Consider the following 144,179-nt stretch of genomic DNA (forward strand, 5'->3'; position numbering starts at 1 on the left):
CCTCCCAGGTGAGCATCAGCAGGAAGCTGGAACTGGAAGTGCATCCAGGACCCCAAGTCAGGCACTCTGATGTGAGACGTGGGGGCCTCACTGCTGAGCCAGATTGCACCCCAGAGAGAAAATCTTAAATGCTACATTCTCACATCTCTGTTGAAGAGTTTCATGATGCTCATTTTGCGCATAAAGAAGAGGTTTGGAGAAGCATTTAGCCCAGAAGTCCATGTCATTTCTTTTAAACCAGGATGCCCATTGGACACAAAATGCTACCCAAGGAAGACCAGTCCAGTTGAGCTGTCCAGGTGAACTGCCATGAGGAAGAGGAAGGAAGTCAAGGTCAGGTCCACAGGCAGAGAGGGGGTCTGTTCCACAGCATCACACATCACAGAGCTCCATCCATTCCCCTGCCACAGGACCTGGAGGCCACAACACATTTGTCTTACTCTGTAGGAATCTGCATTAATTGCTCAGCTTCCCATAAAAGAATTACATTCCGTGGAAGGCATCATGCCCCAAAGCAAAGAGATTTAAATTCAAAAGGAAAACAAATTAGAAGCTAATACACTTAGTACCATATTGTTGTATCCAGTAAGTCATTATGCTAAATCCCCAAAACCACTATGAAATTTCTACCTACCTCATATATTTTTATTTTACAGTAAAATAATGGATGTAACACAGTTCTACCAAGATGACATCAATTTATTCAGCTTATCTCAGAAATGTATTCAGTTAAATTCCATAAGAATGGAAGACTCACTAGCGAAGGCATGTAACTAGGTTAATTTGGAAGAAGCTATGTCTTGATCATTCTGAATTTATAGTGAGTTTTAAAATTGGGTGGGAAAGTCCTACAATTTTGTTTGCTTGAAAAATTCTCTTTTATTGTTCCTTCACATTTCTCTATGAAATTCAGGCTCATCTTGTCATTTTCTAGAAAACACATGCTGATATAATTTTGAAATAATGCAATTAATCTATGGATCAATTTGACATTTCTCAAATACTAAGTCTTTCACTATATAAACATGGTATATCTCTCTATTTCTTGAATCACTTTAGTTTTCAGTGTAATATGTCACACTTCTTTCATTCCATTTATTTCTTAGAAATTTGTTCTAAGACCTGTTTTCTTAATTTTCAGGCTGGTTTTGGTAGTATAAATAAATGAATTTTTAAATATTAATCTTATATCTTGTGAACTAGCCAAACTATTCCTTTGAGAAGTATCAGATAATCATTTCTTGGAAATGCCTACATTGAAGACCATGTCATCTGCAAATAAAGACACTTGTACAGCTTGCTTTCCAATTTCTCTTCTTTTCCACAGTCTAGAAACTCAGTACAATTTCTCAGCACAATTTCTGATAAGTGTGGACACACTTTCTCTGCTCCCAATCTCAGTAGAAATTAGCCTTTTACCATCAGGAATAACAGTAGCTGTAACTTTTTGGCAGATCTTTTTATAAGTTGAGGAAGCCCACCCCCTCCTTACTACTATCTTGGCTGAGAATTTTCAAATTGTCAAATGCTTTTGCTGAGCTTTGGTTGTTGCATTATGAGACCACATTTCACCCTTTTTTGATGCTATTTTGATCTGGCCCCTGTTACTTTCACTACATACCTGAGGTAGAGTGCTTTATAAAGAAAGTAAGATTACTTCATTCATCGTTCTGGGGGCCCAAGGGCATGGTGCCAGCATCTACTTGGCTCTGGTGAAGGGTCTCCTGGTATTTAACATCATGGTGGGAAAGCTTACAACAGGAAGACATCAATTGGTGAGACCACAAGTGAGAGCAGCTGGGACCCCAGGAGAACCATACCAATCCCTCCTGAGGACAGCTTGCAACCAAGTTTCCAGCACATGAACCCTGGGGACACCCTGCATTCACACCCTATCCACTGACTTCCTCTGAGATCACCACAGCAGAGGAAGGACAGACAACAGCACATTAGTACTGGGTGGTATAAAATCCCAGTTTCCCCCAAGTCTCTGCAGACTGCATCCTATGCTGCTCCTAGAGGAGGATGGGTTCAGGTAGTCCTGGTCTGATGCCCCGATGGCCAGCAGTGGTCAGAGGCATTGCAGATGCTCCTCTGTAGCCTCCATTGACACCAAACTGGGAGGGAGTGGACCAGGTAGTTTTTTACTGCCCAGTGTGGGTAAAATCCTGGCCCTCCACATGGACTATAACAACCACATAGGATAAGGGCCCCGGCTCCCACTCAGACTTGCCTGTCACTGCCTTGGTTTGGCAAGTGCCTCAGAGTGTCTAGCTGGCCACTCAGCATTTGCTGGTGTGGGTCAGGTGGGGCCAGTGTCTGTAGGTGATGCTTGAATTGCACAAAATTTTCTTCTCTCATCCTTTTACTTTAGAAAGCTGGATGCTGATTTTTTTTTTTTACTTTATTTATTTAGATGGCATTGACATCTAAAGGTTTCCAGCTTCTGCAACCCCAAACTCATTATGTATAAGGCAAAAGGAAGAGCCAAGGAACTCACAAGTCTAGCATTGCTTGAAACCTGATATCCACAGTAGGATTGTCCTCTGTAATTTTCTTATTTTTCATACATCATGTCCAGAGATGTTAGCTTTACTTAGTGAGAGGAGTAAGGAAAAGCAAAAATGAAGGTACATCTACTTCTTAATTAACCTCAAAATAATTATTTTGTTCCAGGAATATTTCTCATCTTAAACGTGTATATTTTGATATTAATTTAGTTCTTCCAGTTCTCACATTTACTATTTGCATAGTATATTTTCTGGCACTCTTTTATGTTCAACTTACTTTTAACCTTTGAATTTGAGAGTCACTTATCAATATAATTAGCATGGAGTTGATTCTCATTTAAAAGATTTAATTTATTTACATTGACTGTAATTACCAATAGTATTGGATTTATGTCTGTTATTTTGTTATTTGCTTTCCACATGTCTTGTGTCTTTGTTCATTTGTTTGTTTTCTGTTCTATCAGGACTGGCTTAGTGAATATTGACCACTGCTACCAAGAAAAACAGAGTTATGTTCCTTGGAATCTCTAGTCCCAACATTTTCATCAAACAGTCAGTAGATAGCATTGTTTCATGTGTGTTTCTGTTTAAATCTCCTTAATTAGTATGCATGGCTGATTCATTAACAAAAGGATCACAGCCATAACATCATAATTCATGAATAAATGAATACTGTTTAACACATATATTTTCTTTGTAAGCCATAGCACAGCTTTTGTATACTTAAAAACATTAGATACTATTTCATCATTATTATTTGGGGCCATTTTAAGCAACAAAATCACCAACAAAAACCACAAAATATGCCATTATGTGGCACTACATTGACCAGAAAATGACATCCATGTAGATATGTGAGCTGATACAAGTCAGATTATTGCTTTGGCCTTGTTTGGCCCCAGATAACCATCAGTGCATCAGGTGACTCAAATATTTCATTGATCTGTATATGTCCATGAGTGGCATATACAGCATCTTACCTGCTTGGCCAAATGCCTGCCAGCGCTGACTGTGCTGTTTGCTCCCTGTATGAACAGTTGCCTTTCTCTTGCTATTTTAATACTTTCTCTTTTGCCTTCAAAAGTTAGGGTATGATATACCAAAGTATGTATATCTTTATTTTTTATCTTACTGGGGATTTGTAGAGTTTCTTAGATGTGAGTTTCTTAATTCAAATTAGTTTGAGTTTCTTAACTCAAATTGGGAAGTTTTCAGACATTTTTCCTTCAAATATTTTCCTGCTTATTTTCTCCATCATCTCATTCTGAAGCTCCTACTACATGTATGTTGGATATGAAATGGTACCATGATAGTCTCTGAGTCTCTGGTCACTTGTGTTTAATCTTTTTTCTCTGTTCTTCAGATTGGACTGTTGCCATTGTCCTATCTTCCATTGAAATGACTATCTTTGTTTCCCACCTCAAGTTTGCTATTGGGTTCATCTTGTAATTTAAAAAAAAATTAATTGTAGCATTTTTTGGCTCTAGATTTTAATATGCTTCTTTCTCTCTCTTTTCCTAAAATAGTTATTTATCTAATTTGAAACTCAGAGTTACAGTGAGATAGAGAGACATCTGCTGATTCACTCCCTAAATGGCCACAAATGTCAGGTCTGGGCCAGACCAAAGCCAGGAGTCAGGAACTTCATCCGGGGCTCCCATATGGATGCAGAGGCCCAAGCATTTGGGCCATCCTCCGCTGCTTTCCCAGGCCATTATGGAGCATATTGAAAGTGGAGCAGCCAGGATCAAAAGGAATGATGTCAGTATTGCAGGCAACAGCTTAACTCATTGTGCCATAATGCTGGCCCGATTTCTTTCTTTTAATTCATTTATCATAGCTTCTTTTTTAAAAATGACCATATTTCAGCTAGTGAACACATCCTAGAGTTTCAGTAAGTCTCAAGATTTTTGGCTAACAGCTGGACATTGTACTTGATAAACTCTCAAAACCTAATATTCAGCTCTATTTTTCTGAGGCTTGCTTTCTTTCCTTTCCTCTGTTAGTCATGTGCCTTGACTCACTCTATGGAATCCATCTCCCTTGAGTATATGGTTACCAAGGATTCTGCTCATGTTTTTCAAATCTTATGTTTTAGCTTAACTGCCTAGTGATTGCTTCTATTTATCATAACTCATAGCTCAAACATCTCACACTATAAGGCTTTCACCCTGTGCTTCTGGATTTGTGTGGGGGTAGTGGAGTGTACCCATCAGTTCTCAAGTCTGCCTTGGCTTGACCTTCTGTATGGTTCTCTCAAGTCTCGCCAGTGCGAGCACATCAGTGTGAGTTGTAGGAAGAGCCAGCTAGCCCTTTTGTATGTCTCTCATTCCCAGAGTCTCCTCCATTATGTTTCTGACAAGGATACCAGTTGATCTAATGGCGATCATAACTTGAAGCAAGCAAAGCTATGGGTCTTCCCTGCTTTTGTGTTTCCCATTTGAGTTGACAATGCCACAGAGTAGGCTTTTGCTCCAAGCTGAGACAACTCTCTTTGGCAATAAACCCTATGCTAGTAAAACTACTGTTCTTAACAGACAAGGACTTGGGGGAAGATGCTAGTAAAACTACTGTTCTTAACAGACAAGGACTTGGGGGAAGAAAAGAACAAACTCTGGAAGAAGACCGAAAACTCTTGCTACTCTAACTCAAAACTCTAGATTTTTTTTTCTCAAGAATAAATGATTACCAATTTGTTGTGTGACTTAAATCATTCACAGAGCCCTAAAATTATTCTGTTTGCCTACTTTATACAGTTTTACTGTTATTTTGTGGAGAGAATTAACTTTCATGATGCCTTGACAATCAGAAGTCCCTTTCTCCATTATTGTATTTTATAGCATGCGGTTTTACAAACACAGAAATCTCAGAGAATTTAGTAGTATACTTGGCATTGATCAGAATTTCGTGTCTTCCTTTTTCCTTTGCTGCACTCTTGCCACCAAAGCATTCTACAGTCCCCATCCCAACACATATTTTATATTGTTTTTCATCCTAACGTACTGAAAAGGATGATTTATTCTGTATTCTCCATTAACAACAAATTTATTTTGTAAGATATATGTCATAATATATCATACCAGAGTCTTAAAAGCAGAATTAAATACTTTAGAGTAAGTGGGTGATTTAAAGAAAATATATAGAAAAAATCCATAAAGCACTGGATAGCCTAATACAATATTATGGTTTTGATTGGCTATATTGCAAAGGGAATATTCATTTTTCAATGTCATTTTTTTCTAGTTCCTCAGCTACAGACTTCAAATACTGCATTAGATGCTGACTATGTAGTAATAATCTGCTCGATAGCATCTGTGGTTCTTACTGGAATTGTATTGTACCTGGAATAAGACATCATTCTTTTACCTGATTTAAGCAAAAATAAGCCTTGCTTGGATCCATGCATTGTGTATTCGTATAAATAAATAATATCCCTTCTCCACAAACCCCTTCTTATTTATCAGGTGGTAAGCTAAATAGAAAAGATGTCATGGCTCCTGCTGATACATCAGTCATCTTATTTATACATGGAGAGGAAATAAGGCTTTCAACAGTCAATGTCAAAATTCCATCAGTTCTGCCTCCAGCTGAACACTTTGCATCAGGAAAGTCATCCAACTGAATGTTTGTATTAGAAGAGGAGAGTCCCTGAACAAATAAATAAGTGCTAGAACTGGCAAAAATGTGTTTAGATTGCATCTGGAAGGGAGAAATACAGGGCTCATTTTTATTTCAAAGAAATTTTATCTTTTGGATTATTTTGAGATTAAAACCATTATGACATTGTTTTCCATATTCATTGCAGATTAAAAATGCCAACAAACTCTTTGCATTGCCTCCTTGGAAAAGTGTCATCTTTCCCCCATCCCTTGTGCAGACTAACTCTGTGACAAGCAAAATGTGGCAGAAGTGAGGTTGTTTGTCTTTTAAGCCTTGGTCACAAAAGAGCTGCCAGTTTGTGTCCTCATCCCCTTTCAAGGCTGCCAGTCATTTGTGAACAGTCCTGGCCATTGTCCAAGAGGGTGACACACCACAAGGAGTTAACAGTCTCTTGAGGAAGTTGTCTATACAGTCCAACCATTCTAGACACCAGTATTAGGCCCCAGGTGGCAGTGAGACCCTCCCAGGTCAGCTACTCCTCACCCCCACCCTCACTGACTGCAGGTCCTGGAAGTCTGCTCAGAGCCACATCAAACAAACTCAGAACCATGGGCAACCTAAGGGTGGTCGTAAGTAAGGTTTTGGAGTGGTTTGACTGCCAGAAACAGATTGCTGATATGGTACCTGTCACATGTCATTGCAAGCATGCTTGTCAAAATGCTTCTAACATCCAGATACCTACAGATAAGCAGACACAAAAACCCAGCTGCTCTTAACTCCACAAATAAAAACAAAGCAACTCAGATTTTAACAATGATTCATGTTTATGATGGACAGTCAGTGATCCTTATTCCAGATTCAAAAGTAGGAACTCAGATTTCAGAAATCAACAGCAACAACTAACAAGCTTATAAAAATGACTGGGAAGTATGACAATTATCTTTAAATTAAATTAAATGCTTCCCAAGTAGGTCTATAAAAGGGATAAATTTATATATTAAAAGGATCTCAGGCACTGAAATAAAATAAACTAATAAACTTGTTTAAATTCTAGTAGTTCCACAAACTGGTAAGGAGAGATTGCATCTACAGATTTGTTACTTAATATCTCTGTTCCCTCATTTGTAAAAATGAAGTGAATGGACCCACTTCAGAGAGTTAGTGTAAGAATAAATAGGCGATTTACAAAATGTGTATAACTCTGCATAATACACTAAAAATTATTAGCTTCTGACCCTGCCCCTGGCATTTAGTCTTAGTGCTGAGAAAACACTGGAAATGCTCTCTCCATAATACACTATAATTATATCACTCAAAGATCTAAGAAAAGGTGATTATATAGATGAAAATGAAATTATATAGATTAAAAAATGACACAAGAATGTGTGGACGATAAGCCACTAACATACAAACACTCAAAATGCATGTAGATAAAAATTGAGTACACAATGATAAATCATTACTTTTAGAAATTCTTGGATTTTATGAATATGTTAGAAGACTGAGAGTGCTTACTGGGAACAACAGCTCAGGAGCAGAAACTGTGATTTGGATCCTAATCTCTGACAAGTCACAGTAGGAATCAGGTGAGCTGATGAGGTTTCCCAGACACAAAGGGAATGGGACAATAAGATGCTCTGACAATGCGTGGACAAGTTCGGTACCAGCTGCTGTATCTATCCGTGCTTCTACTTTATGCCCTTTCTATTATCGTTTGCCAAATTTCAGATTTCCCTCAGGTATCAATTTAAGGAAAAACAGTAGCTCAGGTGAAGGGAGTGAGCGCCTTAAGCGGTGAGATTGCTTTGAACCTCGGAAGCCCATACAGTATCATGTCTGAACAATACCATGCCTGCTGCACACCAGGCTCTGTATTCCATGAGGTTGTGTCCACCAACAGCTCTCAAACATTTCCCATAATTCTAAACTCTTGACATGTCTTACCTCGTTTACAGAAGGAAATCTAGACATGTCCTACCTTGTTTACAGAACTGAGGAAACAAGAAGGCCTAGGTGTTTTATATAATTTTAGACTTACATAAGGGGCCCAAATATAGAGTAGTATTTAGTACATTATTTACAGAGGAATCAAAATTGTAGATTTTCCAACTGTATTTTATAATTAGTTCCTCAAGATTGTTGATGAACACCATTAGAAATATGTAAATAATTTCAGCCAATGGTTCATTGAAAAAACATTATTTAAATAATGAAATCTCATTACAAAAAATGACATTTAAAATTATTTATTTATTAAAGAGCATTAGAGAGAGAAAGAGCATATCTCCCATCTGCTGGTTCACACCCCAAATGCCCACAACTGTTGGAACCAATGCTAGGAGCCCGCAGCACTAACCAGGTCCTCCATGTGGGTGGAAGGAACCCAATTATCGGATCTACCACTGCCTTCCAGGGTCTTCATTAGCAGGAAGCAGGAGTCAGGAGCAGAGCCAGGTCTTGAACACAGGCACTCAAGTGAGACGCAGGCTGCTAGTCCTTACTTGAATATTGTTCATTGCAAATTATTTTTAGCTTTTAGAATATTTTCACATATAGCCCAGACATACAGCCAGATATTTATGTTAATTTATGCATATTGTGGAAACGAAAAATACTAATTAGCATGAAAATTGCCACAAATGGTGATGGGGATATATTTTATAGCAGGAATTTAGATGTACCACCAGGTGATAAATGTGTTACCTATTTAAGCATCCAATTTGAGTACAGAAAGGCTTGCATATATATTACCTGATTTACATCATTAAAGCAATTTTTTCAAAATATTGCTTTGTATTTCATAAATATCATTTATAAAATAAGTGTATATTTTTCTCTTCTGTGTTATCTTAATGCACAAAGTAAATGCTTTATAAACAGTCAAATAGCACTTTATTTCATCTGAACCATTGATAGTCTCTTTCACTACTTTTTACTGCCTTTGAAACTACAGATGAAATTAAGTACAACTTTCTGCATTACTCTTACGGGAATATTATATTTTAGCATCTGCTCGGTCGTTAGGAAACAAAAAGAATCCATAGCTATTTATGTAGGTCTAATAAAACATCTGTCTTGTTCTTTTAAAAATAATATTTCCCTCCCTAGTATAAGGTTCCTACAATGTTAGAGACTCATTTAAATTAAAAATAAATACCAATGCAGCATCACTGATTTAAGATCCCTGATAAGCATGTTTTAATTTAAATTAATTTCACTGCATGACAGTTGATGGCTCCCAGGTACCTAAAGCAATGATACTGAATTTCTAATGGTTGAAAAGTAGAAAGAAAACCTCTAGCCTTTCTTTGCCTGACTCAGTATTGGTTTCAGCTACTGTCTCCTCTCCTGTCTTAGATATTACCATTAAACTCGAATTTTCTTTCTATGCCTCTGACATTTGCTTTCCTCTGTTCCAAAGTCAGAACTGGCATGATCCATCCAGTCCCCTTCAATCCAAGGTGTGGCGGCATCCACAGTGAGGAGCTTATTTATACGATGCAGAGAGCCCAAGGTGACCCAGCGATGCACAGGGAGGCACACGTCAGATTTCACTACTGTGTGAAACAAGGCTGCCACTGGTGCATCCACTGGTTCATGTACTAGCCAGGCTCACGCCACGCACAGTGCTGAGAATCCCAGAGGAAGGATGTCAGTGTCAGTGTCAGTATCACCCACCAATCGTCTCAGTCACCACATTAGACAGTGGTGCATGTGCTTAAGAGGGTGCAGATGGTGTGACCCAACTTGATCCCTGCAAAATAAGTATTAGTTGTAGAAGACTCCTGCAAAGCAATCATGGAACAGAGGACTGAAGTGTAGCCCTGGGCAGGGCTGACAGTCCACCAGGCAGCAGAGGTGCAGCTGGCATGCCAAAATCTATTCTCACTCATCTAGCATCCAGTGGAGATGTCACAACATAAGTTTGCTTAATCCACGGCATTTATCTTTTTCCCAAAAAATTTTATTTAAGGATTACAAACATTATGGTTTTAATAAATACAACTTTATGAATATAGTGATTCTTCCCACCGTGTGCCCCTCCCACCCCTCTTTTCCTCCCTCTCCTATTCTCATTGTTATTTTTTACTAAGATCTATTTTTTTTGACAGAGTGGAGAGTGAGAGAGAGAGACAGAGAGAAAGGTCTTCCTTTTCCATTGGTTCACCCCCCAATGGCCACTGCAGCCAGCGCACTGCGGCTGGTGCACCACGCTGATCCGAAGCCAGGAGCCAGGGGCTTCTCCTGGTCTCTCATGCATGTGTAGGGCCCAAGGACTTGGGCCATCCTCCACTCCACTTTCAGGCCACAATAGAGAGCTGGACTGGAAGAGGAGCAACTGGGACAGAATCCAGTGCCCCGACCGGGAAGATCTGTTTTCAATTAACTTTATATACATACAATTAGCTCTATACTAAGTAAAGAAGTCAACAAATTGCATGGGAAAAAAAAAAAACTGTTCCTCAACAGTTGACACAAGGCTATTCAAAATCATTGCATCTCAAAGTGTTAATTTCACTTCTATAGATTACCTTCTGGATGCTCTATTAATTATCACAGATCAGGGAGAACATATGGTAATAATCCTTTTGGGACACTAAATGTGATGTATTAAAGTTTGATCCATTCTGCTGCAAATGACCGGATTTCATTTTTTTTTTTACCACTGAGCATTATTCCATGATGTACATATCCCACGTCTTTATCCAGTCTTCAGTTGACGGATGTTTGGGTTGATTCCATATTTTAGCTGTTGTGAATTGAAAGGCAATAAAAGTGGGTGTACAGAAAATACTTTCATATGATGATTTCATTTATTTTAGGTGAATTCCTAGGGCTGAGGTGACTGGGTCATATGTTGGGTCTATATTCAGATTTCTGAGATATCTCCATACTATCTTCCACAGTGGCTGTACCAGTTCACTTTCCTACAAACAGTGGATTAGGGTACCTTTTCCTTTACATGCACGCCAGCATTTTTTGTTTATTGATTTCTGTATGAAAGCCATTCTAACAGGGGTAAGATTAAACCTCATTTTAGTTTTGATTTGCATTTTCCTGATAGCTAGTGATCCTGAGCATTTTTTTGTGTGTCTGCTGAATATATGAATTTCCTCTTTTGAAAAATGTCTGTTAAAGTCCTTTGCCCATTTCTTAACTGGTTGTTTATTTGCTATTGTTGGGAATCTTGACCTCTTTCACATTCTGGCTATTAATCCTTTATCAGTTGCATAGTTTGCAAATAATTTCTTGCATTCTGTTGATTACCTCTTCAATTTACCGAGTGTTTTTTTGCAGTGCAGAAGCTTCTCAATTTGATGTAATTCCATTTGTCAATTTTGGCTTTGGCTGCCTTTACCTCTGGGGATTGTTTCAAGAACTCTTTGCCTGTGACAATGTCTTGCAGGTTTTCCCCAATGATCTCTAATAATTTGATGGTATCAGGTTGTAGATTTAGGTTTATAATCCATTTTGAGTGGATTTTTGAGTAAGGTATAAGGTAGGGGTCTTGCTTCATATTTTTGCATGTGGAAATCCAGTTTTCCCAGCACTGTTTGTTGAAGAGACGGTCCTTGCTCCAGGGATTGATTTTAGCTTCTCTGTCAAAGATGAGTTGGTTGTAGATGAATCCATTGATTTCTGGATTTTCTATTCTGTTCCATTGATGCATCCATCTGTTATTGTACCACTCCCAGGCTGATTTGATTGTAACTGCCTTGTAGCATGTCTTGAAATCTAGTATTGTGATGCCTCCAGGTCTGTTTTTGTTGTATAAGATTGCTTTAGCTATTCAGAATAACCTGTGTTTCCATATGAATTTCATCATTATTTTTTCCTATACCTGAGAAGAATGGCCTTTGTATTTTGAGTGGCATCACATTGAATCTGTAAATTGCTTTTGGTACTATGGACATTTTGATGATATTGATTTTTCCAATCTATGAAAATGGAAGATATTTCCATTATTTTTTTCTGTCTTCTTCTATTTCTTTCTTCAATGTTTTGTAATTCTCATCAAAGAGATCTTTGACATCCTTGGTTAAATTTATTCCAAAGTATTTGATTTTTTGTAGCTATCATGAATGAAATTGATCTTAGAACTCCTTTCTCCGCCATGGCATTGTCTGTATATATAAAGGCTATTGATTTTTGTGTTGATTTTATATCCTGCCATTTTACCAAACTCTTCTATAAGTTATAATAGTTTCTTAGTGAAGTCTTTTGGATCCCCTGTATATAAAATCATGTCATCTGCAAATAGGGATAGTTTTATTTCTTCCTTTCTAATTTGTATCCCTTTGATTTCTTTTTCTTGCCTAAAGGCTCTGGCTAAAACTTCCAGGGCTATATTTAATTGCAATAGTTTTTGTTTTGTTTTTTAATCCATTCACCCATTCTGTATCTTTTAACAGGAGAGTTGAGGCCATTTACGTTAAAGGTGACTATTGATAAGTAACGACCTGGCCCTACCATTTTTCCATAAATATTCCTATTTTTTAATTTGTATTTCTTTTGTACTTTGGGATATTTTCTGCCTTCAACTTCTTTCATAGTGTTCACCATGTTTCTGTGTGTAGCACATCCTTAAGCATATTTTGTAAGGCTGGACAGGTCTTCCAGTTTCTGTATGTTATGTGAGGTCTTTACTTCACATTCATTAATAAATGAGAGCTTTGCAAGGTATAGTATTCTGGGTTGACAGTTTTTTTCTCAAGACTTAGAATATATCTCACCATTCCCTTCTGGCCTGTAGGGTTTCCAATGAGAAGTCAGCTATGACCCTAATTGGGGTTTCTCTGGAAGTAATCTGTTGTTTCTCTTCTACACATTTTAGAATCTTTTCTTTATGTTTTACTATGGAGAGTTTGATTGCAATGTGTTATGGTGAAGATCTTTTTTGGCCATGTCTGTTAGGAGTTCTATGTACTTCATATACTTGGACAGCCCCTTCTTTCTCCAAATTATGGAGGTTTTCTGTAATTATTTCACTATGAAGCCCTCCTGTTTCATTCTCTTTTCCCATGCCTTATTGAACTCCTAAGACTTATACTTTGGGTCTTTTGATAATATCCCATTAATCTCAAATACTGGGTTTTTTGTAGTTTTCTTATTTCTTCTTATTCTTCTTCTTCTTTTTTTTGGCCTGACTGTAAAATTTCCAGAGATTTGTCTTCTAATTTAGAAATTCTTTCTTCTGCCTCATTGAATCTGTTCTTAAGGATTTCCACCATATTTTTTATTTCTTCTGTTGAATTCTTCATTTCCAATATTTGTTTTGATTTCCCTTTAAAAATCTCAATTTTGTGGGATAAATTTCATGCATGTCATGTATGGATTTCTTTAGTTCATGATTTTGCTTCTGATTACTTCTAAGTAATTTGATGATCAATTATTTGAATTCCATTTCTGTAATTTTGTCAATCTCTTCATCTTCACATTCTAGTATTGAAATGTTGTGTTTTTTAGGGGCATCATGTTGTATTTTTTATTCTTGTTTCTTGAATTTCTGTGTTTATACTTAGGCATTTGTGATGATATTTGTTGGGTTTTTGTTGTTGGGTTTTTATAGGTTTTTTCCCCTGTGATGGCTTTTATCTTTGAACTATTCCTCTGTGGCTTAGTGGAGTGTCCACTCTCAATGAATACCCAGAGTCGTGTGCTGGCTGTGGTCACGGAACTCTGTTCAGTGCTCCAGGGTGAGGGGAGTGTCTATGGTGACACCCAAGTTGGGTGTGGTAAATCTCCTCTTATTTTTTTTTATCAAAGGGAAGGATTGTTCAGCTCTATTGATGTAGTCTCATGCATACATCCTCTCCTCAAATGAGACAAATGCCTGGGCACTAGCCCCAGTGGGTACAGTTTTCATCCATGCTGCCACAAGAATCACACAAAGGATCTATGCAGTCCTTGGTGTAGACACAGATCCTGCAGCAATGTCTCTCACCAGGGAATCAGGCAGTCCCAAGCACATGGAGCCACCCACAGTAACTGACCAAAGTCCCAGCCATACCCTGCAGCCACAGGGTTTTCAGAGTCCCGACACACAAGCCTCCCACAGTCATGAGCTCCCAGCCCCTTTTCAATTCTCCCAGCCAGACTCAGGCATCTCCTCTCAGCTGGTTGCTGGGCATGTGGACACAAGTTGGTGCAGCTGGTGCAGCTAGTGCAGCTGGGGCATATGGCACACACTCTGAGCTACTTACAAAACGCTATAGCCAGATGGTTAGGGAGAGAGAAATGTACCCCCTTTTTTCCCTCTAATTTAGCAGGTACACTGTCCCCCACAGGCCTCCAAGTCAGACTCCCACCAAGCTCTTCCTGAAGCTTTATCACCAATGGCTTTAGCTGCTGCAGTCTCATCTCACCTCACTCTGAAGTTGGTGTAGTTGGCTCTCGGAGGCTGGGTTCCTGAGTTGTGTGCATCCACACCCTCCATGTAGTTCCAGAGTGTCCTTCTAATTTGCATGGAGTTTCCTCTGCCATTTTTTCCCCAACTTTTATCTGAAACTGCACTCTCTCCACATTTTTTAACTATATTCCTCTAGACTAGAGCAGTAAGCTCCCTACATATTCCATCATCTTTGATCTATAGCATTTAAAAGGAAACTTTGTCAGCTCTGCAGTAGGTTAAATTAAATGACAACCTTACCAACCAAAAACTATTATCAATGGTAGAAACCAGGGTTATACTCAAGATTATTATCAGTGATAGGGTCGAGAGTATATATTACACTATGAACTGTAATTTATCAATTTATGATTGTTAACTGTCACAATGATCACATACCACACATATCATGAAGACAAATTTTTAAAGAATTTTTACAGAATTCTATGAGCCTTAATGTTAAACAACTGCAAGTGTCTTTTGTAGTTTCTTACCAAGTTATTATGACCCTAGATGCACATCACTTGTAAATATTTATAAGTACACAATCAAAATGAGCATATGATAAAAGTATTTAGAGACACTACTCTGGACCAATGACTAAAAAAAATTCATGAAAGCAAGGTGGCCTTGTTAAAAGTAAAGATTCTCGGCCTTCTCATAGAGAATTTTGTAACAAATCAGCAGAAGGTCCCATTCTAAGATATTTTTTCCTTGAAAAAACTCTTAACTAGTATGTTTCCCTCTACCCTATTTATAGCATCACTGTGTTTTGGAACCTAAGGGATGTTGCAATGACCACTGTCATTTTCCTGTTGAAGGCCATGCAAGTATGAATGGATGATTTTGAGGAGAGAGAAAGGTGGAGAAGGGACCCAAACAATCATAAGCAGAGAAGCAAACAGAAAGAATCCCCCAACCTCTGCTCTGTGAAGGACCCCTCACCCCCAATACATTAAAAGGTGTTTCTTTCTGGAGACCCCAAACCCACTGTAGGCTTGGCTGAGGATATCCCTTGAAAAAAATGAAAGAACATTTCAGACGATGCAGAACCCACACACACGTGAGCCCATTAAGTAATCCAGAGTCATGAGCACTTTGCTTTCCATTGGAAGAGGCTTCCAAAATGATTGCTTCCTTTCCATGTCTGATAGAAAGGACTTTAAGGGAATGTATAGCTTTTAAAAGCATTTATTATTTTAAAAAAGTTGTTTCTGGGGCAAGCATTTGATATAGTAGTTAAGATGCTGTTTGGGGTGCTGCCATCCTACATCAAGAGTTCGTGGGTTTGAGCCCTGGCTCTGTTCCCAAGTCCAGCATACTGCTGACCCACACACTGGGAGATAAAAGTGATGGTTTAAGTACTTGGGTCCATGCCACCCATGTGGAAGATTCAGACTGAGGTCCTAGTTCCTCACTTTGGTCTGGCTCAGCACTGAGCACCAGTTATTGTAGGCGTCTAGAGAGTGAACCACTGGATGGACTGACTCAGTCTCTCTCTCTCTCTCTCTTTCATTTTCAAATAAAAATAAATAAACTTTAAAAGTAGAATTGATAGCTATCACTGTGATATCTAAGAGTCCTATCCACATAGTGCCCTTTGCATCTGCCAAAATGACAATAATTTTGGACAGCTAATGTGAAGTCATAGAATTTCACCTTGAATTTGGAAAATGACAGATTTGAGCAATATATTTATGGCATTCAGTTCAACTAGAGTAACTAAATTTAGGGCTAATTACACAGCTGATTGAAGCAATGCAGAATCACAAAATATAAACTGCTGTTATACACAAAGGTCAGTATTTGCAACACTCAGCTTTATTGCATAATTATCTTTCTGAATCTGACTTCCCCTTAAACGTTGTGTGACGTTGGCAAATTACAGGGTCTTGGTTTGCTTATTCTTATGTTTCTACAAAGAAAAATAGAAATAGTGATTTGAAAATATTCTAAAATAAGTATTTTTAGAACCTTATGGAGGTATTATCTTGCATATACATAAAATTAGAAGATGGAGCCATGCTATTTGTAATAACTTAAGTATACTTTGGTTGCTATACATCTAACACAGAAACTTGACTCAAGCCCAAAGCTTGAATGTTATTACCCAGCATACCTTTTGTTAACTATGGGGCTCCATATAGTTAACATCCTTCTGGCTATATTTTTCCTAAGTTAAAAATATATTATAGTAAGCCTTAACTATCTTCAGATTTTTTGAAGTCATCCAGTGCTTCTATTTTTTTTAGATTATGGGCATTCTTCATTTATTATTATATTGCTTTCCTTTTTTGCTAAGAAGTCTTATCCTAAAAACTTGATTCATGGATTACATATGCTCTTTGATCAAGAATACTATCTTTTTTTGACAGGCAGAGTTAGACAGTGAGAGAGACAGAGAGAAAGGTCTTCCTTTTTGCCATTGGTTCACCCCCCAAGTGGCCACAAGGGCCAGAGCTGTGCTGATCCAAAGCCAGGAGCCAGGTGCTTCCTGCTGGTCTCCCATGCAGGTGAAAGGGCCCAAACACTTGGGCCATCCTCCACTGCACTCCCGGGCCACAGCAGAGAGCTGGACTGGAAGAGGAGCAACCAGGACAGAATCAGGTGCCCCAGCCAGGACTAGAACCTGGGGTATCAGCGCCACAGGTGGAGGATTAGCTTAGTGAGCCACAGTGCAGGCCAAGAATACTATCTTAACATGTGACAACTATTTGCTTAGCAAAGGGGGTAGCTAAGCCCACTATACCCAGTGATAAAAATGAGGCTTTTTTTTTTTTTTTGACAGGCAGAGTGGACAATGAGAGAGAGAGACATAGAGAAAGGTCTTCCTTTTTGCCGTTGGTTCACCCTCCAATGGCCGCTGCAGCCAGCGCACCGCGCTGATCCGAAGCCAGGAGCCAGGTGCTTCTCCTGGTCTCCCATGGGGTGCAGGGCCCAAGCACTTGGGCCATCCTCCACTGCCTTCCCGGATCATAGCAGAGAGCTGGCCTGGAAGAGGGGCAACCGGGACAGAATCCAGCACCCCGACCGGGACTAGAACCCGGTGTGCCGGCGCCGCAGGTGGAGGATTAGCCTATTGAGCTGTGGCGCCGGCCAAAATGAGGCTTTAAGAGTACTATGTCATGGCAAAAATTGCAATTTTTTGACTGAGCAAATTTTGGACCTGCCAATATCCCACCATCATTTTGATTTATAAATCACATGTAAATCTGCATCACTGTAACTCATGTGTCCATGCCCTGGAGTTCTGCATCTGAATTCCACAAGATTACACCCTGGTTACCCTGACGTAGATGATGAAAAGGTCAGCAGTGACATCCTTACCATGACAGTAACACATGACATGTGCACACAGCCTCACAGGGAGAATAACCATGGGGTCTTTGTTGGTGCTATTGTCAAGGTGCCTTTGTTACTATGTACCGATACAGGAAAGAAGATCTCACATGTTGTTTATCTCAAGTCTGAAAATGAGGCCACTACAAAGAACTATTATAATCTAAAATGAAATTTCTGCTTTATACATAGCTTTCTCTCCCATTTGAAAAGATTATTTCAGCACTGGCACTGTGGCACAGTTTGTTAATCCACTGTCTGCAGTGCCAGCATCCTATATGGGCAACGATTTGAGCTTCATCTGCTCTACTTATGATCCTACTCACTGCTAATACACCCGGGAAAACAGTGGAGGATGGCTAAAATCCTTGGGCCCCTGCACCTCTGCACACCAGATGAATCTCCAGGCTCCTGGCTCCTGGCTTAAACCTGGCCCGGCCCTGGCCATTGCAGCCATTTGGGTAGTGAACCTGTGAATGAAAGATATTCTCTCTCTCCCTTTCCTTCCCCCTCTCCCTCTCCCTCTCCTTCTCACTCTCTGTAACTCTACAGTGCAAATAAATATACAAACTCTTTTTAAAAATATTTTTCTTGTAATGAGAAACCTCCCGTGTACACTTTAAGATGGTCAGTTTATTTGGTATTATATTTAGTTGATGCATAGATCCCAGAGATTCATGTCTTATTTTATGTATTGGAATTTGGTAAAATATTTGGTTCTTGTTTAGTATATTTTATTCACTATTAAGAAAAAGCTTTCTGATGGATTATGGTAGCATCAAATTCATATACTGCATTAACATTAAGTCCAAAAGAGAATTATTTCAGAGGCCAATATGCTGTGATAGTAAAATTAAATTTGTAGCATTTGTGGTAAGAAAAAAGGGTTTTAAAAATACTTATATCATAAATAATTCATATTACAATGAGCCCACCTACACATTAGGTGATAGAGATAAAAGTCAGAATCTTGGCACCTAAAATGGGTCTAAATTTTTTAATATAGATATATAAAGATTTAGGAATATATTGACAGTCTTCCCACCCTCCCTCCTGCCCACTATCCAACTCTTCCTCCTCCTCCCTCTCTCATTCCCATTCTCAATTTTTACAAAGATCTATTTTCAGTTTACTTAATGATCATATAGTTAACCATACAGTAAATAAAAGAATACAATAAATAATATGAAGAGAAAAAAATAAACACTTCCTTAATGGAAGAGACAAGGGCTGTAAAGAATCATTGAATCTCAAAATGTATATTTCATTCCAAAATATTACATTTCAGGTACTCTATTAGTTACCTCAGATCAGGGAAAACATATGATATCTGTCTTTATGGGACTGGCTTATTTTACTAAGTATAATGGCTTCTAGTTGCATCCATCTTGTTGCAAAGGATAGGATTTCATTTTTTACAGCTGAGTAGTACTCCATAGTGTAATATATACCATAATGTCTTTATCCAGTCAATGGTTGATGGGCATCTGGGTTGATATCTTATCTATTGTGAATTGTGCCGCAATGAACATGGGTTTCCAGACGACTCTTCCATAAACTAATTTCTTTTGGTTTGTGTAAATTCCCAGGAGTGAGATGGCTGGGTCATATGGTAGTCTATATCCAGATTTATTTTCGTATTTTTCCCACATCCCCATCAGCATTTGTAATTTCTTGATTTCTGTGGATGAGCCATCCTAATGAGGGAGCTGAAACCTCAGCATGGTTGTTATTTGCATTTGCCTGAGAGCTAGTGATCCTGAGCATTTTCTCAAGTGTCTGTTGGTCATTTTAATTATTAAAAATACCTGATTTCAAGACATACTAGAGAGCAATTATAGTCAAAACAGCCTGGTATAGCACAAAAACAGATGGATAGACCAATGGGACAAAATAGAAATGCCAGAAATCAACCAACACATCTACAACCAACATATCTTTGACAAAGGAGCTAAAATCAATCTCTGGAGCAAGGACAGTCCCTTCAACAAATGGTGCTGGGAAAACTGGCCTCTACATAAAGAAGGATGAAGCAAGACTCCTACCTTATACCTTGCACAAAAATCCACTCAAAATGGATTAAAGACCTAAGCCTACAACATGATATCATCAAATTATTAGAGAACACTTGTGAAATCCTGAAAGATATTGTCATAGGCAAAGAGTTCTTGAAATAGACCCCAGAGACACACGCAATCAAAACCAAAAGTGACAAATGTGGTTATTTCAAGTTGAGCTGCTTCTGCACTGCAAAAGCAAACACTCAGCAAAGTGAAGAGGGAAACAGAATGGGAGAAATGACTTGTAAACTATGCAACTGATAAAGGATTAACAGCCAGAATATGAAAGAGATCAAGAAACTCAACAACAGCAAAACAAACAACCAGTTAAGAAATGGGCAAAGGACTTAAACAGGCATTTTTTTTTCTTTTTGTTTTTGTTGTTTTTTTTTTTAAAGTAATAAGGTTTTATTGGGGACAGGGCATCCATCAGAATGGAAGGGATGAAAGAGAGAGTGCCCAGTCACTCAGGGAAAATGGATTGAATGGAAAAAAATACACCTGGACAGGACAGGCAGTTGGCTTAGCAGAGAGCAGAGAGCTGAGCCTGAAGTCTTTGTTTAGAATCCCGGTTTTTAAGGGAGTCTCTTTACCCTCTCCCCTTTTCCCCAGAACAAAGGTTGGGGAACCCTGGAAAAAGGGTTTGTTGGGTAAAAATTGACAGATTCCTCCCCAGATTTGCTGGTGCTGGGCAAAGAAGAGGGGCTTTCCTTAGGGCATCTGTGAAGGTTTTATTGTCCCATGTTCTCAGGTCAGGTAACCCATTTGGTCCTGAGGAGAAAGAACTCCCCTGAGAGCTTTCCTTGGGGGAAGGGCTAGAACCATCTGGAAGGTTATCAGGGTATGAGCAAGACTTTGAAATGCAAAATGTTGGGTTTCTGGGGCTTCCAACTCAGATACAGATTTATTCATGCCCTTCTCACATAAGCAGGCTAAGCCCTGTCTCAGAAGCCCCTGGAGCTGGATGGCTTGTCTTCTGTTAGAGACAGAACAAACAAGGGCATCAAAGCACAATAGTCTGCAGAGAGCAGAAAGAATGTGGACACTCTCACACCAAGGAGAGGCAATGACCAGGATTTCTATGACCAGATGTGATATTAGGCCAGATGCTTTAGCCTGGTCTGACCTGGTCCTGGAGTTGTCTGGCCTTATCCAAGAGAGCATGAACATGATTGCGTACACATCTAGTTTGACCCTAGTTTGGGGCATTTTCTTGGGCAGCAGCTAGCAGATCTAGGGTCTGCCTGTTTTGAAGGACTGATTTAACAATTGAACAGGCATTTTTCAAGAGGGGTAATTTTTTTTTAATTAAAGTAGCTTCTTCATGAACCAATAACTAGAGAAGGGAAAAAAATCACAAAAGCTTTGAGTCGGACCTAAACAGCTATTTCATAAGCAGCGTCAGTGCTCTCCACACAGGTCATGAACCTTGTCTCTGTGACATCCATGCACAGCTGGATGGTGCTAACAGCGTAAGGTAGAAGGGTCTTGGTTTCCATAATCTATTGTTGACTTCATTAGTTAATTTAAAATACATTGAAAATGCCAGATAGTCAAACTGCCACACTAAAGCAAAGCATTTTTCTGGTCTGAGAGTTAATATTTATTTTCCTTGCCATAATAACTGTGAATTTATTTGTTCTAAACATGGAACAAAAAAAAAAAAAAAAAGCCCTGCTCTGTGAATTTATTTCAGATGCTGGGAAATCATTGGCCAAGCCCTTCCTATGTCATGAATGCTGAAATGTGATGCATACTGATTGCTCCTGCTGCTTCCAGTTGCTCTAAGGCAGATGTTGAGATTGACCCTTGGGACGCTGGAGTGCCTCTGTGCTTTTCTCTAAGCTTCTGCAGACTATGCTTTCTTGGTACTTGAGTCCCAATGATCAGCAGCTGAAAACCAAAAAAAAAAAAAAAAAATACCAACCAAAGGCCTCTCCGTGTCATATTGGTAGCAAAAGTGTGAAAAGTGTGACAGTCACCTCTCTAAGCCCTGGTGTTAAAACCTCCATTTACTGCATTCCCCACACCCCACTGTGATACACACAGGGATGATTTACTTTGCTCACCCAGAGATTTTCAAACCAGCTGTGCCATCTGAACCATAACACACTTTAAAGCTCATGGGTATTCACCACTTTTGTCCTCTGTTCCCTTCGTGATTTCAGCTTCCTTCTTCTTGACCAAATCAATCAGGCATTTGGCTGACACTGCTACAACTTCCGTCACCTTTGCCTGCCTGGGATGTGAATCACAGCACAAAGTCCCTAGGCATCATGTCAGTGCTTGAATTATTAATATCACCCAAGGACACCAATAAAATCTTTATCTCGTCTCCTTAGCACATTTTCGGAAGCAGGTGAAAATTCCTGACTCCCTTCGTGAATGACTTGAGAGACGCACTGAGCTGTTTTGATGGTGGTGCTTTGCTGTTGTCTGTTTGTTTTTAACTTCAGGCGTTTATATATATGGGGTGAATAAAGCACATGTGTTCAGATGCTATATTGTGCATATTTTATCCACAGAGCAAGATATGCCTCTATCCAGAAACCCAGAAGCAGTTTCAAGGCAATGATCAAAACCAAGGCTCCTTAACACCCAGGGTTCTGAGAGCCTTACAGGGTGGGCTCCACTTGTAACTCCCAAGGGCACACACATTATTTCACAAATACCACACCAGTGGACCAAATCATGGTTGTTATTCCTGTCCTGAAACTTCCTTGTTTGGGGACTTTATCCAGGTAATTTCAGTAACTCAGTAAACTCTTCAGTAAGACAAGCAGGTCAGCACAGATGGTCTCAAAAGTTGTCTCTACAAACAGCCTTGTGATGTTTTTTGGACATTGGTAACCAAAACCCCAGCCCAGTTGAGGGCTTTAGAAGCACATATGACCAGGGATATACATGTTATGTCTGCCCACAAAACTGAGTGGAACACATTGCTTCAAATGGAAGTAGACCTCTCCACCCCTGCTTCCCACCCTCTGCCATTTGGCCCTAGTGAGCTGCATAGTCAAAGGAATTCGGCAGAAGTGCAGACCAGGCTGGGCCGTGAGAATTCTTGTGCTCATCCTCTCAGCCCTCAACACACTTTCCTAGGAGCTGTGGGGTGCTGTAGACGTGGCCCAGTTACCCTCTGGTGGCTGTGCTGGAGAGCTGCTGTTTAGACAGCTGTTGGATCCAAGTAAGTCCGTCTTACACATCATAATACCAAGGTGCCAGACACGTGAGAAAAACAACCCTGGGACTCCCAGACCAGCCCGTATGCAAGCTGCACAACAGGAAATGCCATGTGCCAATGCCATGTGAAAGACGACTAATTCAGTCACATTTCCCGATGAGATTCTATATCCACAGAATCCTTAGGTATTTTAAGTAGCTGAAGTGTTAAGCCATGGGATTTTGAAGTAGATGATTGTGCAGAAACAGATAATGGAAACAAATATTGGCATGACAAGGCGTTATTTTTCTCCTCTCATTACTTTTAACTGGATTCCAATTACTCTCGCTTTCCCGTCTCTTAATGACAAGTACGGCTGATCCCGGAGCTCACTTGTCAATTTTACTTATTAAATATTTGGTACAGGCTAGGTGAGGACATGGTTTGACCTCTTGCTATGCCCTTGCCTTCCAGGATCCAGGCCCTCAGTATGTCAGAGAGAAGAGGAAAGGCAAGAGAGGTGGTGAGACTTGTCCAGAAGACAGGGCTGCATGTGGCTGGTGGAAAACGACTCCCTGCAGATCTCTGTAGATCCCCTCCAACCCTGACTTTCTATTGGATACCTGGGGAGCTTTTAGAGAACTCTGATGCTACGGATCTCGTCTTAGATAAATTTTAAAGAGATTCACAGGTAAATTATGTGGAGCCAGGGTTGGGAACCACATTACACACTTCAAAAGTGGTGTCCTGGAGGTAGGTTTGGCTCGTCTTCATCTCTCTCTCTCTCTTTTTTTTTTTTTTTTTTTTGACAGGCAGAGTTTGACAGTGAGAGAGAGACAGACAGGCAGAAAGATCTTCCTTCCATTGGTTTACCCCCCAAATGGCCTCTGGTCTCCCATGAGGGTGCAGGGCCCAAGCACTTGGGCCATCCTCCACTGCCCTCCCGGGCCACAGCAGAGAGCTGGACTGGAAGAGGAGCAACCTGGACAGAATCCGGCGCCCCAACTGGGACTAGAACCCGGGGTGCCGGCGCCACAGGTGGAGGATTAGCCTAGTGAGCCGCGGCACCAGCCTCATCTGCATCGCTCCTGCTGCTGTAACGCGGCTCAGCAAAGATCAGGTACGCGTCCCTTCCCTCAGCTCCCACCCAGGACCAGGTCTCACGTGGAGACTGCAAGGGCCCTCCCCTGCCCTTTGGCACATCCTGCGATCTTCCACAAGCTCTGGAACTTGGAGGGTAATGTCCCATGGCGGGAATGCAGACGATTCACTGCCTTAGCAATTTTTAAAACTACGAAACATTTTTCTTAACTATCAACAAATAAAATAAATTAAAAAATAAAATAAAAATGGATCTCTTGAACTTCTTCCTCTTTGCTAACTAAAACCGTGTCCACTGACACCCCCACACCCCACTCCCAGGCCCAAACCTCTGCTAAACACCATTCTACTCTCTTTACTTCTATGAATACAACTGTTTTACACTTTTAAGTCTCACCCAGCTTCTTCTGCTGATCCCATCTCCATATAAAGGGTGGGAGTGAGGTTGGGCTAGCAGGTACGGGAACACCAAGTGCCTCCTGATTCTAAAATTGTGGTTCTCAAAGCCATGGGCAAAGGAATACCACCTCTACCTCCCATGAACGTTAAGATGTCACCCATAGATGCCTCCCACCAGAACCTTCAACCACAGTTGAAGGAGTTACTGTAAAACACTAGCTAGGATCTCTTTTTTATTTTACTTTTTTGTAATATGGAAAACAAACAGAATTACATGATACTTAGCTAATAGCCTCATTTTAGAGGTGCTCAATTTAGACTAAAAAAGGCATAGCTTGCAAAAATTATTTTATGGCAGAAAAGGGGCTAAGACAGGAGTATAAATCTCTCCACCCCAGTTCAGTTCTCCTCTCTTTACATACAATCAAATGGCCTCCTGCTCACAAATATTAGGACCACTTGCTTACAAGTTGGGGGGAGATAAAGCTTGATTGGATTTAAATAATTTATGAAGACCTGGTGGGTGTGTCTTCCAGAGTCTCTTAGAAAACTTTTATTTCTATAAAACATCTTAATGTTTTAATGCTAGCAACAACCACAAACACTGAATTACATATAATAGTCTTTATAATGTCTGCTTTGATGTACGAAAAAGAAGACAAAATTCCCCCTTTGAGTACATTTCTGTCTATACAGTATGCACACATGATTAGTATATGTTCAAATATGTGTTTGGCATGTTATTTATATATATTTATAAAAACAAATATAATAACTTCTCTTAATCAAGTAACATGTAACTGCATAATTTGCATAATCAATGTTTTAAAAATTTTATTTTAAGCAAGAAAAAACTCTTTGCATAAGATACGTATCAATCTGTTTTCAGCACAGGTCTTCCAAATTAGTACATCAGCAAAAATTAAATCAAATAGTATGACTTCTCTACAGATAGGCACACACTGGCTGATTGTGCGTGCTCAGCACTCAACACAACAGTGGCAGGTATGAGCCCGGGGGATTTAATGGCTGGGTTGCTTTCTCATCACGAAAGTCTTCCCTTTAAGCAATCCTCAGGATGGAAGCAGGTAGTCTTGCCTGTGGATCTAGGTGGTCTTGCCTGTCTACAGAATTCTGTTCATCTTCCAAATAGTAGCAAGCAGGTGACAACACTGAATGTAGTTTAAGTCATTAAATTTAAAGTGAATGGCATTGGAAATATAATGTGCAAGACATATGTGACAGGAGCTCTGGAAACACAGATACTGATAGGCACCCATGCATGGAGAAGTATGCAAATGCAAAAAGAACTCCAAAAACCCTCAGTTCATTTTAAGTGGCCATTGCAACATGTGGTTTGTAAACTATCCCAATGGATTGAAAACAGAATTCTCACTACTTGGTCACACATGATTTCATAATAATTCGTTAAAGACAAAGTCTTAGATTTCAATTGCATTAGTAAGTCATCTGTTACTCTGAGGCCAGCACAGGTCCTTTGATGTTTGCAATTCACTGGCTTAATTTGGAAGGAAGGTTATGTACGTGCTTACTTTAAGAAGTGTTGAGGTTTAGTCTGGAAAACATATTCCTTTATGTACACCAAAGGAAGTGGAATTACACTGGAAAACTCTATTAAGTCAATATTTTCAGTTAAGGATGGTATTTTTAATTATCATATTCTATTATATATTTATTTATACCCAGAAATAACTATTGAGCAACCTCTCTATTACAGGCACTGTTTAGGTGGTATTATGCAAAGATAAATCAGATGTGGCCACTGGCCCCAAGGAGCACAGAATTGAGTGTTAAGACAGAGTGAGCAGCACCACGGCTATGGTGCAGTCCATGTGACCAAGAACTCAGAGAATAGAACTATTTAATTCTATGTACATATGTGTATGCGTGTAAGATATCCCTAATAATTCCATGAGTTAGGGGAAGGAGAGCTATAGCTGGCATTCCGAGAAGCAAGTAGATCCAGGTGGAGGTGCTGGGGTGCAGTAGCCTGTCATTGTGACCGTTCTGAGATGCCTTTCCCTCCACTGCCGCCTCTGTCTGTATGCTGTGATTCTCAGCTTCAGTTTTGCTCATCATATGTCTTGTCCAACATAAATTATATGAATTAGATGCCTCCTTTATGCTATCTCTTAACTGTCTCTCTTCTGTGTGGTGATATGTCCGTCTCCTTCACCAGACTGTCAGGAATCCACGTATCTTCCTCCACACTGAATTGCCAGTCCTAGCACACAGGCCCCGGCACATAATGTAGGTGCCTTAGGAATGTTGAGAAAAGAAAGGAGGAAGAGAGCACAGGAGAGAAAAAGAGATGAGAATAAACAATCAGTGAACATTTGGGGTTCAGACACTAAGTTTGGATCCAAAACCGAGTGACGTAAAAAGCAAAGTCAACCAGTGCATATTCAAGCATGAGACCTAGGAAGCCTCCCTGAACCAAAGCGGGAGGCAGGTTAACACAAGTACAAGGAAAGAGGAGAAGATGTCCAAAGCAAGAATGAACTTCTCATGCAGACAGGAGACCCTTCCTGATTCATGAGACTTGACTGTTTTCTGGGGAGATGTCACTAAGTCACCCCAGTTGGCATGTTGTGATCATTGAGACAGAACCTGCATGTGCACATCTGGTGAAGTGTGCACCCAGCAGATTCATTGGATTAGAACATCTCAGGTGCTGTGAGCTGTCACAGTCAATGACAAGTCTGATCCCAGATGGACAGCTCCATCCTGCAACCCACGCTAAACCCAGACAGCACCACCTCTTGGGATCATGGGTAACTTTATCAACCTGCAGATCATTAGGTCATTAGACATGGAATTCCAAAGATATTCAGAGGTCTGAAGGCAGGAGGAAGAAAGAAAGAAACAAGTGACAGGCCAGCACCATGGTGTAGCAGGCCACCAGCTGAGACACCAGCATCCCATATGGGCCCCAGTTCATATCCCGGCTGCTCCACTTCCAATCCAGCTATCTGCTAATGGCCTAGGAAAAGCAGCAGAAGATTACCCAAGAGTCTGGGTCATACATAGGAGCCACACACATGGCTTTCACTTGGCCCAACCATGGTCATTGCAGCCATCTAGGAAGTGAACCAACAGTAGGAAGACCTCTCTTTCTCCCTATGTCTCTCCCTCCCTCTCTGTAGCTCTGACTTTCAAATAAAATAAAATAAATCTAAAAAAAAAATAAAAGAAACAAGTGAGCATGAGTAAGCCAGTGAAGGCTCAAGATATGTTAAAATATTAAAAATACGTGTGTTTCACAGTGGAAAATCAAGATTTGACATTGTGACTAGAGAGAATGGACAATACTTAGCATAGTGTTTATGTCTCTCAAGAGGGCTTTCTCCCTTTCTCCTTCTGTTCTTGCTGTGTCTTCCCGCTGTGTCCTCCGACACGATTACATCCCTCCTTGACTCACCTATGCGGAGCTGTCATTCAGAGTGACAGCCATAAGCTATGTGTCACACCCCAATTCTAACGCTGCATTAGCATTTACCTAGTATTAATAGAGTCATATCTATTTTCCCTTCCCATTTAAACCAAGTCTGAGAATCAGGCAAAGACTGACATTTCAGGCAGATGTGTTACCCAAAATAAAACCTCATTCTCTCAAAACCAAATTATTGGGTTGGGTTGGTTAGGCCATTTCTGTTACCATGTGTGAGGAAGTACCAAAGTGGGATTTGGCAGTGTTTCATGCAATTTCTTCCCACACTTGAAAGTCTTGGAGCAGGAAGTTCTTTGTCATTTTAAGTAGGAAATAACATCAGGTCAAAAAAAAAAAATCTTAAAAAGTGGAGAAAATGATAACTTTGACTTTTGGAATTAAACTTATCCCCACATTGTTAATAAGGCTCTAAATTCTCTGGCACACCCAGTGTACACCCACTGACATGTCACTGCCCACCTCTCACTGCATTTTTACCTTCAAGAACATAGTCAAGAAACCAAAGCTTATGAAACCAGCAAGCAGAACACTCATTCCATGCTGGCTCTAATCAAGGCAATATTTAATTTTTAAAGCCAATAAATAATGTTAAATAAAACTAATATAAGAACATAAACCTAAAATTAAATACAGAGCTATGAGATAATTTAGGTGTAGTGTTGCTGAGTGTGTTTATGAGAGAGAGAGAGAGAGAGAGAGAGAGAGAGAGAGAGAGATTTGCTGGACTTTCACAAGTGAAACTATTTCCAAAATAGTACAGAGATTCATTCATTTTGTCCAATATTTGAGGTGCTACAGACACTTTGCTGAGTTCTGGGAATGAAAAGATAAAGAAGCAGTTCTGAATCCTTGGTGCCCCTGGAGAAATGAGGGGAGCTGCAGAGGTGTCAGCCAGGGGCAGATGGGGCTGCCCACCAAGCAGCATCTCACGACACCTGTGGAGTTCAGAAGGGATTCACAGGAGGACCTCGAGTTGATCGCGAACAGTGGATAGAAGTTTCTCAGGCAAGCAGGGAGAGAAGCCTGCAGCAACCCTGATGTCTGGAAAGGCACTGAGTAGAGAAAAGCTTGGTTCTCTCAGAGCCTTGATCTCGGCCTAGGACATAGTGTGAAGAATGGGGGACAGGAAAAGGCCTTTATCCCCCACGAAGGAACTAGAGCTTGTCCTGTGAGGCCATCAGGGAATGGTTGGATCAAATTTCTTGCTAAGAAAATAAATTTAAGACTCACTGGAATTGCAATGGGGAAAAGATGAACAGAGAGAAAGTAGAAATAAAGGAGATGGACCTGAGATTCAAAGTGGAAATGTGCATCCTCCCCATACTGGTGAAATGGAGAGAGAGAGATGGAAACTCAAATACACAGCAACACCAAGGATCTGGTGATGATTCTGACCGGAATATCAGCCGAGTACTTAAACTCTCAGGATAAAAAGTGTGAAGCTGGGGTTCAATGCCTGCTGTGGATCCTGTTCTCCTCTGCTCACACATCCCCCATATGCTGGTGGAGCTGCGTGGCTACCCGTGGGCAGGGTAATTACTTTGCCATTCTTTCTTGTAGCTGATGTACCTGTAGATGTAAGCAAATACAAGCTTCAAGGCATTCCTGGGAAAATTCTTATGTTCCTGATTGAAGAAAGTTGAGCCCTTCGTCCCACCCGGAATGTCAACCCAGTGATGAACATGCAGCAGCTGCCTTGCAGCCATGGGGAAGTCAAAACAATCACAGAGACACTCGATCCAGCATCATTGAGCTACTATCTACCCACTGCCAGGAGACACAAACGCTGGACAAAAACAAGCTCATATTTGAATGAAATCATTTAAGACGGATTTTTCCTTTTAATTGAAGACAAATCATCCCTAAATGATAAAGTGAATGGGAAAAAGAGTGAATATTCAAAAAAAAAAAAGGTACAAAACAAGAACTCCATAAATGGAGAGGATTTTCATAATGAGCTAATTGCAATTACCATGAGAAACAAGAAATTTCATGCCCACGGTTTATCTAACGGGAAAAACATCACTCTCAGGTGTAGAATATAATTAAGCTTTGTGTAGAAAAGGAAAAAGTTGCTGATTCATCATAGGAAGTGAGAGAAGAAACTCAGCCTGATGGACGGCTTCATAACCTCACGAGAGGACAGGTGGGAAGAAAGGAGAAGGAGTTTGGAGCAGTAGAAAATATCAGACACATCATCAAGAATAAGCACTTTCCTGTTAGGTATGGTAAATGAATGAGCAATATTGCAGTTCTCTGACAAAATGAAAGTCCCTCTGATAAATGCACAGACATGCCCACACCCACAACAGAAGCAAATTCCCGGCCTGCACTGCTCAGATGGAGTCTCTCTTCTCCCTAGAGAGCACAAATTTCATTCTGTTTGGAGCAGCATCATGCCTACTCAAAAGGCTAGACTTCCAGACTTCCTGGGTTCCTAGAGTAGTGAGATTTCTAGGGAAACTGAGATTTTTAAGGACTCACAGCCCTCTTCTTCCTTAAAGATCTTCATTCTTAATACTTCCCAAAATATGTGTGACCTTGAAATCATCCACGGTGTGACCATGGAAGGAGCAAGTGCAGGCAATCAAATGACTGCGGATCCCAAAGAGGGAACACAGGGGCGCCCACACGCAGCCCTGGGCCACATGCCCCTGGATTCAGGTCAGATACATGAACCCGTATTTAGTTAAGAGATTTGTCTTCCTCAGGGTCTAATCAGGAAAGAGAATTCATTCTTTCCCTTCCAACAAAGAGGATGTCGTAGAAGAAAGGACTCAGACACTGGAAGATGATGAGACAGCACAGGAATCTGCAGCTGCGGCCACCCTGGAGGCGTCAGACAGCAAGGAGGAGCAGGTGCTGCTGGCACCCAGGCCAAAGTGAGCCAGGAGGGGCCTCTCCGTTGGAAGGCGGGGCTCCAGAGGATGCCAGCCAGGCTGGAGTTGCCACCAGAGACAGAGGCAGGAAACTGCCCTCCCACACTGCAGCAACCTGCAGGGCTCTTCTGGGAGAAACCAGATGAACGTTGTGCAGAAGGAAGGAGGGGGTGATCCGTGCACACGGCAGAGAGGCCAGGTACTGTACGGACGCACACTGACCAGAGAGGCCAAGCACATCCATGCTGCTAGCCACAGCATGGCTCTGAAACGGACATGGAGTGTCAGACAGAAGTGGGGCTACCATGCCCAGTTTTGACTAATTCCTCTCAAAAATCAACACAGCAACTAGGAAAAGAAAGGGAAACACACGAAAGTCTTGAGGAATTTACTTTGTTCAAATATATTCACAAAACTGTACTCAATAGCCTGAATGTCCATGGCTTTAATTGTTTGTGAAATGCACATACAACAATTGTTGGTCATGAAAAAATAACAAATCAGAAGAGAATAAACCCAAGAAGCCACATTCATTGTGTCAATTCAGTGAAAACATGTTTTGAACTGGTCCTTGAAATACACACACACACATACACACACACAAAACCCTCCAAAGGTATATCACAATCTAAATCAATTTAAGGTTAAAAAAATGAAAATTTTTAAATTTTGTATTTGTTTATCTGACAGCCAGAGAGAGACAGGCAGAGAACCCTCATGCCCTGGTTCACTCCTCAAATGCCTACAATCCTGGGCTGGGGGCTGAAACCAGGGGCCAGGTACTCAACCTGGGTCTCCCATGTGGGTGGCATCAGTCATGCCAGTCCTGCAAAGCTGGAGTCAGAAGCCAGAGCCAGGGATCAACCCCAGGCACTGCAATATGCAACGTAGGTGCCCTACCCAGTGTCCATCACTAGGCCAGCACCCGCCCTGAAATGATGGGATTTAGGTGAGACGTCATTGCAGTATTAAGGGGAAGATTCACAGCCTTGAGTATTTTTTTTGTTTTGTTTTGTTTTTTTTTAAACTTTTATTTAATGAATATAAATTTCCAAAGTACAGCTTATGGGTTACAATGGCTTCCCCCCTCCCATAACTTCCCTCCCACCCACAACCCTCCCCTTTCCCGCTCCCTTTCCCCTTCCATTCACATAAAGATTCATTTTCAATTCTCTTTATATACAGAAGATCAGTTTAGTACATATTAGGTAAAGATTTCAACAGTTTGCCCATATAGCAACATAAAGTGAAAAAACTACCATTGGAGTACTAATTATAGCATTATAGCATTAAATAACAATGTACAGCACATTAAAGACAGAGATCCTACATAATAGTTTTTTTTTTCTGTATGTTAAACTTTTATTTAATGAATATAAATTTCCAAAGTATAGCTTGTGGGTTACAATGGCTTCCCCCCTCCCATAACTTCCCTCCCGCCCGCAACCCTCCCCTTTCCCGCTCCCTCTCCCCTTCCATTCATGTAAAGATTCATTTTCAATTCTCTTTATATACAGAAGATCAGTTTAGTATATATTAGGTAAAGATTTCAACATTTTGCCCACCTAGCAGCGTAAAGTGAATAAACTTCCATTGGATTACTAATTATAGCATTAAATAGCAATGTACAGCACATTAAAGACAGAGATCCTACATAATTTTTTTTCAAATTAATTAATTTTCTATGCCATTTCCATTTTAACACCAGGTTGTTTTTTTTTTTTCATTTCCAATTATCTTTATATACAGAAGATCGATTCAGTATATAATTAGTAAAGACCTCATCAGTTTGTACCCACACAGAAACACAAAGTGTAAAAATACTGTTTCAGTACTAGTTATAGCATCACTGCACATTAGACAACACATTAAGGACAGATCCCCCATGGGATGTAAGTACACAGTGACTCCTGTTGGTGACTTAACAATTTGACACTCCTGTTCATGGTGTCAGTAATCTCCCTAGGCTCTAGTCATGAGTTGCCAGGGCTATGGAAGCCTTTAGGGTTCGCTGACTTTGATCTTATTCCGATAGGGTCATAGTCAAAGTGGAGGTTCTCTCCTCCCTTCGGAGAAGGGTACCTCCTTCTTTGATGGCCCCGTTCTTTCCACTGGGATCTCACTCACAGAGATCTTTCATTTAGGTCTTTTTTTTTTTTTTCCGTGATATCTTGGCTTTCCATGCCTACAATACTCTCATGGGTTCTTCCACCAGATCCGAATGCCTTGAGGGCTGATTCTGAGGCCAGAGTGTTGTTTAGGACATCTGCCATTCTATGAGTCTGCTGTGTATCCCGGTTCCCATGTTGGATCTTTCTCTCCCTTTTTGATTCTATCAGTTAGTATTAGCAGTTACTTGTCTTGTTTGTGTGATCTTTTTGACTCTTAGACCTATCAGAGCTATCAATTGTGAGCTGATATTGATCACTTGGACTAGTGCGATGGCATTGGTACATGCCACCTGGGTGGGATTGTGTGGGAATCCCCTGGCACCTTTCTGACTACACCATTTGAGGCCAGTCCGATTGAGCATGTTCCAAATTGTTCATCTCCTCCCTCTCTTTTTCCACTCTTAGATTTAACAGGGATCACTTTTCTGTTAAAATTTAAACTCCTAAGGATAATTGTGCGTTAATTACTGAGTTCAACCAATAGTACTAGAACAACAACAACAACAACAAATACTAAAAAGGATAAAGTATTACATTGTACATCTAAAGTCAGGACAGGAGCTGATCAGTTCATTGTTGCTTATAGTGTCCATTTCACTTAACAGGTTTCCCCTTTGGCGCTCAGTTGTCACCGATCAGGGAAAACATATGATATTTGTCTCTTTGGGACTGGCTTAATTCACTCAGCATGATGTCTTCCAGATTGCTCCATCTTGTTGCAAATGACTGGGTTTCGTTGTTTCTTACTGCTGTATAGTATTCTATGGAGTACATAATAGTTTTTTTAAAAAATTAATTAATTTTCTATGCCATTTACAATTTAACACCAGGTTGTTTTTTTTTCATTTCCAATTCTCTTTATATACAGAAGATCAATTCAGTATATAATTAGTGAAGACCTCATCAGTTTGTACCCACACAGAAACACAAAGTGTAAAAATACTGTTTCAGTACTAGTTATAGCATTCACAGCCTTGAGTATTAACAATCATTACTGTTATTTACTGTGTTTTTTGACAGGCAGAGTGGAGAGTGAGAGAGAGAGAGAGAGAGAAAGGTCTTCCTTTACTGTTGGTTCACCCCCCAATGGCCGCCGCGGCCAGCGCGCTGCAGCCAGAGCATCACGGTGATCCGAAGCCAGGAGCCAGGTGCTTCTCCTGGTCTCCCATTCAAGAATATTTTTTAAAAATATGGAAAAATGCAATAAATACTTAAGCTTTAGTGCAAAAAAGTGTCTTGAAATCTGCCCATAATTTTTCATAATAGATATATAAAGGTTTTTCCTGAAGCTCCCTCATATAAATGTTAGTTACCCCTGGAATTCTTACATAGAAAGAATTAAACATTAATTGATTATAAAGAATGATGTAGTTCAAGATTACAGTATAAAGTTATAGAATTTTTAAACATAGCACTTGCTATGAGATCTTTCTATGAGGAACAATGTTTCTTATATGTGATTCAAATTGTCCAATTGCATACTGTCTTGCTCTACTTGGGTTGCCCTAACAAAATAGACTGACTGGCTTAAACAACAGGGATTTATTATTCAATTTGAGAAGCTGAGAAACCTAAGATCAAAGTTCTAGTTTCTCAGTTTTGGGTGAGGGCTGCATTCTTGGCTTATTGATGGTTATCTTCTCCCAGAACCTCACAGGACCATTTCTCAGTGCTTGTGGGGAGAGAGACAGAGGGGGGGGGGGGGAGGAGAGAGAGAGAGAGAGGGAGAGAGAAGAAGGAGGAGGAGAAGGAGGGAGGGAGGGAGGAAGGGATGAAGGGAGGGAGAAAGAACTCTGGAGTCTCCTCTTAGAAGACACTGATATGATGGGATCAGAGCCCCCACGCTTATGATCTGGCTTAGCTTAATTACTTCCTTCTCCACATACAGTCACACTTGAGGGTTAGGGCTTTAACGTATGAATTTTGGGTAGGGGGACACAAAAATCCAGTCCATAGCATACTTAAAGGAAGAGCAAAGTTTACCAACTCATTTTGTGAGATGTCTTACTCCAAAACTCTGATCCAAAATTATTCAATTAAACATTAGCAAATTAACTCCTGCATTTCAATGAAAGAATAATGTAAGTAGGATTTGTCTCAAGATTAAAGGATTGCTCAACATTAAGAAGTACAACGCCAGAATGGGATAAGATTATACCTTGTATTTTGCACAGTAGAAAGTTCCTTAACCTTTATACAATAACGGCTACGAATGTTTTCAGATGAATGAGGGCAATGAAGGCTTGCCTAGTGCACCGTACATTTGCCTTGAGTCTGCACAGTTGCTTAAGGTGACTGTCTTCAGTCGTTCTTGCTTCATTGCAGGCCTTTGTCCGTTCAGTGAAGACATTTCATTTCTGCTGACATCACTTATGGCTAAATGCTTTAATCTCTTATCAGCACTTAGCAGTTATTGTCCCCTTAGATGCTTAATATGCACCTGTTACACAGAGGTGATGGATACAGTAGGATGGCGTATTAGCTATTGAGGAGAAACTGTAGTTTTTAATAAAATAAGGCAAAGGCTGCTTCACTGCAGATTAAATAACCTAGCAACAACTCACTTTACGTGAGTGAGTTAATTTAGATTTCAGAATTAAAATGGAATTTAGTTTCATGCAGCAAGTGTCACTGTCAAGGTGACTGGAATTTTCTCTATACTCAAAATGCACCCTTTCTATTAAAATCCATGTTCTTGCGTATTCCTTACCCTTGCAGGAGACTCCCTGATCCAGGCATCAGCCATCCTCAACCTTGGTGACCTGTACTCCTCCCATCAAGTGACACTGTCTACTCATTTAATTGCTTGGGCATGCCACTCAAGTTTAAAACCAATGATACTTTTCTGTGACAGATTTTATTTAAATCTACTTTGCACTTTTTTCACCCCCATGTCATTTTTCTAAAAAGTGAATGACAAATATAGTGTTTCTTCCTTTTATTCCCTTTCATACAAATAAAATGATTCCACAAAACTAGAGAAATAGAACTGGGAAAATGAATCAATTACTTTTCCCTAGAAGTCACAAAATAATTCTGCATTTTATTTATAAAAGTAAAAAAAAAATCAAACAAAGAAGAGAAAGAGGCCTGATAAAGTTGTTACCTTAATTTTGGTGCACATGGGAGGAAAAGCCTTTTAGAAATCTCACATTAATTTCAGGCATGGAAAGCCAAGACGCTCTAGCCAAAAAAAAAAATGACCTAAATGAAAGATCTCTGTGAGTGAGATCCCAGCAGAAAGAATGGGCCATCAGAGAAGGAGGTACCTTTCTCTGAAGGGAGGAAAGAACTTCTTAAATCAACAACAGGAGTCACTGTGCACTTAATCCTCATGTAAGATCTCTGTCCTTAATGTATTGTACTATGTGAATTAATGGTGTAACTAGTATTCAAATAGTACTTTATACTTTGTGTTTCTATGTGGGTACAAACTGTTAAAATCTTTACTTAGTATATACTAAATTGATCTTCTCTTTATAAAGATAATTCAAAATGAATCTTGATGTGAATGGGATGGGAGAGGGAGTGGGAGATGGGATGGTTGCAGGTGGGTGGGAGGTTATGGGGGGGAGAAGCCATTATTATCCAAAAGTTGTACTTTGGAAATTTAAATTTATTAAATAAAAGTTAAAAAAAGAAATCTCACATTGCAAGAATACACTAAATATAAATGTGCAAATTTATCTGAGCAAAGGAAATTTGGCCGAAAGCAGCAATAAATGTTTGACTTGGAAAAGGCTGGGTCTTCCACTTGTGAGCTATTCTCCCCTCCATCTTCTCACCTATAAGTCAGGGGCTCCCAATGCATCCACCCCACAATTACACTGGTAAAAGACAACAGCGAGATGAAAACTGATATTTCCACACTTTTTCCAAATGTGGGCATCACTCTTTCCTTCTAAGTATCTTCTAAGGTAAATGGGATTATATGCATTTTACATACAAGAAAACTTATTATTGAGGTTAGTATATTTGCCAAGTTCATCTCCAATAAAGACATAATTTTCAATAGGGTCATCCCAAAAAGGACCCAAAAATTCAAGTGAGAACTTAGAAAAAAATACTCCATTTTCAATTGAAGTTTGAAAATTCTGGGATAGCAAAGTTCATCATATGGGGGTCATCAAGGCATGTTTATTGTGAAAATTTGCATTGCCAATATCTAGTAAATGGCTCCAGTTTGTAGCATTCCTTGATGCTTACAAAATAGGGATCTACAAAATAGATACAAAATAGATTACAAAATAGATACAAAATAGATTACAAAACAGATACCAGGCTGACCTGTTTGTGGAAAACAATTTAAAAACACTGAACTCTACAAATGTCTATCATGAAAATGATTATGAGTTTTGCTGCTTTGAGGAGAGAAAAAACAATGTGATTTCTTAATGAAAAACTAAGTTTTATTATGTGAGATGATATAAATTTTCTGGGGAATATTTTAAAAGAGATGTTTAGAATACATTTACAATAGTATTTTGAATATTAAAACTAATAAACATAATCCAAGAATATGATGAGGCCAACATTGTTCCAAAACAATATATCAGCTGAATATATCTGCTATGGACTGAATATTTGTAACTCTGCAGATTCACTGTGTTGAAATCCCAGTGCCCAAAAGGGTAGTGTCAAGATGTAGAGTAAGTCATGAGGGCAAAGTCCTCGTAAATGGGATCAGTGCCCTTAAAGAAATCCCCCCAGAAACCCCCTCCCCCTTTCCGGCACAAGAAGACACAGCACCAAGGTGCCATCCAAGAACCAGGAAGGAGCCACTCACAAGACCACTGATTTGTTGGTGCCTTGATCTGGGACTTCTAACCTCCAGGTCTGTGAGAAATAGCTCTGTGGTCAAAGCCATAGCTCACATTGTTCTATTGTTGCAGCCATAACTGAAATAATGTCTTGTGGTGATTTCATGAAGTAGATAAAATGTGTGTTCATGGAAAAAGGACAGGCTTGGTTTCCACAGATTCTTGCACCTAGCCACTGATCCATCCACTCAGCACATCCTTATTAAAAGCCCACTACTGTGACTTTGGCACAGTGTTCTAGGAACTCAGGTTAGAATATTGACTAAGACAGATGTGAATCTACTCTCTGGAGTGTACAGTCTATTGAAGAAGAGCTGCATGTCATAAATAATTACCGTTGAAGTGCAAATGTGGTTGAAAATGCCACTGGTGTTGCAGAAGCATGTTGTCTGAGGAGGCCCCTCTGACCTTTTCCTGGCGATGATGATGGAAATGCTCCCCAACCGTGCTGTGAAATGCTGTAACCAGTTGTCAGATGTGGATGTGGAGTGCTTGAAATATGGCCAAAATGATTGAGGAATTGATTTCTTAAATTTTATTTTGTCATTTTCAATAGACATATGTGACAAACAGATACCATCCTCGTCAGCAGCTTCCGCAGTTTCAAATTTCCATGTGCTGAAGCATAAGGAAAGAGAAAGGGGCCAAAGAAGATGCCTCTGGCCCTCAGGGCTGGAACCCAGCAACTGGACCATCAAGTAAGAGCAAGACCAAAATTTATGAACCTGATGTCTTCATTATGTTCTTAGTTGTGGGGGAATGAGAAGGCCATGCCAAGATGGCACTGATGAGCAAATGTCAGTTACTCAGGAAATGGCCGCGGAACCCAGCTTGCAAAGGAGCCTGCCTGGGAACAGGCAGTGAATGGTTACAGCATGAACCGCCCATTGACCAGATTGGCTGCCTCAGCTATATAAGCTGCTGCACCAACTGAAATAAACGAGTCTGCAAGATGCTCACCTCTAGTGTTAGTAGAATGCTCAGTAGGACTGTTGTGCTTCCCTCAAACTTTAAATGCCTGAGTGGTGTTTGGCCCACTGTTTAAGATCCATCATCCCTTTTCAGAGTGCCTGGGTTCATTTCCCAGCTCTGGCTCCTGACTCCAGCCCCACACAAATGCAGACAATGGGAGATGTCAAGTGATGGCTCAAGTTGGTGGGTCCCTGCCACCCATATGAGTTTCAGGCTCTTGACTTTGACATAGATCTTCTTTCTCTCTCCTCCTCTCAAATGAATTAACAAATAAAATATTTAAAATTTGAACTACACCAACACGACTTTGAGAGTTTGCTGTGAGGCCCCAAGGTTCCTTGAGGATTCCCTCTTTCACCCAAGCCATTTCACAGAATTCCAGTATCAGAAGAGGTTACTCCACAACAGTGTTGGGACAGAACTAAAACAAGGATCTCATGCCCACACAAGACAACCAAACAGCACTCCCTCCTGGCCAGTGTGAGTATTACTATCAAAAATATTTTAAATCTCTTTTAAAAAGCATATAGAAAACTCTGTAAACACCTCTGGTTCCCTTTGCAGCAGCATGCAATCCAAAACTAAACTGTATTCCTTCACATTCTCTCTGAAACCCAAGAGCCCAAACTTTGCAATAAGCCCACCTAGCACTTTCTGACTGAGCCACCCATAGTTGGCCTCGGTGTACATCTCCCCTGCTACAGAAAGCTAACCCCCCTGACTTTCTTTGACAACAGGGATGTTTCTGGTGGTCTGTGAGCCCTGAGATTTCTCAGGATGGGTTATAAAGCCTCACATGATATTTTATTTCAAGCAATTCACAGCTTCATGTTTTGCCAGTGGGATAATATCTTCCTTTGTAATTTCACTTTTAGAGAAATTCCCACCTCTGTTTAAATAAAAATGATTGCTTCATTCTTTTGCAATAGTTTTTATAACATTATGGTAAAATTAATATTTTGCAGCTCCTATGTTTTCTGAAATAACAAATCTGCTTTAATAAAATGATTGTTCCATTGCCTCCTTCAATAGATTCCTATGAGAGACTGATTACGCAGCCAAAGGCCAGATCATATGTAAAAATAAAATTTAAAATTTAACCCACAATCTGCAGAAGCCATTCCAGGAAAATAACTTCCTATCTGGAATAACCAATCCAGGAAGTTAGACTATGATCTTTCTGTCAGAATGTACACTACCAACTTTTTCAGGATGCCCAACCCTGTAACAATTGGCCATGACTTGATCAATAGCTGACATCTCCCTTAATTTTAGTTCCTACTTCCAGCTTAGGACCAAACAGAAAAACTAAAACTTGCCCCTCTAGCCAATCACTTAGGATGCCCTGCCTCATACTAGTGTGCCTACAGATTCCCCAGGTGAACAGCTTCCAAATAGACCACACGGGAAGCCTTCCCTTTATCCACAACAAATCTTTTCTATTTTTCTGCCTGCCTTTGAGCCTTGGCCAGACTGTAAGTGATGGCTCTGATTCTCTTGCTAGAGCAAGCTTTGAATATCACTTCTGCCCATTCTCATTTGGTTGGTCTTTGTGTGTTTCCACACTTACATCTAAAACCCTACAACTCATTTCTACCTTCCTGGAAGTTTTAATTAATTGCTATAACCATTAATGTGGTTGGGATTTGCTTTCTCACAGCCTCTGAAAACAGATATCAGTATTTTCACTCTTGTCAATCTGTTAACATGCAATGGCTCACATTTTATGTGAACTTACTTGATTTCACAGTTTAATACCTTTTCACATGCTTATGGGCCACTTGTATTTGCTTCATGATAATCAAATATTCTTACATTTGGCCTATTTTATAGAACAAAAAAGAATTTGGGCCATGTGCCAACTTTACAGTTACATGTATAATTCCTACTAGATTCTTATTTACAACTCTCTACTTGATGGTCCAACAGAAACCCAGCTTGAGAGTGCCATGTTTACAGACATCTACCTAGAGTCAGGGTTGATCATTAAGAAAATGTGTAATGCCAGTCAAGGAAGTAAAAACCATGGCCACTGAATTCCAGTCCCAAGGAGAATGTGAATGTCAAGTCTGGCTTGCCTAATGAATATTTTGGAATGGTGAGCAGATAAAAAGGAATTCAGAGATAAGGATACAAAATAAAACACGAGAAGGAAGGGGTCAATCAAGATTGGCTGGGGTCTTCAAAGTATTAAGTAATGCTTCAAAAAATGTCGAGGGCGTATTTCTCACCTCTATGGGCTGCAGGACCTCATTTCTTGGTTGAGGTGAGCAATTCTGAGCCCCAGCAGCTTGTTCTAACGCTTTTGTGAACTTTAATATGTACAGCCAATCATGTGCTGAGCCTGCTTAAAGTTGGGAAATTAGGGGGAGTGTAAAGGGGTTTGACTCCAAACACACACCATAGAATGTGACGAATTTGGGGAAAGTATGACGTCGCGAAGCCTGTTCTAACTTCATTTTGTGATTTTACGTGATTAAAGAAAATGCTGTTCTTTCAGATGCGGCTGATCTTTGGTCTGGCCAGTGCTTATCTGCATCTATGCAGTGTGTTTCACAATGTTGAGACCAATGGCTTCAGCTTGCTCGTGTGATTTTTCATTCACTCTTTCTGAAGTGACCACACAACCCTGCAAGAAGCCTCTCTGCCAAGAGCAGCACTGCCTCTCCTCCACTAGGTAGAGCTGTGTGCAGTTCACACCTGGGCTGCAGGGACTCCCTGCAAGGGGGCCAGCTGCATTGCCTCCCATCCCCCTTCCGGTCTGCCGCAGCTCTGGAGCAGACCGGTTATTAAAGATTCCTCCAAACTGGCCATTCCAGGACACAGACCTAAATGTAACTGTCCTATGTTAGTCTGTTTCCCAAAGACACAGAGTGAGAATAGCAGCTCTTAATATTGCAGATTTCTCCCTGGTTTTTAACATGAAAACACTTTAACTCAAAGCTCTCATAATTTATGTATCTTCCCACGCACTTAGGATGATTCCTGGGTCAAAGTGTTTTTTTAAAGATTAATTTATTTATTTGAAAGTCAGAGTTACAGAGAGAGAGAGAGAGAGAGAGAGAGAGAGAGAATCTTCCATCTGCTGGTTCACTCCCCAGATTGCCACAATGGCCGGAGCTGCGCCGATCTGAAGGCAAGAGCCAGGAGCTTCTTCTAGGTCTTCCACATTGGGTAAGTGCAGGGGCCCAAGGACTTGGGCCATCCTCCACTGCTCTCCCAGGCCATAGCGGAGAGCTGGATCTGAACTGGAGCAGTGGGACTCGAACTGGTGCCCATATGGGATGCTGCACTGCAGGCTGCGGCTTTACCTGCTATGCCACAACGCCGGCCCATGGTCAAAGTGTTTTGATTCTTGCATTAGCTGTGAAGCCTTCAGGATTACCCCAGCACAGTTAAAAATAGAGGGGGAAGATATCTCTGGAGCAGAGCAAGGGTCACTGTACAGAACTAGGAGTCTTGTCCTCAGAAGTAGATGTGTCATTCACACCACAACAATCTGCCCCCCAAAAAATGTATCAAGGGAAGTAAATGTCTTGGGCAGGTCAAGTTCTGATTCCTCTTTGGCTCCTGAGAACTTCCAGCAAACATCCAAACATCGCTGGGAAACAAAGGTAAGTAAGTCGATCCCTTCCTCCTAGTGGATCCCGTGCCCTGTGGCTGCTGCTGCGGCTGATTAGGCTGATGGAAGCAGTTGATCTTTAATTCACTCTGAGTATTCATTCTTGCCAATCTTGAACCCAGACCAGCTTTTGTGGTCGCCCATGTTAACATGAGATTCTAGATTCTAGGTAAGAAAATTTAAACCACAAACACACTATGCCAAATCTTCTGATGTTGAACGTGTTTGACAAAACACCTCCCTTTGTCCTGCCTTTTCTCACATCTCTGAGAAGACGCTCTGGCCCCCTTAATTGCCACATTTTTATGTGAATTACAGAGACATTCAAGGGTTTGTTCCTAAAGGATCAGACTCCTTTCCAGAAATAGATAGTGATAGTAAAACTGCTAAAAGAAACAAATATAAGGGTAAATCCACTCTACTTAAATATATAAAGTCCCACTAAATGGGCAGCAGAGAAAGGAATGCATCATCAATGTGACTATAAAGAAACAAAACTAATGGTTTTCATGCATTTGTGCACTGCAAAATCAAATCACTTTATAGCCTGTCAAGGAAGTGATTTTGACAAATCAATAAATTAAGAATAGAACCGGTTCAACGACATCACAATGAACACACAGTATGTTACAGACACTTAGCAAAGCTTTGAGTTTCACAGGAGATCTGAGAGTAGGACTTTCCATATCTTCCTTTCTGGACAAGGGAGTCTTTTGCCATATGCCATATCGAACAGCAAGATAATTCAGTTAAGGCTGAGAGCCCAGCTGTCATCTTCACTAAGATACTAAATCACTTTTGATATTGAAATAATTTCAATAACCAAAACAAAGCAAAATACATGCTTAGCAAAAGGACTAATGTCATTCACTTAGTGATTCATGACTGCGTTTCTCAGGCAGGTTTACAAATTCACCACTGTCCTTCAATCGCACAGTTTGTATTTGGGTTTCTCATTGAGCTGAAGGATGCTGAGAAACTCAAATAGCACTTCAGGACCCAGGTGGCCACATTTCTAAACAGATTTGGAAGAGTCTAAGTTATTCTAGTTAAGGTCAATAGGAATTTAGGCTCAGCTGGAGGACTCTGAGTCTATAGATTTAAAGCCACACAGCAGAGGAGAGACAACTTGATTTGGGGAGGGTTTGCAAACTGATTTTCTATAGGGACCTGGTTTTCCCTTTGACTCAGAACTGCATTAAATGTGGCTGCAATGAAGAATAAATGATATCTTATTCACAGTGATTTTTGTATCAGTACTCTGACTTTTTTAATGTGTGGCCTACTAAAGACATAGTGAATCTATTTTTTGGCAACTAAAATAGCCATCCTTTCTATTTGCAATTTTTCTTTGCACAAATGAAGGTTTTCTAAATTTAGAAAATTTAACTTTGATTAAACGCTAAGTACTTAAGGATTAGTAAAACCATTTGGTAATTAGGAATGTGGTTCCAGGTGTGGTCCTAGCTGTTGATGTTGGGTTAGGATGCTTGAGTTCCATAGCTGAGGACCTGGGTTCAAGTCCCAGCTCTGCCTTCTGAATTCAGCTTCTGCCAATGCAGACCCAGGGAGGTCACATGCTGGCTCAAGTAGGTAGGTCTCTGTCACTCACATGGGAAATCTGGATTGAGTTCCTGCCACCCATCTTTGACACACTGGCCATTTGGGGAGTGAAGTAGTGAGCAGATTCTCTCCCTCTCTCTCATCTCTGTTTCTCTACTCTCAAATAAAATGCATTCTAATGGCATCCCATATGGGCGCCAGTGTGTATCCTGGCTGCTCCACTTCTGATCCAGTTCTCTGCTTTTGGCCTGGGAAAGCAGCATAAGATGGCCCAAGTGTTTCTGCCCTTGCACTGATGTGGGAGACAGAGAAGAAGCTCCTGGCTCCTGGCTTCAGATCAGCTATGCTCCGGCCATTGAGGCCATTTGGGGAGTGAACCAGAGGATGGAAGACCTCTCTCTGTCTTTCCCTCTGTAACTCTACCTCTCAAATAAATAAATAATTTTTTTTAAAAAAAAGGGAAAGTCATGGCAGCAGGCAGAGCTTGGTGCTTAAAAAAATAAGAAGTAAAGATGGGTGAAAATAAACTATCTACACTTCAGTTATTTGGGAGGACAGAACCTAGATAAAGTATTAAGAAAGTGAATCATCCAGAACGACTCTTTTATAGTAATGTTACCAGGCCAGGCTGGTTAAAGCAAAACCTCACATACAGCCCAAAATAAGCCAAAAAGTGATTCAGCAAATTTCATGCCAAGATTGTAAATGATTTTACTTAATTTAATGAAATTTAAATACAGCAAAAAGGATAAAGCTTTGTTACTCAAATATCTATTGCAATGTAAAAAAAAATCCAGAATGACCTTGCTCAGGTGTTTGCTTCTGTTTGAAGTTTATAGGATTTTCCTGATAAGTAAATGGGAGACCATCACTTATATTTGCATTGTTAGCACAAATTCAGCATGGAAAGTATTTGGTATTTTAACATAGATATTAAGAAAAATTGTATATGTTGTAGAAATTATTACTCTCCATGTTTTGAATATTATAGTTTATTCTCATCCCCCATCCCCTTTGTCAACTTCTGCACATGGGAGGAGAGTGAGGTAGGTAGCCAGTAGTCCCATTGTTGCAGAATAATAGCAGTCAGAGACCAGTGGCAATGAAGTGGATTTCCTCCAGTAGCCAGCTCTGCTCTGGGCTGTCATTTGAAGGGGAGTTGGGCAGAGATGGGAAAGATGACGAAAGTTTTCCATTTTGGAGCAAATAACGAGGTGATTTCAGTTTAGCTACTTTAAAACACTTATTGAATTCACAGCAAAAATATCATGTATTTATTGTTGAAAATGTGATACAAACACACAAAAGGGATAAAAGCAGAGGTAGGAAGAAATCACCCGTCATCCACCCACCCTTGGGATGCCACTTCTGCATGTGGAAATAAAGCAGAATTGCCTGCCCATGCCGCTCCATGACTCATGTGTCTACTCAGCAGTGTGTCCTGAATGTCTTGCCACATCAGAAAACGTTATTCCTATGCCCACACTTGTGTGAGAATGTCATGAAAATGCTCCGTGATTTCTTTAATGTTTCATCTCCTTTGAAAACAGATCATTCCCCTATTTTGCCTTTCGTACAACAATTGAAATGTTTTCACTCTTACTGCTGCACCATATGAGCATCTTCAGTTATTCCCTTGGGGTAGTTTCCTAACAGGAGAACCCCTGATTCAAGGGAAGTAAGCATTTGATAAACATTGGCAAATTACTTTCAAAATCATCGTGCAGATACCTGCCTAGCAGGAGTGTGAAATATTCCTACTTCCTCACATTATTGTTGACTTCAATACTATGATTTTTATGAATCTGCACTGTTTTTGTAGGCAAGATATATCTTTTTATTTAATTTTTAACTCTTACATGTAATCTTGAACAAATATATGTGTGTGTGTGAATGTATGTGTGTGTGTGTGTGCAGCCATTTGTGTTTTAAAGAATCATGTAGCACATATCTGGATGTTTCTCCTTTGATAAGAGGTGAAATGTCTGTAAAACACTGAGATTCCATTTTTTTACCTAGAAAATAATGAAGAAGCTAGAATTTTATAGGTGACAAGTAAATGCTGAGACATAATTATTTGTTTTTGGCAACAAAAACATAGCTGTAGTCTACACATATGTAACAGTGCAGATCGTTTGACTTTAAAGAAAGAGTTTATGAGCAGTTGAGTAAAAGACAGTCATTCTTCCTAGGAGGTGGGTTTAAAAGTTGAAAGCTGGACAGACACTGCCTGACCAGTGAATATAGCCCCATCAGGGAAAGCTGTTGAAAGGTTGGATCATTCCAGCCCTACACGTCTATGCCCATCTGCTGGGGAAGGGTTCTTAGAACACACAAAAAGCGGCAGAATGAGATGAAAATATCTTATCAACAGGACTATGGAAAATGTAACCTGGAACCTAAACTCTGAGGTACCTACAGTCACAGGTAAACCCTAGGGGAACCGGGCTGGCTGAGGCAGGCTCCACACCCTCAGCTACCAGAGGGAAGCATCCAAGAGAGACCAGGGAGAGAGGAAGTCACAAGGTGGACCTAGCTCACCTCCTTCAGGCAGAACTGGAAGAGATGGAGAACGGGAGAGGCTGAGTGAAATAAGACAAAAGAGAAAGCAGAACTGACAAAATGACACTTCTCAACAAAACACAGGAAGGCTAAAGCCTCTGGATCGTTCCTCCTGTGTCTATGTAAATAATGGAACTTCCCAAAGTTTGTCTACATGTGTGGGAGATTCAGCGGGCAGCTCATCAGCACTGCCATTCCAAACCATCTCCTGGTATATGTTCGGCATCTCTGTATTAAGTGAAGTTATAAGACCCAAAATGTGAAGATGAGATGACATGAAAATAAATGTATGCCTTGGAATAAACTTCTGGTCTATTGTCCCAAAAGGCAACCAAAAAGCGGCCCCTGGGTGTGGTTTTGCTTGTCCTTGTTGACATTGTCAGCCCATGGGGAATGGGAGGAGCTTTTATCACCATGTACTTCCTGGGATACCCAGAGGGAGAGCTGCTACCAGCAAGAAACTAAAAGCGTTAAGCTACAGTGGAGTCAAACCTGATTATTAATGGCTTGGAAATCTGTGAACCTTTAAAAACGCAATAGATTATAATTTTATAGTACTGTGATTACAAAATGCAATTGTATCTGTGAAATGCCAATGGGCATTTGATCATGATTTTTTGACTGGAAAAGCTGAGGTTCAGTCTTGCTCTGTGGTTTGCAGAAGTGTTTTAATGATAGAACCAGGCTCAAATCCAGGTAGGTATTTGATTCCCCAAATGCAATTTTATTTTCATTACAACTGAGTCAATTCAAGTTGAAATAAATTGTGTAATAAATTTCAATTTTGGTGGTTTTTTTTTTTTTTTGTATTTTTTGCTCCATCAGTAACCACTTGGAAAGTCAATTCATGTAAGTGTTTGTTGAACATCCCAATTTTTTAACTGCTTAGCAGGCAAGAGTTTGCTTTCATCCACCCTCAATTATTTGGCGGCAAGGGAAAGTACTTTGACCTTCAGGAATTTTCTAACATGCCAAGTCTCAAAATGGCCTTTTTTTTTTTTTTTTTTTTGGCATTGTTCTCAGAGGTAGAGGTGAAATTAATGTAGCCATTGGCTATATTAGGTGACTAATGGAAAAAATCAATTCAGAAAATAAGATTGACCTTATTGGTGAATGCCAAAGGTAAGCACACCGTCTTTTATGACTAATACAAGCTGGGTGGAATGTGTCATTTCCTGAATGGCACAAACAACGTTTAACTGGACTAAAACAAAATCTCTATCAGCTAGTTCCTCAGCAAAACATAAAGCTATCCTGATACTGCTGTTTTAACAGAAAAAAAATATTCAATTTCTACTCTTATAGACATTTCCATTTACAGTAATAATTATTTTGGATAAATAAGTCAAGGGTAAGCTGTTTTTGTAAAGATTTATTTATTTATTTATTTGAAAAAGCAAGAGAGAGAGAGAGAGAGAAGGAGGGAGAGACAGAGAGAGCGCTCTTCCATCTGCTGGTTCCATTTCCAAATGGCCACAACAGCCAGATACTGACCAGGCCAAAGCCAGAAGCTGGAATTCCATCCTGGTCATTCACACGGGTGGCAAGGGCCCAAGAGCTTGGATCATCTTTGGTTGCCTTTCTAGTTGTATTTGCAGGAAGCTTGATCAGAAGAAGAGTAGCCAGGACTCCAACTGGCACTCTGGTATGGGATGCTGGCATTGCAAGTGGCAGCTTAACCCACTGTGCCATGACACCAGCCCCTGACACAAACTATTTTAACTAAGACAATTTCTGCTCCCGGCCAGAGGAGAAGGGTGTTCTACTAGGATGAAGATGACTGGAAAACCAAGTAAGTAATGAACAGAAAGTGCCTGGTAGGTGTTATAGGGGCTCATACAAAAAGACAGATTTGGGAGACGACCTTGAAGAGTCATGGAAAGCAAAGAAAATAAACTAATATGTGCAGCTATTTCTTTCAAATGGTTTGACTAAAATTAGATGAATAGAGATAGTGTGATTTTATGATGACCAGGAAGGATAATTTATTTCATTTTGTGTTCAAAATAGGAAAGCCTAAACCATATATCAGTACAGATGGAAAGACCAAGTAGAGAGAGGAAAACTGAAAACATGGAAGAAAGAGTTCACAGGGTAGTCTTTAAGGAAGCACAAATGATGCACTTCCCAGAGGAGGTATTGCAATCAAGTAGGGGGAGGGGTAGAACAGAGGATGATATTCACATTTATTTATAGATGAGGGAAAGTGGATGAGGTTCTTAAATAACAGCCTCTATTTTCATGGTTAAGTAGCAAAAGCAAACATCTGCTAAAATCCAAGGTGGAATAAGGAGGGTTGGAGGTTCAAATAATGTTTATTACAACTGAAATGACTACTTCAGAGAATGGGAGAGCAAGCCAACCGGAGAAAGATGGTGGAAAAGCCAGGCAGTTTTGAAGGAATCAGTTCTGATCGGTGACTGTGAATTATGGTGGTGTCAGTTTTCAAGGCAGTATAAATATAAACCCAATGTTCCCTATGAGAAGGATTTTGATTACTAAGGAATGTGGAAGTTAGCAAGAGTTCATGACCTGGTGTCCAAGAAGGAATTTCAGAATTTCACAATGTTGGCCAAATACAAACAAAAGACAAACCAGAACATCTTACAAATGAAATAGGTTCAAAATTAAATCATTTTTTGCATTAGTGGCAAAATAACTTGAATTAAAATAAATATCAGTGCTTAAGTAGAAAGAATACTCAGAAACAAAAGAAAATAGCAGTTCCTAACATCATTTGTATTTTTTCATGATACCCGTCTTCCAAAACTTTTTTGAAGACCACTACTATACTGGATTTTGGAAATTTTTTGCACAAAATAAGCTAATCTTTGAATTATATCTCCCACTAATGTTTTAGAAATAACCTCATACCTTCATATGAGAGTTTAGACTGTTCTACTGCACTTCGCATTAACCTGGACTCTTTCAATCACATGATTCTTCTGATCCTTATTTATAAGAGCTTTGGCTGGGCAGGAGTTAAGTGACTATCCATAGAATTCTTCTATCTAACAAAATATATTTCCCGTCTACTCATCCCCTCTCTGATGTATTTTGAACCTAATTTCAGCATCATAACATTTCAATTTAACACTTAAATCTCCACAATATAAGAACTCAAACAAGTGAAATATTATTAGCCTCCTAAAATACTATTAAATTTTAGATAGTATGTTTGAGTTAAGAGAGAAAGTCCAGGGACTGAAGCTGTGGTGTAGCTGGTATAGCCGCCGCCTGCAGTGCTGGCATCCCATATGAGTGCCGGTTCTAGTCCTGGCTGCTCCTCTTCCGATCCAGCTCTCTGCTATGGCCTGGGAGAGCAGTGGAAGATGGTCCAAGCCCTTGGGCTCCTACACCCACGTGAGAAACCCAGAAGAAGCTCCTGGCTCCTGACTTCCTATCAGCACAGCTCCGGCCATTATGGCCATCTGGAGAGTGAACCAGAGGATGGAAGACCTCTCTCTCTCTCTCTCTCTCTCACTCTCTCTCTCTCTCCCTCTCCCCTCTGCCCGCCTATCCTCTCTGTGTAACTCTTTCAAATAAATAAATGAATCTTAAAAAAAGAGAGAGAGTGAGAGAGACAAAGTCCATCATTTGACGTGCCAGTTTTCAATGTTTAGCACCCCCTGTCTTCTGTTTTGTTGTGCTTTGCCGTGTTTTGCTATGGCTTACAATTTGTATTTGTTGGAGAAGCTGGATGGTTTGTTCAGAATCCGCCAGCCTTGACTGTGCCTATAGTGGTGTTCTTTATCATATTCCTCTCTTTGCTCTGTTTTGGGCATTTGGTAAGATTCAGTATGATTGTTTGGTAGCCACAACTCATAGGTAGCATATTATACATTCATTGGAAACACAGTTGTTTGATTACCTTTCATTTAGTAAGTTGGTAGCTCCCATTGACAAAGTTCACGTGAATTCATTACTTCATTTGGGGGTAGTAGAAAAGTGATACCCTACTTCTGTCATTCCTTCTTCGTTTATCATTTGGTTAATTCCATAAAGAGATCTATTTGCTCATCAATCAACTATCGAGTTGTGTAAAGGCACAAGTCAAATCCTTTAATCAGTGTGACTTGTGCCTTTACACAACTCAATGATTAAAGGATTCTTTGTGTGTGTGTGTATACCTTAATCCATTTCAGCTATGATTGCTGCTGATGACCAAGTCCACCTGATATGACTATAGGGGTCTTTGGTAAGCACCCTTTTTTCCTGTAATAACAATCGATTTGAGGTTAATATTGGATCTTTCCTCTAAAGACCTGGAATTGGTCATTTCTGCAAAAATCCCAGTTGTTGTAAATGAAATTTTAGAACAGATTGTAGAAGCTACAATCTGAGCATCAGGGATTAATAAATATTTGCCCAAAGGTACGAATTTCTTGAGGCTTTCCTTTAAAAAAAGATTTACTCATTTATTTGAAAGACAGAATTACAGAAAGAGATTAGGAGGGACAGATTTTCCTTCTGCTGGTTCCCTCTCCAAATGGCCGCCATGACCTGGCTTGGCCAGGCTGAAGCCAACAGCCAAGAGCCTCTTCCAGTTCTCCCACATGGGTACAGGGGTCCAAGGACCTGAGCCATCCTCCACTGCCCTCTCAGGCACACCAGCCAGGAGCTGGATCAGAAGTGGAGCAACCAGGACTCAAGCGCCCATATGGGATGCCACTGCCATAGGCTGTGGCTGTAACCTGCTGCACCACAGTGCCAGCCGTGTTGCTTTTCTAATATTTAACCGTGTTTGACATTTTTCTTCTTTTTGCCTTTGATTGTGACAGTATGACAGCTCTTCCAGAAGTACATAGACATTTTATTCTGCTTGGAACTGGCAATGCAGTCAGAATGATGCTACGGAGAAGTTTCAGGGAAAATACCGCATAGCATCAAGCGCTAAAACAAACTTCTGGAATAAACTTCTCCAGCTATGCCTCCAAAGTAGGGCTTTTCTCTTCAGTCGTTCTGTGCCTTTAGACTGAGGCCGGGAGTCGTGTCATCTCTAGTTACTACTATTTCATTTGTGACTCTCAGTCACCCCTTTTTAAAATTATTAGACTGCTCTATAAATTACTAGAAAGCACCGGAAGTTCCTCTGAGAAGCTCCACCCTGGGAAGCTACCTGCATATCTGATGGCAGCCCTCAGCTCAACTGGTAGAGAATAATCCAAGCAGCAACATATCAGCCCAATCACAAATTTGAGAAATGCTTAAAAGGAGGGACTTGCAGTTGCTTTGGCTAAGTTTTATCAATAATAATTAAACCATCCTCATCTGAGTGAATCTGTGTCACAACAATTAGTCTTCATTATCTTGAAGGCAAGACGTGCTTTCTGACCATAAAGATTTGCAAATACAAGTATATAGAAGAAATACAGCGCATAGGTTCAAAATAATGACAGCCATTTTTAAAGTAGCTGTGCAGAGTGCATTTCCGCTTTTGCACAATTTAAAAACTAAGATTCCTGATTTGAGTTGCTTACTTGCAGAAGTTTCTCTCCTGCTTCTGGTGAATATTTGGTATATGTTCAAACCATTGGTTAATACGTAAGATCATTTGAGAGATATTTGCATTAAAGAATTATTGAATTATAATAATTGCTTAATGATTTTAACATAAAGTTAAAAGTTTGAATTAGAAGACATAGCCTACATTTATCTGTCCTTGTCAAGAGCTTATCTTTCAACCATTAAAAATAATCACAGAGATCCAGGGCCAGTGCTGTGGCATAGTAGGCTAAACTTCCACCTATGGTGCTGGCATCCCATATGGGCACCAGTTGTGTCCTGACTGCCCCTCTTCAACTCCAATTATCTGCTCAAGTCCTGGGAAAGCAGTGGAAGATGGCTCAAGTGCTTGGACCCCTGCACCCATGTGGGAGACCCAGAAGAAGCTCCTGGCTCCTGGCTTCAGATTGGCCTAGCTCCAGCCATTGTGGCCATTTGGGTAGTGAACAAGCAAATGGAAGACCTTTGTCTATCTCTCCCTCTCTGTTACTCTACCTCTCAAATAAATAGATAAATCTTTTTAAAAATCCCACAGGATCCTATATCTCTGATGAAACTGCGTTTCTATTTACCTCTGAAATATAAATGCTCAATCCACAGGATACTCCTTAGTCCTTATTTTCCTCTCTTCTCTGTAACTTATGACACTCAACTCTTCATCCTTTTTTGAACTGTTTTTAGAATTAGTAACCCTACAATTCTCTGAGATTCTCTCTACATCATCCATATGACAATCTCTCTCCTAGGGTATGTTTCCCATGCCTACCACTCAAATATAAGTGTGCATTCTCATTGCTATGCTTGGTCTTTCTTCTCTGTGTCTCCAAGGTGAGAAATCACCTGCCCTTCTCCCCTTCCCTGTATCACTGACTGAAGCTGCACTGTACCTGGCTGTCCACCACAAAAGTTGTTTTGGCTTTGGTCAAAACCAAATAGCTAGGTGGCTACAGCTAGCTAGGTGGCTACTACATGGAACTCTGCACATTTAATGAGTTTCCTTCACCACAGAAATGTATATTCTATGGTGCCATTTCAATCACTCACCTCATACCAAGCTGAACAAAGCTCCTCCCCTCTTCACCTGACACCTGGGAATCCTTAAAAGTGATTTCAGCTTCCAGGAAACCTTTTCTATCCCTGGGAGGTTAAGTGAGGTTCTCTTTTTACTACAGCCCTAATGACGAAGTGCAACTATCCTTGATTCTCTATTTTCCCCGCAGTGATATCAACTTGAGGACAGGAATTAAATCTGTATTTCAAGGATGATGGTGATATGAACATTTGATCATCAGTTTGTTACTTATTTCACAAATATTTATTATTACTAAGTACTGTACATCATTAAGAAGAGAATTTAGAATTTTTCATGGGTTTACATTCTATTCAGAGTTCAATAAATGTTTGTTGACAGAATAAATGGATGTGAAATATGACCTTAAAGGTCATTATCATGTAAATAAATGAAAATATTTCTGACATATCTTTAGCAGTACTGTTATACAGTATTATATTATACAAACCACAAACTTAATTACACAGATTTATTTTCTTTCATTTTATGAAGCAGTAGATTTGGGAGATGACATTCATCCAGTTGGCTATAGTGTTCAGGAAGGCAGAGTCTATATTTCTCTTGCCTAAAATTGTATCCCACCCATGACCAAGTAATGGTAATATACCAAGTACTCAATACATCAAATTGAATAAATGTTAAATACACACAGGTATTGGTTCTGTTACCTGAGTTACTTAATCATAAAATAAATATTTCTGAGAAGGTTCTCTCCTAAAGCAAGCCAAATATCTTAAAATTGCCAAAAGTTATGTTTTTAAAATTGAAGTCTAGTTTTTCAATATTTAAAAGAGTCAGCGCCAACGCTGTGGCATAGCAGATAAAGTCGCCCCCTGCAGTGCTGGCATCCCATATAGGCACCGGTACGAGTCCCGGCTGCTCCACTTCTGATTTAGCGCTCTGCTATGGCCTGGGAAAGCAATAGAGAATGGTCCAAGTCCTTGGGCCCCTGCACTCATGTGGGAGACCCAGAAGAAGCTCCTGGCTCCTGGCTTCAGATCAGCACAGCTCCAGCCATTGTGGTGAATTGTGGAGTGAACCAGTGGATGGAAGACCTCTCTCTCTCTCTCTCTCTGCCTCTCCTTCTCTCTTTGTATAACTCTGGCTTTCAAATAAATAAATAAATAAATATTTTTAAAAAGAGAGAGAGAGATGAACTTAGGGAGAAGTTGGAAGAAAAGTTCTGTATTAATAAAATAAAAAACAAATCTTTTAAAAATATACTAGAATTGATGGCTTTAAAAAGTGACAATTATATCACCTATTTCACTGAAACAGGATCATTTTCACCTTTTGTTGTTATGTATCCTTAGAGACAAGAAAACTATAACAGTATTGGTGCTTCAGTAGTGTCAGAGACTATGAGTAAAGTAACTAGAATCACATAATGTTCCATGCTGGAATAGTTTGAAGAATGTACATAAAGTGTCATCAACTCATATATGATTGAAATCTAATAGAAGATTATTGAACAAGTGACCTAAGCCATCGCTTTAAGTATTACATCTCATAAAATAATTGAAAGCATTGTGCTTTAAATAGAAAAACTCTATGGACTACAACTGACAGTATAAAATTGAATATGTTGTTGGAATGATCAATCTAGACCACTGGGAACACCAAAACTCTATATTTTTTACAATGGAATTTGCAGGTAGCATTTTTCTCTTCATTTACAATGATTTAAAAATAATTTTCTACCATTTAGTAGAAATGACAAATCACATTATTGTGTGACCAAAGACAGAAGTTGTCAACCAATCACTACTATGGCAAGTTCTAAATATTAGTGGCATGTAACAGATTCTTAAGTCATTTAAGCTCTTTCACGGTGTCCATTGGGTTTCAACTTTTCTTTTGTTTTTCCATATTTTGTTGGCTTCAAACCTTTCACTCTGATTTACTTTCTACCATGTATTCAGAATTTAGACCATGCTTTCAAAATTTTCACAATGTTTTAAAATTTGAAAACCAGGTGAGTTAATAATAGTGTGAGAAATGTGTTGCTATCTGGCCTTTATCCAGACTTCTATACCCCATCCCGTCCAACTGGGGCAGATGATGCTAGCAAATCCCAAATTTAGAAAGCATTGCATTGGCCATATGGCTTCAATTGACTTTGCTCCAAGATAGTGACTTAAAATTGTATTAAGACAAAAAATATGATACAGAATATAAGCCAAGTAAAATTTTCTTTTTAATTAAATAAAAACCTCTTAAACTATCTGGTTTTGCATACGATTGTAAAGGAATATAACCAAATTTCTTTCTACACACATACATAGATACAGGTATAGACAATTCTAACTGATGTTTAAGATATTGGGAGCATCAAAATATGCCTGTCTCTGCTTTTAAAATTCAGCTTCCTATAATACTGAGATATACAGCACTGTAACATCTCACATCATGTAAATGAATGCACTGTTTATTGCAATATAAAAATTGGGTAGAATGAAAAATTTGCACATACTTCCTTGCACTCAGAAATTATCTAATATTAAGGGACTATTATTTCATCAACTAATTAGATTTTTAGGGAAAATATTCTCAGCTTGTTGCTCACCAGGTTTTGCCTCAGATATGTTGCCATTAATTCTCATTTGCTTTTAAAATTTTTGATCTTTGACTGATGCTGTGCAGCTATTTCACCTTCATGCCTGAGACTCTCCACAAATTACACAAACTCGTCTCACGTCCAAAGGTTTACACTATCAAATGATGCAGGACAAGATCAGAAACACTTATGTCACAACAGACAATATAGAACATCAAAATTTCTAGCAGAAATATTAGCATATGAAAATGGTAATGAGCACCTCCCTTTTGTCAACAAACTAAATTGCTCTCAAAATAGCCAAAACAAATGATCAGAACTATATCACAAGTCAAATAGATTTGCTATGTTAAAAAAGAATAACAAGGCAAAATAAAATGAAGGCCCATTGAGTTGAATGAGCTGATAAGTTTTCCATTAGAGTTCAAGATAAGGAAACATATTTGTTAGCATTTACCGACAACCAACTTTTATACAGTGATTGATGTGTGTTAGCCTCCTCAAACTACTATATATGATCCAGTCAGTCCTATCTGTTATGTACCATTATCATCCCGTCTAACAGATGATATAAAAATACAGAAGTCAGACACAAAAATAAGGGATAACTTTATAAAGATTCACAGCTAAGCTACAACTGTAATGAGGCAATTGATAAGTGAGGAATCTGAGTCCACAATCTTTAAACAAAATCTACTGATCAAAGGGTTCTTGGTTAAGTTCAAGATAAATGAGGTTAAAACATAATTTTATTTTGATATAACTTTTTTGAAATCCACATATGGTTTTTTCATGATATGAAATTTCCACGAGCTTTTTAAAGACGCAATATTGATAGCACACGTGTATGTCACAGATATTTGTTCTACTTATTATATAATTACAACTTGCATTCAGACTCTTGAAATGTGAGTTGTGTTACATATATTTGCACAGAAAAGATTTTTAAGCAGTGTCATAAAATATCACTAGTGCTTATGATTTAATTTTTATATGTGAGAAAATGAAGACACAAATAAGTCTATGGCTTGACTAAGCCCATTAAAAAATCACATTAGAAATAAGACTCAAATCCCTGGTGGCCAATTCACAGTAACACATTATTTTTCTGTGTGAGCAATTAACAAAGAACCTGAAATTTCTTTCTGATATTCCACTGGCTGATTTAGGATTGTGGTATCTGTTTCAGAGGGTTTGGTACAAACTGATCGAGGAAACAAATGCGTAGGTACAAAATCACAATTGAATCGGGAGTCATCATTATTTTCATTAGGGTTGTTATGAAAGAAAACATGACAATAAACAAAAGAGACCCCCACCCTTATCTTGTCAAGTTAAAATGAAACTGCACTGCAAAGAACATGGTACTATTTTTCTGAACATTTAAAAATAAATCTGTTGCATATTAGAAAACATGTTTGTCAAAAATCTATAAAAATGTTTGGCTAGGTACCTGAGACAAGCCCTCTCCCAGCAATGTATAGTGAACACAGCATCAGTACATTCTGTTATACTCTCCTCAACATGCTTCACTCTTTTTAAAAATCTGTGTGTTTGTGAATATCCTTTATCAATTCTGCCTGTCTGGTCCAAGGTAAAACCTGGTGTGTACCAAAGTTGTCAGTTATCCTTGATGAGAGCAATCCCAGCGCTCAAAGATAACCACAAACCGCCTGTGATAAGCAGTGTCTACTCACACAGCAGCATCGTTTTGTAAAATGGGTAAGGAAACATGAATATCTTACCCACCTCCAGCCGCTTCTGCAGAAAGCTCATATCTCAACTCTTAGCAACAATATTTGGTCATTCATCCCCGTTAGGATCCCTGCCCACTAATTTTGAGTACTTTGACATCTGGTCTCGGTAAGGTATTTACTAGAAATAATATTAAACAAAATTATATAATATTTTGGGGTTTTTAAAGATTTATTTATTTATTTGAAAGTCAGGGTTACACAGAGAGAGGAGAGGCAGAGAGAGAGAGAGAGAGAGAGAGAGAGAGGTCTTCTATCCATTGGTTCACTCCCCAGTTGGCCACAATGGCCAGACCTGTGCCAATCCGAAGCCAGGAGCCAGGAGCTTCTTTTGGGTCTCCCTTGTGAGTGCAGGAGCCCAAGGACTTGAATCATCCTCCACTGCTTTCCCAGGCCATAGCAGAGAGATGGATGGGAAGTGCAGCATCCGGTTCTCGAATTGGTGCCCATATGTGTTGCCAGCGCTTCAGGCCAGGGCATTAATCCACTGCGCCACAGTGCCGGCCCCTATAATATTTTTTTTAAATCTTGGCACCATTAATCAAATTTAAAAACGAAAAATTCAACTAAAACTTCGCATTTTCCTTGAATAATTATCCACCACTTGCTGTAGCCTTGTTCATTTTCTTGTGACATATTTTTTCATTCTCCCCTTGCACCAGATGTCAAGTCTCTGCCTCCTCGAGTCACTCAGAATTGCTTTGCTAACTTGAGCTTAAAGGAGTTTTGCTTTGCCTGCACCATGTTCATCTGGCCAAATGCAGCTTGTGAGTATAAAGTGACTCTGTAGCAGGCATTTAGTTGGTGCACTGAACCTCAGGAAGTCTTCAGAGTGACGTTTGCTTTGGATACTGCAACACTACAAACACAGGCCATCATATGGTGACAAGGAAAGCAGCACTTTAGACTATTTGTCCAAGATTACTAATTGTCAATCCAATTCAATGAATGAAAGTGTTTAATTTTAAGGAAAGTTGCAAATGGTATTCACGCTGGTTTTGTTTACTTCTCACAACCCCCAAATCCTCTCCCAATTAACTAATTTTTTATCATTATTAGAGTCAACTTTTACTGATCAAGTTGATCAGTGTAATATGTGAGTTTAGCAGTCTTTTGTAAGATGATCTCTGCCTTACTTCAGGACCCCATTTAATTGTGTTGGGAAGATTAAACTGTTAATGTTATTCTAGTATTTCCTGCTGAGTGTCTTTCATACTATAACAGTCAGTGTTGAGGATGCATTACCAAATTTCTTTTTCTCTTTTTCAAATGTGTGCCTTCCTCTCCACCCACCCCACCCCAGCTATTGCACCTCAGTAGAGAAACGAGTTGCTGTATTCTCAGGGAAATGGGACAGACACAGGAGCTCGGACTGCCGTGGCTCTCGCAATGTCCGTGGGGTCTTCCATCACTTGCACTTTGATACTACTCGTTCCTTGCTCTGGTTAAATGTTTCTGTGTAATAGACTACCCAAATACACCTGGAGTGTAACTTAGACTCATGGATTCTGTGCACCCTCTACCCCATACCTGAGGCTTCACGAGGCTCCTGATCGTAGGATCACTCTGAAACATCAAGCAACCTCTCTCTCCATTCATCAAGAAGATTTTCCGCTTGTGTCTGGCTCTCTAGAAGCCTTAGGTGAGGTGAAGGCTGGACTTGACTTGGACTTTTGTCCACAGTGCCTTCCCATGGCCAGTCCGTGGCAGCTGGGTTCTGAGCGGGGCTGCAGAGTCACATGGTCCAGAAGACCCAGGTGGAAGCTGTAGGGCCATTTCTCCCATCCAAGTACTAACCAGGCCAGACCCTGCTTAGCTTCCGAGATCAGACGAGATCGGGCGCGTTCAGGGTGGTATGGCTGTAGACTGCAGGGCCGTTTCTGATCCAGCCAGGAGAGTGGCACAGAGTCATTTCCAATGGACTTCTTTCGAGAGAGTCACTTAGGCCAGTCAGGTTTGGGGGGAGAGGAATTGAATCTCATCTGTTCATACATTTAAAGCACGCGGGATGCAGAGTTAATTTATTGCACCATTAAGTCCCTCCTAGACATATTATCTGTTTCTGAAGTCCAAGGCTGAAGATAGTTCTGGTCTGGTTTTCATGGCCTAATCACAAGTAGAGGTCTGGCCAATTATAGCTGCTTGATCCTTTTCTGATTGCTTTAGAGTGGACTGAAAACTGTAAGTCAGTGTTTAGATTTTAATTTGATTTTAGAAGGCAATATTAGGTGATTTTTACTGCCCATAAGTACTGGTTCCCAGCAAAGAAAACACCTGTCATTCTACCGTGGGGTCAGCTCAACCCCTACACAACAGAGTAACTCCACCATGGATCCACAGGCTCAGTCACATTGACTTTAAACTCTCTTCTGAGAGCAGGCAGAAAATTCTGTAGCACTTCTGTCACTGTTAGCTGTATAATAGTCCCTGAGCGTAGAGTCGTATCTTCATCCTCCTAATTGCTCTCATCAGCCATTTCTAAAGACTACATAAAATTTAATATTTTCAAGCCCATTTGACTATTATGTAAAGTTGAGGGGTTTTAATGCTATGTACATACACAGGGCAGAAACCATTTTTTCAGTTATCCATCCCATTTTTTGTATCTGTTACCTTCCATCAGAAAGAAGACCTTGTTACACTCTACCTCTTCTTTCTCTGTGGGGAGGAATTACAAATCCAAAATAGCATGTATTTTTGTAGATATACATGGATGAAAATCATGTTTGATGACTGATTGCAAAATGGCCCCAGTTCTCCATCCCTGCCTAGGTGTGCACCATTTACAAAGTAACATCTTAGCTCTGTGCATCAAGAAGCAGAAGAAGCAGCACAGGTGTCCATGGGCTGATTCTAAGATTAGACCTCTTCCTAGTGTTTCCTCTTCCTCCCTTGGAACCCTGCCTCCAGCATGGGAAAAGCCAAGATTGGTCCATTTGAGGATGAGAGACTAGGGAGCAAAGACGATCATCCCAACCAAAGCTACCACAGCACTGTACCTTCCAATGCCCTACTGACGGCTGACCTAGGAGCAGGTTCAGCTGCAAATGCTGAGCCTGACCTGGGTCAACCAGGCATCCCACAGGTGCAGAAGCCAAACGAATGTGTATTGTTGCTAGCCACTCAGATGTGCGCTAGGTTGCTTTACAGCATCATGGCGGCCATTTATAACGGACTCACTCTCAGAACTCCCTGAATTTGAATTCTGGAATTCAACCCAGAAGCTTCACTTAACCCGTGTTTAGGCTCCCAGCAGCTGGGATGTGTGGTAGGTGCTTCTCTGCCTCTACTTGGCCCCACTCTTTCCCAAACACACCCATGTCTCTAGATGAAGCCGCAAGCTTATAAGGATATGTCTCAAATTGGTTTGATTTGTTTGCCAATCAATTAACAATCTTTGTATCTCCTGATTGAGTTCATGACAAAGAAGGACACTTCTGTCTGCTAAGGGAATTCAAAACAGATTCCACTAAACCCATCATAAATATGCAGGAACATCTGAAAATTGCCTACTACCCTCTACATTCTGATGGTTTGTCATTTCATAGACACACAGTGCTTACTGAAAAATGTAACATCGAGTCCACTTGCTCAGCCGTGATAATACACAGTCCAGGAAAATAAGGCTGTTATTTTCCCTTCTAATAACTATTGTTAACAGACTGATAGAGAAGAAGGGCATTTGTTTAGTAATATTTAATTAGGACCCACACTAATTGCCTTTATTGAGCCCTTTGATCTTAGTGAATTAAAACTTTTAAGATACTCCTGACCTATTTAAGGTAACAGGGAGTTTCTCAAGGGCATTTAACAACAAAAACAAACACACAAAATAAGAATGAGGTTGCCATAAATCCATGAAATCAACTTCACGGAGAAATTAAAGGGATTATTTTTAAACCACAGGGATGTTTTAAACACATTGATATACATACAAGGTAGGACTGATTTTTACCTCTTGGCTTGTAAATACTTTCACATGAAGAATTTGCAGGAATGGCACTGACTTGTGAGCGGGTTGATCAGCAGGAAAATCAGTCTCTGACTCTCCCAGGTTGCACTGTAGAATATTTTTGTTCCTTATTTTAAATATCTAAGTTGAAATACAGTTCATTTTCACAAAGCAAGTAGACCCTTCTGAATTTTATATTCTTATGAAATATAACTTTGGAATACACAGCAACTGAAAGCAAGTGTCTGCCATAACTTGATATTGTGAAGTCAAAAGAAATGTGAGGGGCTGGCAATGTGGCATAGAGGGTAAAGCAGCCACCTGCAGTGCCAATGCCCCATGTGGGTGCCAGTTCGAGTCCCAGCTGCTCCACTTCTGATCCAGCTCTCTGCTATGCCCTGGGAGAGCAGTACAAGATAACCCAAGTCCTTGGGCCCCTGTACCCACATGGGAGACCCAGAAGAATCTCCTGGCTCCTGGCTTCGGATCAGCACAGTTGCAGTCATCTGAGGAGTGAAGCAGTGGATGGAAGACAACTCTCTGTCTCTCCACCTCTGCTTCTCTGTAACTCTGCCTTTCAAATAAATAAAACCCTTATTAAAAAAAAATAAAAGGAAGGTTATGGAAAAAATTACTGGATTTAGGAAACGTTACAAAAATGTCATCGTATCTCTGTTTCACTAATAAAAATGCAACACTATACATAAACAATATATTGTCCTTAAGACTTACTGCCTATATGGAGTCCACTAACCCTATGATAAGAGGCTTGTAACTTTCTCTCAAGCACATAGCAGTCATTGCTGCTGTGAATACTCTAGTGGTGCTGCTATTATTATTATCATCATCATTACTTCACTTTATTAGGCAGCAAACCAACGTCATGATATAGAATTTGAAACCTTAAAACTCCAAAAGTGTTCTTAGTTATTCTCATAGTCTCATATTGCATTCATTTGGGGAATCATTCATTCCCCAAAGGACAGTCGGAGAATTTTAAAACAGCAATTGAAAACAATAAAAGATAAAAATAAAAGAGTGGGAGAAAATGTGTTTGATAACAGCACATTTTCACAGCCTTGTTTATAATGCCGATAAGATTCAGATGAGATTTGCATGTGCTGTTTGCTGAACTTGAGGCCCGGGCAGGAAATCAGAAAGGTGCGCAGAAATGGTGCTGTAGGGGCCGGAGCAGCAGCCCAGGGAGGAAGGAAGGCTTAAGGCGACTGTTAGTCCCAAAATTTGCTGTTGAGAGAAGAAACTACCAAGGCTTGCGATGACAAACGTGAATGCTGAGACAAGGAAATCCAGACAGCCACTGAATCCTAAAATTAAGTCTAGAAGAGCTTCATTAGCTCTTAATAAGATGTGACGGGGCTGAGCGTGAGCCATACACATTAATGAAGTAACGTTTGAGAGTTGAATAAGGGTAATAAAATGTGTGGAGATGCTAGAAACAACTGGAAGCTTTCACACCACAGACTCAGAAGTCAAGCTTCATCAAGAAGGGTCCCGAGCTCTTTGGAGGAACCTAAGTCAGAGTTGATAAATCGGCCGAGAGGTCCTGAGTATGCGACGGAGCTGCTGAACAGCTTAAAATGGTTTGGAATCTTATTTTGTGGCGTTAAAAGATGAAATGGACATTCTGTATCCTGCAACCTAGGGATTTTCGCACTTACTACAATTCAAATGTTTGCATTTTAATGGAGCATATGAAGACGCTACCAAATGTGGCACAGTGTGAACTGTGGATTCAGTATTTATGTAACAGTGCCTCATATTTCTTTTGGATTTTTCACTTTATACGTTTTTCATATGATATCTTGTTAGTTTAACTCCAGAAGGAAGCAGTGCCTGACACTCCTGGGAGAGGCCCTCTTTGTCACTGTGATCCCCATCAGGCTGTGTCTCTACCCTCTGAAAGGACACATCCCAGAAACCTTCCATACAGCCCCTCTGCCAGCAAGGGCATGAGCATGTGGCCCAGGCCTCTCTGCAAGGTCTCATGGTGGAGAGAGGAGAAATTTTTGCTTATTAATGAAAAATATCCAAAGGAAAAAAGTGCCCCTGTCTTCTTCAGGGGATGCCTGCTGTCACCCACACAGCACCCAGAAGGCTGCCTTCCCCCTGCACGTAGAGCAGGGACTCACATGTTGACGTGGTGGGGCTCCAAGTAACTTGCTCAGCATCTGCCCTGACTATGTGAGATGATAATACTGGGGCTGGCTAAGCCACTTACAGGGTATTCCATTGCTGACTGGGAAGCCCTGCACTGATTCCCCATCATGGCCTTCACAGTTCACCACAGAATCCTACCTAACGCTCCCTTCACACTCTGGGGCTGTGAGAAGAGAGCCAATGTCAATGGCACCATTTCCAGGCTAACGTGCATACACCCTTCCCTGACTTTGCCACGGTGTAGAATCCATTCTCTATTTTAGGCATCGTCAGAACTCCTCCTGGAGCCCCAGGCACCTGTCAAGCAACCACCCACATTTCATCAAAGCCTAGTGAACCCCCATGATTTACTGCGCCCAGAACACAGTGTCCTGTCAAGGAGCTGCCATGAGTGCACAGCCTAGGGCAAATTTGAATAAATGGCACTCAGATTGTATACCACTTACTGTTTGTACTAGGACTCTGCTTCTAATATCTCAGTGTAAGTATTAGAAATTGATACGTTTTTCATTGAGTTTGCTGCCAATACATTATGTCATACGGGATACAAAACATGTATGCAAGATAACAATAGGTAGCATTGGTTTCTATGTGTAGGTAATACCCTAAGTCCCTCATGTTTACTCAGACCTCTAACTTATGCATCACTATTGTAATGTTATTTCCATTTATAGATGAGAAACTTGGGTTGCAGAGAGATTAAGTCAATGAAGGTCGCACAGCTAGTAACAGACCATGCACCAGCACAAATCCAGTTCATCTGAATCCAGAGGACATATGAGTAATTGCTGTGCCATCTCTCCTCGAAGATCCTGGCAATACAAGAACATCATACGATTGAGCAGCTAAACAGAATATTCTAGAAAAATAAATGACACAAATTTTCATTTCTGGACCCTTTATGTAGAGATTAGAAAACTCAACCGACAGGTTCATAGCAGAGAAGTTTTCCACCTTGTAAGAAAATTCAACTGAAGTATGTCTAGAATGCCGTTTAAACATAATGTGCTTTGGGATCATGGAAAACCAGTAAGGCCAACACCACGGAATGGAATATGGCAGAAGGGTTTCTCGGAGCAACAGACTCCTGCTGTGCTTGAGTTTGACGGAGGAAGAGGACGGCTTCCACAGCCTTGTGTGTGTGGATATCAGCATGGTCTGGCTTATGTGCTCATTACTCCATTGGCACAGACAGAAACGGCTGATTCACCCACACAGGCAGGATCTCGCCCTCTCTCCTAGTCCTTGTGCTTCCCTCCTGCAAATAACGTTCCCAGGCAAAGGAAGACACTTTCTGATAACGGTCTAGAGTCTTACAGCACATCTGTCCTTATTTTGTGCCATACTTAATGATAGAGTAATGGCTATTATGTGAGAAACAAGTATATGTTCAGCAACACGTTCTTCTTAGAGCAAGTAAGGCAATGATGAAGGAAATAACACAAGCATTCTGGAATTACATGGATGTGCATTGTGTTACACTGATAGACACAAGAGCACATTTACTAGCCTGGGCGGACAACCACACTAACTCATTTTTGTGACACTTAGATTGCACAAAGTTTGAGCAGTGATTACATTACAGACTTGACTCTACCGTCAAAAGAACCAAATTAGAAAATACACTTGAGAAACCTATAAATGATCAAGTGCCAATTGAGAGTATTTTAAAAAGTTCATGAAAACATGAAATAAAAATCTAAGAGCTTATTTTGACATAAAAATGAAATCTGGTCATAGCTTTTTCATAATAAGCATTTTTCCATGAACCTTTTGAAGATTTACAGCAACTTGGTACTACAGTGTTTATTCTGTGAGTCACAAATGTGCTTGGTATAATTATGGCATGAAATGCAGGTGACAATACTAAAGGGACTTTTTAATGTCCATTAAAAATTGCTTTGTGGTTTCAATGTACTGTTAAAGCATCAAGTGTTGACGTGATTACACAAAGAAGCATTTTACCTCTGGTAAAACATTCCTTCCTTGTCACTGAGCCTCTGCATTTGACAGAGTTGAAATTTTACGTGTCTGCTGTCAGACATTATCTCGGTATCAATTCTTAAAGCACACATCAGAATTTAAGATTCCAAAAGAATAATCAAGACATTGGTGGTTAAACTGTCTTTATTTAGAAAATATGCCAAAAGCAGCAGCTATAAATGTGCATCTGTCAAAGTGGAGGACGTGTTTTTTCAGTAGTGCTACAAGGAGCAGCCCAGGCTGTCCCTGGAACTGCTGTTGAGGTAACTCCTTGTTATCGTGGGTCTCTGCCATGTAGCGTGTCAGTCTTGAATCTGAATGATGATATAATCTGAATGTACTGCCAATATTAAGTAACGTGAAAGATGGATTATAGGAGAGGGCATTTGGTATAATGGTTAAGCGGCTGGTTAAGATGCCGGTATCCACATCAGAATGCCTGGATCCAACTCCCAGCTCCAGCCACTGATTTCAAACTCCTGCTGGTACAAATGCTGGGATGCAGCAGTGATGGTTCAAATGACTGGGATCCTGCCATTCATGTGGGAGACCTGGATTGAGCTCAGGGCTCCTGGTTTTGGCTTCCCCAGGTGTTGGGCATTTGGGGAATTAACTAGTGGAGTGCTCCCTCTCACACTCTCTTTCTACCTCCCTGTCAAACAAACGAAAGTGTAGTCAGAATAACATATTTGAATGATGCTTTAGTGTATTCAATATGCGTTCATAGCCAAGTAGTTTCTTATTTATTACAGACATACTCACTGAATTCCTTGCAGCTGCTGTGCACTCCTAGACTTGATTCTAATTCCTCCAGGAGCTTACGTTCTAAAGGGAGATGGTGCAAAAACAACTATGTACTGCGCTCTGTGGACAACATAATCACAGGCTGGGATAAGCTTTTTAAAGCTGTGAGTCAATACCTTGTGGGGTGGGGTAGGACAGACTCCTTCAGAGAGTGATCAGGGTGTCTCTCGCAGTCAGTGTCTTACCTGGGACCTGAAAGTTAAGGGGAGAAAGGCATCCAGGTAGAAGGAATAATAAGTTCAAAGATGGATTCCAAGATCAGTGTTGTGTGAAGAACCAAGAGGAGGCCAGCGTGACTGTCTTGAGAAATGAAAGGTCGGGATAGGAACACAACTACGTATGTAGCTAGTAAGGGTGCTAAATTTTATTCCAGAGAAAATGATGAGATGTTGAAAGATCTCAAGCAGGAGAGTGAGGTGAATTGGTTCAAAACACAAAAGCATCTGTTTAGCACACATTCTCATTATTCAATCAAAACTGGGAGATTTGCTATTGCCTCTTCTCAGTACATGAAGAAACTGAGACTCAAAAGGCGTAATATTCTGTCCAAGGAAATTCAACCGACCAGAGAAAGAGATAGTACCAAATCCCAGGTTTCCGCATCAGGGTTTCCTGCTAGCTTCTATCCAACATGGCTCCTCCTTCATGGCTGCTGTGCCCAAGTTACGTGCAACAAAATCACATTTCAAATAGGAACAATTTCTTCAAATGTCTAGATACCTAAAATTTTTTCTGATTATACTGACAGCATTAAATACAACTGATGAGAAATGAAATCATGGTTGAAAATGCATTTAAAGGTTTACTCCAGAATAAGAATTATGAAATGGTTTAAAATACAAATATTGAAACTAATTGACTGAAATAAGTAACACGTGATTGGGCTAATAGGCCATATTTAAACATTCCACTTTAAATCAAATCTTCTCATTTCTTTCTGCAGACATGAGATAATCTGTCTGGAGAGCTCCCTGCAACAGGTCCTGTCTCTATCAGTGGGCTCCCGTCCACTTGCAATCAGCTATCCCTACTATAAAGTGTGACACTCTTGTTCATATTGCCTGCAGTATCTACCACAGTACTCATCACAAAGGAAAAGAGCACAGGAATATTTTATTATTAGTGTCACTGATCTAAGTGCATCATAATCACAGATATTTACATGTTAATATGAATTAGGAATGAAAGAAATAGTAGGTGTTTAGCCTAGTGGCTAAGCAGTTAAGATGCCTGTGTCCCACATTGGAGTGCCTGTGTTCTGTTCCCAGCTCTGTCTCTTGATTCTAGCTTCCTCCTGGGAGGCAGCACTGAAAGCTCATGTAGTTGGGTTACGGCCACCCACATGAAGACTAGGGTTGTGTCCTGGCTAGTGGCTTCAGGTCCAGTCTAGCAGCAATTGTTGCAGATATTTGGACAGTGAACCAGTAGATTGGAATCTTTCTCCCTCTCTCTCTCTCTTTCTCTCTCTCTCCTCCTCCTCCTCCTCCTCCTCTTCCTCCTCTTCTTCCTCTTCCTCCTCCCTCCTCCCTCTCAAATAAAACTAAAATTAAAAAAATGAAATAAGACTTCATTGCTGGTGGTACAGATGTCCAGGTAGCTTGACCATCCTTTAGGTAAAAACAACTAAAAATATCAACTACAGTAGAAAGATCTATCTAAAAGTCTATAACTTCATGTCAAGAAATTGATGAATATCCAGAAGACCACAACAGATTGGAACTAATTTGTGACCTCATAGCGGAAGGCAAAACATAGAAACCAACTTGTCCTTGAAGATTTTTACTGAACTGGATACACTGAAGTGTTGGGCTTGGAAGCCTTTGCACTGGAGTCAGGTGCCAAGTCCAGGTCTGCGCAGCGGTGGAGGTAGAAGAGAAGGCCCCTCCACACGGAGCTAAGCTTGGAAGGGAGAGTCCTGACTGCGGTTTGTAAGAGCAATGGTCTGCCTTGCACCAAGGAAGTATGGGGGGTTGAAAAAAGCCAGGCATAAGCACTGAAAGAACCACACATGATTCTATGCTCACTGCAGAAACCTTAACAGGCAAACTCTCCGTCCAAAGAAGCAAACAGGCTCGGGTAGTTTGCAGAGCGTTCTATCAGATATTCATGGATCAAATGCATCTTTCAGGAACCATTTCATGACGTGGGGAAAAAAGACTGCACTAGCGGATTCAGCATGAGCTTCTAGTGCTGCCACTGACAGGTTCTGTGCAGGAGGAGTGTCAGGGGAGCTGCGGCGAATGCTGCCACTGCACTCGATGTCACAAACCCAATCCAGTCATGAACACAGAGGACACAGCAGCTGGGCTGGTGCAATAGGAAATTAACAGATGGATCAATTACTGAATTCTAACAGAGAAAGAATTAAATCCCATGATCACCTCATTAGATGCAGAAAAGTTGTTGAAGCAATTCAACATCTAGTCATGATTTTTAAAAGAGTGGAGGGAAATGACATTTTTAAGGTGATTATCCTGCAAAATTATCACCCAGTGGTTAAATAACTACAATAAGGAACAAGCCTTGAATCCCTTCATAACAGTTCCATTCAAATGATTTTGCCTGTGCATTAAGGCAAGAAAAAAAGTATAAACATTTTTTAAAAAGCATTATTTATGAATATAGAATATTAGAATTAATAAGCATTATCATTAGTATTAATGAGTTAATAAATTAAGTTTTAGCTCAAATAAGTTAATAAATTAATAAGTTGCAATATATTTATGTTGTTTCTATAGAATATTTAATGAGAAGCTGCAAGTTGGGATCAAAATCAATACATTAATCTATATATGAGTTAGAAAATGTTAATAAAAAGATTCTAATATAATAAGAATCAACATTATTAATTTCATCAAATACATATTAAAATATAAAAATTTTGTGTAGAAAATTATAAAATTTGATGAAATATATTAAGTAATAAAAAGTATAAAGAGAATTATATTTTACAAATGCATTTTAGGGCTCAATATCATAAAGATGTCAACTCATAAAAACTTGATATAAATATTAAGTAATTTATAGATATTCCAAATTGAATTTTTGATGGAATTTCACAAGTTCATTCCCAGCACAAGTACCTGTTTGCACAGCACCTTAATCAAACACAATGGCTTTATGATAACTCAGTGGGAATTCCTCTGACATCCGATTTAAAAATTCAATATGTATATAAAGAGAATTGAAAATGAATCTTGATGCAAATGGAAGGGGAGAGGGAGCGGGAGAGGGGAGGGTTGCGGGTGGGAGGGAAGTTATGGGGGGGGAAGCCATTGTAATCCATAAGCTGTACACTGGAAATTTATATTCATTAAATAAAAGTTAAAAAAAAAAATTCAATGCACTGCTACTCCTCCACGTTGAGACTCCATTGGCAGTATTCTTACTTCACCATAATTTTTCTGATTTTCTCCATTGCAACCACATCTTCTAACATAGAATTGTGAGTCCAAAGTCACATGACATATTACCCCATTAATGTAAAATTCAGTAAAGTTAATACTGAACACATATTGCCATATTACATACATAGTAACCTATCACATTCAAGAAAATTGATACTCCTGAGTAGCAGGGAAGAAGATGGACACAGTATGGGGCCTGTAGAGGACTATGGGAGTGAGGAAAAGGGTAATTATTCCACTTAATTAGGTGATGCCTATATGAATGCTAACTATATTATTTTTATTTGTGTTTTTATTTGCGAGGAAGAGAGAGAGAGTGAGTGAGCATACACTCCAATCCACTGCCTCACTCCCCAGATGTCTTCAGTAGCCAAAGCTGGACCAGGCTGTAGTCGGGAGCTGGGATTCCAAACAAGTCTTTCAAAACCCACAGACTTCAGCTATCATCTGCCCCACCCAGGTGTGCATTAGCAGGAAGTTGGAGTTAGGAACCTGGTATTTAAGCCAGGCACTGCAAATTAGGACACAGGCATCTTAACTATTAAGCTAAATGTTCAGTCCCTGCATTGTTATTTATGTCTACCTAAAGCTTTAAATGATAGTAGTTGGAGCCATAGTTTGAAGTATTTACTATAAATCATATTGGGTACTGCAAGCACTTATATCTCTTCTTGTACTTAATGTAGGTAACAAAAATCCCGTGAATTACTGTCAATGTTATCATTTTCACAGATAAGGAAATCAGTGCTAACGTGGGCTCCATCCCTCAGCTCCTGTCCCCAGTGGCCAGGGTTGGAACAAGAACCCGCACTAGAATTATGCTGCTTAATGCCAGCACTTGATGGGATTCAGTACACGCTACCCCAAAATATGGCACGTTGGCAGGGCAGGAAGGTCTCTGACTTCTCCACCCTTCTCCCCTGGAACAGGTCTAGCAGACGCTCTCTGACCTTTTATTGACCTTCACGGGAGCGATGCCCACCCTGCTCTCACAGAAAAGGCGTGCCTTCCTCTCTGGAGATGGGACAGCAGGAAAAATCAGACAGGCCTGGCTCAGCCCCTCACCAGGCCTATCCCCACCTGATCGCACACGTGTGCACAACCATACTTCCCATTATCAGCTTCTTCATCAAACATAGCACACAAGCACACAGATTTCCCTGGATCTTTATTTCCTTATCAACTCTCATGCCATGCAAAATTATAGTAAATACATTTCTGTTTTTCTTATCAATCTGTTAATCTTGTCAATCTGTTAATCTTGTTAATCTGCCTCAACCAGGATCCAGTGACGGGGAGGAAAGAAACCCTTTCTCCTGTACACAATCAAGGTGAGACTGAGTGAGGCACATCACAGTGACCAGCAAAGTGTGTAATTCACCTTGGATACAAAACACAGCAGTGAAAAACACCAGCATGGCTCCTTTGCACTCTCAAGTTTTTGTCATTTAAACCTATTCCATCAAAGACACTGGTAATTGAGGGTAAACCGAAAGAAACATTCAGCTTCCTGGTTTTTATAAACATGCCTTTGTGGCTGATTTAGTTCATCTGCAAAGGGAGATGCAATTGGCCCTCCTTCTGAAGAATGACATGATCAGCAGAGATGTGTCTAGTGCTAAGGAAAGAAAATAAATGGAGCTGCAGCAAAAATGAAAGATGTTAAAAAGTCAAGCAAAAGTAGAAAATCACCATTGTTGAACACACAGTCTTAAAAGCAGTTAATATAACTTGTATTTCTCAATCTTACCTTTAGGTAAATTTGCTGTAAATCTACTTAGTGCCGCATTCCCCATCACAAAATTACTGACTTTGGGTTCATTCATTTGTTCTCCCAGTCAGCATAGGATTCTTCCAGGTCTGGGAGACATTTTCATCTCACCACGTGTCAGCACTTTTCAGAACTAATTACTCGATTTCCCAAGCCTCAGGATCTTAAAATATTAGTCTTAGCAAATATTTCCCAAGATTCATATGTCAAAAGGACGCAAAACTTAAGGAAACCTGGTGCTTTTCAGGAAAGTATTTTAACCGTCCTGGATTAAGCTGTTTATCATGAAGGGGCAGAGGTTATGGTGCAGGTCCCTAAGGACAGCTCCCACCTACTCACAGGAAGGGCAACCCATTTAGAACCAGAACAACCAGGACTCAGGTGATGCTCTCTGGCTTACAAGCCTGGAGACCACTACGAATTTCAATTCCATACTTATACATGGTGGATAAAAATATCTACTAGGTAAAGTTTAACAAGAATAAGTGACATGTTTTACTTGAGTGCCCTCTGAAATTAAAGAGAGAGAAGGGAAGAAAGGAAGGGGAGAGAAGGGAGGAAAGAAGGGGGGGGGGGCAGGGGAGGAGGGAGGGGAGGGGAGGGGGGAAGGGAGGGGAGAGAAAGTGTGAGTTGTGGTGCAGTTAAGCCACCACCTGGGACATTTGCATCCCACACTGGAGGGTCTGTTCAAGTCACGACTCCTCTTCTTCCAGTCCAATCCTGCTTATGTACCCGGAAGGCAGCGGATGTGCCCCAAATACTTGGATTCCTGTCACTCATGTGCAAGTGATGAATGGAGTTACTGACTCCCGGCTTTGCCCTGCCCCAGCCCCGACTGTTGCAGGTATTTGAGGAATGAAACAACAGATGGAAGATTGATTCTCTCTCTCTTTCTCAACAAAATAAAAGTAAATAGAACATGGAAATCTCAAGGAATTAAGGAATTTTAGCTATGCTCACTTACAGACACATAGAGTTCACAAGGCATTGCAGGAGCTTAAGAAAATCCAAGCACCAGTTGCTGAATTAGCACAAAAGAGGTAGCAGGCATGCTCAGCATTACTCTGAGAGAAATACTGAAGTGGAAACAGGATGTGCCAAGCCAAGGTCAGCTGTTCCATGTAGTGCTGCAGTCATGATTTAGGGTAGACGATATTTCAAATACATTCTCCAGAGAGGATACTGATATTATGCTGATTTGAATCAAAATCCAAAAAAGTACATTCTTAAAAATTACAAATAACTTAAATCTATGGATTTCACAGCAGAAGAACTGGCCCTATCTAAGTGCTGATGGACAGTGGCAAGGCCCTTCTGCATTTGGATGAAGCCAAATACAGGGCACTGATGTGACACTGTGCTCACAGTACACTCAGGTTCTGATGGAAAACCCAAACAAGATAGCTGTTCTGGATGTGCAGGAGATAGAAGGTCATCTTTTTTAATTGAAAATTCAGAAGATAGGATTTTTAATATTTCACCATAAAGAAATGTTAAATGTTTGAAAAGATAAACAAATTTACTCCGATGGGACATTGTACAATGTGTACATGAAACAAAACATCATACCACACACCTTAAATATATACAGCTTTTAAATGACTGTTAAAATGTTTTAATTAAAAATTGAAACAAGTCATTGGGATATTGTAGGATTATTTTTAAGATATTTATTTATTATATTTATTTGTTTATTTGAAAATCAGAGTTACAGAGAGAGGGGGAAGGGAGATACAGACAGAGAGACATCTTCCATCCATTGGCTCACTCCCCAAATGGCCACAAAAGCTGGGGTGAGCCAAGCTGAAGCCAGGAGCCAGGAACTTTATCTGGGTCTCCCACATGGGTACAGGGGCCCACGCACTCAGGCCATCCTCTGCTGCTTTCCTTGGTGCATTAGCAGGGAGCTGGATTGGAAGTGCAGCAGCCAGGACTTGAACTCAAGTCCATATGGGATGCTGGTGTCACAGGCAGCAGCTTTACCTGCTATGCCACAGCGCCAGCCCCAGAAACTCCTTCTCACTCCAAGTTCACTCAACTTGTAGGAGCCATTCAACTCAGATGGAGTCTGGCTCCTGGTCCAGCCCTGACTCTTGTAGGCATTTGGAGTGTGAACCAGTGGATGGAATACCTCCTGGATGCCCTTGTCATTCACATAAAGAAATATTAATAAACATTAAAATCCAGAATTCTCAAGCATCATAATTGAAAGATTAAAATGAAGTGTGTGGGTGATACTGTACCTAGTAGGGAGTCTTCCTGCCCTGCCCTGCCCATGCAAGAGGTGGAGAGGGCATGATCCCACAACCTGACTGCTGGCTGGCGGCAGGAGCCCCAGGCACTCTTCCCCACCCCCATGCCCTGTCAATCAGGTAAACAGCTCCCAGATGTGGCCAAGGCCCATTAGGACCACCAGGGAAACTATCCCAGCTACGTGACCTTCAAGCTGATTAGAGAGGCATATTGGCTACAGGGTCAGTTCTGTCTTATAGAATTAGTGTTGCATTGGATTAGTCATGCTCCTTCTACCTGCCCTTTAAAAGTACACGTGAATAAAGTACACTACACTGTGAATAAAGATGGATGTGTTCAACAAAACGTGTCTCTGGTGCTCCTTGTGGAAGAACACTGTCGCCCTGCTCTCCGCAACAGTGCAGGCTTGCAGGACAAGTGCAAAGTGCTGGCAATTTGGAACAGTAGGTTTGAGACATCTGCACTTCGTATTGAAGTGCCTAAATTCAAGTCTGGTATCCCTGTCTGGTCCTGCTTCTTTCTGATGCACACCTGATAGGCAGCACATTATGGGTCCCTGCCACCCATGGGGGAGACCCAAATGGAATTTGTAGCTCCTGGCTTTTCTCTAGACCATTCCTGATTGCATATTTAGAGAGTGAACCAGAAAATGAATGATCTCTCTCTCTTTCTGTCCATAAAAATAAGTAATAATAATAAAATAAAACTTTAAAAATTTAGAATGAAAATCATTTAAATTTTAAATGACTGCATTTACACTTTAGTGATTAGATTCATCAAACAATAACTTCCTTTTATATCTTATCACTTTATAAATATTGTATTACTTATTCTGGGAAAATATATATGTTTATGTCTGCTCTAAAATGTATATTATGTTGTTATATAAATAGAGATTATTTAGCTAATGGTCTCTTAGAACATCAAATAAAGTGTGTACAAATTTTCACAAGAAATTTGGATGAAATAATAATTTAGAAAGCCTTTATTTGATTAAATAAACCTTTATGAGATGACAGAATAAGAAAAGATAAAAACTTCTCAAGAATAGGTAGAATTTAGTGTAATAATGTGTCTAATTTATATACGAAAAAAACCCAGATTAAAAAGTCTAACTCTGGCTGTACCTAGAGCCTTATGCTACTGATAATAATGACTACTTCCATAATTCCCAATTATTGCATACCTAGTATATGCCAAGAGCCCATGAATCACCATGTTCCTAAAATTGTACTTATAAAGTGTATGATGTTTATAACTACAAAGCCGTACAGTTCTGCATACAGTCCTACAGACTGACTTCTAAGGGTACAGTTTAAAAACTTGCCATGGGACCCCAAATGTCTTTAAGATGGGTGGCAAAAATCTTTCTTTTTTTTGACAGGCAGAGTTAGACAGTGAGAGAGTGAGAGCAAGAGAGAGAGAGAGAAAGAGAGAGAGAAAGGTCTTCCTTCTGTTGGTTTACCCCCAAAATGGCCACCAGGGCCAGGGCACTGCAGCCAGCGCACCATGCCGATCCAAAGCCAGGAGCCAGGTGCTTCCTCCTGGTCTCCCATGTGGGTGCAGGGCCCAAGGACTTGAGCCATCCTCCACTGCCTTCCCGGGCCACAGCAGAGAGCTGGACTGGAAGAGGAGCAACCGGGACAGAATCCAGCTGGGACTAGAACCCGGAGTGCCAGCATCGCAGGCAGAGGATTAGCCTGGTGAGCCACAGCACCGGCCAAAAAATATCTTAAATGTTAAAGTGATCACATTGATAGGATTAAGGGTCCGAAAATAATAATAAGTAGAATTACAAAGGAGGGAATGCTCCAACATGGGAAACAGTCCACACTGCAGACTCATAGAATGATAATCATTTTAAATAGCACTCTGACCTCAGAACTAGCCCTTAAGGCATTCTGGTCTGACATAGAAATCCAAGGCACTGTGGCAAAAAAAAAAAATGTCCTACATGAGGGACCTCGGTGGGTGAGACCCCATTAGAAAGAAAAGGTCATCAAAGAAGGATGTACTTTTCTCTGAAGGGAGGAGAGAACTTCCACTTTGCTTATGGAATTTTCTAAATACTGATGGAGTTTGTGCATTCAAAAGGCTTCTATAGCCTAGGCAGTTCATATCAAGAGCCTTGGTGATCACTGTCATCATATATAAGAGTGTTAATTTTTTTTTGACAGGCAGAGTGGACAGTGAGAGAGACAGAGAGAAAGGTCTTCCTTTTGCCGTTGGTTCACCCTCCAATGGCAGCCGCGGTAGGCGCGCTGTGGCCGGCGCACCGCGCCGATCCGATGGCAGGAGCCAGAGTGTTAATTTTTAAATTGACAATAGGAATTGTTGTGCACTAACTTCCAATGCAGGACCTCCACCCTGAAACAGTTGTATTATAATTTTGTCTAAGTTCTTGCAAAAGATGTATCATTCTTGTGTGCTTCTTTAGAGTTACTAAGTTTTTTAAAAAAGAAAAAGTGAAATTAACTTCAAGGTGCAGTGACTTTTAACAGCCCTTCTCTCAACTGTTGAGGAACAAGTTTTTTCTTTGTTTTTGTTTTGTTTTGTTTTTTGTTTTCTGAGTTTTTTGTGTGTGTTCAAATTATTGAACTCTTTACTTAGTATAGATTTTGTCTTCTGTTTATATAATTAATGGAAAATGAATCTTAGTGGAGAATGGGACTGGGAATGGGAGAAGGAGGAAGAAGAGGAGTGGAAGAGGGGGTGGTAAGGCGGATATGGTGGGAAGAGAATCACTATATCCTAAAGTTGTTCTTATGAAATGCATTAAGTCTTTATTCCTTAAATAAAAAGATTGGGGGAGAAAGTTAAATTTCTAATTTTTTTTAAATAATTCAATCAATTTTCATTAAATATCAGACCATACTTGCTATCTTCAGTTTCTACTTTTGACCTCATTGTGATCCTCCACCATATCTCCCTTGTAATAACTCTGCCAAGAATTACCCTGATGTCCACATTATCAAATTTTAATAATTCAATGCACATTTGTATTTTGCACACTCTCTGTTATATTTGATACTTGATGTCTTTCCGAATTGCTCTTACTTTACTTCTGGGCTCCTTCACTCAATATCTATCCCTCTGAGCTCATTTGTAGGCTACATGAATGTTCTTTTGCCAGCAGTGTTCCTAAGAGTCTTACCGATTGATCTCCTGAAACTCTCCAGAGACTTGAACTCTGTGGACAACTTCCTTCTGATCTGAATTTGAGCCGTTTGTTAGTGGAAGCCTGTGACATGCCCCACTTCTATCTCCTCAAACTCCTATTAGTTCAAACTAACCCCACCCTACTTCGAACCATTTACATGTCTGAAGTCAGCCACTGCAATAAAGCATGGAGGCTTTGTGACAATGCTTCACACCTCATAGATCCTATGTTTTTCTGATTTCAGGTTCTTGCCTTGAGAATCACAGTATCCAGGACCATCGAAGTCCAACTTCTAAGAGCCCGGGATTAATTCTAATAAAAAATGAGTTGTTGAGAATCAGAAATGCTGTGACTGGAAAATTGCTTTGTTTCCCAGTGTGGACAAAATAAACTTAATGATCTCTGAAAACACCAAATAAAGAGAAAAATAATAGCCTCATATTCTTAAAGGTAGTGATCTCTGAAACTGGATAAAATAAAAAGAGAATAATCAGTTGCTCTTAATATCATTACCATGTTGAAAATCACAAAAGAATACTCACAGAGAAAAGGGATTCTCATAAGAAATAGAGAAGCCAACTTACTTATTTTACACATGAATAGCCTGTGAATATTCATCCAAGTAATAATTATGATATTTTAATATTGAACATTGCATTAACTCTAATATATCTGTTGAAGTATGTAACATATCACATTTAAGTATTAATTATAGCAGTGGCCAGGAGAACCTGGGATTAATTATCATATATACTGATAAAAATGACAAAAATATACTTTTGGTAAATGTTGATTCAGCAACTGCAATTACATATAGCTATAATAACAGATTAATTATAGTGAACTTGAAATAAATTATCTTCAAAATTATAGTTAAATCGTGTGTCTACTTGAAGTAAATCAATCTACTATTACCATTGACAGTGAAAAATGCTTTATGTATGACACTTAAGAGAAAAATTACTGAAATTTAATTCAGTAACTTATATATTTAGCAAATATTGAAAATGGAATTTCACCTCACTCCAGTTAGAAATGGCTCTCATACAGAAATCAACAAAAAATAAAAGTGGTGAGGATGTGGGGAAAAGGGTACCCTAATATATTGTCGGTAGAAGGTAAAACAGTAGATTCATTGTGGATGACAGTCATTGTGGTAGACAGCATGGAGAATCCTCAAAAATTGAAAATAGATCTACCACATGACCCAGTCATCCCTTTCCCGAGAATTTACCTAAATGAATGAAATCATCCTAAGAAAGAGTTATCTGTACCCCATGTGTTTTGCACCTTGATTCACACCTTGATTCACAAAAGCTAAGATACGGAATCAACCCAGATGTCCATCAACCAATGACTGTATAAAGAAAATGTAGTAAGTATGCAGTATGGAATACCACTCAACCATAAAAAGGACTGAAATCCTGTCTTTGGCAACAAAATGGATGCAACTGGAAGCCATTATACTTTGTGAAAAAAGCCAGTCTCCAAAAGACATATATAATGTTTTCCCTGATCTGTGGTAACTAATATATTGAGTACAAAAAAGTGTAATGTATATGAGCAAAATTGACATTTTGAGATTCCATTGTTGTTTATAACACGTGTCTCTACTGTTGAAGAACAGTGTTTTTTTTCCTTCTTACTATATATTGAATACTTTACTTAGTGGAGGGTTAAGCTTATGGTTATAAAATAAACTGGAAGTATGCATTGTAAAAATGAAAAGAAAGAGTAAGACAGGAAGGAGGAGGGAGAGTGGCAGTGTGGGCAGGACAGAGGTGGAGTGGGAAGTAGCACTGTGCTGCTTAATCTGTATATTTGCAACAATGAAATTTGTTCACCTTACATAAAGTTAAAAAGTGAAAAGAAAAGAAAATGGGGACATAAAGAAATGCAGGCAATTTTCGAAAAAAAAATTAGCTCCTAAACTTCTATAGGTTAGCAAAAAAATTGAGTAATTCATCGTGCAATCGTACTGTTTCATTGACTAAATACAATGTTCTTCTTACTAAGCAGTGGAAGTGCAGATTAGATCACGTTCATTTGTTTTATCTCCAAGTTTTCCGCACAAGTTTAAAAACACTTTCTGAAGAAGAAGTGTGTCTTCTCTATTTTTATAGCTCAACAGCATTAATTACAATAATATCTAGTACAATGCTTCAGGCATTAAGGAGTTCACCAGTAAAAGCCAAAATTAGACTTTTGCTTTGTTGTGTGTGTGTGTGTGTGTGTGTGAGTTTTATATCCAGAAAAGCCTTCTGAGTTTCACTCAAATAAATCCTTAAAAAATTTAATGAGAACAAATTAGTTTTACAAATGCACATACAGATTGAACATAAAATCAACTGTCTTTGGGGACATCATTTCCACAGACACATAATTAATTATAGCCATGAAATACAATATAAATAATGCACGTTCACATTTTGAAATGAAAGTGCAGACATATTTGATTCATCCTACCTGACAACCCAGAACCGTCCAAATCAAACATGGGCCTTTTTTTATTACAGAGCAATCAAGTCTCTAATTAGGGCTGGCATTTCACCCATCATCCTCCTATCATTACCATTGCAGCTTGTGCTTTTGACAGCTTAAAAAAGAGCTGGGTGGGAAAAATAACAGGGATAAAAATGACTATTTTTAAAAAATGAAGAACTTCTATGGCAGAGATGTGATTCAACTAAGAAGTTCTAAAAATTATATGCACTTCAAAAGACAAACTTACATAGTTAACCAGAAACCAATTTTAAAAATTTTTTAAAGATTAATATGCACCTCCCCTCAACCCAAACACAACAGACAGAGCCAATAATTTGTTTTAATTGTTGTTTTTATGAACTAACTTACAGCCTGTTTTTCTAAATCAGACATCTCTGGTAAACCATGCCCCATAATTCCAATTAACACATGAATATCTTAATTTTCATATTTCTCTGATCCCTGATACCATAACTGAAATCATCATGGCTGCTTCTACATCAGCCTCCAGAATTCCCTCATTTCAGAAAGGGCTTCCACACCATTGTCCTCTGTGTAGAAAATCAGACTAGATGTTTAATGAAAAGGAAAGGAGGAGGTAGGTTCTGTGATCGTACATTTCAGAGATCCATCATGATAGATATATAGTTTACTTAGAGACTTAAACATAAGAATGACCACAGGTGTCAACTAAAAAAAGAAAGTTCAGTGCTTCTAAAACTTATTTGTTTTGCTATGTTTACTCTAAGTTCCCTAGTTTTACTGTAATGTGAAATTAAAATATGTTATCTGTAATGTGAATTTAAAATATATTATCTCAAAAGCTAAAAAAGAAGAAAAAAGACAGAAAGAAGGAATGAGGGCGGGAGGGAGGGAATTTAATTATGTTCTTAGACTTGTATCTACAAATCATATTGAATCTGTTTAAAATTAAAATAAAAAATGAACAGTTTTAAAAGAATGTTCTTTGAGCTACATTTCAGAATTTGGGATGACTCTAGAAGAAAGATTTCAACATACTAATTCAGGACAGTGCATTACATAGGTGAAAATAAAAATTAACACACAGAGAAACAAGCCTGTTTTAAAGATATCTTAGGTTTAGAAAGGATACCCACTATTTTTATGCCTAATTTTTATATTTCTAATTGCCAATAAGAGTGAGCCTATCCTAGTAGTTAAGATGCCTGGATCCCACATCAGAATATAGGGTTCAGTCCTGGCTCCAGTTCTTGACTCCAACTTTCCGCAGTGCAGACCCCGGGAGTCAGCAGTGATAGCTTAAATAATTGGCTTCCTGTTATCCACGTGGGAAAACTGGATTGAATTCCTAGCTATAGGCTTTGGTCCCTACCCATCGCTGGCTATTGCAGTGTTGTGAGCATTTGGGAGTGAACCAGTGGATAGGATCACTCTCTGTTTCATATCTCTCTCTCTCTCTCTCTTCCTCACTCCCTCCCTCCCACTCTAAAAAGATAATGATGAAAAATCACAGATAATAGAAAAAAGACTTAAAGGAAAATAGTACCTAGACCATTTCCACCCCGCTGAAATATGTATCTGTTGCTTTAGAGTAGCTCTCTGCTGCCAACTCAGGTAGAAAGTTTGAGGTAATTCCAATTAATACAGGACTTTTGTTTTACAATATTTGGAAACTTACTTTATGACATGAAATAAGAATATACTGATACTGCCATTCTGATGTAATGTTATGAAAATGCTGCATACTCTCAGCGGATTCCAAGATTGCAGATCAAAGAACAACATTCTGTGCTAGACAGCGATGCATAGTAGAGAAAAGGGTGTGGGAAGTGCACTCTCAGGGGAGAACTGGAGAGAAAACAACACTGGAAATCCTACAAGAGGAAGAGAAATGCCATGGACTTATGTGGAGGGTATGGATGCACAGCACGAACACAAACAAAATGCACAGATGAAGCAGCCAAGAGTCAGAGTGGGCGGCAGCACTAGAGACGGAGGTGAGACCAGACTGCAGCAACTCGTGGTGATATAGCTGGAGGGAGCGTGTGGCCTGAATCCAGACTGGAGCCCTGGGAGTTAGCAGTTGCTAGCGGTTGCTAGGGGTTGCCCAAGGACCCAGTAGAAGTAGATGGTGCACGTTTACCTTGCCATAACTTCCCCATAACAGTACCTGCTACCTGGCTGAGAAGGGTGGGTGTCATTCTGGGTTTGGGTGGGGGCTGCAGATTTTGTGCACTGCACAGCAACTGGCTGAGAGAGGATGCCATCTCCTCTGCTGTACTGACAGCAGTGGTGGGGAGAGACCAACATTCTGCCAGGGACTCTTGTGTCTGCATGTGATCCAGAGATTCTAGTAGAAGGAACAATCAGAAGTCCCCCACTGACTCTGAGCCTGGCTGGGAGGTGTCTGGGCAACCACATAGGACAGCGAGGTGCCCCTAGCCTCCCAACATCAAGCACCTAGGCAGAACTGTCTTGGGGATCAACTGCCTCTCTATGGACTGGACAAGGTGGCAGGGGAGAGAGAAACCTCTGTACCCAGTGTCTGTGGAAGACTTGTGTGCTGAGACCATTAGGACTAGTTGGTTACATGAGAAGGTGCAAGTGTGTAGCTGGGTCTGTGGGCAATCACTAGGTACAGTTCCAAAGACTCAGAGCTTCCTAGCTTCCTATAGCAGGTCATTGCAGCAGGAAATGTGCTCAGAGTTAAGACTGTGCAGATCATTTGTGCAGTTCATACACTGGTGCAGAACACAACGGGAGTTAACACCTGGGCAATGAGAATTACTATGCCCAACTTAGGTGTTACCATAGACACTTGCCCCACCCTCAAGCACTGACCAGAGCTCCCTGGCCACACGCATCACACACCTCTTGGTATTAACTGAAACTGCAGAAATTCCACTAAGCCATAGAGGAATAACTCAAAGATAAAATATGCCAGAGGGGAAAAAAAACAGCAATCAACTCCACAAATGCCTAAAAACAAATGCAGAAAATCAAGAAACAAGAATAAGGAAGACACCATAACCCCTCCAAAGGAACCCAACAATATTTTAGTATTAAAATGTGAAGATGAAGAAACTGAGGAAATGCCAGAAATGGAATTCAAAAAATAATTCATTGGATTGATGACTCAAAAGCAATCAGAAGCAAATCCACAAGCTAAAGAAAATCATGAAAATTTTTCTCTTGAAATTGAGATTTTAAAGAGAAATCAAGGTGCCGTAGCATAGCAGGTAAAGCTGCCACCTACAGTTCCCACATCTCAAATGGGCACCGGTTCGAGTCCTGGCTGCTTCATTTCTGATCCAGCTCTCTGCTATGGCCTGGGAAAGCAGTGGAAGATGTCCCAAGTCCTTGAGCCTCTGAAGCCACATGGAAAACCAGGAAGAAGTTCTTGGCTCCTGGCTTCAGATTGGCGCAGCTCCAGCCATTGCAGCCAATTAGGAGTGAACCATTGGATGGAAGACCTCTCTCTCTCTCTCTCTCTCTCTGTAACTCTGACTTTCCAGTAATTAAAAAAGAAATCAAAATGAAATATTAGTAATGAAGAATTCAATAGATCAAATAAAAATGCAGTGAAAGCCTTAACAGCAGACTTGGTGAGGCAGAATAAAGAATATTTACCAGGGGCCGGCGCTGTGGTTCACTTGGTTAATCCTCTGCCTGCAATGCTGACATCCCATATGGGTGCCAGGTTCTAGTCCCTCCTCTTCCAATCCAGCTCTCTGCTGTGGCCTGGGAAGGCAGTGGAGGATGGCCCAAGTGCTTGGGCGCCTGCACCTTCATGGGAGACCAGGAAGAAGCACCTGGCTCCTGGCTTTGGATTGGCATAGTTCCGGCTGTAGCGGCCATTTGGGGGGTGAACCAACAGAAGGAAGACCTTCATCACTGTCTCTCTCTCTCTCTTGCTGTCTAACTCTATCTGTCAAATTAAAAAAAAAAAAGAATATTTACTAAAAGACAAATATTTCAAAACCTTACAGTCAGAGAAAAAAATAGAGAACTAAAAAATTTGTTGGAGATTTATGGGATACTATCAAATGACCCAATATACAGGTCTTAGGAGTGCCTGAAGGTGTAGAAACTGAGAATGGACTAGAAAGCCTATCAGTGAAATAATTACAGAAATCTTCCCCAATTTGGATAAAGAAAGGGACAAGCACATAGAAGAAGCACATAGAACTCCTAACAGGCATGATCAGAAGAGATCTTCACCACAACACATTGTAGTCAAACTTTTCTCAGCAAAACATAAAGATTCTAAAATGTACATTAGAAAAATGCCAGATTACTTTCAGAGGATCTCAAATTAGACTCACAGCCAACTTTTAATCAGAAACCCTATAGGATAGAAGAAAATGAAGAGATATAGTTCAAGTCTTAAAATAAAAAAAAACTAAAAAACAAACAAAAAAAGAACATAAAAAACTGTCAACCCAAAATACTGTACCCTAAAGCTCTGATTTATGAATGAATTTGAAATAAAGACCCTCCACAACAAACAAAAATTGAAAGAATTTCTCACCACTCATCAAGCCTTACAGAAGATTCTTAAGGATGTGTTACACACGGAAACACAGAAGGATAGCCATCATTCTGAAAGAATGTGAAGGCAGGAAATTCCCCAGTAAAAGTGCAAAAGAAATCCAAAATAAACAATAGGAATATTTATGGAAAAATAGCAGCACCAGGTCATAACTTATCAATAGTCACCTTGAATATAAATGGCTTCAATTCTCCAGTTAAAAGATACAGATTGGCTGAGTGGATTAAAAAACAAGACCCACCTATTTGCTGCCTACAAGCAACACATCTCACCAACAAACATACATGCAGACTAAAAGTGAAAGGATGGAAGAAGATATCCAATGTTAACAGAAAGAAAAAAAGATCAGGTGTTGCCATCCTAATATCAGACAAAATAGACTTTAATATAAAAACTCTTAAAAGAGACAAAGAAGGACAGTGTTAAGAGGAAAGTTTATAGTGATTGGTGTCTACATCAGGAAATTGGAAAGGCCCCAAATAAATGAGTTATCAATGCATCTCAAGTACCTAGAAAGACAACAGTCAACCAAACCCAAAACTAGTAAAAGAAAAGAAATAATTAGTACTAGAGAAGAAATCAATAAAATTGAAACAAAAAATAAAAGACCAGCAAAACAAAAAACTGAGTTTTTGAAAAAATAAAAATGTTGACACACCATTGGCCAACTAACCAAAAAAAAAAAAAAAAAAGAGGGAGAAGACCCAAATCAATACAAGCAGAGATGAAAAATGAAGTATAACAACAGAGTCCACAGAAATAAAAAGAATCATCAGGAATTACTACAAAGTGTTTTGTGTCAATAAATTGGAAAACCTAGAAGAAATGGATAGATTCCTAGACACATACCATCTACCAAAATTGAGTCATAAAGACATAGAAAACCTAAACAGACCAATAACCAGAAAGAATTTGAATCAATAATTAAGATCATCCCAACAAAGAAATGCCCAGGACCAGAAGGCAACACTGCTGAATTCTACCAGACATTTAAAGAACTAATTCCAACTCTTCTCAAGCTACTCAAAACAATTGAAAGGGAGAGAATCTTCCCAAACTAACATCTATTAAGCATGTATCATATTAATTCCTAAGGTAGAAAAAAAAACACAAAAGAGAATTATAAACCAATTCCCATAATGAACATAGATACAAAAATCCTCAACATATTACCTAATCAAATCTAGCAACACATCACAAAGATCATTCTCCCAACAAGTGGGATTTATCCCTGGTATGCAGGGATGGTTCAACATTAGCAAATCAATCAGTGTGATACATTGCATTAACAAACTGAAGAAGAAAAATCATATGTTATCTCATTAGATGCAGAGAAAGAATTTGATAAAATATAACTTCCTTTCATGATGAAAACCTTAAGCAAATTGCACATAGAAGAAACATTCCTGAGCACAATCAAGGCAATATATGACAAACCCACGGCAAGCATCCTATTGAATGGGGGAAAAGATGGAAGCATTCCCCATAAAATCCGGAATCAGACAAGGATGCCCACTCTCTCTATTGCTGTTCAATATAGTCCTAGAAGTTCAATATAGGCCTAGAAGTTTTAGCCAGAGCCTTTAGGCAAGAAAAGAAATAAAGGGTATACAAATTGGAAAGGAGGAAATCAAACTATCCCTATTTGCAGATGACATGATGCAATTTATGGGGGATCCAAATACTCCACTGAGAGACTATTGGAACTCATAAAAGAAATTAGTAAAACGGCAGGATATAAAATCAACACAGAAAAATCAGTAACCTTTGTATACACAGACAATGCCATGGCTGCGAAAGAACTTTTAAGATCAGTCCCATTTGCAATAGCCCCCAAAATAATTAAACAAACAGTGCTGGGGAAACTGGATCTGTATGTGCAGAAGTGGGAAACTAGACCCATACTTTATACCTTACACAAAAATCCACTCAAAATGGATCAAAGACCTAAATCTATAATGTGATACCACCAAATTATTAGAGAAAATTTGGGAAACTCTGCAAAACATTGGCATAGGCAAAGATTTCTTGGACAAGACCCCAGGGGCACAGGTAATCAAAGCCAAAATTGACAAATGGGCTTACATCAAGCTCAGAAGCTTCTGCACTGCAAAAGAAACACTCAGCAAAGTGAAGAGGCAGCTGACAGAATGGGAGAAAATATTTAAAAACTACACAACTGATAAAGGGTTAACATCCAGAATCTGTAAAGACCCCAAGAAATCCAACAACAAAACAAACAATCCAATTAAGAAATGGGCAAAGGCATTGAATAGGTATTTTTCAAAGGAGGAAACTCAAATGGCCAACAGACATTTGAGAAAATTCTCAGGATCACTAGCCATCAGGGAAATGCACATCAAAACCACAGTGAGGTTTCACCTCACTCAAGTTAGAATGGCTCTCCTACAAATATCAGCAAACAACAAATGCTGGTGAGGATGTGGGGAAAAATGGAGCCTAATTGACTGTTGGTAGGAATGTAAACTGGTGCAGCCACTGTGGAAGACACTATGGAGACACCTCAGAAATCTGAATATATGATCCAGCTATTCTACTCCTGGGAATTTAGTCAAAGCAAAAGAAATCAATATATTAAAGAGTTATCTGTACCCCACCATCAATGCAGCACAATTCACAATAGCTAAGATACAGAAGCAACCCAGATGTTCATCAACTATTGACTGGATAAAGAAATTATGGTATATATACACTATGGAGTACTACTCATCTATAAAAAAGTGAAATCCTGTCTTTTTCAACAAAATAGATGCAACTTAAATCTATTATACTTAGTGAAATAAGTCAGTCCCAAAAAGACAGATATCATGCATTTTCCCTGATCATAGATAACTAACAGAGTACTTGAAATGTAATGTACTGGAGTGAAATAGACATTTTGAGATTCAATGATTTTTTTTATAGCCCTACCTCTTCCACTGAGGAACGATGGTTTTTTTTTTTCTATTTTTATATACATTTATTGAACTCTTTTATTAATGTAGAGTTAAAATAAAGTTATAAAATAAAGTTATAAAAATAAATCTTTGTAAATATTGAGTGGGAATGTGAAAGGGAGGAGGAAGAAGGGCTGGAGGATAGGTAGGAGAAAGGGTGGGGGAAGTATCACCGTGGTTCTAAATCTGTGTATATGAAATTCATGAAACTTGTGTAACAAATAAAATTTTAAACAGAAGAAAATGTTGCATCAAAATACAAGCATAAAATCAATTTTAATATCAAACAACTCATACAAGTGGCACTTCTTACCCTCTGTCTCTGAACCTCTCCCTAATTAGACTCAGCCCTAGGGATACGATTGGTAACAGAAACCAGATAGAGCTGAGTGGGTTTCCCAATTCGTTAAAAACTCAAAATCAGTTTTGTGTATAGTCAAACTCAAAATGGCTCTCCATTCAAACAACAGACCAACTTACAACAAATTAACTGTCTCAGAGTAACAGCTTCCAAATGCCAGTTACTCTCAGTTTTTCAATGTCTTGTTTTGCCTCAAGGACAACCATGATATCCTCTAAATGAACAGACTGCCATTGCTGTGCACTGTGTTTAACTCTGTGCACATATTCTCTCACTCAGTCTCCTCCTTTACTTTATTCTACAAATAAATGCAGAAGCACAGAACCTTCTGTGATCTCCCTGAGGTCCTACGTATAGTGAAGGGTAAAGAGTGAACCAAGCTGTCTCACTCCAGAGCTCCTGTACTCCTGTGCTCAGCCGTGCAGAAACGTTATTCACCATCTGCACCTTGTGGAATGCTGAACTAAATCACTGCACGTCTCTGAGCCCAGACTTCATCAATGTGGCTTTCTTTGCCCACTCAAGATGTGATTTAGAACATGCTTAGTGTGATGTACATGCAAAGCTAGCCTTGGGAACAAGGCATTGTCTCAGCCTCATGTCTTGCCTCACTGATGCTAGGGCCATGAGGGGAGGATGGCGTCTGTAGAAATGTCTACACAGCAATCCCATCTACCAGTTCATCTGCAATATCCCAACAAGTACAAACTTCATACTTGGTTCTCATAGCAGCTGATCAGTTCTCCATCTGCCAAACAGTAAAAAGTCAGTATTTTTTCTCTAACTTAGAGATTCATTGGGTATAACCATTCTGGTTGCCCTTTGCCTCTCTTTGTGTTTCTGGGTGAACAGCTGCTGTACATCACAGCCTCAAACTTGTTCACTTCAATTTAATTAGAGCAAGAGAAACACTTGAAGCAGAGAGGAATCAGCTAGAACTGCAGGGAGAAATGTCCTACAGTGTAAAACACACAAATTCTATGAAACTCTTAAGGTCAAGTGTAGCCTTTGGAGAGAGAGCGTCTCTAATTTCAGTGATTGGATCTACAACTCTTTGACTCTGTGGGGGGCAAAATGACTCGGGGGCCATGTGCCTCTTCAGGGCCTACCTCCGAATCAAATTCCAGGGAAGTGCCCTGATGGTAGCACTCCTCACTAAAGGCTTCATCTGGCTTTTGTTTGCTTGTTTGCTTTCCCTCCAAACCAGGAAAGCTAGCTTAGAATTCTGACAGAAGCAAACAATGCCTTACAAATACAGCTGATAAATATCTACATATTCAGAATTTTCTCCCTTAGACTGAAATGTTTGTAAAACTAAAGAGCAAACATTTAGGGAAAATAAACTAGCTTGAAATGAGATGGCATTTCAGCAAGGTCAATGTGTCAGCATCCATATAACACTGTCTGCCTAGGAGGTGAGAGATCATTGAGGCATCCTGGCCATGTTAGAGAACATCACTTTGTCTTTCTTATCTGCCAATGGGGACACGCCTGGTTCAGAACATTGCTATGAGTTCAGAGTGATAAGCAGCAGGACATAACGCATGTCCAGATGCCTGGTGGTGTTTGTACACTCACTAACGGTCATCTGTGAAGAAAACATCATAATACCAAGGAGACGGCTGTGAGAGCAGCATCAGCACACCCGAGGGCCGTGGTTCCGTCAGCTGCTCCGACGAGAATGCCATGAATCAAGCAGGGACGGACTAACACTGTGACTGACGAGCACAATAACACTTGATTTTCTAACCTTGCTTATCCAAAAACCCAAATTTCTGTATCATGAGGCAGTAAGGGAGTCTCCTTGGTTTCATTTACCCTCAATTAAGGCCTTTGGCAAAACGCTAAATATAGAGCACTTATCAGGAAGATAGAATTGCATTACTTCCCCGTAGCTGGCTGGACTTTCAAATTCCCCATTGTGTCTATTATTCTTCATAAACTTTTATAAGCTTCATTACTTCAGACCCTTTTAATATTGCCTGTAAAACAAGGTTAAATCTAGTTTCTCCAGCCACATTAAATCTCATTTGCAACACCCTGTTGTTAGAAGACATGCATCACCATTATAATAGAGCATTCACGCCAGTATAGTAAGATTGAGCTCCAGCTTCCATAAGGAAAAACTAATAATAAAAAAACAAAGAACAAAATGCTCTATTAAGGATTTTTATAGAGTTACAGAAATTTAAAAAACTGGAGAAGATTTGGAAGTTAAAATATTTTAAGGAGACTATTGTATAGTCTGTTTGTGCTACCATAACAAAATACCACAAAGTGGCTGAGACAAGAAATTAATTTCTCACAGTTCTTGAGGCCAGACATCCAAGCTCCATGTGCTAGCAAGGCAAGCTGCTCTCCGAGGCCTCCGCTCGGGGCTTAGCCGAAGCTGCCATTTTGTCATGTGCTCACACGACTGCTTCGTTTTGCACTTGAGAAGACAGAGACAGACTTATTCTCTAGTGTTTTTCCCTATCAGACCGCGACACTACCCTCATGACCTCATATAACCCTATTTATACCCTAAAGGCATCACCCTCAAATACCATCACACTGAGTATTACAGACTTCAGGGGACATAAACACTCGATTCACAACAATCATCCAATATTCCTTTCAACTGTAAATTGCTTCTGATGTATGTTTCTTTAAAGACGTATTTACTTATTATTTGAAAAGCAAAGTTACTGAGAGAGAGAGAGATAGAGGTCCTCCACCCATTTGTTCACTCCCCAAATGGTCACAACAGCCAGAGTTGGACCAATTCAAAGCCAGGAACCAGGAGTCTGTTCCAGGTCTCCCATGTAGGTGTAGGGGCCCAAGGAATTGGACCATTTTCCACTGTTTTCCCAAGCCATAGCTGAGAGCTGGACTGGAATCGGAGGAGCTGGAACTTGAACCATGCCCATAGGGGATGTCGGCACCACAGGCAGAGGCCTTACCCACTACCCCATGGCACTAGTCCCTGGTGTATGTTTTTGTCCAGGCAATTATAATAGGGGATAGGATACCTAACAGCCCCATTTCACCGTCAGTTGCATTCCAAGGGTGGCATGGTGGCATGATCTGACCCAGTTGCAGGCATTGAGGTGGGGGAGCAGGGAAATTCATTGATAGTAGAGAATGTAAAACCAGTGTTAAAGTGACTACAATCTGTCCACTTTTTACTGTCACCATGAGCTGGCAATTCTAAATATGATCAGTGATAAAATATACCTACTGGAACCAGGGCATGTGGATTTGTTTTTTGATCCAAGTTCTAACAAGTTGATATGTTGGATTTTAAGAAAATGTGTATATTGGGGCCAGTGTTGTGGCATACCAGATTAAGCCACCACCAGCCATTTCAGAATCCCATATGGGTACCAAGTCAAGTCCTGGATGCTCCACTTCTGATCCAGCTCCCTAATAATGCACTTGGGGAAGCAGAGGTTGGCCCAAGTGCTTGGACCCCTGCACCCACATGGAAGACCCAGAAGAAGCTCCTGGTTTTGCCCAGCCCAGCCACAGTTGTGGCCATTTGGGGGAGGAGAGTTAACCAGCAGATAGAATCTCTCTCTCTCTCTCTCTCTCTCTCTCTCTCTCTCTCTCCCTCGTCTCTATATTTGTCTCTGTCTCTGCCTAAATCTGCCTTTCAAATGCCTTTTAAATCAATAAGTAACATGTGTTTAAGCTTGTATAATAATGGTACAGTGTAATTGTTCCTCCTTAATGAGCATAATGCTCTACATAGCAGTTCATTTAGGGACTTTCAGTTAGATAACCACTTCTGTGACACTGGAAGTTCCCAATGGCTCAGATCTGTACAAATGCGCTTGGACTCAGTTCATGTCCACTCTGCCCCTTCATCACGTAGTGCTGCAGTAGGCAGTGTACTTGGAAAATAAAAACCAAAGTAACAGCACAGTTAACACTGACTTTGAATTCCTTCAGTGTTGTCGATTCCTATGGCCACTTAGAGATTTCTGTTTACGCTTAAATGTTAATATTGTGAAATAGGGTTTGAGCTGCCAGGTGTAATATTTTTGTTTGGTAAACTGTAAATTTTAGAACATATATAAAACATTCAGAAAATGTGTCATTGAATTTAAATATTACCTTAACAATCAGAAGTGATTTTTTTTCTCTTATAGTTCTTAAAACTGAAGGATGGAGAAAACAAAATATTCCATCAAGACTATGATTTAGTAACTTTCTAAGCTACTGTGTAGAGGAGGGACTTAAAAGGTGATCTGCTCTCAGTGTCAAAGGCACTAGGATATCATTGCCTCCAATATTTTCCACACCATTGAGTTTGACAAGGTGAGTCTCCACCAGCGCAGGGAAAACCAAGGCTCCCTTCTGTGCATTCTCATCGTGATGAATTAACCTAAAGAAATGGGGAATCTTGGTGCTCATGAGATTTGTCACTACATTTCCAAACTGATTTCTCCTAACATGACATTCCTCCACGGCAGGAAGACCTCCAGGCAATCAAGCCATTTGTGTGATCTGGGTGTGGATAACTTGTCTCTTCTTTCTCTCTAAAATACTCTCAGAATCCAACTCATGTGAGGCTAAATTAAGCACCATAGGAGTTCAACGTAGGGGAGTGGTGAGGCACTGACTTCCCCAGGCGTCCAGATCTCCTTCTGTAAATGGAGCTGGTGATACTTGTCATTGCCATGGTGACCAATGCAGGAAGTGTCAGTGAGTGGACTTCTCTGAATTGACTGTGGCCCTTAAAACTACACACCTGTATGTGTTAGTATCCAGCTGCACAGTTTATGAAAACCAGCTGTGAACGTGAGAGAAATATGACCTCTCCTCCTTGGACTGGTTGTTAAATGATCAGGATGACTCACAGTTAGTCCAGTCAGATTTTATCTCCAGAGAGAGCAAGTGTCAAAGAAGAGTGATGCTTCTGTAAAAGTTAAAAACCTACACAAGGGCATGAGATTAGACAGAATAATTTCTTTCAAACTCCTGAACATTCATCAGTACCTCATAGCCGCATCTTGTGGATGCCTAGGTAAGACTAGGGAAGAGTTTGAACATGCTTTTTAATGCACATGTACACATACACATAGAAGCACCATGTCGTATGATATGTTCATGTGTGTGGATAGATGGCTAAGCATGAAGACAGACAGACATGCAGGATTTCTTTGTTAGACATCCCTCTCCCCCGAGTGCTTGCACAAAGCCCAGTTCTCTTTAAAAGTATTTTTGTCTATATAACTGCCCCTGAGTTTTGTGTGTATATGTAAACTGGTGTGGGTTTTCTTGAACACAGGTTTTAAACTTACTTTATTCGGCACTTGTTGCTATCGGCGATGTCTTCCTCCATGAAATGATGGTGTCCTTGCTAGTGCTTTTCTTCCTTGGTTCCAGTATCAGCGTCTCTTTTTTCTCTTCGCTGGTGGCTTCACCCTTGATCTTCTGCCCATCTAATGTTACTTGTTCTTACTAGAAGATATTCTCCTAGATCTAAGCATCAACCTTCAATCCTCAGATTCAACCCTGATCATCCCACAGACTATCAGATGCACACTCTGTTTATAGAGGCACGTGTATGGTAAATGAGGGGAATTCAAGAAGTTCATGGAAAATGGAATTAAACGTAACTTTATTTTGGTACAAAAGTGTTGAAATCCCTAACATAGTTTTTTCATAATAAGCATGTTTTATAAATATGTGTGTATATGGTGTCTGCATACAAGTATAAACACATGCACAAATAAACATATAATACCCAGATTTTATATATGTGGACAGATAGACACACATGTAGAATGCATGTATGTGGAATGCCTCCTTCTATCTGCCTTTGGGTCTGCACACTGGAAATCAGCTGAAACTGTTAATCACCTTTCCTCTTTTTTTCTCCTTGTTTTTGCTTCTCAGTTTCCAAAACCAGCACCCGTCTGTCTCCCAGGACAGGTGTCTGACACTGGACAGTTCTTATCCTCCCCCTCCGCCGGCTCAATCACTCTGTTCTCCAACTTTCATTCATCAAGGGTCTCCAAGTGCTTTCACTCCCTTCCCGCTACTCCTGTCCTCAGTCAGGGTTCAGGTAACATCTCACCTGTGCCTGTGTCTTCTGGGCTCTTGTCTATGATCCTCAAACAGGTCAACACAGTTTGGGGGCTGGCACTGTGGCATAGCAGGTATAACCGCCATCTGCAATGTCCACATCCCATAGGGGCACTGGTTAATGTCCTGGATGTTCCACTTCCAATCCAGCTCCCAGGAAATGGCCTGAGAAAAACTGTAAAAGATGGCCCAAGTGTTGGGACCCTTGCCACCCATACAGGAAACCTGGATGAAGCTCCTGGCTCCTGGTTCCAGCCTGGCTCAGCCCCGGCCGTTGCAGACACTTGGGGGGTGAACCAGCGGACTTAAGATCTCTCCCTCTTTCTCTGTAACTGCGACATTCAAATAAACAAATAATTATTTAAAACAAAAATTAGCTATTACTAAACAGTCTGGAATTGTCTGTCTGCTCATGGATTTGATCCTGGTACTCTCCTGACCAACATTTTTACACCTCATGGTCCAACGCAATGCCTCTCAACGGTGGAGCCCACCAGCATGGAAATGTGCGTGTGGCTTTGGCAGACACAGAGCTGGGGGCAGAGGCTCCGGCAGGCAGCAGTGAATCCAGGGATGCCAGAGGACCTGCCAAGTGTGCAGCGCCCCACACACTTTTCCCAGAAACACAAAGTTCTTGCTGCACAGTGATAGGTATACTCATTCCTCCAGTAATCCTTCTACCGAGCACTTTATTCTGTTCTGAAAAGTAACAAATGGTATTTACTATTTTAGAAAATCACATTACTATAATGTTCTCCTGGCATTAGAGTCATCGATATATCACACTTCTGTTGGCCTACATTGGAGCTGTCACTCACCTCATTATTCTCTGTTTAATTTAGGCTGCTTATCACTTCATCACATTTCTTTTCATAAAAAAAGAATTTTAAAGGGCCAGCGCTGTGGCTCAGTGGGTTAAAGCCCTGCCCTGAAGAGCCGGCATCCCATATGGGCACTGGTTCTAGTCCAGACTGCTCTTCTTCTGATCCAGTTCTCTGCTATGGCCTGGGAAAGCATTAGAAGATGACCCAAGTCCTTGGGCCCCTGCACCCACGTGGGAGACCTGGAGAGAGCTCCTGGCTCCTGGCTATGGATCAACACAGCTCCAGCCATTGTGGTCATCTGGGGAATGAGCCAGCGGATGGAAGACCTCTCTCTGTCTCTACCTCTCCCTCTAATTCTTTCAAATAAATAAAAATAAAATATTTTTAAAAAGAATTTTAAAAGGCAGAGTTATAGAAAGAATTGGAGAAAGAGAGAGAAGGAGGTTTTCCATCTGTCAGCTCATCAGCTCACTCCCCAAATGACTGCAACTGCTAGGACTGGGCCAGCCCAAAGTCAGGAGTCAGGAGCTTCTTTAGGGTCTCCCACATGGGTACAAGCACTCGGGCTGTCTTCTGCTGCTTCCCAGGAGCATTAGCAGGGAGCTGGGTCAGAACTGGAACAGCTGGGACTCGAGCTGGCACCCATATGGGAAGCCAGCATTGCAGGACGTGGCCTTACTCACTATGTCACATTTCTTAGAGGGGCTATATCCAAACATTTCATTGTTAAATATGTATTATTGTATTATAAATTTGTTTTTATTTTATATTTGATTCATATTATAGTATTTCAACTTTTAAATTTATGTTTCAGATAGACTAAATCATCAGCGAATTTCAAGACATAACAGGGTAGCTATTCAACTCTTGACTTAAGTATCAGATATTTCATAGTAGGGAAGAGAACTCCTGTCTGACAGGACAGAGTCCAAGCCTGTTAGGGAGGCATATGACCCTGTCCGGGCTCCCTCTACCAAGTTCTCCAGAGTCGTCTCCTACAATAGCCAGCCCAGCTTCTTTGATTCACAAGCTCTAATAATATGGACTGCTAATAATTCTCTAAGATCTGATATTAACATTCAAACTGCTTCCACCTACATTTAATATTGACTAGAGGCCAGCGCCACGGCTCACTTGGCTAATCCTCCACCTGCGGCGCCAGCACCCCGAGTTCTAGTCCCAGTTGGGGTGCCGGGTTCTGTCCCGGTTGCCCCTCTTCCAGTCCAGCTCTCTGCTGTGGCCCGGGAAGGCAGTAGAAGATGGCCCACGTGCTTGGGCCCTGCACCTGCATGGGAGACCAGGAGGAAGCACCTGGCTCCTGGCTTTGGATTGGCGCAGCGCGCCAGCCATAGCGGCCATTTGGGGGGGTGAACCAACGGAAAAGGAAGACCTTTTTCTCTGTCTCTCGCTCTCTTTCATTGTCTAACTCTGCCTGTCCAAAAAAAATATTGACTAGAAAACCTTTTCTTCACTATTTTACTCACCTAACTCCCCCACCACCAATGACTCAGCTCACCAACACATAACAGGAGCTCAACATTGCAGCCCTCCCTCTCTTACCTGGCCCTGCATGCCACAGATCCACAAAATATTCCTGGGCTCCTATATTTTTATAAATATTTTTATCTATTTATTTGAGAGGTAGAGTTACAGACAGTGAGAGGGAAAAACAGAGAGAGAGAGAGAGAGAGAGAGAGAGAGAGAGAGAGATCTTCCATTGATTCACTCCCCAAATAGCCGCAATGGCTGGAGCTCAGCCGATCCGAAGCCAGGAGCAAGGAGTTTCCTCTGGGTCTCCCATGTGGGTACAGGGACCCAAGCACTTGAGCCATTTTCCACTGCTTTCCCAGGCCATAGCAGAGAGCTGGATGGGAAGAGGGTTAGCCAGAACTGGAACCGGTGCCCATAAGGAATGTCAGCACCACAGGCAGAGGATTAAACTAGTGCCGGTCCCTGGACTCCTGTATTTAAACACAGATAACACTGGAAATACTTTATGTAAAATATCTGTTTGGATTGTACAAGCATCAGGGAAGGGAAAGCTTTTTGCTGCTGAAGGCATTTGGAGATGTTTACCATCATGTACCATACAAAACTATCAACTTAAAAACTAGCCTGCTCTAGATTTACTGAATTTCAGCTCCTGCCTGCAGTTGCCTTGGCAGAGCCAGACCGTGTGATATACGACCTGCAGGCCAGGGGGGAGGCCTACCTCATACTCTGCTTTAAAGCTCAGACTTGATCTCGGTAGGGTAACAGCACACGATTAACTGACCACACTCATCAATTACAACAGATTGTAACAGGAAACCGTGAGCACTTTGAAGATGGTGTCTCTGTGTTAGGCATCTGTGATCCTAGAGGCCTGGTCCAGGGCTCTGTACAGAGCAGACACACATGTGACAAACACATCCGTTGATGCAGACAAAGGTGGGCTTCTGTTAGGAAACCCTTACAGCCACGAGGGCGGTCTCGTGTGATCGACCCAGTGATCTCCTTTGTAACAAGCCGACTGATAAAACCCATGGACCTAGCCCATTTTCTGTTGCTATAACTAAATACCACAGACTGAGTAATTGATAAGCAATAGCAGTTTAACTGCTCCACAGTTATGGAGGGTAGGATATGCAGGAGTATGCTTCTGGCATGTACTGAGGTCGTCACAGCATCTGGTGAGGTCTTCTTGCTTCATCATAAAACAGCAGAGGGCGCCACATGATGACACAGGGTAAGCACGCTGCCTTCATCTCTCTTCTGATGAAGCCTCTCATAACCTCATCTAATCCTTATTACCTTCCAGAGGCCCTGCCTCCCAACACCGCTCACATATAACTGATGATTGAGTTTCCAACACATGAACTTTTGGCAGTTACCTAAAGGCTAATCCACAAAAATACAATCCTTCTCAAAAAAGCCTTGTATAAATCTGAGTATTGATTAAAAAATAAAATATTTATCCCCAGTCATGGATGGGTAACAGTAGCTTCATAATGATAAAGTCTAACTAACGGGGTTTTTTTGGAGTATGATGCAAGTCAGACCATTCTGTTGGTTTTCTGATTCCGAGGTACTGTTTTATTTTGGCATTATGTAAATGTAAAATAAAGTACAAGAATTACTTGTAATAACTGCCAACCAATCAAATAATACTGGAGATTAGAACAGATCACAAATCATGCATTGGAATTCCATTCACATAATATTAACATGCATGTAGTCAGAGAAATCACTATTATTAGAGCAATTTTAGTCTGGTTAGCAATGTTGACCTAATTTTCTATTTAAAAAAAAAGAATAAAACTGAGAACAAGGAATTTGTTTCAAGACACATAGAAAACAATGGCAACTCCACAGATGAGAGGTCAGTTGCTATTAACATTTCACTCTTTTAATCAATTATGTATTGATTGGATGCATTGACGAGTGCTTTTTGAATGACTCATTTTCTCCAAAATTAATTCAAATATACATGTGATCATAAAAGATTTCTAATTTGAAGCAAGTTTGAGGATTAAAATCAAACAATTCAACATATAAATAATCAAATAAAACTAAGTCATCCTGTCAGTCTTCTGAAATCAAATGTTGAAAGTGTTATTGTACAGTATAATAAGACATCCAGATAGAAAAAAATATATTTTTGGGAAATTTCTCTACAAAACTATAGACCAATATATTGTTTTATAGATCAATATTAATCAAAGAAACTAGAGAAAAAGCCAGAACAAGTCATTCAGAATTTTCAAAATGATCAGCATAATATGTGTTATTAGATTCAGTGGTACCAAGACCAGACAGTTAATGGAAAGAGATGCATAAAGGCAGCTGGGCATCCTCTCTGACCAGTACACCTCCTGCTAAAGTCACATAGTGAAGTCCTAACCCCCGTGCCTCCCAATGTGACTATAGTTGCAGGTAAGGCTTTTAAAGAGATGATTAGGTAAAACTAGCCGAAATCCAAGATGGTAGTAGTCCTAGTGAGCAGGGAGGAAGAACCAGACATGTACTTACAGAGGAAAGACCACGTGAGGATCCATCAAGGGGTGCACCTGCAACCAAGGAGGGCACCCTCAGAAGAAGCCATCACTGCCAACACCCTCGCCTTGCACTTCTGACCTCCAGAATTGCAAGGAAAATTTCTTCTGTCTAAGCCACACTGGCTGTGGTATTTGTCCTCACAGCCCCAGCAAGCTAATACATCCTACTTGTCAAAAGTCTGGCAGAACAGAAGTTAATGAAACTCCTGTTACGGGTCTTTCTTCAGCCTCCTTGGATGCAGTCATGGAAAAAGCTGAAGTAAAAGCTCTAAAGTCATTGATTGAGACAGAACACTTGCAAATGATTTCATTGCATTCATTGTTAAATTATGTATTATTGTCAAAACTGGAGTAATGCTCGGGTTTTACTATGAGGCAATGCGTATAAATCTGGCATAAGGTTGAATACATTAACTGTGCTCCAACACATTCATTGTATGACCACCATTTTAAAATTTCTACAAATCTCAGAGCCTCAAAAAGGCATAGACATTTTACACATACACCTGTTTATCCATATGTACTTATTCCTAGACTTTCTCTGCTTTCTGAAATCTATGCTACAATGGAAAAATTGTGACATATCCTTGCCTATCTTGGGAAAAAATGCCCAAGTATCTACAAGAGGCCTAGATGCCGCCACCATATTGACAGGCAGGAAACGCACTCAATACATGTTCTCTCATTTAGCATCCATTAACAACTCCCAAAAAGCAAATATAAACCTCACTGGAGTCAATGTCAAACAGTTGTTGAAATTGTATTATTTTAGATATATTTAGTTAAATAAAATATATTCCTGAAAGTTACTGCACTTGGTTATTTTAATGCCACTTGCGTTGTATTTCTATTGGAGAGTGCTGATGTAGAGAACTGCATTTCCACTCCAGGTTGAAGCAAGAAGATAATTGAGAGGAAGAGACAAGAGAAACTTCTGAAAGAATGAAGATTCTCCTTGAATCTAAACAAGAAGCTAAAGAATGGAAGGGAAAGAGAGGGGGAGCGTATCAGAGGATGGACATGGGAACATTGCCCATGAATAGAGCAGCCCGCTGTCCTGGAATGAAGAGTGAGCAGGTGTGGGGGAGGAGCCATGCAGAAGGCGCTGGCGTGGACCCAGCATTGTACTGGTGTCCCCAGACCACTCAGATTCACTTGACCAGAGGCTTTCCTGCTTCCCCCTAGATAACATACAACTGAATTTCCTACCATCATGGAGTGATGACTTTGCTGTCACCATCAAACAAATCAGCTCTTCAATTCCCAGAGGAAGGGACAACCTGCTTGTGTTGTACCAGTCAGCTCAGTCTTCCTGCACACCAGTACACCCATAATCCCAGGAAAAGGATGATGAAGGCCTAGAAGACAGTTCGGTTGATCGTAGGGAGGTATTCACACGTGGGCTAACAGAAGGTGAGAACTGAGAAAGTCAGCACCCCTAACTAAAGAGCACCAGCCTGCAGATTCTGAGATGTGATATACTTGACATGAGTATGTCAACACAACTCTCGGGCTACCAAACCTAAGGAGACTTCCTGTCACTCTAACCCACCGCCTCTAATGTCCAGAAGACGGACTTGACGTCTGACAATCCTCTATCGAATCATGACGGACACAGCAAAGGCTGTGACCTCTAAAGCCACGACAGCCAAGAAGGGAAAGGTGCTTCTCTGCCTCAGAACTCATCGCTCTCCTCCCAGTCCATCCATCACCCTTCTTGAGTCTGGGCCATAATGAATATTTACATTCCTTAGATATACCCAGATGGATGCCTGGTGTGAAAGTGATGATCTGTAAATGTCTACTGAACTAAGTTGTCCTGGACACAAATCCAGTTTCAAGTGTGCATCTAACTCTGTGTATTATCAACCCTATTTCAATATAATGTCCACACAATCTTTAAACAGCTTTTCTGAAGTATAACGGATGAACAGTGGACTGCATATACTTAATGTGTATATTTGGTGAAAGTGTTAAACGAGTAACAGGGAACATTGGGAGGTATGAAAAATATCAATTAACAAAGACCAGGCACCCAAACAACATGCCTGATTCTCAGGCAAAATGAGGCAAGATTTATCCTGGCACAAAACTGTTTCGGGTCCCACAACTCTGTGCCTTTTGGGGGGAACACACTTTGTTCTTTTCCTTACATCAATAAAAAAGATAACTGTCAATCTAGCTGATATTCGCTTTGTCAGCACTTAAGGAGCTGAGCCACATGTCAGCTGCCATTGTCACTTGTGCAGGACCCAGGAGGTTAATCCTGCAGGTGTGTCCTGAGCTGTACAACAGGGGTTCGCAACATTGTCGTTACTGTATTAACTTGGGGTCACATCACTCTTCCTGGCGACAGCATTCCAGTGCCGTGCAGGGAGAGCAGCCGCCTTGGCCACTACCCACTACACTGCAGTGGAGTCCTCCGAAACCAATCATCAAAATACCTACAAACAGTCCCAAATTCCTCTGAGTAAGGAAATTTCCCCAGCTGAGAATCACTGCTATAGAGCAATCAGATGTCATAAGGAAGGTATTTTCTTGCACCAAAATCTGAAAATAAAAATGACATGAAATAGGTGAAATTCAATGAGTCACTAAGTATCAAAGCAACGGTGCAGCACCATGTACATTCTGCTTTTTTAACTCTGCCAAAGCACAGTATAAACAACTAGAGACAAGACATTGGAGACTTCAACCCATGATGGAACTCAGTAAAAATGAAGTTAGATTATCTCTGGCTCCTGAGTCCAGCGTCCTGCTAATTCAGATCAGATGAGGCATTAAGCATTGACTCAAGTGGGAGATCCGGATTGAGTTCCTGCGTCCTGGCTTTGGCCTGGCCCAGTCCCAGTCTCTGCAAGCATTTGAGGAGTGACCCAACGTGTGGGGGTGATCTCACTCTCTGTCTCTCTGTTTCTCTTCTTTCTCTATCCCTCACTTATTCCTTCAGTCGCTCTGCTTCTGAAACAATAAAATTTAAAAATAAAAGAAAATTTGGACAAAAATCTCACGTTGTACTGTCAAGGTCCAGAAAGACTTTGCATTCTGTGTGGGTAACTGCACAGTGCACGTTGTTTCTTTCCCTCTTAATTTAAGGAACAAATTCATCCACCCTCCTGCAAGTCCCTAGATCGACTGCATTCGTTAGAAAATGCATTTTAATAGGCCTTTAATAACATTTAGCTGTAAAACATAACTTAAAATCACAGTATATGAGATCCAAATAATGTGTGTAAAAACTTTGATGCTTATGATCAGGAACAGCTACACCTTTATGTGACCTGTGGTGAAATGAGAATCTATGGCACCGTATTCAAAAATTATTAATGATTTCAAGAGGGTGAGCACAGAGCATTGACCAAGCATGGGCCTTCTTGCAACGGGAGGTCTCCACACACTTCGCAGTCCTCAGGCCCTGCTAATGACTCCAACACTGATTTTCTCTGTAGCCTGGGGGAGGCTCCACAACCTCTGTGCATTTCCCCAACTGGAATAAAAACGTGGAGAACAATGCCTTCTTAATCCAAGTGTGCGGCTATTAATACAATCACTGGCTCTAATCCTCTCGCATTTGGAAAGCTCTGTCCCAAAGGCTGACCTGGAATACTTATGAAATCATTGCTGTTTCTGCCATAATCCACTTCTACCTGGCTTACACTGCTTTGCCTTCTGAATAAAGGGAGCATCAAGTGGGGCATCTCTGCACTATAGATCTATTACACCCATAAAGTAATGAGAGTGATTTTCACAGGCCACAGAGGAGAATTCAGCTCATTATTGTGCAGCGCTGCATAGACAGATATCATTATTTTTTGTAGTCAAGGATTTCTTTGCCTGGGAGGGTTTTTATCATAGAGAAAAATATGACTGAGAATTGAGAGGCCTCCCTGTCCTGTGGCTCTTTCATAAAAAGCCTTCTTAAAAAACGTGCAGTGGCAGCCACAGCAGAGGAGCAGGTTGTGACGCCAGCCTGTGGAGCTGATGAGGACGGTGATGGAGTTACAAAGTGTTCCCTGAAAGGACAGAGGGAGCTACCAAGACCCAAAGGCTGCTTTGGGTTTGTGTGTGATCCTTGAAGGGAACCAAGATCTAGAATTTGCAAGTGCTCTGAAGTTGGCCTCTAAGTTTGGATATCACTGGCATCAGTGCAAGCTTGCCAGAACAAATTGCCACAGTGTTTAAACAGTGGACCCTATTTCTCATAGTCCCAGAGGTCAAGGTGCCAGCATGCTGGTGTCCAGGCCGGCCTCCTCCTGGCCTGCTATGTCTGTCTGCAGGGTTGGAGGGAGAAGGCTCTGGTGTCTCTCACCACGTAGCAGGGCACTAACCCCTGTCTGGGGCCACACACTCAGGACCTCCTCCAACCCTCTGTACCCTCCAGACACCCTCCTCCTTTTAATATCACATGGAGGACTAGGATGCCATCCACACAGGAATTTAGGGGAACACAGACTTTCAGTCTAAGGCAGAGATGACCCAAAGAGAATACGCCTGCTCCCTGAAACTTCAGGAGGCATCTCACAGCGAGGGTGATCGTGGTACTCTGTTTAGACTCAGACACTATCATTTGTCGATGTATGTCTTAGCAACCCAACTCAGCACTACCAAAGGCAGAGACGTTGATGTGTGCTGAACACCATGGGGAGGCTGCTAAAACGACCTCCGCCAATGTGCTACCATCCAAGCCCAGAGAGTTTGGAAAGCTTCCCTCACGGTCCAGGCTTGACAGACGGGGAAGGGAAACTGGGCCAGTGATGTCAGCTGCCCCTTCCATGTGCTTCTGAAAAGAAGTGTGGAGCTGGCTGTTTCCAGGAGACCTCATACATCGTGGGCAAAGACGCTGGGAGCGTATGAGAGAGAGTCAAGCATGTCAGGCTTCTGGGATGCCCTGCAAGAGTATTTACCCCCGGAAACGTGTAGCCCTGTAGGCCCTGCCATTCCCGAGGAATGTCCCAGGCCAATTAGAATTTCAGTGAGAAAGCTGGTCTATTTGCACTTACTGTCTCAAAAATGTCAATGTATGTCCGGTTTTCTGTAACACTGTGTAGGCCAGAAAGGAATCACTTCCATTAACCAACAGATGATGAAGGAGAGTTATGACATGCAACTGTAATTTCACCAAGCCTGTGTCATAGAAACTGGCCTGGATAGAACTGTGGGATCCGGAACCTTCCACCCACCTGTCAGGTCACATCCCACCCCTCAGCTCTGTGAAGGCTGCAGAGGATGGCCGAGGTGGCTGCTTCACATTAGAGCTTTGGGTGCTACTGATTCATGAAATATGTCTCTCAAGAATTGAGTTCTCTGAGGAAATTGTACATTTACCCCATATTTTATCAGTAAAAACAGTGGAGGTAAATAAAAGAACCAAAAATCAGAAAATACCAACACTGGGGCCTGCGCTGTGGCACAGCCAGTAAAACTACCACCTGCAGCACCGGTTGAAGTCCGGGCTGCTCCACTTCCGATCTTGCTCTCTGCTATGGCCTGGGAAGGCAGTGGAGGATGGCCCATGTGCTTGGGCCCCTGCACCCACATGGGAGACTCGGAAGAAGCTCCTGAATCCTGGCTTCAGATCAGCTCAGCTCTGGCCTTTGTGGCCATCTGGGGAGTGAACCAGAGTGTAACTCTGACTTTCAAATAAAATAAAATAAATCTTTAAAAAAATTACCAAAACTGAAAGAAACTCAAAATCCTGCCTATTTTAATTTCTCTTTATTTAATGGAAAGGAAACAGCGACCAAAAAAAAAGAAAAGTGGATTTTATAGGATCACACAAACATTGTGTGACAAATCAGACCCAATCTCAAATGTCCCTCCAGTCATATACACTTCCAACATCCCAAGACCCAAAATCCTAAATATCATAAGCAATCTTCATGTACAAGTTTTATTTTCCTATTTCAAAATTAGCACTTTCTTGAATTTCTTCATTTCAATATCTTATTAAAAACCATTCATAAATAGATTTAAAATTTGATTTTGACACAGTTTTAGTCTTCATCTGAGCATCCTGAAAGAGACATGGAATCCTGATGCTCGGGCACTCATCCTGCACAGCTCTGCACACTGTGGTAGGGATCTGTCTCCACCAGCCCATTCACGTTGTCCCAGCTCATCAGGGTGGGACCTCTACCTGCCCTAATAGACATGTCTGTCCCTTGGAAACACCTGCCCATTAGTAGCCACCACACTCTCCTTGTCCCTTTTCCCTGGTGGCACCAGGGCCCTCACTTCCTGTACAGTCCCCTCCCACTGAATGTGGGTCAGTCTTGTGATCTGCTTCTCACTCATGGAGTGCCACACTCGACAGGACGTGTGACCACGTGGCTGTGGTTTCCATCCTGTGAGGAGACACCTCCTCCTTTGCTGGCTGTCATGAAGCCGTGTCCCATGCTGAGGACCCGCAGGGCAAGGAACTGAAAGTGGCTTCCAGCCAACAGGCATCTAGAAACTGGGGCCCTCTGTCCAACAGCCCACAAGAAACAGAACTCTGCCTACAACCACATGAGCTTCAAATACCTGTGAAAAGCAGCTCTGATCAACACCTTGTGAGTCCTCAAGCAAAGTATCCAGCTAACATCATGTAGACTCCTGCCCTACATCATAGAATGCTCAATGTATGTTTGTTTTAAATTTGTGGTAAAATTGTTACATGTGGATAGAAAACTCATTTCTCCTGGTTTTATTTTATTTTTCTTTCCTTCTAATGCTGGTGTAACTCAAGGTCTAGTGAGAGGGTCACTACATTTCTTCTCTTCTTTTTTTTTAATTAAAAAAATATATTTATTTATTGAAACACAGAAAAATAGAGTAAGATTGCCCATCTGCTGGTTCACTCCCGTGGGTCTGTAAAAGCCAGGGCTGAGCCAAGACAGAAGCCAGGAGGCAGGAGCTCCATCCAGGTCTCCTGTGTGGGTGCAGCAACCCAACTACTTGTGCCACCAGCTGTTGGTTTCTAGAGTGTGCATTAGTGAGAAGCTGGAACTGAGAGTGGAGCTGGGATCCAAACCCAAACACTGATGAGGGACGCTGGCATCCCAAGCAGCACCTTGACTGCTGCGCCAAATGCCAGCCCCAGGTCACTGCCTTTTCACTCTTCAGACCTTTCCTTGGTGAGCGTGTGATGGCATTTCAACTATTCAACTGCTGGAGATTTTTTAATTTTGACTTCTGCCCCAAATTTCCTCCATAAGATGTCTCCTAGTACTTACATTTCCAAGAGTGCGCTCTAATTCATCGTTCTCCAAACACAACTCATTTGCCTATCCACTCTCCATCTTCTGCAGATCCATCTTAGACCCTATAATAAAACTCAAGTGAAAAAGAGAGAACTCGGCTGGCGCTGCGGCTCAACAGGCTAATCCTCCGCCTTGCAGCGCCGGCACACCGGGTTCTAGTCCCGGTCGGGGCACCGATTCTGTCCCGGTTGCCCCTCTTCCAGGCCAGCTCTCTGCTGTGGCCAGGGAATGCAGTGGAGGATGGCCCAAGTGCTTGGGCCCTGCACCCCATGGGAGACCAGGATAAGCACCTGGCTCCTGCCATCGGATCAGCGCGGTGCGCCGGCCGCAGCGCGCCAACCGTGGTGGCCATTGGAGGGTGAACCAACAGCAAAGGAAGACCTTTCTCTCTGTCTCTCTCTCTCACTGTCCACTCTGCCTGTCAAAAAAAAAAAAAAAAGAGAGAGAGAGAGAGAGAGAGAGAGAGAACTCATTCTAGACTCTCTCTGATCTTCCTCTTTGGTCACAAGGTCTTGCCAACTTAGGAAGATTTTTTAAATTTTGCAAAATTTTTAAGTTATATAAGTTTCATCTATTTCATACATACAGATCTAGGAACTTAGTGACACTCCCCTCACCACCACCCATGCTCCAACTCTTCCTCCTCCCTTCACATTCCCACTCGTTTTACAGCCCTTGTCTCTTCCATTGAGGAACAGTGGCTTTTTGTTTGTTTGTTTGTTTTTCATACTATTTGTTGAACTCTTTTATTTAATGTAACTATATGATCATTAAAGTAAACTGAAAACACATCTTTGCCAACTTATCTCCTCTCAATCCCACTGCCATCATCTCGGTACAGGTCCTCATCACTTCTGCTCTCAGCTGTCTCTCACCTCCTCACCATCTTTTCCATCTCACTGATCTACGGTGTGAACAACTTGGTCCCTTGCATAGAGCATCTCCAGGGCTCCCTTTGTATAGTTCACAAGGCCTCACACCTGAGCCCGGCTTCTTCTGTAGCCTCACCCACCACCAGCAGTGTTGTACACTCCAGTGTACATATGTGGGTCAGTGGGCACGGGAATGCCCCATCCCTGTTCATTATGCCTCTCCTCCACATCCAGGCCATTGACACCATCAGCTCTTCTTCACTTCCTAAGGAGACCCTGGTCCTCCCTGGGTGTACAGATGTCTCCCCAGGTGCTTCTACCATACCCAGCCCACCCTCCACCTCCTATGCTAACACCTGGTTTTTCTTCTTCCCATATAGACAGGCAGAGTGCCTGCCACACCTCTGTCTGCAGCAGCCTGTAATCCAGCCACCTGGTAATACAGGTAACACTGGACAGAAGCAAGGATTTTGTGTCTTTCCTGACGTTTCACCACCATGTGGAATCACTCCCAGAACAACAGAGGTGCTCAATAAGTGTTTCATAAGTAGACATTATAAATCACATATTTAAGCTGCATAAAAACTCTCAGTTGTACTCTTAGAGAAAAGCTCTCCAATTGGTGTGTTTTAGCAGTGTCAGATCAAACAAACTATTTCAACTGAAAAGCACCAGGAAAGTTGTATTTTAATTAAGTTAAAGTTTCTTAGGAGGATTCATATTTTGAAACTCCTTATTGTGTTTCAAATTCATTTGCAGATAGTTTCAAATATAGCTTTTCACTTTGTGTTAGATACTGTCAAGAAATCGCAAAGGAAAATTTATCAGAACAGCAATTTTTTAGCACCAAAATGTTCACAGTCTTTTGTATTATCTGCTTGGTCTTCTAGTCTGAGAGCAAAAAGGCTATTTTATCAAAGTATAATTATAAATGTTTCCTATCATTTTCCTACACTTTACCACTTTTGATAATCAGGCATAAAAATACCTTCTAGTAATAACAGAAAGATAAAAGTGACAAAAGGCCTCATGTAAAGGACAATTACTCTGCTAAGTTTCTCCCAGAACAAATGCAGCCCTTCAGTTTCCTCCAACGACTCCATTCAGGTGCGGGAATAAAAAAGCATTCGATGATCAAATAACGTTTCATTGCCTTCAGATTCTCCTTTCACATTTCTTCTGTCACTCCCCACATAATGGCCCGACACACTCTAGAGATTATGGATGGTGAGAAGTGGGCAAATTAGTTTAGAATAAAAGTAAAGTTCACACTGTTCTCTGAAGCAGTAGCAGGAAAGCAAATGCAATTTAGATGGCAAAATTTTTCGGAATCTAAAAATACTACCCTGGAAATTAAAGAAATTGCAAGGATTATGCACCCATAAATGTTTGTTGAATGAATCGACTGTAGAAATCCACTTTCTGAACCCTTATAAGCTCTTGCAAGGGTTTTCAGTGTTATGTTCTGGGTATAGGGAACTCTTTATCCATTCAACGTCAAGAATCAATCCCTAGAAAATGAGGAACAGTTTAAGGAACAAACAGGCGTTTTTTAGAAATTTTACAAACTCAACTTTTGTACAAAGGAAAACCAATATTACTGACAGAAACTTCCATACAGGGAACCCCACTAAGAGATAAAAATGTTAAGAGCCATGTTCTTTACTTTTTCTGTTTCTGAAAGAAGCAAAATATGCATTGATCAAAGCAGGTCTATAGCAAATTTGGCCTAAGTCACAACAGAAAATAATTCTAAGGTAGTGAGGTGGGAGGGGTCTTTTAGCAACCAGAGTTTTAACATTATAAAGAAAGTACAAATTTGCAAGGAAGATGTACACCAAGAAAATGTTCAGAGTTAAATCTTTTCTAATCCTGTAAAAATATAAGCTTTCTTTGGGAATACTAGGTTAAACAGATCAAGCTTTCTGTGAGCTATTTCAGTTTTTCAAAGCTTTCTAGAAATATCGCTTTATTTTTACAGATAAGAATATCAATACATTTTGTCACTTATGTCTAGAAAATTTTGTTTGTCACTTTCTTTTGTTAAAGCTTTATAGTGGGTTAAATACTGCACTGTACAAAGCAGGAATTCTTTTTGTTTGTTGCAAGCTAATCTTTTTTTTTATACTCTTAAAAGAAATACCATGGGGCCAAGGAGTGACTCTTCAAGCTAAGGAGACAAATGTCTAGGGCAAGATGGACAGCTGTTCATCAGTCCCTAAAACAAAGTACACGTGTGTGGATGCGTGAGGTCTGACACTTTGCTGACATGCAGTGACTTTTGAGCAAGTTAATGATTAAAATAATAAAGGCATATTGAAGGCAAATTTCCTATGGGCATCAGTCAGGACCTACACACTGTAGTCTGTCCAAGTACAGGTCACCTGGGGACATGCATGTCTTCATCTCAGGGTAACCAAGCCTGGTTCCATAAAGCAAAATCTTGTTGGCCCGCGAGTCAAAGTTAGACCTACTGTAGTGATGCTGTCAATTAAAATGTCTCTCCTAAAAATAATATGGTAAAATAGAAGTGAATGCAAATCAGTCTCCTCTAACAACTATTAGACAGTTTTTACCACCCACCCCTGTGTGCTTCTATTTCAGAACTCAGTAGCAGAGGGAAGTGGTTGGAGGATTACATAACACTAATCTTATAGCTAGGATGTAATTCCTGAAGTTTTTACGTTAATTCTGAGAATGATTTCCATAGCCAGTCCATGAGGGAAGCTACAAAGTACTCCATAAATACTGAGGAAATAAGATTCCTTCTTAACAACAAAACAAACAACAAAAAGAACTGTTTTCACTTAATTTTGATATTTTGCTTTCTTAAAAGTCAGACCCCTAAGAAAACTCATTTTGGATCTGCCTTCAAGTCATCAAACGGCACCAGTGCCAGCTACGTTGGAGCTCGCGTTTGCCAAACTGTCAGCATCCACAACTCCAAGATAGCTGAAATTTTATGCATTAAGTTTGCCATCACCAAGTTCTGCCCCCAGCCCACACATAATCCCATGGATACTTGTCCTTAGTAGCTGACAACTGGCTCACTCTGCTCCAAACATCCAAATCAGGTTGTCAGAAATTCTAATGTAACACGTATCTAACACACAGAAATTCTGTAGACTTGACCTTGAACTCCTGCAGGAAGGCACTGTATCTTCAAGGTGTGCCTGCTTTGAGCATTTCATGCACTACATCTTAAAGGCTAACAAGTGAGACCATGAATTCGTGATGGAACAAATTCACATAAGAGTAAATACCAGCCATAGTACAAAATACAAAAATCACATAATACAAAATTTCAAGATTCGAATGAGCATATCGACATGAACCGAGTAACCAAGGGTACATAGGATAAAGCTGTTTTCCCAACAGAATGGCCAAAATCTTTACCTACTTCAAAAAGTCTGGAGTCTGGCTAGAAACCCAGCCACATTCCCTGGGATGCGTGCATCTGACGCTGTGACACACCACATCCTGCAGTGAAGGCAGACAAGGCCTGTAGTGATCACATATTTGACAAGCGGTGACACAGGGGCTGCCGTTGTGGCACAGTGGATAGAGCCTCTGTCTGTGACACTGGCATTCATATGAGTGCCAGTTAGAGTCCCAGCTGCTCCACTTCCAATCCAGCTCCCTGCTAATGGCCTGGGAAAGCAGCAGAGGATGATCCAAGTGCATGGGTCGCTGCCACCCATGTGGGGGACCAGGGAGAAGCTCCTGGATACTGGCATTGACCTGACCCATACTGGCTTCAGCCTGGCCCAGCCCGGCCATTGTAACTGCGAACCAGCAGATGGAGGAAAGCGCTCTCTCGCTCTCTCTCTCTGTCTCTCTCTCTCCCTCCATCCCCCCAGCCTTCCTTCTCATTCTGTGATTCTGACTTTCAAGTAAAAAAATCTTTAAAAAATGATGGCAGGAAGAGAAACATAGCAGAAAATTTTTCAATTAAGCAATAGAATGAGAGGTGGTGACAACTATGATGCAGATGAAGATGGAACCTGGAGTGAGAAGTTGAGACAACCTGGGAAGCGGAGGAGGCGCTTGAGGCAAGGTGTCTGTTGAATGTGACCGTTGCATGAGTCCTGGCTGGAGGCTGGAGTGAGGTTGTGCGGATCTGAGAGAGGCACCGAGAGCTGAGGAGCAACAAGAACAAAGGCTGTGCTCCCAGTGCAGATCCAGGTGGTCCAGAGAAAGTGGGAGGCCCCTGAGGCCCAAGTGGAGCTCCAGTGGAGAGAAGCGAGGTCACAGGACTGTGCCAGGGTTTATCCACCCAGGGTCTTGCAAGACCTGGTCGAGAATGCAGATTTATTTTTCCAAAAGTGATTGAAAGCTACTGGAGATTGTTGAGCAGACGTGTGCTAAGACCTGATGCATATTTCAAAAAACATCAACCTTGCCGCCACACGGAGAGGAAGAGAAGACAGAGAGGAGCAGGGCATATGGTTGGACATTTGCATCCTGCATAAGGACAGCTGGCTGTGGGTGAGGGGCAGGAATCCAGCCCGGACTGGTCACTGACCAAGCTGGGCCGATGGGGCTGAGAAAAGCACCCTTTTCTAATGCCCACAAGAGTGCCTAACTGGTGTAGGTTGTATCAGTTTGCTCCAGCTGCCTTAGCGAAGCATTGCAGACTGGGGGCTGAAACAACACACACACGTTCACAAGTCTGGAGGTCAGAAGTTGGGGATCATGTTGGTTTCTTCTGAGCCCTCCATCCTCCTTGGGTCTTCACATGGTCGTTCTTCTGTGTGTCTGTTCTGATAAAAGGATATCATGTTGCGCTGGCGCCACAGCTCAATAGGCTAATCCTCCGCCTGTGGCGCTGGCACACCGGGTTCTAGTCCCAGTCAGGGCGCCGGATTCTGTCCCGGTTGCCCCTCTTCTAGGCCAGCTCTCTGCTGTGGCCCGGGAGTGCAGTGGAGGACGGCCCAAGTGCTTGGGCTCTGCACCCCATAGGAGACCAGGAGAAGCACCTGGCTCCTGCCATCGGATCAGCGCGGTGCACCAGCCACAGCACGCCGGCCGCGGCGGCCATTGGAGGGTGAACCAACGGCAAAAGGAAGACCTTTCCTTTCTGTCTCTCTCACTGTCCACTCTGCCTGTCAAAAAAAAAAAAAGGATATCATGTCGCACATTTCTTTGTGTAAGGATGTTATCATACTTAGGTGCTAGGGCCTACCCTAAAAGCCTCAGTTTAACTTAATTATTTCTTTTAAAGCTCTATCTTCAAATATAGTCCTAACACCAGGGGACAGAATTTCAATACAGGACTGGGACAGAGGTGAGAGGGAAACCCAGCTCGTACCAGAGGGGTCTGTAGAGTTCCAGTGAGAAATGACCATGCCCTGAGCGTAGGCAGCTGCTGTGGAGGTGGTGAAAAGAATGACTTAGAACATGTGCTGAAGGTGATTCCAAGCTGATTCACAGGAACTTCAAGATTTGGGATGAGTCCTGGAGCCATATGAGGCTTCTCAGTAGTCAGCGAGTTTGGCTGGAGGAGAGGGTATAGAATGCTGGCCTTTGAGGATTCCAGCATCTGCAGAATAGGAAGGGGAGTCAGGTCCATCCAGGAAAACAGAGTGGTAGGCATTTGGCCTAACCGTTCAGGTAACACTTAGAATACTCACATCCCATATCACACTATCTGAGTTTACCACCCAGCACCTGATTTCAGCCTCCTGCTAACACCTACCCTGGAAGGCGGAAGGATGATTGAAGTAGACAGATCCCTGTCACCCACTTAGGAGACTGGGATTGCATTCTAAGCTCCTGGCTTCCACTGGCTCAGCCCCAGATGTTGTGGACATTAGTGAAATGAACCAGCAGGAGGACGCTCCCTATATATCTATTCTCTATCAGGTATCTCTCTCTGCCTCTCAAGTAAATACTTTTTAAAAGAAAGATTGAGTGGTGAGAGCCATGAGGGAGAGAGGAAGAAAGACGTAAAGGGAGCAGCCATGTCCTGGGAGCTAAGCCAAGGAAATGTCTCAAGAATGAAAGAATGATGAATTATGTCCTAGGCTACTAAGAGACTGAGTAAAAGAAATTAGAGTCTGTCATGGTGGAATCACTGGTTCTATTGGGGAGTAGGGAGGAATGCTTCCTTTTTGAAAGCAACCTAAGCATATTTTTCATTATGTGCCTTTAAAACATTAATGCCACAGAGCCTGCAGCTAGAGTGTACATTTCTATCACCGTGCCCCTCAGACAAATCATGCAGAGGCAGTTCAGGAAGAGAACAAAAAATTCAAGGCTAGTAGGGCTCCCTGCATGTCGAATATCACTATCTAAATAAGAATCTGCTGAGTCCTATAGGGTTTCCTGGGGAACTCCCAGAGGAAGCTAGACCTCCTAAATAGGAGGGAAGATTAAAAAAGAAAGAAAAGTTACTGTTTGCTTTCACATTTCAAAAATTCAGAAAATGGGGGATGAATATAGAATCTGATTATTAGACAGTCAAGGACCCCAATATGTGATATGGTCTCTATATTTTATATGGAAAGCACTTGATAAGTGTCCTTAATAAACATCCTTGCTAACCAAAGCCTGAAAATAAAACATTTAAATACAGAAGTGCTCCTCAGAATTTCTTTTTTTAATTTTTTTTTATTTTTTACTTTTATTTAATGAATATAAATTTCCAATGTACAGCTTATGGATTACAATGGCTTCCCCCTCCCATAACTTCCCTCCCAACCGCAACCCTCCCCTCTCCCGCTCCCTCTCTCCTTCCATTCACATCAAGATTCATTTTCAATTCTCTTTATATACAGAAGATCAATTTAGTATATATTAAGTAAAGATTTCAACAGTTTGCACCCACACAGAACACAAAGTGAAACATACTGTTGGAGTACTAGTTATAGCATTAAATCAAAATGTACAGCACATTAAGGACAGAGATCCCACATGAGGGGCAAGTGCACAGTGACTCCTATTGTTGACCCAACAAATTGACACTCTAGTTTATGGCGCCAGTAACCACCCTAGGCTGTCGTCATGAGTTGCCAAGGCTATGGAAGCCTTCCAAGTTTGCCAACTCTGATCATATTTAGACAAGGTCATAAAAGACAGGGTGAGGATAGTAACCAATGATCCCAAGAGTGGCATTTACCAGGTCTGAACAATTATACAGCATTAAGTGGGGAAGAGGACCATAAGTACACCCAGGTTGGGAGTAGAGCCATTGGTGGTAGAGTAGAGGTTATGATTACAAAGGAATGAGGCCCAAGTGCGCTAGACAGGGTCTAGAACAAAGGACAGAGTCATTATTAGAGGAGCTAAGAAAGGTGCTGTCTAAGCTACAATTAAGTTTTCTGATTGAGAGGCAAATAGAACCTGACAGAAGAGGCTTGATAATAATCTGGTGGGCTTTAGGCCTTGTAAGTTAAGAGGCCCAGACCTATCTATCTCTTCACATGGGGTATATCCTAAGGGAGGTGTGACCCTCCTAGGGGAAGGCACTCTGTTGACTTTCATTACTTGGCTGGCCTGGGAGGAGAGCTGGCCAGGTAAAGGCAGGGGGCATCTCTAACAAGAAATTTACAGTTCTGCCTGCAATGTTGCTGACCCTACTTGACCATCCCCTCAGCTGCAGTGCTCACTTTGGAGTTGGGCTGAGTGAAGGGCTTTTCAGCTTAGAGCCAATAAGATCTGTGGCTCTGACCTGGGCATCCTTCGACTCCAGGGCAGGTCCATCCTACTCTTGGCACAGCTGCCAGGGCTCTTCACAAGCTGACTTCTGCTGAAGCCCAGGCTTACCACATTGAAAGCCACTGCAGTGGACTGGCCTGTTGGGTCTCCTTGAGGGCAGATCACTGTACAGATCAGCCATTAATAGGCCTGCCACCCATTGCTTCTGATGCCTAGCTTTCTTTTCCTCCTGGTTTGTGTTCAAGCAGACCAGAGGATGCAAGTCAAGGGAGTGCCCAAGTCCCATCTCTAATCTTCGGTGGCCTGAACTACAAGTCTATAGTCACAGGCATGTTCTGTAGTAGTTTTTCTAAGGTAGACTATGAGGAAAATTATATTCTCACTTTAAAACTTTCTTTCCCTTTGGTCTGAAAGGGAAGTTTTTTCTACTTACTGTTTACTTCGCTGATAGTGAAGTAAATCTAGCTATGAGATTATTATTTAAGCTCTTATAATTTTGGCTATGTTATTACAGAAAAATGTTAGCCATCTCTTTTATAAGGCCTAAAGATTAAATTGTGCATCCTACAGATTCCTTCATAATAGAATTAGTTTCCTACCTTGAAGAGGATAGAGAAATGAAAGAACAAGCTGGGCTTAGAATAGAGAAATGAGGGAGCAAGTCCTATATTGCTTGCTGACAATAGCAATATCACATGAATACTTAGCAAACAGTTTCAACCATTAGAAAACCACTTAAGAAAACATTTACCAGAAGGTCCAATGCCTTCTATAAATTTTAAGAATCATGTATTTGGAAACACCTCTTAAATATCTAACATGGTGTAGTTTGTTTAACCAGTAAACTTAAGCACAAACATATAAAATGTTTTTAGTTTCTTTCTACCAACAAGTTTAAAATATATGATACACAGATTTAGGTCACACGAATTAAAATGTATCTTTGATTAATTTTAGCAGCTTAAATTTATGGAAAATCTTATCTATAAGCCAATTAAAATAAAATTCTTAATAAAATTTTCCCACGTGGACATGCAATATGTACACACATATATCATAACATAATAGACCAATATAGCGATTTTAATAATAGCTTTTAAAATCTTTAACTCTTTTTGTAGATTGCCAATTGATTTGAATTGCTTTTTGTTTTTAGTAACCTCGGTTAAACATATTTTCTCTCAGTTGGTCCTGTTAATACATTATTGGCTTCATCTGTTTACAGATCCATCCCAAAGTACTGAATACAATAGAAGTGGCTGGAAAAAGCCCATAGGAACCTATAGGAGAACAGCTAAACACAGAACCAACATTGCTTTAGTTTTATGAGCAGCAAATCATATATAACTGTGGATGACAAAAGACTTTAAGTCGCCATGTTTAAAATTATAAACTCATCAACCAACAAGAGGCACTTGCTTACTTCACAGTATTTTTGAAAGCACCTCTAGGATTTTACAAGTATTTAACCCTTTAGGCCTCTGGGGCTTTCTCATGAAGATCACTATCATGTCTAGTAACACAAGATCATTAGACTTTTTAATTCTCAAACATTTGTATTAATAGCATTTTCCATTATAGAAACTCAAAATTTAGTACCACGTCACATCTTGACAGTACTTCTAATATAATCCAAATAGCCTGATTAGTTGGTGTCGCTGTAAGATGAGAGACATAGGTCCTTCGATTTTTTCAGTTGGGCCCAAACTGGAAAAACCAAAGTCCAAGATTTACTGGAAATTTTAGAGTCCAGATTGTTTAAAACTTTGATTTTTTGAATGCCTGTCAAGAATGCCAAAAAGGCTCAAAATCCAAAATATCTGGTTGCAATAAGATTCCTTAAAATCATGACATAACATAGACCAAATCTGATCATTGTTACAAGGTGATTATTCAAATCTTCGAAAATAAGCACATATTTAAATAACCCATAGCTCTTAATAAAAATTCAGCTGTTTTGAACAATTAGAATTTAACAGACACCAAGAGAACATAATAGATTACTTTAACACATTGCTTTAACAGAGCATCAGAGTTTAATTCTATGTCAAAGAGAAATTGAGTTTCCTGTGATCTTTTGCTGTGTGGTTTCCTTCCTTTACCTTCTTTCACATTGATGACCATGTTTCTGTGTTTCTGTATGTAACACATCTTTAAGCACCTTTTGCAGGGTAAGACGAGTTGCAACAAATACTTTCAATTTGTGTTTGCTATGAAAAGTCTTCATTTCACCTTCATTCATAAATGAGAGCTTTGCAGGATATAATATTCTGGGCTGGCAGTTTTTCTCTCTTAGTACCTGGGCTATGTCTTGCCATTCCCTTCTAGCTTGTAGGATTTCTAATGAGAAGTCAGCTGTGAGTCTAATTGGAGATCCTCTGAGAGTAATCTGACGTTTCTCTCTTGCACATTTTAGGATCTTTTCTTTATGTTTCACTGTGGTGAGTTTAATTACAGCATGTCGTGGTGAGGATCTCTTTTGGTCATGTTTACTAGGGCTTCTATGAGCTTCCTGTACTAGGATGTCTCTGTCCTTCTCCAGACCCGGGAAGTTCTCTGCAAGTATCTCACTAAAAAGGCCTTCTAATCCTTTCTCTCTCTCCATGCCTGCAGGAACTCCTAGAACCCGAATGTTGGGTTTTTTAATAGTATCCTGTAGATTCCCAACAATATTTTTTAGATTTCTAATTTCCTCTTCTTTTCTTTGGTTTGACTGTATACTTTCCTGTGCTCTGTCTTCTAAGTCCGATATTCTCTCTTCTGCTTCACCCATTCTGTTTTTAAGGCTCTCTAATGTGTTTGTCATTTGATCTATTGACTTCATCATTTCATTATGATTTCTCATCACTATCACAGTTTCTTGTTCTACTAGTTGTTTCATTTCATTTTGATTCTTCCTTAATATTTCATTTTCACGAGAGAGATTTTCTATCTTGTCCATTAAGGATTTCTGTAGTTCAAGAATTTGTTTTTGAGAGCTTCTTAATGTTCTTATCAATTTTTTGAGATCCGCTTCTTGCATTTCTTCTATCTCATCATCTTCATAATCTTGAATTGGGGTGTCTTTTTCATTTGGGGGCGTCATAGTGTCTTCCTTGTTCTTGTTACCTCGGTTTTTGCATTTGCTGTTTGGCATATTGGAGATATTCTTTGGTTTCTTCACTGTGGTGCTTTTTCTTTTTATACTATGACTCTAGATTAAGTGGACTGTCTGCTTTCGATGGAGCCTTAGAGGCTTGAGATGGGTGTGGCCTGAGAACTCTGTTTGGTTCCTCAGGGTTCAGGGTGTCCCAGGTTAGGCGTGGTAAATCTCTCTCTCTTTCTGTTTCTTTTTTTTTATTATTCAAAAGGGAAGTAATTCCGCACAGCTGAACGGAATTGAAGGTAGTTAGCAGGCGAATAATATACCCACAAGAGCCAGAGATCGGAAGCTCTTTCCCAGGGACTACACAGGGAATCTGTGCTGCCCTCAGTGTGGGCTCAAATTCTCCTGCAGTCTCCCACTGGGTTGCCAAGGTTACAGAATTATAGTGTCTCTGGAGAGTACTCACGTGAATTCCATGGGTTCTCTCCCCCACTGTCTCTTTTTTCACACTCTCAGTTCATTAGCACCACACATTCATTAGATCCTAATCTCCCGTTATTTCACACACCCTGCCCAGAGTCAGGTTTTTCTGCTAGGCTCAGGGCCGGTGCAGACCTGAGGTTGCCCTGCTTATGATGTATGTCCAAAATGGCGCCTGCTCTTTGTCTTGCTCACCTTTGAGAGGTGAGCAGAGAGAGAGAAACTTGTGTCCGTATCGGTCACTTGTTTTTTTTCTCTCTCTCTTCTAGTTAGCCTGGTGAACTTTTCCCCACAGAGTTTCAAGCCTCGTTCCCTCTAGTCTCCTCTTTCCGCTGGCCCGCTGGTGTCTCGGGCTATGGAGGTTCGGCTCACCTCGCGTTCCAACGCTGGTGTGTTGAGTCTGCCACTGGTGTCCCGAACTGTGGGCTCCCACGCTCTCCACGCAGGTGCACTGTGAATCACTAGTTCCAGAAGAGTTTCCTCTGCTGTTTCTTCCTACTCTTCTTTGAACCTGCAGTATCTCCACTTGTATTAAACTGTCCCTCCCCGGACTATCAGTGTGCTCCCTTCCTATTCCACCATCTTGCTGCCCATGCTCCTCAGAATTTCACTGGACTCATGGAAAAAGCATTTCATCATTTTCGTAGATTCTTAAAACAAACTCTACCCTTGTCCTGACTGTTGATGTACAATTTAATACTTTATCCCTTTTAGTATTTTTTTTTGTTCTAGTTAATACTATTGGTTGAACTCTGTAATCAACACACAATTATTCTTAGGTGTTGAAATTTAACTGAAAAATGATCCCTATTAAATTTAAGAGTGGGAATAAGAGAGGGAGGAGATGTACAATTTGGGACATGCTCAAGCTGACTTCCCCAAATGGTAGAGTTAGAAATGTGCCAGGGGATTTCATTACAATCCCATCAAGATAGCATGTACCAATGCCATCTCACTAGTCCAAGTGATCAATTTCAGTTCACAACTGATGGCTCTGATAGGTCTAAGAGTCAAAGGGATCACACAAACAAGACAAGTGTCTGCTAATACTAACTGATAGAATCAAAAAGGGAGAGAACGATCCATCATGGGAAGCGGGATACACAGCAGACTCATAGAATGGCAGATGTCCTAAACAACACTCTGGCCTCAGAATCAGCCCTTAAGGCATTCGGATCTGGCTGAAGAGCCCATGAGAGTATTGTAGGCATGGAAAGCCAAGATACCATGGAAAAGAAAAAAAGAAGAAGACCTAAATGAAAGATCTCTGTGAGTGAGATCCCAGTGGAAAGAACGGGGCCATCAAAGAAGGAGGTACCTTTCTCTGAAGGGAGGAGAGAACTTCCACTTTGACTATGACCTTGTCTAAATAAGATCGAAGTCAGCAAACTCAAGAGGCTTCCATAGCCTTAGCAACTCATGACTAGAGCCTAGGGAGATTTCTGACACCATAAACAAGAGTGTCAAATTGTTAAGTCAACAACAGTAGTTACTGTGTACTTACTCCTCATGTGGGATCTCTGTCCTTAGTGTGTTGTCCAATGTGAATTAATGCTATAACTAGTACTCAAACAGTATTTTATACTTTATGTTCTGTGTGGGTGCAAACTGATGAAATCTTTACTTAATATATACTAAATAGATCTTCTGTATATAAAGATAATTGAAAATGAATCTTGATGTGAACAGAATGGGAGAGGGAGCGGGAGATTGGAGGGGTGCAGGTGGGAGGGAAGTTATGGGGGGGAAAAGCCATTGTAATCCATAAACTGTACTTTGGAAAATTATATTTACTAAATAAAAGTTTAAAAAATAACTCTACTGATAGCAGAAGTAATTTTTTTTTGACAGGCAGAGTGGATAGTGAGAGAGAGAGAGACAGAGAGAAAGGTCTTCCTTTTTGCCTTTGGTTCACCCTCCAATAGCCGCCGTGGCAGGCGTATCGCGCTGATCTGAAGCCAGGAGCCAGGTGCTTCTCCTGATCTCCCATGCGGGTGCAGGGCCCAAGCCATCCTCCACTGCCCTCCCAGGCCACAGCAGAGAGCTGGATTGGAAGAGGGGCAACCAGGACAGAATCCAGCGCCCCGACCAGGTCTAGAACCGGTGTGCCGGCGCCACAGGCGGAGGATTAGCCTATTGAGCTTGGCTCTGGAGAAGTAATTTCTAACCTTTGTATTTAGCTTTCTTAATAGATTCATGGGAGGTTGTAAAGAAACACACAGAGGTCCTGGTCACCTTTCCCTCAACCTCCTGCAGTGTAAGAACCTTGCAAAACTTTTGTACAAAGTCAAGAAATTTACACAAGGGACTAGTTACCACTTGGAACACTGGTATCCTGGCAACATATATCAGAGCACTGGTTCAAGTTGCAGCTGCTCCATTTCTGGTCCAGATTCTCGCTACTGTGGCTGGAAAGGCAGTGGAAGATGCCCCAAGTACTTGGGGCCCCTGTAATCAACATAGGAGAGCAGGATAGAGTTTCTGACTTCTGGCTTCAGACCTGACTGTTGAACCATTAGAAGGAAAATATTTCTCTCCATCACTTCTCCTTTCTCTGTCATTCTGCCTTTCAAATAAATAAATCTTTTTTAGAGTGAAGAAATTGACACCAACACAATCCATAAAGAACTCTATAAATTTCACCATCCATATAAGTATTGTGTATATGAGTGTGAGTGTGTATGTATCTGCCATTTTATCACATGTATGACCTTTTGTAGCTACTATCACAATCAAGCTACTCCTATTTTCATCACAAGGTGCTAGCTTTCTACCCACTTATTACCAAGGCTGTGCCATTTTCTCAGTCTCAATAACTCCTGGAAGCTACTGGGTCATCCTGCATTTCTACAGTTGACTCCTGGATGCTGAACTGAAACTGTACAGTGTTTGCCCTTCTGGGATTGGTCTTTCCCACTGAGCTAATGTCCTTGCAGATTACCCTAGCTGTTGCATGCATCAGAGTTTAGCCCTTTCTGTGTGTGTATGCTACACACCAATACTGGTTCACAGTGCAGATGCACCATGGTTTGTCTAACAATTCATGCAACACTTGTTCCACCAAATTTTGAATATTTAGTAAAAAAAGAAAGATATAATATTTCAGTTATACCATTTTGTGACATACAGAGTTTTTAAATGATTAAAATCCTCTATACATTATTATTATAGTTGTTTTTAATGTGGCTATTAGAAAATTTTAAATTATAGATGTAACTCATAATATATTTTATTGCATATTGCACATAAGATTATTACCTCCCCAGGGTATATATGCTTTTCTTGACCACTTTATATCCAGAACTCAGAAAATACCTGAATATTTAATACATAGAAAGAAATAAAGGTGAGAGAGAGAGAGAGCGAGCAAATCCTACACTGATGAATGGTATAGGACCAGGGATGATTCTATGTACTATATATAAATTGAAGTTGTCAAGAACAGAATAAAGGATTCATTCCTTTTCTTTTACTTTTCTGCCACAACTAAATTGACAATTGATTGACTTAGGAAATTGAGCATAAGGAGGCTAATACTTTTGCATGGTACCTCTGGGAAAATTAAGAAATCCATTGCTTTCATTAAGAATTTGGCAAGTTGTACTAGTGAGTTACATTGCGAAAATCTGCCAAGAGTGTTTGGTCAATTTGGGCAGTAGCCTTCTTCACATGGAGCCAGACCTCTGTTGCGAGATGGAAGCCAGCTCCTAGGGCCTTGTGCTCCACCTGTACCCTCCTCTACCCTGCTTGGAAGGATGCCAGTAGGTGAGTTGAGTGCCAGAGGTGGATCTCCTTTGGTTGCTCCACCTCCTTGGGTTGTTTACAAAGAATAATGAGCCAAGGAGGGTCCCACGCAGCCCTGCAGTGAAAGAACAGCCCTCACTGGCATCAACGTGTGCTGTGCAGAGCCAGATTCTGAAAAGAACCTGACCAGCAGCTTCTGGGCCTCCTCAAGGGGCTCCTTCCTCCTCATTTTCAAATCCCCATATTGGATCATTAGCAGGGGACATAAGGGAGACACACAAACTTTCTCTTCTGTTTCCATTTGATTTCAAGGAAGCGCTTGAGAGATTTCCCTAGACGTCCTGTTTCCTTGGCACCCATCTAAGAACATCTGTTTTTTTTTACCCCTAATTCTTAGTCTGCAGATATCTTTGTAGTGGTCATGTGAGCAGGATTTCTCCTTAGCTACTTGTTTGCTCACTGCAGCTGAGTTTTCTGTGTTCACCATAACCAGTTTCCTTCTCACCTCAGCAGACAGCTGGACAACACCTCCTGAGCTTCCTTGTTGTTAGATGTGGCCACTGGTGCTCACCAATCCAACACAGATCACTTTGGTATCTGGCACCTATAAACTCCCTACATCATGCATTATTCTCCATTCTCCATCTTTTGAAGGTCGGAAGACCATAGGGGTGTCTCAAACCCTAGGGGATGGCAGAGCCTCAAGGTATAGAAGCCTTGTTTCCTGAGATCTGCCCAAGGTGATGACTTGCCAAGCATTCACACGGAGCAGTTGTGTGAAACTAGCCCTGTAGTAGGAAGAAAATTCCTGTTCTAACTGAGCCTCTGATCTAAAGGAAGGGGATGAAAGAAGGCTGATGTCCAGTGAATTCACTGGAATTCTAGGGGATCCAAGGAAGGAACAAGCACAACAAGGGTGAGCAGAGATCTAAGGACCAACAGTCCATCACTTAGAAGACACACATGGGGGCCGGCAATGTGGCATATTGGATAAAGCCACCACTGGCAGTGCCAGCATCCCATATGGGCACTGGTTTGTGTCCTGGCTGCTCCACTTCCAATCCAGCTCTCTGTTGTGGTCTAGGTAAGCAGCAGAAAATTGTCCAAGTCCTTGGGCTCCTGGCTCCTGGCTTCAGATGGGCCCAGCTCTGGCTGTTGTGACCATTTGGAGAGTGAACCAGTGGATGGAAGACCTCTTTCTCTTTTCTCTCTCTCTCTCTCTCTCTCTCTCTCTCTCTCTCTATCTATCTCTCTTTGCTTTGGCCTCTCTGTAATTCTATCTTTCAAATAAATAAAAATAAATCTTTAAAAGAAGAAAAGAAGAAGGAGGAGGAGGAAGAAGAAGACATACATGGGGGGGGGGGGCACTGTGGCTTCTGATCTAGCTTTGCTATGGCCTGGGAAAGCAATGGAAGATGGCTCAAGTTATTGGGCTATTGCACTCTTGTGGGAGACCAAGAAGATGATCCTGGCTCCTGGCTTTGGATTTAACCAGCTCCGGCTGTTGTGGCCATTTGGAAAGTGAACCAGCAGATGGAAGGCCTGACTCCTCCTCTCCCTGTCATTAACTCTATATTGCAAATTAATGAAATAAATAATTAATTAAGAAGAAGACATATATGATTGGAAGCATCCCTGCTAAGAGAGAGAGAGAGTGAAGGTGGACACTGGTCTTGAATCATAAAAGCCCAGAATAGCTTTCCTTTCCTATTAGACAAAGGCGGCTCTCAGCTTCATCATAAGGCCAGATCAAGGTGTCACCAAAGTCTATGACTTTAAATAAATTCAAGTTGAGCTTCATGGGGCCAAGGAAGCTCTGACTCATGGCAGGCTTTATGATATGTTTGGAAACAAACTCTGTTGTTAAGAAAACATGTGGAGATAACTAAAGCAAACACATGAGGGTCAGCTCCGCGGCTCACTAGGCTAATCCTCCGCCTTGCGGAACCGGCACACCGGGTTCTAGTCCCGATCGGGGCACCGATTCTGTCCCGGTTGCCCCTCTTCCAGGCCAGCTCTCTGCTGTGGCCTGGGAGTGCAGTGGAGGATGGCCCAAGTGCTTGGGCCCTGCACCCCATGGGAGACCAGGATATGTACCTGGCTCCTGCCATCGGATCAGCGCGGTGCGCCGGCCACAGCGCTCCTACTGCGGCGGCCATTGGAGGGTGAACCAATGGCAAAAGGAAGACCTTTCCTTTCTGTCTCTCTCACTGTCCACTCTGCCTGTCCAAAAAAAAAAAAAAAAAAAAAAAAAAAAAGCAAACACATGAGAAATCTACTGCATTCCGAGGAAATGGTATTGACAAAGCAACCATAAGCCTACGTTTTACTCTGGTACTGAAAACAACTGTGGGTCACCGAACCAGCCTGGGTGGGAAGCAGACAACAAAATCTACAATCGCTGGAAGAACACACTCACCATTCGCACTCCAGGTATGGCCATGGGGGAATAAGAGAGGAAGGATATGAAGCAAGAGCTGATGGAGAGCCCTGGAGACTGAGGGCCTTGTTAAGTCATCTCCCAGCAGGTAGTTGGGACTGTGCAATGCCTGGCGGTGGACTAGGATGGCACCGAGGATCCCACTTTTCTGTTCCCAATAATAGTTTTATCACAATTACACCATCTTTCCTGCACCACTGTGCGTCGGGTGTGGGAGAAAGGCCCACACATCATCTGAAGAGCCTTTCTTGGCCTGGATGCTGTGACTGTGTGGGATGTGGGGCTGTGTACAATGGGAGGTAGGAGTGTTTTCTGTAGAGGTGAGAACACTGAAGTTACACTTGGTGGCTCAAGGGGTGGACCACGGCAAGTGTTATTGAGTGATCACAAAGTCCTTTTCCTCTGCGACCAAACATTCAGCTTGTCTGCATGTCCAGTCTCCCCTGGACACAGGTGTAGCCATGTGACCATGTAGTCTGGTCAGAGGATGAGAGCAGAGTAATGGCTCCATCTTGGACTGACGCACAAAATCTTCCTACAATGGTGGTCCATTCTCTTCCTCATCTGCAGCCAGGACTCCAGGACTCAAGGATCCAGCAGGTGGATGGTGTCCAGGTCCCTGAACCATCACATGAGCAGATATGTGCTGTACATGTACACTGCTCAGTTATATGAAGGAGAAATAAATTTCCATTGCATTAATTTATTAAGATTTGGGGATGTTTTACTATCATAGTTGCACTGTCCTCTCCAATAACAACCACTTCATCAAACTTAACAGAGATACTGGAAAAACATATTCTGAAGTTGTTTTTCCCTAGCCTAAAATGTCTGTAGTTTCACAATTCATGAGTGTCCCCAGAAATCTGGAAACAAACACAAGGGCAATTCTTCCCTTGAAACTTTTCCAAAAAATCCACAGTGCGAACCAAATCACTAAGCATCTATTCTATGACAGAAAATGAGCAGTGGTCACAAAATACACAAGCAAGAGAAAGTGCCTGACTTCCAGGCACTGACAATCCAGCTGGAGCTGTGCTATGTCCACTTACAGAACTGAATCTATTACCCAGGTATTTTCATTTCCAAAATCCCTGTCATAGTGACTGACAAGGATGCAAGGTTATACAAACTGCTTTTCAAAAATGTGAGCCAGTTGCAAACTGAATTTTCTTAGATTCAAATCCTTTCACTTTCTCTCAAGGCTATTGTCAAGTGGACAATAAGTGGCCAAGGAGCAAACACCAGGAAGAGAGGATAGAATATCTACACAGGAGAATTTTCAGCTCAGTAAGCCGCTTTGGGCACTGTTCTAGCTAAACCAGAGACATTAGTAAATCATACACTTACGTGATTTCAAAACTGTAAAACTGGATAAAAATATAAGGCTGGTAGAAAGAGTTTAAATGACTAAATCAAGCATGCCCAGCTGAAAAAGAACAAAGATTAAAATGTGAGAAATTTCAAGCTGCACTTCTAGTCTAATGGTGGTGATATTTTCATCTCTTTGTGCTGGTGGAAGTATTAACAATTTCCATAATATCCTAAGTAATTATCATCAAGGAAACCTATTGTTGCTTGCCACTTTTCCTTAGGCAAATCAAAGGACAGCCCCTTTATGCATGTAGAATGGTCCAATCTTGCATGTTACACTAGGGTAGATGAAGGCCCATTTGCCAGCTGCTCAGGCTACATTTTAGTCAGGACAAATGCTTTTCCATTTCCTCATTGCAAATACTGTACTTCAGCTCACTACACATCTGAACACCCTAGTCTTTTATATTCCACTGATGATTTTGCTCCGTGACTTTAAAACCCTTTCCCAAGTATCTTCAAACAGCAAAAGCCAAAGGTAATGTTTTAAGCAACAGTATTAATCTGTGACCACAAATGACTGTTAGCAAAACTGTGAAAGCCAGAGGGGAAACAAGAATATTACAGTCCTCTTGCAGAAAAGGAAACCAACAGTTAAACAGGAAGGGGAGAAATTCCAACAGGGATTAAGTTGGGGGATTTGCTTACATGCAGCTTTTTCATTTGAAGGTGAAATGCTGTAGCTTACTGTCCATCAAAGGAACAAAGAATTCTTTTACTCCGGGAAGAAAATCTGCAACAAAGGCAGAAAAGTTGCTATGGATTTAAAACCATGTTAGAGGGCTGCTTGATTGTTTAGGATATAAATATACATGCAGAGATAAAGAATTGTTAGTGTCTTTAACTGACGTGGAAAGTCAATACTAGAAAGAAAAGCCCAGAGCTGCTCACAGCCGGTTTAATCTTCTGCACCCAAGCTGCAGAAAGCGGCTGAACCAGGACCCACACCTGCAGGGCCAAGGGGGCTGAGCAGGCTATGGGGCCAACAGTTAACAGGGGCTCTGAGAGCACAGACCAGGAATTCGAGTTTGTGGTTAGAGTTCATTTCTATTCTAACAGCACATGGGTCACCACAAACTCCTGCTTCCCAAATCCAGTAAGACTGTCAATGAAACTCAAGGATTACAGATTCGGGATTTTTCTTGCATATTTTCCAGAATACACCTTCAGTTGCTGTTCTGAACTGTTTTGCTTGCCCTTGTTTTAAAAGCACACTCCTTGTCTCTGGGATCTAAAATTATCTCGCTTACTAATTAATTTGGCTCCGGCGAACTATAAATGAGAAGTATGCCTTTGTTTAACCACTGAGTCTGGGATCCAGTTGGGTCTGCAGAGCCGTAGCTTTGCAGCCTTGCCCCCTCACCTCCAAGGGTCATGCCCCACCCATGGGGTGTGTCCAGTCTGGGTGCTCCTCCTTTTTCTCTTGGATTAATCCACCCGCTCGCCCTTGTACTCAAACTCCCAAATGTCCAGCACCCTGTTCCTACCTTCTATCCAAATTTATTCGCCTCAGCCCACCATACACAAACCCCTCCATCCACCCACCTCTCTTCTATTGTGAACATAAAAATAAAAACTAAAATAAGAACTCTTTCCTGTTCAAGCCTTTGTAATCTTCCCTCCCACCATCTTCTAACCTTAACAGCTTTTCTGTGACAACACCACACTACTCACAACCCTTCCTTTTCCAAAAGTCATTAGCTAAGGGGAGGGAGCTGCTATTTCCAGGCCATGGCTCCAACTCCCTCTTCTAAAACACGATTGCAGTGGAAGGTCACCACAGCCTACTTCAAAGCCCAGGGCGAGTGCCCACGTCACACACTTGTCAGCAGCAACCCCACCATTGGAACACTCTGCTGAGGCTCCCAGACCTCACAAGATGCCTATAAAACATGTCTCCAAAATGCCCGGCCAGGTTCTCCAGCGCAAGAGTCTAATAATCAGCATTTCTAACTAGTGCTTTCAGAACTCACAACCAGGTGAGGGGTACTGCTGTCACCTTGCTTAGTATTCACGAGAACACAGGAGTGAGCTACCTGCTGCTACATGGTAGCCCTTCAAGCTAGAGCAAATTTCATAACAACGTTCTAAAGCCTTCCATATTTGAGATAGGGATAACATCGGTACCTTCCTCAACCCCGTAATGTGAGATGTAATCATGAAAACTGCTTATCACCCTGTCTGGTCTCTAGTCATGGACATCACAACCTCTCCTCGGATTGCTAGTCACAGTCACCCACTCAGGAAACCTCCAACAAATACCTCGGAAGTCTAGTGCAGGCCCCCTCATGTCCTGGTGCCATTGTCTCCGGCCTTCCCAGTACCCTAACGATCTACAGCATCTTTTGGTTTTCTGTGATCAGGTGCACTTTGGCCTTTAAGAGACAGACACTGGGGGCTGGCATTATGGCACAGTGGGTAGAGTCGCCGCCTCTGATTTCAGCATCCCATAAGAGTACTGGTTCCTGATAAAGCTGGTTTCTGATAAAGCTCCCTGCTAATGGTATGGGAAAGCAACAGACAATGGCCCAAGTACTTGCTTGGGCCCCTGCCACCCATATGGGAGGCCTGGATGGAGCTCCTGGCCCCTGGCTTCAGCCTGGCTCAGCCCTGGCCATTGTGGCCATCTGGGGAGTGAACCAGCAGATGGAAGATCTCTCTCTCTCTCTCTCTCTCTGTGTGTGTGTGTGTGTGTTTCTCCCTCTCTGTCTCTGTAACTCTGGCTTTCATTTTTCTAAAAAAAGAGGCAGACATTAAAGTTTCAAGAAAGAGAATGCTAACAGAAATCAGCACACAGTGGTGAAAATCGTATGACAGAGATTTAGATTACTGGCTTTGTCAACTAAAACTAAGTTTTAGGTGAACTAGTTCACATTTTTATGTCTCAATTTATTCAACTGTATAATGGTAGTATATAAAAATCTTCCTCAAGAAATTGTAAGAATTAAGTCAGTTATTTATATACAGTATTTTTAAACATAAATAGATGACAGCTAGGATATTTCTGATGGGTTCAATGATATATGTGAATAGCATTGAGAAAATGTAATTGATATAAAAATTTCCTTTCAAAACAGAAAACCTCTCCATAAAGAAAAGAGAAAAGACAATGTTATGGTTAAATCAGCATTAAATCAGAAAAAAAATATCCTAGGAGACTGAAAAGACAGAAAGAACTCTCCCTCTGTTGTGTAACCAGGCTGACACAATCCACCCTGTACATGTTCTCAAGATAAATGACAACCAGTCTTCCGGGGGAGACGCTGGCAGCACCACTGTCACACAGAGCTCATCTGGGTTCGCCTGGAGCTGGAGCGGCGTTGTGCTGCTGGCTGCTCTATGCACAGCGAAACAAACTTCTCATATCTTCATGAGAGGAGAGTTTTGGAGTGAGGCACCCAATGAGTTAAGGATCCCACCATCCCAGGGAAGCTGGGAGACTGGGGTGCTCTCTGGCTTATGGATATGTTTCAAAGCAATGGCTCTAGGATCCTTGAGCAAAACTTGTCTGGATTCTAAAGTTAATGAAAATATTTATTTGGTTTCAAAGAGGCAGAGAAAGAAGTTCCAGTTACACATTCTATAAAGTCAATGCACCAGGGAAGTGGAGGATATAAGCCTCTTCCCTTATTTTCAACAGGGGGAATAGAAGTAAACCCCCTACTTTCAAGTCTGTATTTGCCATTGCAGTAGGTTAGTTACAAAGAGCTAGAAAGAATCTAAGAGAAAAAGAGAAAAAAGGGACATCCTGAGGCAACAGGGTGCATGATGATAGCTCACCCATCCATTGGCTGAAACAAACCAGTGATATAACATGTGGGAAGCATACCTGCAGGGAACTCAGAGAATGGGGATTAAGGAAAATGAAAATTATTTGGAACAAAGCATCCTGGAGAACAAGTCAAAGGATGACATCCTAGTAAACATTACTCACTTACTTGTGTGTTGCCTTGGCCTATGGTGCTGATACAGTGACGAACAAGACAGAGCTGGCTGTTCTCACACACAGGAAGAAATCACAGTGAGCCGATGGCCATGTGCAAGCCATGGGACATTTGGTCAAGTGGCCTTGGCTACTTTGAACCAGCCGTGTACTTCCATGATGCACTGTGCACAAGACTGGGGTGGGACTAGGCTTAGAAAATCTGCAGAGTAGCGAAACAGCTAAACATCTTGTAATTTTTAGGTTTCTGTTTTTCCTGCTATCAAATCTGATGGCACAGAGAAAGACTAAGAAGAAAGCTTATCAAAAGCAAGGCTGACTGGAGACTGAACTCAATTCATTTCCCTGCTCTCAGCCAAAGTGCATTTCTGTCCACTCATGAGTGTCTTGGTAATATGCTGCATAAGTAGCAGAAATTAGAAGGAATTGTCCAAGGTAATTTCTAATAAAAAATTTAGGATGTGAATCCTAAATCTTGGATATGTTTGGCTGCTATTAGTCTTCTGCTTATATGAATTTAAGTCTATTAAGCTATGCTTGCAATTCAAGGCATTTCAAAATTAATGTAGCATGATAGGACCATGGGCCTCTGTATCCTTGGATAACTGGATACTTGAGTTTATCCCCCTAATCAATTTTTGCAAGTTTTCACAATGCCCCCCACCCACCCACCAGGCTCAGCTGGTTTCTAGAGTCCTTATTGTACCCTCCATCATGACAACATTGAATCACTGGCCTGTTACATTATCCGTTCCTTTCTAGCTTCTGGTCAAGACACCAAAAACAACAAGGAAAATAAACAAAGGGCTTAAGGAACCTTCCTAAGATACCAGGCTCCAGGTGGTGAACTCAGCCCTCAGGGCTAGAATTCGAGCTGTGGCACCGCATGGAAGGGCAGGACGCAGACCGGTATCATTGTCCTGACCTACACACCAACAACTGGCAAGGTTGACAGGGACACTGACTCTCCTTAAAGAACTCTGGCGTGGACCTGGCAGTCCAGGCCCCCTCACTCCTTCAGCCTCACTTTTGCCTTTGCTTCCTACATGTCCTGTGGCAAATGTGTTGGTTTTCGTTTGTGATTTAGTCCCTTCTCCCCCATATAAGTGAGTGGTAATGAAAATTTGATCATGTTTCCCTTATTATATTTGCCAAAAATATACACTTCATTTTGTATTAAAAAGGCAAATTATTTTAAAACCATGATATGTTAATGAGACCATTAAATCAGGATACAATGTTTTAACTCAAGTTATAACACTAACTCTCTATTGAACTTGAGAGATTTTATTTAACTTCTCTGTCAGCCTTGCCTATTTTCTAAGATTTCTGTGACTCCTACATTGGGTTTTAAATTTTGACCTTGAAGTTGAATGTTCTGGAGTAGATATGACTATTCCTTTTTTATATTTATATCATGACTCTATCAAGTGCCTCAAGTTACCCATGGGAAATGCTCTGACTATGTTTGCTGAATGAATGTCAAAGTAAGACAGGCTAGCTGCAAAGATGAACTGAGCAGATGGATTTGAGAGCTTTTTGCACACAATGAATGGGTTTTTATATACTGGGTAGTATTCTCAAGGACATCATTGTGGTTATTTCAGGAGAGGGTATGACCTTAGGACAAGCTGATAGATCAACACAGCAAATGTCTAAAGCACACATATTGGAAAGGAGAGTTCATTTCTTCACATTGGTGAACTTATTACAAATGTGCGTACAAAGACATATAAATGGAAGAGAAGTAAAATGATTTTATCTGGTTCAAAAGTTATTTCAGTTTTCTACTCTCAAAGGTCAAAGAAATCAAGATGTTGTTATGCCAGCTCATTCTCATTAGCATGCATTCCAAGTTGAAGAGCTAGGAGTGGCATTTGAGCACAGACTGCTGCCTGATCATCCTTTGAGCAGGCCACATGTGGGAATGTGGGCTTCTCCATTTCCATTCATTCCCTTTGTCTGTGGGGGAAGTGCATTCCATGGAGCATCTTAAGTATTTTGTACACACTTGCCTCCCAAACTGGATCCCTATAATCCTATTTCATTTTCTATACCAAGTTGCTATACACTTATCAAGATTAAAAATTCACATAACTCAGATTATCACCAAGAAGAAGACTCCACGTTGCAAATATTTAGAAAAAAATGCAAAGTGTCAGTTAGTGCTAGTATGAGAAATGTAACCTGATTTTGTGTTGCAGTCTGATTGTTATATGCATTTAAAGGAATCCCACAATTGGGCTCCATTTTGTAGCTTACAACATAACTACTTTCAGATTTTTCCTCAATGTATCCATTTACACGGTCAGAAAGAATGCCTTGACATGGCTTGTCACTGTCAGAGAACTTAATGCAACTTCACACATGGAGTGGATGTTCAAGAAGCACATGGATATAATGGATGCTAATGCTATTATGTTGTATACGTTCTAGGATATGCCACACAATCCCCCTACATCTTTTGAAAGCTACAGCCAGACTTAAATTCTAGATACATTCTTACAGAGCATGAGATGTGCAATAATCTCTAAACAGAAAAGGAAATTGGAATCTGATGGAAAATACAGGATAAACCCAATTTATAAAACTAGGTCATGTCCTCATGAGGAAGAAATAAACTAAACTGAAGATAGCAAGTTTTAACGCAGATTTTAAAGTCATTTTTGTTTTTAGATAGAGCAGATTGAATGTTCTAATTATATTTTATAGAAAATTTAAATACAGCATAATTCCATATTCAGTAAATGAACAGCAAGTTGCATGAAGACTGTACTGAATTTTCATACAAGAAAAGAAGGAACATATGAACTCATAGAAAATATACATAAACACATGGACCCAGTGAGATCTGACAGATGTTGTAGGAATAACAATTTGATCTTTTGACTTTCAAAGTTAGATTATTACAATCCAGATCATAGACATTATTCTTTTATGTTAGGAGCAGAGATTCCAATAAACAAAGTCTCACAATTTTCCCCAAGTGAGGGCATTCGTACATGCAGGTAAAGATGGGTTTACCCCAGGCCCTCCAGCTTCCCTAATGTGCAATTTTAGTGAGGATTTGCCTGGGTCCAGCAGAGATGTTTCCTTTAAAAAGCTTAGAAAAGTCTTCACACCAGCAGATTCATGGATTTGCTCCATATTGGGAGGTGACTATAATCTCAAAGTTTGTGGCTTATCATCTTTTCCTTATGGCTTTTCTACCCTAAGCCTGTATTTCTATCTGATACCATAAAAGACAGTTTAGATGTGTTAGTCAACTTTTTCTACACTGACAATCAGCCTCCGAATTTCAGTAGTTTATAACAATTCACACTTCTGTTCACTAGTTGTGGCTTTGCAGCTGGGCTGGAGGCCATGACACATGGCAAAGGTGGATCTCAGATCTGCTCTGTATGTACCCCATTCCAAGATCCAAACAAAGAAGATATGATCTTCTCATGCAAAGGACAGGATCACAAAAGACCACAAACCAAGTCCCCAGCACTTTCAAGGCTGTTCCCAATATTCACCACTCACTGCCATTCACAGCCAGCCAGTTCACTAGGGCAGGGACACCTCCTTCTCCCACATAGAGCAGAAATGAGCATTTGCTGAAAAACAAAGCAGTCATGCATGATATGATTCCAAAAGAGTACACCGCATTATTCTTTATTTCATCTTAATCAGTCAGACACTCCTTCCACTTCATTTCCTCCTGCTTCTCACTGTTGCGGGTCATAGTCAGCATAAACCGATCCTTGACACAGGATTTGTAAAGGGCCAAGGCACGTGAGTAAGCTCAGATCTTGCATATTCTCATTTGATGCTTGGGGCATCCTAAGGAGGCAGGCATTGCAACTCACACTGCACAGTGATCTCGGACACACGTCACAGAATACACCGCGCTAGCACATAGCACTAGTCTGTCTCACTCCAGCACCTTCGCTGTGAGCCCCTCCACTTGGCACCTCTGAATGTATCCTATTGTCTTTGTGCATTATTGGAAGCCACAGCTCATTGTAACAAACCTCCACCTCTTGGGTTCGCTACTACTGACTAGGATTCACCAACTGTGCATAGGGACTACAGCATTGATTTAAATGTTAACTGATAAACAGGGCAGCCGAACCAACACAAGATACCAGAAAACTAAACCTGCCTCTGCCTAAAATCCAAAATACATCTTTACTACTTCTCTGTCTTTATCTGCACCCCAGCTTTGCTGCCTGAAATACAAGACTAGTGCAGAATCTCAAGACTAAATTTAGCCTGGATGGCACTTTCTGAGATTCTGACAGTTGTTGAGAACTGAAACTGCTGTGCTAAACCCTTCCTTACAGAATTCTGACTCCATGGTCATTTCCCCTCCGTTTCTATATTGGAGAAATGATGACAAGATCACAGAGAAGGTCCTTTTTATTCATTTTCTCCCAGGTCTAGAAAGTACTGAGTTTCCCTGGATCCGTGGTTCATTGTCAGTGGAATCATTTCTGCAAACGATACTCTATAGTATGAGCCTTTTCCAGTTCTTTACGTGTGAGACAGAAAACCTCGACCCTGATGAGAGGTGCTTCGGTTGAGAGGAGCAAGCTCTCTTCCCTTTTCCCCTGTCATCCCCTGCCATGCTGTAGGAGGCCAGCACTCCTTGAAGCAGTGGTGAGAACCAATGGTTTAAGTAAGAAGGACATATCAGAAATAGACATATTAACAGCATATCACTCCTCCAGTGGGGTACCAACTTCCCACCTGTGTGTCACAAACCTACTCACACAATTCCTTTTGTCTATGATAATCTACAAGTCCTGGAAAACTACTCAACTTTGCAAGCTCAGCCCAAGTTCATGTTTTTGACCTCAGAAAAAGAAAATAATCCCTTCTTCACCTTAGCTGTGTACACCAAGGCCAGGTCATTTTACCTTATGTTATGATGAGTTCTGTCTTGTTTGTTGACACTGTTAAGCTTTGTCTTCTAGAGGATAAGGGTGATTTCCCATTCAGCAATATATCTTCCACAATTTTCATAGTGAGAGAGGAGGCAAAACACCATCCAATCTGTTTGGATGAACATTTCATGAAAGTAAGCCTACATACGGAAATGCAAGCCATACGTTTGGAGCTGGCCTATGCTTAGAAGACCACATATAATTCTATTTTTCCATCAAAGAAATATCAATTAGTGTGCTATTGACCTTTAATTTACTAAGAAAAAATGGATAGAGTTTTCCTAATATTGAGGATTATAGAAACATTAGAAAAATGACTTCAATATTTGGAGCTATTTGTATTGCAGTATGTTCTAGGTCTACTCAGAATTTAATTAGTCATTCTGTCTGTCTTCATGTAAAAATAGAGAGGTATTTGCTTAACTCAACAGGGTTCGCAAGGGACTTCTTTTTAATTTGTTCTTTGGCCATTAAGTGATTTAGAGACTTATTTTCAGGACAGGCTCATTTTAATGAACAGACTGTGCAAAACATCAGCAGGAAAACAGAACCATGAAGGGAAAGAAGTTATTTCAATTTCCTTGTAAATGAGCCGTGTAAGGCTGAACTCATACTGACAAATGCAAGCTTGCTCCTGGAAACACCTCCACAGACAGCACCCTCCAGTCCTGAGGAGTAGCAGATCTGTCAGACTTCAGAAGCACACAGGGACAACCTCCTACCCAGGACACGGCCCTATACTGGGACTCAGTGAGCTAAAGAAGAAAATTCTGGAAACTTCCAGGTTATATTTTAATGCCGTAAGTTAACAATCTGAAACCAGTGCCAATTCCAGAATGTTGTGATTCTAAGTAGAACATAGCTGCATCGAATAGTAGGATACCTGCTCTTCTTCATAAAACCATACTGTAATTTTCCAAATCGAGAAGTTATCCACAGTGTGCTAAGTTCAACTCTAGAAGATTGGCTCTTTTTTAAAAGATTTTGTATTTATTTGAAAGTCAGAGTTACACAGAGAGAGAAAGAGAGGCGGGGGGGGGGGGGTCTTCCATGCGCTAGTTCACGCCCCAGATGGCTGCAACGGCCTGAGCTGCACAGATCCGAAGCCTAGAGCCAGGAGCTTCTTCCGGGTCTCCCACATGGGTGCCGGGGCCCAAGAACTTGGGCCATCTTCTACTGCTTTCCCAGGCAGCTAGATCAGAAGTGGAGCAGCTGGGACTAGAACCAGCACCCATATGGGATGCCAGCGCTTCAGGCCATGGTGTTAACCCACTGCGCCACAGTGCCAGCCCCAAGATTGACTCTTGCACAGACTATTGCAATCAAGAATTAAAGAAGCACTTATATCTGAGCTCCAACAGGAAGTGATATGAACATGAAGCAGACACTTCTCCCAGAAGTCCAATGGAAGAGCAAACCAAGGAAGATGGCATCGCAGTGCCTGGACACACATCGACTGCACCTGCTGCAGATGCCAACCACAGCAGGAAGGGGAGTTGGCTGCGCTATTGTACAATGAGGTCTCCAAGGAGAACTAAAGTAATCTTCTCTGCTATAGAAATTAATATGGTGAAGGCATAGAGAGAGGAGGTGATGGATATAATCTCTTCACTGGGCTATGTGCTTTCATACTGTTTAACATGCCATGTCACTCCCACATCTTAAACTCTCAAAATAAAATCTGAAATACTGTTGCAATTCCTCATTCCTGCCTGCATCTCCATTCTCAACTGCCCTGCCCCCTACTTCTCCCTGGTTTCTAAGTACCAGCCCTGCTCACTTTCTCTTCCTTCCAAGTCTTCTGGTCCCTGCCCAACTTAGCATCCTTGCATGAGGTGTGAACTCCCTCCCCTGATTTCTTACCCCTTGCTGTGGCCTGGCTGCCTCCATTCAGGCACCTCTGTAGAGCAGTCTTCCTTGCTGCAGCCCCAGCCTCACACAGGAACCACCTTTGCTCTCCCACACCTAGTGCTTCTCATGCTGATTCTTTGTTTAATGACTGTGTTCACATGTTGAAAGCTTCTTGAGTACCATGTCTATTTGTATTCAACTGCATGTCCTTGTCTAGCACGACACCTAGATAATGACAAGGACTCAACCATGTCTGTGTTCCAATTCAATAGATCAGCGAAGGAGATATGATATGATATATATATATATATATATATATATATATATATAAATGCATCTGAGTATGAAATTTTGGCAATGTGTCTGAGAGTGTGCAGTTATCAGCACTCTGGTGAAAAGTTCTTTTAAAAAGGAGTATGACTTAATTGACTTAATATGACTTAATTGCTGACCTAAAAGCATATATATATGTACTTTGCATTTGTTAATTTTAGACTATACCAACCATATTACGTTTGTGTCACTGGTCCCAAGGACAGCACAAAAGCATTTTTAGTATATGACATTTTTAAATAATAAAAACTTCCATTAATTAAGCTCCACAGTATGCCATGTGAGAGTAGGCATACTTCCGTTTTAGTGGTAAGAAAGCAAATGGAGACTCAGAGATATTCAGTGACTTTCTGAGCACTGTATCATAGTCCACACCAAAACAAGAAACCTGGCCTCTTCATTGTCCACCCATTCATTACCCAACACTTATTCATGGCTGCATGAAAGAGCTCAGCAGACAGTGGAGATCCAGCCCCAAGGCTCTGCTCGATGGGACTTGGATTGCAGCAGGCTAAGACAAAGTAAACAAGCAAATGAAGATCATTGTGTAGGCCCATAAAGGCCATAGAAGTAGGTGCTGAGAGTAAGGATAGTGAGTGGCCAGGTTGGGGAGGTGGCACCTTACAGGAGGACTAGTGAAAGCCTTGGAACTGGCCTGAGTCCGTAGTGAAAAGAGTGAACCAACAACCAACCAGGGGGATGTGGTCTGGGGACACTCCCAGGGCAAGGAGGCAGCAAGTGCAATGGCTGTTGCCAACAGTAAGGGCCAACCCCAGAGGGTGTGGGATGCATGGAAGTGGGGCAGGAGCACAGGCACCAGCGGTGGCTGCTGGAGCCTCCAGAGATGAGTGCTTCCAGACCTCAGTCACAAACTGATGCACCTGAACTGAAACTCAGGTGGACTCTACAGACCCCTTGCAGGGAACGTGGGGCAAGTGTGAAGGTAGGTTGGGTGAAGAGACAATACAGTGTCACTCAGGACACAGCAGGAAAGACAGTTAGCAGAGGTAGAAACACCAACCTCCTGCTACACAAGGGTACCAGGGCAAATAGGCCCCAGAAGACTCTGCTAATTTCCTTCCAGCGTCTGGGCCCAGAGAACTCTGAAGGAGACATGGGCCGGTGGTATGGAGGGCTGCAAAACAGAAATCAGCTCTCTTTGGCCAAGATGGAGATGTCTGCTGAACACATTGATGACAGTGAATCGCAGATGCCCATGACTCACCCATCCATCCATATCTTCAGATGGGCCTTGTCTCTGACTTTCCAGGTGCAAAAGCAAGATAAGCAGTACTTTTCCACTAGGATGTCTCTTAGGCACCTACACATCAAGTGTGAAAATTCTAGCGTCCCCTTCAAATGTTCTCCTCCACATTTTCATGTCTTAATAAGCAGTTCCTCCTCCATCCATCCTGCGAGGGAGGGATCACTTCCTCACACACCATCCCAACTCACTAAGAACGAGGGTTGTATTGATTTTGCCTCCCACTACCTCATCGCCTCACCCCCATCCCCCACCTACTCAAGCCACCCTCTCGCCACTGGGTTATAGCAATACCGCCTAAACTGGCATCAGGATCTGCCATTCTGCTACCTGCCCTAACGTTCACTTTTGACACCACAGCTTTAAAAACTAGGTGCTGCTGCGGCCATCTCCAATGTGTTCAGAACAAATCTGCCACTGAATAACACAAGAACAGCCCCTTCATGAGCTTTTCTACTCCTACTCTACAAACTTCGTGGGCAGCACCCTAGAACTTGAGATAAATAACTAAAGGAATGTAGAGTATCAGGACATGGGAAAATGGATGACTATCAATCTTTGAAAAGGGTTCTGTGAAGAATATTACTAACATTTTTATTACCTTCCAAGCCAGGAAGATTGTAAATTCAGTTGAACAACAATTCAGTGCTTACTGATTAAGCATTCACTAGACTCAAGGAAATAAATAAAAATAAGACATGGTTCCCAATTTCTGTATCAGAATTTGCAGGGAGAAACACACATGCACACATCTAATAGAAGGTATACTGTGACTAGTGCCACAATAAAAATTATACCACTCAGTGTCAAGCAGGAGGTGAGCTTTGAACTATACACAAAAGAATGGGTGGAAACCAACATTCTGTAGAAGGCATCAGAAAATTAAGATTTTCTTGAAGCAAAGTGACATTTTCCTGGGCCCATCAGAGAAGGTCTCTGTGTATCAGGGCTCCTCAGCAGCACAACAAGTTTAAGAATCTGGAAACCAGTGGACCCAGAAAACCTGTCTTTAATGGCCAAGAGACAATCAATCCACATGAGCAGAGCGTCCCTGGGAAGCACTCATTTCTGCTGCAGCCAGTAAGATCCACGGCCAACCACCAAGGCTACAGTGGCCACTGTGCTTTCAGAAGACCAGAGGGAGAGGAGGTCCACCAGCTCCCAAGCAGTGGCAGATAATGGCCCAAGGTGACCAGTGCTGTGATCCACTGAGCTGGTACTGCCTCTCCGTGCCAGAGCATCACCTCCCTGGGAACAAAGACTCCATCAAGGCCCAGCCTTGTCCTCTGTGTACAGACCCCAGGGTGCCTTTGCACCACAGCTGATATGTCGCACATCCTGCTGCATCAGGGTAACAGCCAGGTGCACTTAGGTGATGTTCTGGCCTTGAGGATAAAGAGAGCTGTCAATGGCATACCTGCCTCCCAGGTGATGGCACTCTACCCTGTGCGCTAACAGCCTATCAGATTTTATTAAAATTAATGTCTAAGCTTAGCAAATTTATTGTGTATTTTTTCCCAGGTGGCCCTTTCTCTAATGGTCGCCTTCACTGTCCCTTTCTCCACAAGTTATGCTGAGAAGTCCCTCTTCACCCACCTCCGCACTGTTCATCTGTTAACCAACTTCAGGGTTGCCACATCTGAGAGGTGGAGTTTGCAGTAGAGCAGCCAGTAGATGCTCAGGCAGCAGGTGTGAAGCCTCAGGGCCCCTAGGAAGGAAAAAGCTGACAACTGCTCTTGGACCAGCTCAGGGTGCAACAGCCTGGGGGACAGCCCTGAGCACCACCACTGGTTCAAGACAAGGGCTGTGAGTCCTGAAACATCTCTGTCACACCTCAGCTGTTATCCTTCCCACACAAGCTCCCCAGGGAGATGCCACTTGGAGGAAGTGCATGGGAGTACACTAAACTTCACCTATCAATCATCATGACTTTCCTCATAGTCTTTACAAATCTAAAGACCCTTGTCACTTTCCTGGTTTGAATGGAAAACACGCACACTCATACAAATGCAGTCTCTCTTATCTACTTGCTTTTTAAATTTTTAATTAGCTTTTAACAGATTCAATGTGATTTGTAGATACAACTCTAAAAACATAATGACATTGAGTGACTGCTAGTTGGCCAAGGCAGCCTTCCTCCTCCCAACAGTTAAACAAAATTTCAAAAGGCTAAGCCCTCCATTTTCTTAGAAGTCTTTAATTAGCATTGCAACTGCCCCAGTGAGATGCAAAATCTTTTAAAAAATCTCTTGTGGCTTTTAGGACCCAGGACTTTCCCAAGGGCCTGAGGGAGCAAAGCCTTTGAAATGAATTCATCATGGAGGGATGCAGCTCCCCTATCTTCCAAGAGCACCTCGCTGTAAGCTGGAAATCCCTCCAACTCTGAAGATGAGAGAAACTTAGCTTTCTCTTGCCTGAGGTCAAGTAACCCAAACACAGGTAACTTTACATCCTTAGCCTCACCTCCAGCTCCCAATGCTCTCCCAACACACACAGCCACCATCAGCCCTTTGTTTCAATGGAATTGAGTTCAGACTGGGTCCCAGCATTTCCCCTTTAAGGCAACAGACTTGAAGGAAATCTTCCCTCTGCTTAACAATGATCAGTGCAATTTTGTGTTCACATTGCCAAAGAGTTAGGAACTTGAGATAACCTCATTAATTTATTGTAACAAGAAAAAGGAACATTTACACTACAAAACGAATTGTTTGGTTTATACAAAACAAGCAGAAAAGGGAAACTCTGTACATTAAAATAGCACTTTTTTCTAATAAATCAAACCTATTTTCCAATGTGTACATTCTTTCCAAGTGCTTCCAGGCTGAGAACTGAACAGACAGGACTGTGGGCTGCTCTTTGGTTAAGTAGATGTGGAGGTTGCAGACTGTTCAGGCTCTGTAAGGAGGTACATTCAGGCAGGGTGGGGTCTGGGAGCTCCTCCAATATGCCACTAAATGGGTATGAGGGTTCATAAGAGCATAGAAGCTAGCAGCACATTCACAAAACACACGCACGCACGCACACACACACAGTAATTAATCCAAGATAATCTGCTGTCAAAATCAGGAAATTTCATTAACTCCAAAGTGATTCAAACATGGATGAAGGAAAGAGTACAAGTCATAACAAATGCCAGCATCCCAGAGGATGTGCCCACGGGACAGGCAAGGACATCTGTGTCTATGGTCAGAATGCCCTCCTTGTCCGGAGCCTAGCCCACCCTAGCCCCTGAACGACACCTGTAAATACCATGGCCCTATTGTAGGCATGCAATCATTGCCTTTCCATGTCCAGTCTTCCCAGAAAGCTACGGGGCAGGGCTGGACCAGGGACTCTCTGTGGTCCCTCTGAGGGGAAGGGACTCGTGTGGTCCCTCTGAGGGGAACATGAGGGCAGAGTGAGAAGAACTCTGTGACGTGACTCAGAATGCTTTCAGCTGTGTAGCAGGCCTATCCAGGCAGGCAATTAGACTCCATCTCTGCACTTCTCTGAGCCAGGAGGCCTACATTCAGTGGCTTTGGTGGGACAGTCCCATGAGCACATTATGACCTGCACGTGTGTTGGCTGCTTGCCAAGCTGAGATGCTCCCTGGCTCAGCTCAGAGAAAGAATGTGTCAAAAGATACCTGGATCTCAAAAAAAAAAAAAAAAGATACCTGGATCTCTAAGGCACAAAGCTCAGGACCTGGAGAGGGAAGAGCAGGTGACATACACACTGGTGGCCCACATACATGACACACGTATTGGTGGCACACATACACACCTGGGTACACCCATACTCACACAACACATGTATTGGTGGCCCACATATACACCTGTGTACACCCATAGTCACATGACACACATATTGGTGGCCCATATACACATTTGTGTATACCCATACTCACACGACACACATATTGGTAGCACACATATACACCTGTGTACACCAATACTCACACAACACAAGTATTGGTGGCCCACATAAACACCTCTGTATACCCATACTCACACGACACATGTACTGGTGGCCCACATATACACTTGTGTACACCCATACTCACACAACACACATACTAGTGGCCCACATACACACCTGTGTACACCCATACTCACACAACACACATATTGGTGGCCCACATATACACCTGTGTACACCCATACTCACACGACACACATATTGGTGGCACACATACACACCTGTGTACACCCATACTCACACGACACACATATTGGTGGCACACATACACACCTGAATATGCCCAGACCCATGTCGACACATTGCCTGTATGGATTATTTGACTTAAAATTGAAAGGAGGTGCTGATGTCTTGGCTGTCAAAGAAGTGAAAGAATTGTCAAGGATTGTCAATTTCTAAGTTTCTCCCACACCCCTATGTCTTCCCTGCTTCTCCTTCACCCCTTGTTCTCACTCATTCTCTCACTCTCCACTCCTCTTCAAAGATGTAGCTACTCTGCTTCTGCCTCCCTGGCAGAGTTGCTCTCCTCTCCCAGCATCTACTACCTGTTTGTGCTTTCTTGACTGATACTCTCTCCATTGACTTTTCAGCCCAAATCCTCACCACAGAGCAACTGCTTCTATCTCATACAGCAACTTTCTCATGAAGATACTTCAATTAGTCATTGACCAGCCAATGGATTGTATAACCCTAAATCCAGCGTCTATCCCTTGTCCAGTGAGCTGTATTCTGGCTGGGACCCGGATTTAAGTCATGCATACAGATGCCTTTTTCAGATGCTTGGGATGAGTGATTCCTAAAGTCAATGGAACTGATCAGAACACCGGGGAGAGGTACGTACCGGGACTGGAATTGCTTGTGTGTATCTTAATGTTGACCACTCATGTTTCAGGCAGCAGGGCTGGGATGAGACCTTCCTCATGCAGAACCACACCCCTAGATGATGAGGCTGGGGAGCAGCCCTAGGGCTCACGTCAGTGCCCAGTTAATGTCCATGAGGCAAGATAGGATGAGAAAATACCACTCACAAAGTGATCTTGGGGTGCACTTGGAGATAAACCATTCCAGCAGGGATACAAAATGCAGTCGGAAAGATGAGGAGAATATCTACAAAAAAACGATAGCTGTGCTGAGACCTGAGGATCTGAGGATGGGAATATGTGACTAATGTCAGAAGAGTAAGAAGGAGTGTTCCTGAGGCCTCCAGAGGCCGGCCTCAGCCTCTAGGTAGGACTTGGGGCCCATTTGGAGTGCAGGGCTGGCTCTTGCGTGCCCTGGGGCGGGCGAGAGGCAGACCAAGCCCAGCGCGGCCAGGCCTGCTGTCCTGACCGTGGGCCTCTCTAAAGCCGCGGCACAAAAAAAAAAAAAAAAAAAAAAAAGAGTAAGAAAGAACACACAGACGGCAGCTGGTGGCAGCTTGGTGTACCTGCTGAAGTGAAACACAGCACTGAAGGGAGCCACACAGGCAGGGACCTGAGGCCCCAGATAGGGGTCTGAGAAAAGTGCTGCCCTCTGAGGGTTGTGTTAGCATTCAGACCAAGTCCACAGGGACCTGGACCAAGGGTGTGGCTGTGGGAATGGACAGAGATGAGTAGACACAAGAAAAACAAAAGGTAAATTGTTTGAGATGCAAAAAGTGCTCCCTAGAAGTTTGTGTGTGGAGAGAGCAGTAAAGAGAGGAGCCAGATGCCGTTTTTCACTCAAACTAAGAGATGAACTTTTTCAGATCTTGACACCTCTGAAGCCGGGATTCATTAGAAATCACTGCTTAAACCATGGGAGGCCACAGTGAAATGGTTGCAATTGTCTGTATATCCAAAGCACAACTTGTAGAGTTGTTTCAGCAATGGGTAAAAGTATTGTCCTGATACAAAAGTGGAGCACCTGCTAAAGGGCCCTGTCAATGTTCCTGGTCAGTGATGCTGTGTGTGCAGGTGTGACTGGGAGTGCGAGAGAAGTTCTGAGTGTGTTGGGTTGTGTGTGTGCAGGTGTGACTGAGTGTGGGAGAGGGTGGTGTGTGTGTACAGATATGATACAGTGTGAAAAGGATGCTGAGTGTGGTGGGTAATGTATATGCATGTGTGACTTAGAACATAAGAGATGGGGCTGGTGCTGTGGTGCAGCAGGTTAACACCCTGGCCTGCAGTGTCGGCATCCCATATGGGTACTGGTTCGAATCCCGGCCATTCCACTTCTGATCAAGCTTTCTGCTATGGTCTGGGAAAGCAGTAGAAGATGGCCTAAGTCCTTAAGCCCTTGTACCCATGTGGGAGACCCAGAAGAAACTCCTGGCTCCTGGCTTCAGATCGGCGCAGCTCCAGCCATCGGGAGAGTGAACCAGCAGATAGAAGACCTCTCTTTGTCTCTCTGCCTCTACCTCTCTGTAACTCTTTGAAGTAAACAAATAAAATCTTTAAAAAAAAAGAAAGAAAGAAAGAACGTGAACGTGAGAGAGGTTCTGAGTGTGACAGGTAATGCTGTGTGTGCAGGTGTGATGCAGAGTGTGAGAGAGGTTCTGAGTGTGACGGGTGATCTGTGTGTGCAGGTGTGACGCAGAGTGTGAGAGAGGTTCTGAGTGTGACGGGTGATCTGTGTGTGCAGGTGTGGCTCAGTGTGAGAGAGGTTCTGAGTGTGACGAGTGGTCTATGTGTGCAGGTGTGGCTCAGAGTGGGAGAGGTTCTGAGTGTGACAGGCGATGTGTGGGTGCAGGTGCGACTC

The sequence above is a fragment of the Lepus europaeus genome, chromosome 9 (genome assembly GCF_033115175.1).
Source record: "Lepus europaeus isolate LE1 chromosome 9, mLepTim1.pri, whole genome shotgun sequence".
NCBI classification, from domain to species: Eukaryota; Metazoa; Chordata; class Mammalia; order Lagomorpha; family Leporidae; genus Lepus; species Lepus europaeus.